General features: G+C 63.3%; 8 protein-coding genes across 17 annotated transcripts in view; 6 read left to right on the forward strand and 2 right to left on the reverse strand.

The window, feature by feature from the left end:
• Positions 1–51, forward strand: part of ZNF710 (zinc finger protein 710) — a 101030-nt gene extending 100979 nt beyond the window's left edge. For 3 of the 5 annotated variants that reach the window (XM_054694703.1, XM_054694702.1, XM_037509893.2), the window contains one exon: positions 1–50. This exon is cut by the window's left edge and continues 2109 nt beyond it. The gene's annotated coding sequence lies outside the window, so the exon portion shown is untranslated. The other 2 variants (XM_054694701.1, XM_037509892.2) reach the window with 2 other exon arrangements.
• A 670-nt stretch (positions 52–721) lies between these two features.
• On the reverse strand, positions 722–11592 carry IDH2 (isocitrate dehydrogenase (NADP(+)) 2). Of its 2 annotated transcripts, none has more exons than XM_037509894.2 (11): positions 11469–11592; positions 6299–6390; positions 5538–5703; positions 4385–4545; positions 4159–4302; positions 3508–3644; positions 3217–3368; positions 1902–2014; positions 1664–1761; positions 1497–1589; positions 722–1112 (listed from the first exon to the last, which is right to left on the reverse strand). In XM_037509894.2, exons 1-11 carry the CDS (start codon positions 11581–11583, stop codon positions 1025–1027), a joined length of 1359 nt encoding a protein of 452 aa, XP_037365791.1. In that variant the 5' UTR covers positions 11584–11592; the 3' UTR covers positions 722–1024. The 2 variants fall into 2 exon arrangements, with proteins under 2 accessions (XP_037365791.1, XP_054550679.1); XM_054694704.1 differs by lacking the exon at positions 11469–11592 and adding an exon at positions 9651–9795 and having other exon boundaries at positions 725–1112.
• Positions 11593–53901: 42309 nt separating this feature from the next.
• Positions 53902–74242, forward strand: SEMA4B (semaphorin 4B; the record flags this gene model as incomplete). The annotated part of the gene is made up of 14 exons (XM_037509895.2): positions 53902–53941; positions 65140–65303; positions 65448–65510; positions 66576–66674; positions 67131–67242; positions 67462–67575; positions 67680–67831; positions 69026–69207; positions 69301–69451; positions 70385–70595; positions 70677–70792; positions 70944–71110; positions 72026–72105; positions 72345–74242. Coding segments are annotated over 14 exons (2391 nt in total), but the record flags the coding sequence as incomplete, so codon positions are not given.
• Positions 74243–74330: 88 nt separating this feature from the next.
• On the reverse strand, positions 74331–76299 carry CIB1 (calcium and integrin binding 1). The gene is made up of 7 exons (XM_037509896.2): positions 76232–76299; positions 76117–76151; positions 75693–75801; positions 75147–75297; positions 74900–75018; positions 74747–74835; positions 74331–74593 (listed from the first exon to the last, which is right to left on the reverse strand). Exons 1-7 carry the CDS (start codon positions 76280–76282, stop codon positions 74572–74574), a joined length of 576 nt encoding a protein of 191 aa, XP_037365793.1. The 5' UTR covers positions 76283–76299; the 3' UTR covers positions 74331–74571.
• A 335-nt stretch (positions 76300–76634) lies between these two features.
• GDPGP1 (GDP-D-glucose phosphorylase 1) lies at positions 76635–82676 on the forward strand. 3 transcript variants are annotated; one of them, XM_037511423.2, is made up of 5 exons: positions 76635–76660; positions 78008–78120; positions 78358–78458; positions 79292–79347; positions 80494–82676. In XM_037511423.2, exon 5 carries the CDS (start codon positions 80685–80687, stop codon positions 81822–81824), a length of 1140 nt encoding a protein of 379 aa, XP_037367320.1. In that variant the 5' UTR covers positions 76635–76660; positions 78008–78120; positions 78358–78458; positions 79292–79347; positions 80494–80684; the 3' UTR covers positions 81825–82676. The 3 variants fall into 3 exon arrangements, with proteins under 3 accessions (XP_037367320.1, XP_054550680.1, XP_037367321.1); XM_054694705.1 differs by having other exon boundaries at positions 80668–82676; XM_037511424.2 differs by lacking the exon at positions 76635–76660 and adding an exon at positions 79467–79570 and having other exon boundaries at positions 77952–78120; positions 80668–82676.
• A 4654-nt stretch (positions 82677–87330) lies between these two features.
• Positions 87331–96774, forward strand: TTLL13 (tubulin tyrosine ligase like 13). Its single transcript, XM_037511380.2, has 15 exons — positions 87331–87422; positions 87885–88155; positions 88488–88528; positions 89170–89288; positions 90444–90574; positions 90714–90870; positions 91203–91346; positions 91615–91700; positions 91965–92196; positions 92597–92781; positions 94388–94573; positions 94773–94953; positions 95165–95344; positions 95869–96184; positions 96518–96774. The coding sequence occupies exons 1-15, from the start codon at positions 87392–87394 to the stop codon at positions 96772–96774; spliced, it is 2517 nt and encodes an 838-aa protein (XP_037367277.1). The 5' UTR covers positions 87331–87391.
• A 498-nt stretch (positions 96775–97272) lies between these two features.
• Positions 97273–102940, forward strand: NGRN (neugrin, neurite outgrowth associated). Of its 2 annotated transcripts, none has more exons than XM_037509897.2 (3): positions 97273–97436; positions 98424–98534; positions 101850–102940. In XM_037509897.2, exons 1-3 carry the CDS (start codon positions 97273–97275, stop codon positions 102466–102468), a joined length of 894 nt encoding a protein of 297 aa, XP_037365794.1. In that variant the 3' UTR covers positions 102469–102940. The 2 variants fall into 2 exon arrangements, 1 of the variants encoding a protein (XP_037365794.1); XR_005124919.2 differs by lacking the exon at positions 97273–97436 and adding an exon at positions 101010–101303 and having other exon boundaries at positions 98495–98534; positions 101850–101887.
• Positions 102941–106123: 3183 nt separating this feature from the next.
• Positions 106124–119852, forward strand: VPS33B (VPS33B late endosome and lysosome associated). Of its 2 annotated transcripts, XM_037509898.2 has the most exons (23): positions 106124–106251; positions 108975–109055; positions 109371–109432; positions 110233–110282; positions 110451–110518; positions 110858–110903; positions 111545–111639; positions 111923–112027; positions 112348–112444; positions 112606–112683; positions 112879–112952; positions 113188–113274; positions 113446–113536; positions 113721–113795; positions 113959–114023; positions 115173–115227; positions 116082–116128; positions 116441–116573; positions 117378–117451; positions 117849–117950; positions 118061–118136; positions 118219–118338; positions 118567–119852. In XM_037509898.2, exons 1-23 carry the CDS (start codon positions 106156–106158, stop codon positions 118644–118646), a joined length of 1857 nt encoding a protein of 618 aa, XP_037365795.1. In that variant the 5' UTR covers positions 106124–106155; the 3' UTR covers positions 118647–119852. The 2 variants fall into 2 exon arrangements, with proteins under 2 accessions (XP_037365795.1, XP_037365797.1); XM_037509900.2 differs by lacking the exon at positions 106124–106251 and having other exon boundaries at positions 109016–109055; positions 109322–109432; positions 118567–119156.
• The last annotated feature ends 13745 nt before the right edge of the window (positions 119853–133597 follow it).

The following is a 133597-nucleotide window of genomic DNA, read 5'->3' on the forward strand; positions in this document are numbered from 1 at the left end:
GGGGGCCGGGGGGCCCAGAGCAGCCTGTGGTATGAGAACACACAGAGCACCACTGCTCTGAGCTCAAGAGGGTGCAGGCCAAGGCCTGGAGACCCCCAAAACCACTCGACACCCCGGACACCAGGACAGAAACCAGCAGCAGCTCTCTCGAGGCTGCGGGCTCGGGGCGCCGTCCCACAGCTGCTCCAGCTGCGGGGGGTGGGGGTCGGTGCCGTGCGAGTGCCCCCAGAACCTGGGGTGCCAAGCTCGAGCCGAGCAGAGGCACCGCCCTGCCCGGACACCCGCAGCCGAGCAGAACCTGAGCCGTGGGCAGCAGCGTCGGTGCGGATGCTTTGCTTCAGGCAACGTCACGCCCCTGCTTTTCCAGCATCAGTCAGGAATGGCCTGGCACCCCCGCCTGGACTTCACAGGGTCCCGCACACCCCCAAACCCTGAGTGATGGGGAGGAGGCCGCTGCTGGGTGGGGCGGTGGCAAGCAAGACGGCGCGTGCGCCGCGGCGGGGCTTAGAGAGTTGAAGACGCGCAGAAGAGCAGCGACTGAAGGCAGCAACCGGGATTCTACGCACGTGACGGCAGGGTCTCCGTCGAGGAGCAGGAGGTCGGGACCGTGTTACGCCAGGAAGTTCCCGGGTGCCCGGGCCTGCGCCCCACGCGTCCCGCAGCCCCCAGGGAGCAGTCACTGCCGCCGTCCCCCGGCCGAAGCCAGCCGTCCCGGGAGCAGCCTGTCAGCCCTTCGGGCATCGCCCCCCGACCCCCAGGGACAAAGGCACCAACCGTCTCGTGAAGAGCCTTTTAGTAGCTGAGTAAGGCACCGTGATCCAGCATGAGGCGCAGCGCGCAGAGCACGCGGACCGCTGAGGTAAGACACGCGACCCGCCTCCCGGCGCCAAGCGGGAGGCACACACTTTAAAAAACACCCTATTTGTAGAAAACGTCCCCTAGGAAGGCCTCCAGAGGCTGTGAGGCTCACCCTCCCCGGGCACGGGGGCCGGCCCGCCCGTCCAGCCGCCACCGCCGGGGCCCTCTACTGCCGGCCCAGCGCCTTGTCCAGGTTGCTCTTGATGGTGTCCAGGAAGTCCGAGGTGTTCAGGTAGTGCTCGTTGAGCTTCACGCTGCGGGAGAACGCCACCCTGAGGCACCCGCCAGCCCCGCCGGGCCCAGGCAGCCCACGGTCCCTACCAGAGGCCACAGCCGCGTCTGCAGCAGCCCGGAGGGCCCGACTTCCTCCCGCAGGCGACCGGGCGGCCGGTACAGGCTCCCGGGAAGGAGCCGAGGGTGGGCGTGGACGGGGATGGGAAGGCTGGAGTCGGGGTGAGGCCGAGCAACACCGCCCCCACCCCGCACCCCAGGGGGGTGACCTGTCCCGTCCCAGGCGTCTGGCCGCTCACCTGACTCGGGAGGGGAGGGGTGGGGTGTCTAAGAGGGACCCTCTGGTTTCCTCCCACCTGGTCCCGAGACCCCAGAAGGCCAGCCCTGCCCCGCCCCCGGCCACGCACTTGCTGAGGCCGTGGATGCAGCCCGCCAGGTCCTTGGTCATGGCTCCGCTCTCAACCGTGTTCACACACACCTTCTCCAGGGTCTGGGCAAACCTGCAGGGAGGCAGAGTGAGGGCCCGCCCGTGAGCCCAGAGCCCGACCCAGCCAGACCGCGCCCTCCGGCTCACCTGACGAGCTCCTGGTTCCCGTCCAGCTTCCCCCGGTGCTCCAGGCCTCGCGTCCAAGCGAAGATGCTGGCGATGGGGTTGGTGCTGGTGGGCCGGCCCTGGGAGGGGCCACGGGGGAGCAAGAGCCACAGTGGCCAGTGAGGACCCGCCAGGCCAGGCCAGGCCTGTCCTCCCCACCCAGGGGGCCGGGCGCTGGGCCCAGAGTGGTTGGGCAGGTGCTGCCACGTCCCCAACTCACCTTCTGGTGCTCCCGGTAGTGACGGGTGACCGTCCCGTGGGCTGCCTCCGCCTCGATGGTCTTCCCATCCGGGCAGACCAGCACGGACGTCATCAGGCCCAGGGAGCCGAAGCCTGCGGGCAGAAGCCCCCCACTCAGGCCTCCTGCTCGGGCCTCCTGGGGCTGACCCCACCCCCTCCAGCTGCATCGCCGCCTCTGGCCGCCTGCTCTGCCTCAACCCCGCTGTCGTGGGGAGACAGCCGCAGTTCCAGGCTGGTCCACCTTCATCGTGGGTACCCCCAGCGTCTAGTACAGGCCGGGGGCGCTCAGGGTGGCCATCACTAGTCAACTAACCCCAGGCCCCCGGAGTCCAGCCCCTGCCTGGCTGCAGGCTGTGAGGCGTGGTGAAGCCAGGAGGATGAAGCCGCATGGTGGCCGCCACGGCAGTGGAGCTTTGGGGTACTTCAAAGTCTCCCCAGTGCAAATGTTGACCTTTTCCCCCAAGGAGGCCTCCTGGGCTTCACAGCACCCCGGGGCACTAACAGAGGAGCCAGAAGGCCTGAGGAGGAGAAAGCGGCAGCCCCCACGGGAAAAGCGTTTGTCTGAGAATCGCTGCCACGGGGAGGGCAGGCGTCCGGCTCCATGTTGACCTGACCACACCCCCACGTGCCCCTCTCTCGCCTGCTGGGGCTTCCCTCCCTTCGCCCCGGAGGAGAGCTCTGCAGGACCATCATCCCGAACTTTGCAAAGCAGAGGCCCTGCTTGTAGGCAGCACCGGCCTCGGCCTTTCTCAGCAGCCGCTTCTGCTGCCAGGGGCTTGGCCCCAGGTTGCCTCCTCGCCCAACCTGTCTCTTCCTCCATGTCCTCTAGCCGCCCGTGCCAGCAGCTTTCCCGCTCGGTGCCCAACACAGCCAGGCTGCTTCTGCCCATCCTTCCGAAGTTGGCTGTGCAACTCGAATCCTCCATAATTTAAGGAGCACCCAATTGGGTTCAATCCCGCAAGAATCAGACCTGGTCCAAACATCGCCACCAGGCCCCTAGGTGGACAAGAACCATCTCCAGGCTGACACGTCTGGCCCTTGAGAACCTGACTGCCCACATGCCCCCGGCTCTGAAACAGCAGCCTGGGGAATACACCAGCCCAAACCTCAGGCGGAGCCGTCCTCACGCAGATGCCGGGGAGCTGCCGCCCCCTGCTGGCCACAGGGGCCCTGCACCAAGCAGCGCGCCCGGTCCTGCAGCTGTGCTTGCGTTTTCCTACCAAAGCGTCTAAGATCCGCTAGAGAGAAGCCCCGGCGAAGCACCCCACGAGAGCAAGCGGGGCGCCCGGGCCTACCCTGGGCCAGGATGTCAGACTGCACGTCCCCGTCGTAGTTCTTGCAGGCCCACACGAAGCCGCCCGAAGACTTGAGCACCTGCGCCACCATGTCGTCGATGAGCCGGTGCTCGTACCAGATCTTGCTCTTGTCGAACTCCGCCTTGTAGTGCCTGGGGGCAGAGGGCCTGCGGTGGGCCGGGCGCAGGGGCTCCCAGGGCCGGGTGATGCGTGCTGGGTCAGTGCGCCCCTGGGTGGAATGAGGGTTTAGGGGCGCGGGGGCAGAGGGAAAACAGTCAGGGAGGCACCCACTTCTCAAAGATGGCCTGGAAGATGTCCTTGAAGCGCCCGTCGTAGGCCTTCAGGATGGTGTTCTTGGTGCTCAGGTAGAGCGGCCACTTCTTCTGGACGGCGTACTGGAAGCAGCTGTGCGCAAAGCCGGAGATGGACTGTGGGGAGAGAGAGGCCCTGGATGGTTCCCGGCCGGAGCCCCAGGCAGGGGTGGTGTCCCTTCCCTCCACGCGACCCTCTGGCAGCACGGCTGCCCCGGGCCCCCGGCAAGCTGTGACGTCCCGTCTGGAAGTGCCCCAGCTCTGCTGCGGGAAGCTGCCTCGCGCACCCCACGCCACGGCTCTGGCTCATCCACCTGCAGCCCGGCCTGCCCCGGGCCTCCGTCATGGCTCCAGACGGTCACGTGACCCGGCCTGGCCCCTTTGCCGGGACCGCAAGCCGGGAGAGAGCCTGGCGCTAGAGGGGCCGTGGGCCCCCAGCCTGTGGTCCAGGCCAGCGGCAGAGGAAGGTCAGGACGGGGGAAGGGAAGACGTGCTGGACCAGTTTTCTCGAGCCAGAGGCTGGACAAACACCGTGGCCCGGGGGAGCACTGAGGCCCCTCAGCACCCCAGATGCACCTGCTCGCAGGCCGCAGGTCAGAGCCGGCGCCTGCGCCCCGCCGTGGCCCCTCACCTCGTCCGTGTTGTACATGCCCAGGCCCACGCCGCCCGCGGGGAAGTCGTACACCTCCCACTCCTGGGCGCGGCCGCCGCCCTTCGGGGTGAAGATTATCTTGAAGGAGCCAGCCCCGTCGACCAGAAAATCCGTGCACTTGTACTGCAGGGGGAAAGAGGTGGGCAGCTCAGGCCGGGGGCTCCGCAGGACTCCCAGGACCCGGAGGAGACGCCCCAGGGCCGACCTGGTCGCCATGGGCATGCCTGCCGATGACGATGGGCTCGGTCCAGCCGGGGACCAGACGGGGGATGTTTTTGCAAATGATGGGCTCCCGGAAGACCGTCCCCCCAAGGATGTTCCGGATGGTTCCATTGGGGCTCTTCCACATCTTCTTCAGCTTGAACTCTGCAAGGACAGACACAAATGGGTCCGCGGCTGGCTCAGCTTCCACACAGAGCGTGCACCCCGAGCGAGAATGTACGGGGGGGTTCCTGGCCGTCCCCCTGGGGGAATGGAGCTCGGCGGGTGAAGGCCCGGCCCCAGGGTCCCTGCCCCTGGCTCGGGACCCACGGGGCCTGCCCCAAGGAGACTGCTGCACCGCTTTCAGGGCTGAGCCACACAGCAGCGGCCAGCAGGTGGGCAATGCCCCTCGCTGTCCTCACCCCCGCGCCACCCTCGGGCGCAGCTCAGCCTGTGAGCCCCGGCGCGCGTGGCCTCCTGCTCCCGCCACCCGGGCCCCAGCTCCAGGCTGCGACTGAGAGCAGGCGGTCGGCTCCTGAGACTCGCCCCCCGCCGGCAGGGGCCGTGCACGTCCCGGGCTTTGAGAGCAATAAAAGAAAACCCCCCGAGAGACGCCCACGTCAGGGCGAGCGGACAGGAGGCCCCGAGCTCAAGGAGGGGCGCCTGGGGGCCCCCTCTCGCTCCCGGAACCGCGGGAGGTGGGCAAGGAACTCTGGGCACCCCTAAGCCTCTCCCTCTGCGCTTCTCCCGAACCCGCTCCCGCTGCACGCGCCGTGCTTGTCGCGGGACCCCCCGAGAGCAGCCGCGGACCGGAGCCGCGGTCCCGCCCGGCCTGGGGGCGCCTCTGTGACTCCGCAGTGGCAGAGCCAGACAGGCTGTGCTCCCTTGAGCCCCCGGGGGCCTGAGCAGCTGGACCTGACACCCAGTTCTCCTGGGGACGGGGCCTCGGGCTCCCCCTGCTAACTTGCCAGGGGGCCGAGGGTTTAGCTCCCTGCTTCCCGCACCAGGGCCACCAACCCCGCCCGGGCCCTCAGCTCCGCAGAGACGCCGCCGTCCCGGGGGCCCGCCCCTCCCCCCCGCCCGTCCCCCCCCCTTCGGGGCCGCCGGGATGGCCGCGCCACAGCTCCTGCCCAGACCCCACCTCCGCGCCCTCACACCTTCCACGCGGGCCTCGTCAGGGGTGATGGTGGCGCATTTGACAGCCACGCTGTACTTCTGGGTGGCCAGCGCGGAGTCGACGGTGACCTGGTCGTTGGTCTGGTCACGGTGCGGGAGCCCCAGGTCAAAATACTTGAGCTGGACGTCCACGTGGGGCAGGATGAGCTGGGGAGGGACGCCCAGGCCGGGTCAGCGCCGGCGACCGTGAGTCAGAGCTGGGGCCGTCGCGGCCGTGGCAGGGATGCCTGGCTGGGAGGGCCCCGGAGAGCCAGCAGAGGGCGGGGGCAGGGCAGCAGCTGGCAGGAGGCCAGGGCACTGGGGTGCCCCGAGGTGGCCTATCAACTCCCTTCCTCCCCAGACAGAAGCGGGGCTCTCAAGCCGCTCCGCGTGTGCGGACCCAACAGGAGAGGGGACAGACGCAGACCGCGGAGACCCTGGGGAAGCCAAGCAGCCCCCGGGCCTCCGCCGCTGCGGCTCAGACCCTCTGCTGCCCCGCGGCCCCGCCGCTAAGGCCCTGCCCACCGCCCCCTCGCGGAGCCTGGCGGAGAGTCGGGGACAAGACCCGAGCAGGAGCCGCCTCGAAGCCGCGCCCCTGTTTGAAAGGCGCAGGCTCTGACCCCGGCACGCGCTGTGGCACGCAGGACAGGCCTGCAGGCGTGCCCTGGCCCCGCGAGCCCAGTGGTGACAGAAGGGGGCCGGGAAGCGCGCCCAGGCCCGGCGCAGGGCCCCGAGGCCGGTGGCTCTGGTGGGGCGGGGTCACCTTGTCCTTGATGAACTGCCAGATGATGCGGGTCATCTCGTCGCCGTCCATCTCCACCACGGGGTTCGCCACCTTGATCCTCTTGTCGGCATCTGGGACGGGGCACACACAGGGCATCACGCCCTGGGCAGGGGAGTGGGGAGCCCGTCTCCCCAGCCGGCCCAACCCCGGGGAGACGCCCCGACCCTGGGTTCACTCCTCCCTGGGGGGAACCTGGAGGCCCGACTGAGGGAGGCCAGCCGGCCCGTGGAAGAAGGCGCAGCCGCCCTGGAAGGGATGGCAGAGGTGACCGTCCTCAGGACAGCAGCCGGGGCTCCAGTCAGCGGCCCCAGTGCCTCCGGGACCCCCTCTCACCCCAGACCCCCCCAGTCTTCCCTGCACTTCTACTAGGAAGCGAAGCTTAGGCTGGGCCAGCGCGAGGAGGGAGGCAGGTGTGTGCTGGGGAGCGCCGCCTTCCACGCGTCATCCCTCTTCACCTTCAAAACAGCCCCCACGGGAGAGGCTGCACCTTAACGTGGGGACGCAGAGCCCCACGGTCACAGTTCCTCAGACCCAGGGCGTCCCAGCCGGCGGCAACACGCCCCGACCCCTGCTCGGGCCGGGCAGACCTGCCAGAGCAGCACCCGGGCCCAGCGGGGAGCAGCCAGCAAAGCCAGGTAAGAGGCGCTCGGTCACGCCCCTCGGTCAGCAGCCAAGTGGGGAGAGGCCGGAGGGGGCCTGTCCCTAGAAGGGGCGAGGCAGCCCTCACTCAGGCCCGCTCACAGCGCGGCGCCCGTCTCCTGCCCCACGGCCGCCGGCCAGAGCGGTGGCTGGACAGCCAAGGCCAGAGCCTGCGAGCGGCCTGGAGACTGCGCGGGCAGCCCACGAGGCGCCAGCGCCCGGAGGCGGGAAGAGCGGGGCTCGGCCGCACGGGGCTGCCGACCCGCAGGCGTGCAGACACAGCACCCTGGAGCTCCTTTAGGGAGGAAAGGAGCCAGGAACGCAGGGCGCAGGCTCCAGGGCGGCCTCCCACGCCTGGCGGGTCCGGCGGGGGGAAGCAGCGAAGGCGAAACATGTCACCCTGCGCTGAGCGCGTGGTGGGCGCCGGTCGCCCGGCCCGACACGCACCAGGTGTTCTGGACCTAAGCTCCGAAACTGCAGCTTTTGAGGCGGGGAGCTGGGGGGCAGAGGGCTTTGGGGGCCTGCAGGAGTCTGCATGCTGGGCGGCGAGCCCCGCTTTTTGGCCGTCCCCCGCGAGGTGCTTCGATGAGAGCTAATCCAGACTCTAAAAATCGAAGGGACCCTGCCAGTCAGGCCCCTCAGCTTCGCCTGGGCTGTGGCCAAGGTCAGGCCCCCCCACCCATGGCAGGGCCGCTCTCAGAGTCAACAGCCGGCCACGGAGCAACCTGTGGGTCAAGGAAACCCAGACACTAAAGCACAACAGAGGTGGGCAGCGCCCCAGAGCAGACGCCCCAGAGCAGAGGGGGCAGCGGTGGAAGCACAGCAGGGGGCTCTGTTCCGCCCAGGGTTTTGTTCCGTTCCTGGTCAGGGTAACCGAGGCTTAAAAAACCGAAGTGCAACAACAAACCCAATAACCTGATCACTTAACGCGCAAAGACGCGGAGTAGACGTGTCTCCAAAAACGGATGGAAACCGGCCGGCACGCGCCTGAGAAGTCGCTGGACATCGCCAGTCGGGAGGGGTCGAGCCACAGGAAGCCGCCACCCCCCCTCCCCCAGGGCTGCCATGGAAGACAGAGTGACAGGCCGGCCGCGCCCCAAAGCGGGCTGGCGGGTGCAGCCTCCTGCTGACGCTCCTCAAGAAGTCAAAAACAACAGGGCCGCCCCGTGACCAGCAACCCAGCTCCGGCAGCCCGGGGGAGGCTCTGCGCACCTGTGTCCACGGCGCCCCCGCTCCCAGCAGCCGGAATGCGGAAGCCGCCGCGGGCCGGGAGACGAGGGTGTGGACCAGGTGTGGCCAGAACCCTCCAGAGGCCAGCAGGACTCCAGAAGCATCCGGAGGCGACGGAACCGTTCCCCCTGGAGGGCTCGGCCGGCTCTCGCCTCTGGTCTAGTCTCCAATTCCACAGATTCCCTCGGGGCTCCCGCAGGCGGGTGCGCGGCTCACGGACACCAGGGTGCCCAGACACCTTCCATCCAGGGTCTGCAGTGACACCTGCTAGACGCCTCGGTCACAAGGGCCGGGCGCCCGCGAGGCCACCAGAGCCTCCCGGGCCGGCCCACGTGAAGGAAGCATCTTTTCCGCCGCCCCCAGGAGCCTGAGCGACACAAAGACAAACGCCCCAGGCTTCCTACGTGAGGTTTCCAAGCGAGTCACAGCCAGACAGAAGCAGAGGGCGGTAGCCGGGGAGGGAGCTGTTTCCGAGTGAGGACGGGGTCAGCCGCACCAGACGAAGCCCCGACATGAACGTGACACCAGAGCTGCGCCCTTGAAAATGGCCGAGCGCCCTTGAAAATGGCCGAGGCGGAAACTTTTGGTGCCCTCTTTGACCACCATAAAAAGCAAGAAAGAAAAGTAACAAAAACTTAAACACCCAAATAAGTCAAGATTTTACATAAAAACTGTAGCTGTCACTCCCGGGGAGGGTGGGCCAGGCTGAGGACCCACCCTGCCTTCCAGGCCTGCCAGGCACAGCACCCCAGGGCGCAGCTTGAGACCGTGGTTCAGCCAACAAGGTGGGGCACCCCATTGTTCCCCCCGGCACGGGGTGACAGTGGGCCTCAACAGCCCCCCGGCAGCCTCCCAGGGGTAGCCACCCACCAGGAGCTTACACAGGCCGGCTGCAGGCACGCTCGACCCTGGCCAATGTGTACCCGACTCACCCAGTAGCCAGAGGCTGGCTCCCCAGGCGAGGACTGCAAACCCCTCCCTGGTATCAGGACCTGCTTGCTGCTCAGAACTCAAGGCCGGAGCCCCCACCCAGCTAGCCACCCCCAAAGGCCACCCCGCCTTCCGACCTGGAGACTCTCAGCACAGAAAGTGGGGAGAAGCCGCCAGTCCAGAGAACTCGAGAAGGCAGGACCGCAATTCTGGAAGACACGATAGCACCTTCCAGGTCATCCCTCACTCCTTCCTCTTCTGTTTCTCCTCTTTGTCTCACACCCACATCCAAACCATCGAAAAATCCTATTCGCTCTCCCTTCAAAACTCATGCAGAACCTAGCAGCCTCTCAGCACCCCTGGACCACCAGCCAGGCCAAAGCCAGCCCCCTCGGGCCAGGCTGTGACAGCCTCTTCCCAGGCCCCCCAGGCCCAGGAAGCCAGAGCTCCAGTAAAAACGGAAATGGTCACGGCACAGCCTCCCCTTCCCCTCGTGGTAAAGGTCAAAGTCCTCAAAGCCTGAGTGTCTCACCTCGCCCTGCTCTCAGGCTCCGCTCGCTCCCCGGTGGGGGTGCACTCAGCTTGGCCTTGGCAAGCTCTCCCCTGTCTCCCTCACTCCCTGGCACCTTCCCCAGCTTCCTGGCGCTGTCCGGGTTCCTCCAGCCGCTGTAGCTTTGCCCGCATCACCCTAGACAACAGGACACCGCGTTTCTCATCTGTCCCTGCATTGGGCCCACGCGGGCAGAGAGCCCGGCTCTGATCCCCAGCTCCATGCCCAGCACCCTGCCCGGCACCTGGCACGCACAAGGGGCACAGTGTTTGTGGAAGGATGCATGACGCCAAGCTACGGCAATGCCGCGTGCGGCCGGCCTGTCCCACCCTCACCTCCACTCTGGCGGACACGCTCAACCCGCCCCCCACCCCCAGGTGAGCCGCACCTGCCATCACACGTGCCCCCGGGCGCACCTCTGCCAGGCAGCAGGCTTCCGCCCTAGCGAAGCTCACGGTTTGCAACTTGCTGGCCTTTTAAACTGGGTTTGCAGAAACGCGAATCCCGGAGCAGGACAGAGCCTGGCCTCCAGGGGTGGAGGGGCAGTTCCCAGCACATCATGCCTGAAGCAGAGTCAGTGGGCTCAACCCCACAGGGGATCTGGTGCAGGCCCCAGATTTTACGGAGACTGGACGTCAAAACCCACTGGGCTTACACAGAACCGCCCAGAGCAGCTCTGGAGGGGCAGCATCCGGTGTGGGGGCAACAGGCTTAAAGAACACGTAAGAACGCGCTCTGCAAATCTCAACAGTGCTTTGAGAATGCACCCCGGAATCTGGGCGTGCAGGCGCCCCACCAAGGTGTGAAGGGCTGGGGCCATGAGGAGAGCCCGGCGGCGTCGGGCTGGGGTGGGCGCCGGCGGGGCCGCCCGCCCAGGCCCTCGGGCAGGGCGAGGCTCGAGGCCTGCGCGGCGGGGAGACCGAGGCCGCGAGAAGCCGGCGACCGGGCGGCGGATCCCGGATGGTTTCCAAGGGAAGAGTCTGGCGGCCGCGCGGGGAGCCGGCGTCCTGCGCCCAGAGCCGCGCCCGCTGGCAGGCCGGGCAACAGGTGCCGGGCACGCGGCCCTGGGGGTGGGGCTGGGCGCTGCCCCGAGGCGCCCTTCCCTTGCGGTGCAGACCCAGCCCCGGGGTTTTTTTCCTATTCATCTGGGGTTTCGGTCTTTTTTGGGGGGGGTCTTTCTTTTTTTACTGTCACGGCGCGGGGAAAGGAGACCGGGTGGCGCATCTGAGTCACCACATTTTGCACCAGATGTCCTGGGGGGCTCACGGGGAACCCCGAGCTGTACAGCTGACCCCAGAAGACACCCCGAAAGCACCGAAGCAGAAACGCCCGCTTCTCCCTGGCAGGCGCGGCGGTCAGCTGCTCCGCGCGGGTTAACGATTACCCCGTGGCCGCCCCCCCCCGCCCTCGCGCCCGGCCCACCCCGGGGCTCCCGGCCCACCCCAGGGGCTCCCGGCGCGGGCAGCGCGGGGTCTGGGAAAGTGACCTTCGCGGGCGCGGGGCCTGCGGGCGGGGCGCGGGCGGGCGCAGCACCGGGACCCCGCGCGCCGCTGTCCGGGGCGCCTTTGTCTGTGCCGGGGCCGCCTCCCCCCGGCGCGGGCGGGCGGGGCACCCCGGGGCGCGGCTCCCCGCTCGGCCCCGCGGCCTCGGCCCCTCCGGCCCGCGCGCCCCCCCCCCGCGCGCCCCCCGCGCCCCGCGCCCCGCGCCCCCCGCGCCCCGCGCCCCCGCGCCCCGCGCCCCGCGCCCCCCGCGCCCCGCGCCCCCCGCGCCCCGCGCCCCCGCGCGCGCCCCGGGACTCACAGTGGCGCCGCGGCTGCGCGGGCGAGCTGGGGCCCAGCGGCGCGGCGGAGGCCCAGGCCGGCCCCGAGCCCGCCGCCCTGCGCAGCGCGCGCGCCACCCGCCAGCAGCCCGCCATGCCGAGCCGAGCCGAGCCGGGCCGGGCCGGGCCGAGCCGAGCCGAGCCGAGCCGAGCCGAACCGAGCCGGGCCGGGCCAAGCCGAGCCGAGCCGAACCGAGCCGAGGCGGGCGCCGTCTGGCCGGGCGCGGGCGCGGGCGCAGGGCCCCGGGCCGGGCGGCGGGGCGGGCCGGGCCCCGCCTCCCCATTGGCCCGCGGCGGGGCGGCGGGGGCGGGCCCCGCCTCCCCATTGGCCCGTGCGGGCGGGGGCGGGGCCGGGCGCGGCCGGACTCCTCCCCGCCCCGCCCTCGCGCTCGCCGGGCGTCGCGGCCGTCGGGGGGCGGGCGGGGGACGCGCGGGTGGCGGGCGGCGCCGCCCCGGGTGCCGCCCGCCGGGGCCCTGAGGCAGCCGCTCAGCTTACCCAGCCCCCTCCAGGGCGCGCGGTAAGCGGCGTCAGCCCGGAGGCCCGTCTGGGCCCACTCGTCGTGTTCGCGGGGCCGGACCCCCGCGCGCTGGCCGCGCCCGCCCCGGCCCCGGGCTCCCCCGCCGGCCCCCGGGCTCCCCCGCCCCGGCCCGGGCTCCCCGCCCTCCCCGGGCTCCCCCGCCGGCCCCCGGGCTCCCCCGCCGGCCCCCGGGCTCCCCGCCCCGGCCCCGGGCTCCCCGCCTCCCCCGGCCTCCCCGCCGGCCCCCGGCTCCCCCGCCGGCCCCCGGGCTCCCCCGCCCCGGCCCCGGGCTCCCCGCCCTCCCCCGGGCTCCCCCGCCGGCCCCCGGGCTCCCCGCCCTCCCCCGGGCTCCCCCGCCGGCCCCGGGCTCCCCCGCCGGCCCCCGGGCTCCCCGCCCCGGCCCCGGGCTCCCCGCCCTCCCCGGGCTCCCCCGCCCCGGCCCCGGGCTCCCCGCCCTCCCCGGGCTCCCCCGCCGGCCCCGGGCTCCCCGCCCGCCCCCGGGCTCCCCCGCCCGCCCCGGGCTCCCCCGCCCGGCCCGGGCTCCCCGCCCTCCCCGGGCTCCCCGCCGGCCCCCGGCTCCCCGCCCTCCCCGGGCTCCCCCGCCGGCCCCCGGGCTCCCCGCCCTCCCCCGGGCTCCCCCGCCGGCCCCCGGGCTCCCCCGCCCTCCCCGGGCTCCCCGCCCCCCCCGGCTCCCCCGCCCGCCCCCGGCTCCCCCCGCCCGCGGCTTCTCCCCGAGGGCGCCGTCCCCGCCTGGGCGCTCGTCCCCCGGGCGCTGCGCCCGCCCACAGCCCGCCTCTGCCCCGCGGGACGCGGCCTCTGGGGCCCCCAGTCTCCAAGGAGACCCGGCTCGGGACTGGGGCTCGCTGAGAAGAGTCGGACCAGAGCCCCCGCCTTCCGGGCGCACCAGCCCCTGCACACAGCCGCGCTGCCCGCGCCCTCGCCCGCGGCGCCCTGCGCGTGGAGGGGCCGCAGTGCCCTCGCGTGACCCTCTTCATCGCCCCCACCAGCCCGGCCGAGGCCTGTCGCCCTGGGCCCCTAGACCGGTTCCAGCCCGGCGGCTCTGGGGCCCGGGAAGGCCTCCCCGGTCCGGAGGCCAGACTTGCGGCTGTTCCAGAACCACCCTCATCCTTCTCCCGCTCACCCCAAATTCCCTTGCTCCAGAAGCAAGGCAAGACCTCGCGCCGGGCCGTGGCTCGCTTGCCCACCTGCGGCACCGGCCTCTGGCCTCGGCGTCCACACCAGCGGCTGGGAGGGCAGACCTGGGGAGCCGTCCCCCCAAAGGGTCAGACTCAGCTTTCCGAGAGTGACCGCCCTGGGGATGGCCTCAAGGACACTCTGCCTGCCCCCCCGCCGTCTGTCCCCCGTGCTGGGCCTGCAGTCACTGTGTGCGCCGGGTCGGCCTTTGCTGCGGGTCAGGGTGGGCACGTGCGCCTTTGTGAGAAGGGCAGCAGCCCAGAGCGGTCAAGGCAAAGACTTCGGGTCACACTGGCCCTCCCCGCCCACCTCCCAGGGCCTCAGCTCCTGCTCCCCACGCCGGCCCATGGGCTGAGGCAGCTGGTGTCAGCTCCGCGGGCTCAGAGAGGTCAGGACACCTGCTGAGCAGCACACAGTCGGGAGGCAGCAGCACCCAGGGCGCAGCCGGAGGCCTGCCTCATGGCCCACTGCCCGTCAGGAGACAGAGGGGCCCCCTATTTATTGCACTTGCAATTCCTGGCGCCGAGGGCCAGTGCAGGGAAGGGAGGCAGTTAAGGGAAAGGTGCTTAGGTTCCCCAGCTTGGGATTCCTCATTCGTAACCAAGCCCCAGCGAGTTGTCGAGTCTCGGCCATACACAAATTCCTGCGGCGGCACAAAAAAAGCGCAGCACCCCGGGGTGGGTTCTGTGTCTGCAGGCAGGGGCACCCTCAGGCAACTGACTGCCAGGGGATGTTATGGCGCGGGGCATCAGGCCTGGGGACGGGAGGCCCAGGCCCTACCAGAGCAGGTCTGGGCGAGGGGCGGAACCCCAGGAATGGTGTAGAGAGATGGGAGCAGCGGGGGCGGGGGAGGGGACCAGGCAGAGTGAGCCAGACCCCAGAACTGAAGGAACCTGCTGCCATTTTTAGAAATCAGAACAGAGGACAGCACTGCGGGGAGGCGTTGGCAGCAGAACTATTTATGGTCACCTCTAAGCTGCTGTCCGGGCACAGTCTGTGCCCCCCACCCCCGGCTGTCCTGGCAGAGGCTTCCAGCCTCGTCTTCCTGAAGCACGGCCCAGCGGTCACCTCCCCGCGCACACGCCCTCGCGGCTGCCCTCCCTCTGCCGCCCGGGAGCCTGGGCTGTGCGCGACCTTCCAGGCCTTCGCTGCCGCCCTCGCCGCCTTTGTCCTCTGCTTGCCCTTCCCAAGAGCACGCAGGGTGGCCATGGCCCGCGGCCCCGGAGCCTTCGCGCTTCCCTTCCTCCACCCAGTGGACACTCCACGCCCCACGGCCAGACCCAAGGCCGAGCCCCCGCCAAGTGCGCGCATGGAGTCACGGCCGCCGCCGAGGCGAGCCCCTCCCGCCCCCCTGGGTAACGGCACGACCCCTGGTCTGAGCTGAACTTCGTGACACACATTCAGGGACAGTCACGGGTGAGGCCCGCACGTAAATTTGGAGCATCCTGAGGTTCTGTTTAATTGCATGACTTTTCCTTGCAGGTTGCTTAAGTTCATCCTAAAAATTCCCGGTAACACCCACCATCCAAGTCGGGGTGCGGGAGTGACCGAGGTGGTTCCCGGCGGTCCCTTCGCAAGAACCGGAGGCCACCCCGCCTCGTTGCCACCGGCAGCTGGAGCCTCGAGGTGTCTCCCGCTGGCGGAGCCGTTGGGTGCGGAGCCCGGGATCTCGTCGTGTGGTGAGTCAGGCCGGCTCCCCGAGCCGCCTTCCCGCGTCTGCAGAGGGCACGGGGCGCCTGCTCCGGGGCGTTGTAGGGCGGGGAGCCCCGCAGGTGAATGCTCAGGACGGTGTCTGGCACACAGGAGAGCCCGGGGACGTGGGGTCGTCCACTCTGCCGTGACACGGCCTGTGGCCAGGCGGGGCCCGGGGTAGACGGGGGCAGGTTCCATTTTGAGAGCACCCCAAGTGCCGGAGGCATTGGGGAGCCGGCTGTGTCACGCGGTGGACACATTCGAGGGCAGGGGGTGCCTCTGAGCACAGACCTGCCACAGCACGTGGCCTTGGAGCCAGGGTCGCCTCCCCAGGCGGCGCAGACAGTGAGGTGCTCCCAGCCCGTGCGTCCGGGACGGCGAGGCCCGGACACCTCTGCCAGCGGGTGACGAGGCGGGCCTGTCCTCGGTGACACGGGAAAGTGCCCTGCGGTGCGTTTCCGTGAAAACAACGCTGCGGAGCAATGACCTGTCTTGATGCGGACACCGCATGCGAGCGCACACGAACACATGTGCGTGCAAGGACGCGCATGAACACCACACATGCAAGCACACGCATGGAAACGTGCACGTACCCAGCATGTGGAGGACCGCGTGCGCGCGTACGAGGGCACGTGTACACAGGGACGCACACGAGCACGCGCCCGCGTAAACACATACCTGCCTGCACGTGCAAAGGGAAGGCTGGGGGGTGAGGGTGTCGGAGAATCTTTATTTCCATTTTATGCAACTTTGTAGGCTTCGCTTTACTACACGGTTAGGATCACTGGCCTGCCGCGAGAACAATCAAGGATACATTTTTCAACATTTCAATCCCGTCTGGCTCTTTGTGTCCCCGCCCTGAGGGCTTCCTGTCCTGGAGGCTTGTCTGTGCCTGGGCGGTGGGGGCTCGCGGGGCTGCGCCTGGACCTCCGTGTGGTCCCCGGACCCAGGGCCCCCTCCCGCGGGAGGCCGCCCCGACCTTGGGCGCCGCGGGGAGCGAGCCATGAGGTCGAAGCTGTTTCCCGCGGGGCACTTGGCACGGAGGAGCCTGCCAGGGGAGCCGCTGGCCTGGCCGAGGGCCTGGGGCGGCGCCCGTGCCCGCCTCGGGGTTAGACCCGCCGACAGCGGGAGAAACGAGTAATCCGGGTGAGGGTTGACCCGGGCGCACGCCTTTCTCGTCTTTTGTGTCATAAAAACGTGAACCTTGGTGCGGTGGGTCCAGGTCAGATGCTTGTCTCCCCTCACCCAGGGTCAGGGACCTGGAGGCTGCCAGCGGGACACCTTGGCTGGGCTGGGGGGGTGCAGACGCAGAGGCTGGGGCCTGGGGGGACCCGGCAGCTGGGGGGGCCAGGGGACGCGGGGGGGGGGCAGGGAAGACGCCGGGGCCAGGGGAGACGTCACCCCTGGCCGGCCTCCCGCTCCCCTCTGTGCTCAGGTGGGGGAGGCTGGTTTCTCCCCGGGCTTCGGCGGACGCACAGCGAGGCCGGGGCAGCCCCGGGGGGTCCGAGCTCTCGAACGGGGCAACGCTTCGGAGCTTCCACTGTGGGAAACGTGCTTGTTTCCAGCGAACAAGTCCGCGTCGCTGCGGGACCGTGCGCGGCTGGTGAGAGGAGGCAGCACGGGCGGCGCAGCCGCGTCCCTGGTGGGGGCCCTTTCCAGATGCGTCTCAGCCGCCCTCACGCTGGTGGAACAGCTGTCCCCGCGTGCGCCTCGCAGAGCCCAGCGCCCCCGCCCTGCCTGCCGGTCGCGGCACCCGCCCGCCCTGCCCTGAACCCCGGTTCTCCTCGTGGGAACCCGCCGCCCGTTCACATGGCCACTGCCTCCCCTCCGGAGCTGGGGTCCCCCAGGTGGACTCCTAGAGGGGAGCTGCTGGATCCCCCCGCCCCTCCCAGGAACCCCCCCCGCACCTGCTCCCCTCCCGCCCCCCCACAACCGCTGTGCTGGCTGCTGGGGCCCCACCCCCACCTCCCCGGCTGGGTGTCGCCGCTTCTCATGGACCCGTTTGGCCGTTTTTCTCTGTCTTCTTCAGAAGAATGTCTTTGGGGTCCCAGGTCGGTTGAGCTGCGCGAGTGCCCTACATATTTTGGAGGTTGGCTCCTGCAGACGTGTGGCCTGGAGACGTGTTCTCGCGCCCCGGAGCTGCCCTCCCTTGGCTGTCGCCTCCGCAGAGCTTTGGCTTCAGGCCCAGTGTCCACTTGTTTGTTTTTGCTGCTGTTGCTTCCGCGTCCTTCTACAGGACCAGCGCCCCTTGTCCCTGGAGTGCTGTTCTCCCCCCCGGGACGCAGCCCCCAGGGAGTCCCCTTCCCAACTCAGGCAGCCCCCCCCACCCCCGGGGTGCGCGGGTCATCCAGCCCCAGGAGCACCACCTGCGCCTCTGCCCCGTGGCATCTGATTTTGCCTTTTTCTTAAAAAAAGGATGATTTTGGACCTCCCCCGGTGGCGCAGCGGTTGAGCGCTGAGCTGCGAAGCTGCCCGCAGCCTCTGCAACGCCGGTTCGATCCCCGGCCACCGGCGAGGGTCCCGCATGATGCGCAGACCCCTCCTGCCGCCCGCTGCTCCCCTCAGCAGTGTACTTCGGTCCTTCTGCCTGCTCTGCTCCCCGCTCTGGCTCTGGTGGATCCTCTCACCCTCCCGCGCTTCTCACTGTACCCAGTGCTTGTATAAATACATGAATAAATCTTTGGGGGAAAAAAATTTTAAAAATAAATAAATAAAAAGGATTATTTTTATTTGTACAGGCCAGAGGTGTGGGGGGTGAGAGGACTCACCAGAGACAGAGCAGTTAACAGAACAGGCGGACTGACTGAAACACACTGCTGAGGGGAGACAGGACAGGTAGCTCCCTGGCTGGGGATCGCACTCAGGCCACAGCAGTGATAGCACTGAGACTTAACCCCTAGGCCACCAGGGAGGCCCTGATTTTATTTTTGACTGAAGTCTGTGGCAGATCGACCCCCCCAGTCACCCCCCTGCTGTCCTCACGGGCTCCCTAACCCGTGTGTCAGCTGGTCCTCACTTCATTCCGTTGCCTCTCAACCCCTGCAAATAGTAACAGGCGGTCATATGCCAAGGACACACGGGCGCTCGCTCTGGAAATGACCCCGTGTTGCCACATAGCAGTCCCGTGAGGTGGCCCTATTCTTATCCCAGCTCTGCAGGTGACAGCTCGGGGCAGTGGGCAAGTGTCACTTTTCCTGCGATTCAATCTGCCACTGCAGTCACTTAAATCTGAGTCTCACTGGGAGGCAAATAGGTGTCCTCTGTCCACAGTGATCACTGGTCAGAGTTCTGTGGCCGGGTAGCCAGGTCTGCCGAGAGCCAGGAAGTGGAGAGTTTGCTAGATGTTGGCCCAGGCTAATTAGAGCTGGGCTAGGTGGTGGACCCCATCGGTTTTCCAGAAGGTTTGGAAGGGAAGAGATTGAGATTCTAAGGACGGTCTGGTGGGCCTGCCGGCCTCCTTGCTGGTTGGGTTAGCGCGGCGAGATTGTTAGGGGCAAAGGATGTCCTGAGCTCATTCCATGCAGGCTTTGTGGGGGGAGCAATGGTCTGGAGTGAGGGTGGAGTCCACAAAGCCTGTATGGAACGAGCTCAGGACATCCTTTGCCCCTAACAAGACTGGCATGTTTGTGTCTATTTGGGGGAGTCAAGTCAGCGGGTGAGCAGGAGGGAGAAGCACAAACAGCAGCTCCTGGAATCTGGACACCCCCGCCCCTCCCTCCACCCCACCCCACTGCTGAATTGGGCCCAGGGAGCGTGACCCGCGGGTAGAGTTTCCTGGAGAAGCTCCCTCTTGGCACACTGATCTGGAGGTGGGGAGGCCGGGAGCCTGTGGAACAGTCTGGAGGAGAGAAAGCTGAGCCCCCCGTCCGGCCAGAGCAGCCGCCAGACGTGCCCGGTGCCACCTGGCCCTTTGCTCGAGGGGCAGAGGCCTGAGCCTCGGGGGCCGGGAGTTGGGGGGAGCTGGGGGTCGGGTGGGCGGGCCATTTTAAGAAAATGATGTAAAGTTAGGTGCCGAGCCTTGGAAGGGACCTGGGTAAGCCTGGGCCTGCGTCCCAGCTGTGGAGAGGGATGTGTGTGCAGGAGAACAGAAAGCCCAGCGGGGGGACGGCGCTTAAAGAGGCCCCTCCAGGTCAGGGGGGCAGGGATGCCCCCCCCACCGCCCCGGGCAGCCTCTGGCTGGAGGAACCGGTGCAGAGGCCCCGAGGCTGACAGGGCCTGGGAATGCCCCGGGGAGATGGGCCTGGCTGGGAGCCGGGGCCCGGAGCTGAGCTGGTGGGTGGGTTCCCGCTGGATCCCGAAGGCGCGAGCAGGACCAGGGTGTCCTGGGGCTCCTGAGAAGCCGGTGGAGGCTTCAAGCGAGGCTCCAGGGGGACAGGCATCGTTGGTGATGTGTGGAGAAGGGCTTACGGGAAAATCCAAGAAGGGGGCTGGTCGCGGGACCTGGTCCTTCCAGGACGGGCCGTCAGAAGGACAGCGGACGAAGGACAGCCCCAGCTTCCCCCCGTTCCTACAGGGGCTGCTCCCCGCTCATCACCCCACTCCACCTGGGCACAAAGGGGCTGACTCGTGCTGGTGCGGCTGCATCACGGGCCTGGGTGGCCTCAGGAGTCCCGGATCAGCCCTGTGGGGTGAGACCCTCAGGGAGCCCTCAGCCGCCCCAGGGCTCGGCCGTGAGCTGTGGGCCTTCTGGAATGTCTGCCGGCCGCGGTGGGGCGAGAGGAGGGCAGCCTGCACGGGCCTGCGCCGGCCACACTCGCTCCTGGGCTGGGAGGCCCCGGCCCCCCATCTCCCCTGAGAGCCGGCGCCCCGGGAGGGAGTGAGGGAGGGAGGCGGTGCTGGAGCCTGCCCCAGGGAGAGGACTCGGTCTTCACGGTGAACTCGGGAAGCTGAGCCCCTCGCAGCCCCCCGCCCACCCTCCGAGTCCGAAGGGCCTGTAGGTGTCCCTGGGCAAGGCTGGGGCCAGTCAGCGGGGCACCAGGGGCTCCCCGTGGGCCTGGGCGACAGGGCTGGGGGGCGAGCGGGGCCACCTGGTGCCCCCCGCTTGCGGGTGGACAGGCGGGGGCTTCTGCTCTGAGCCTGAGGCGACCGGGGAAAGGGCTCCCGCGGGTCTGGGTGGCACCCCGAGGGCCAGGCGGGAGAGCGAACTAGGCCCTGGAGGCGGAGGGAGAAGAACAGCCGAGAAACTGAAGAGAGCGGTTACGGGGTTACAGCAAGGGTGCTGAGGGGGACAGCAGCTGGGGAAGGGCTGGGGGACCCCACCGATGTCAAACAGAAGCTGCGGGGAGGACTGTGCCCGAGGGTGCCCTGACGCCTCACAGCAGCCTCAGGGCCCCGGGGTGCGCCCCCTGGGAATGAGGCCACGCGGGCTCCCGGGGAGGTCTGCCCGGTGGGCTGAGCTGTGGGGAGGGGAGCCCACCCCGACTCTGACCAGGACGCTGAGGGGTCCCCAGGAGAAGAGGAGCCTGTCAGCCTTGTGTCTGCGGCGGAAGCTCTCCTCGGAGGCCGGCGGCGGCCCTTCACGGACAGCCAGAAGGTGGCGGTGTCTCCCCAGGGAGGGCGGCCGCGGGGCCCGGCTGGGGGCATCTCTCACCCCCACAGCCAGGGTCCTGGGGGTGGGGGGCAGCCCCACAGCACCCCTTGCCGCGACCCACACGTGCGGGGCTGCACTGCCCCCCTCCACCCGGCCCGGGGGTGGTCTGCCCCGAGTGACGCCCAGGCAGGGCCGCTGTGTCCGGGCCGCGACCCGCCTGCCAGCCAGCGGCCTGGCCTTTGAGGTCCGAGTTGAATCCCCTCCCGCTCCGCCCACGGGCCTGCACATCCCCTGCGGGGGGACCAGAAGGCTGGTGTGGCAGCCCCCCCGGCGGGGCCTGCACTGCCCGCTCCCCGGCCCCCTCCCCCACCGCTGCTGGCCTCTCCTGGGGGTTTCTCCGCTGGTGGGGGGCGTGGGGGGGAGAAGGGAGCGTTGGGGTGTGAATGCGGCGGCAAAGCTGTCATTTCAAAGGGCAGGTCACAAATTCCGTCTTAAATGCCCGAGGATGGCAAAGTCCCAAGGATTTTTTTTTTTTTTTTAAGATTTATTTATTTATGCAAGCACTGGGCACAGTCAGAAGCGCGGGAGGGCGCGAGGATCCCCCAGAGCCAGAGTGGGGAGCAGAGCAGGCAGAAGGACCGAAGGACACTGCTGAGGGGAGCAGCGGGCGGCAGGAGAGGTCTGCGCACCATGTGGGACCCTCCTCCGGTGGCCGGGGAGCAGCCGGGGATCGAACCGGCGCCGGAGAGGCCGCGGGCAGCTTCGCCACCCAGCGCTCAACCGCTGCGCCACCGGGGAGGCCCTCCAAGGATGTTTTTTGCTGAAATAGGAAAATCTGGCCTAAAATTCGAGCGGAATCTCAAGGGACCCTGAATAGCCTAAACAATCTCAAAAAAAATAAGAAGAAGAAATGTAGAGGTCCTGATTTTAAAACATCCTCCAAAGCTATGGCAATTACAAGTTTGTTGGGCCTCCCTGGTGGCGCAAGGGGTTGAGCACGGCACTATGGAGCCATCCGCAGCCTCTGCAGCACGAGTTCGATCCCCGGCTGGCCAGGGAGCTACCCACATGGCGCGGCAGACCTCCCCTGTCTCCCCGCTGCTCCCTCAGCAGTGGATTTCAGTCCGTCGGCCTGTTCTGCTCCCCGCTCTGTCTCTGCTGAGTCCTCTCACCCCCCGCATCTCATACCCCAGCTCTTGTGTGCATACATCAATCAACCTTGAAAAAAAGAAATTACAAGTTTGTTGCTAGAACAGACACAGACGGGTCGGCCAATGGGAGGGACCCAGACGTTCGCCTTCCCGTCTTTGGCCAAATGATCCCGACAGGCGAGCCAGGCCCTGGGGGACGGATGCCCAGGGGACAGAGGGGGGCCCTGCCCCGCAGCCTCGCACAGACACCAACCCCAAAGATGTCAAGACCCAAACATAAGAGCCAAGACAGTAAAACTCTTAGAACAAAGTGCGGGACACGGGACGGAGCTTTCAGACAGCAGATGGAGCGTCACCCTCGGGTATCACGGGCCGTGAAGAAACAGCAGGAAGACGGAGGCGCGTGGAGACGGGGAGGCGGCCACGAGGGCGAAGGGAAGCTGGGGCACGGGGAGTCACAGGCCGCACGCGGCGTGAGTCGCCCGGGCCGGGAACCCCCACGGCACAAGAGAAAGGACCCCCCGCGAGAAGGCGGAGCGCGCGGCTGGGCCTCCAGGACACGCAGAGGCCCGAGGAGGCGCAGACGGATGCCCCGGGCTGGCGCCCGTCCCAGAGCAACGCGGGGAGCAGCCGGTGCCGCCGGGAGCTGAGCCCGAGCGCCCCTGCGCGCCTGGCGAGGTGTGGACGCGTCTCACCACCTTGGGGAGCAGTGCGGAGGCTCCTGGGACAGTCACAGCTGGGGCGTCCGTCTGACCCTAAGTCTACATCTGGGCGTGTGCCTGGCGCAGCAGGGCGGCCTCAGCCACGGCACCCCGTGTCCACAGCAGCATCTTTCCCCACAGACGAAAGGCGGGGCGCCCCAGGGTCCCCCAGAGTGTCCGCCCACAGCCTCGGAAAGGAAGAACGCAGACCCCTGACGGCCCCACGGGCCCCGGGGCTGTGCCGCGTGCCGCGAGCCGTCCCGGAGGACCGGCACGGGGCCTCTTTCCCGTAGGAGGCGGCTGGAGTGTGGGCCCAGGAGGGGGACAGCGGCGGGGGTGCCCGGCTGCGGGGCCCGTGGGTGTTTAGCGGGGACACCGGGGTCCTGGAGGCGCGTGCAGGGATGGGGCGAGGTCGCTGCTCACTGACGCAGAGACGGGCTCGGCGGTGAATGTTACGTCTGGCCTCAGAGTCCCCACGCTGGGAACTTCTTCCTGACACCTCCGGGCCTGAGGTCCCCCCATTTTGTTGGGCCCCCTTCTATCCCCGACCCTCCCATCTTCTCTCCCTGGGTCCCTTTCCTGTGAATGACCCTGCGAAGCTGGTCGGTTCTTCGTGTGCTCAGCCGCCTCCGTCCCCCCAGCCCCTGGCACCTCATCCTCAGCCGAAGTGGCCGACGGAGATGTTTCCTAAACGCAGCTGCTCCCCGCGAGCTGCGCGGAGACCGGCCATCTGGTGCCGGCACGGGTCTCCTGAGTGAGCGAGTGGTCCGAGGCCCCGAAACTGGCGTCTCCTCTCCACCAGCTGCCAGGCCAAGGCAGACCCGGGCCCCCAGGGTGATTTGGCAGGGGCAGGGCCCCTCTGGGCAGCCTCCGGGCAGCCGGCCAACAGCCCCTCCTGGCGGGTCCGTCTGCCCCAGTCACGGATCGGGCCTCCCACAAGCAGGGCCCAAGGGGTCAACAGTCGTGATTGCAGAGAGCGCGGCAAGGAGGGGAGGACTCAGCCTGACACCCTTGGGCCAGGGTCTGTGCCTGGAGAGTTGATGCCTGTGTGGAATCCGGAGCCGTGTGCAAGCGTGTGTGTGTGTGTGTGTGTGTGTGTGTGCACGTACGTGTGGGTGTGGGTGTGCACCCCTGGAGAGGTCTTTTTTTTAAGATTTATTTATTTATGTATGCACACAAGAGCTGGGGTGCAGGCCAGAGGTGTGGGGGGCTGAGAGGATTCCCCAGAGACAGAGTGGGGAGCAGAACAGGCCGATGGACTGAAATCCACTGCTGAGGGGAGCAGCGGGGAGACAGGAAAGCTCTGCCGCGCCATGTGGGTAGCTCCTTGGCCAGGGATCGAACTTGTGCTGCAGAGGCCACAAATTGCTTCATAGGTTGTGTCCTAACCCCTTGCGCCACCAGGGAGGCCCCCGGAGAAGTCTTGGGTGTGAGGAAGACGAACAGGAAGATTAGGGGCGCTCGGTGGAGGTGACAGGGAAGCAGATCTTGCCGCCAAAGCAGAGGGGGAGCAGCACAAAGGCTGCCCCAGCACTGAGAGGGGTGCAGTCGCTGCGACCTGCCAGACGTCTTCTGAGCCAGCCTTGGCCAACACACACGGGTGCCGGCCACAAAGGAGCTGCCCGCAGCTTTTCTTTTTTTTCTTCTCTGTTGTTTCTTGTTTGTTATTCATTCTTTTTGTTGTTGTTGTTATTTTATTTTATTTAGATTTTATTTATTTACTTATACAAGCACTAGGTACAGTGCGGGAGGGTGAGAGAATTCACCAGAGCCAGAGCGGGGAGCAGAGCAGGCAGAAGGACCGAAGGACACTGCTGAGGGGAGCAGCGGGCGGCAGGAGAGGTCTGCGCGCCATGGGGGACCCTCACGGGCGCCCGGGGATCGAACCCGCGCTGCAGAGGCTGCAGGCAGCTTCACAGCCCAGGCTCAACCGCTGCGCCACCAGGGGAGGCCCTATTTTTTTGTTTTTTAATTTAGTTTTCAACTTTTCTATAAATACAAAAATAAGTTTATTAGCAGGACCAGTAGATTCAAAGTACCGTCATCTCAGCACGGGATCGCGGGGGCCAGGGGCGGCTCCGAGTGTCCTGCCATAGACACAGGGCAGAGGCCCCGAGGCCGAGACGTGGGGGCCCGACACCTGCTGAGGCCATCGCCCGCGGGCTCACCTGAGTGGGTCTGGAACCTGGCCTGCTCCTGCTCACTGCCCCTTTCCCTGAGCCGCGGGGCAGAGGCTGCTGCGCCCCTGTTTGACAGGAGGGGCCAGAGCCAAGGGAGGGCACAGGGGCCTGCCTTGGTGCCGGCTGGACCTGACCCCCACCAAGTAGATACCCGGTCAGCTTCTGTGAGAGCCGGGGGAGGGGCGCGGGGCTCGGCCACCCGCTTCCCACACCGAGGTCCCAAGCTCCAAGGGGAGAGGGCTGAGCGGCGAGGGGCCGCTCCCCACAGGTCACGTCAGCGGCCGCTGCTCGCCCTGTCGTCCGTTTTGTCCCTACGTGGGGAAGGTTGGTCACCAACACAGACAACCCCACGGTGGACGTTCTGGAAGCCTTTTCCCGCAGAGACCCGAGGTGCAGGGAGGGCCGGCCCCGTGCCCCGCTGTGCTCGGAGGACGGCCAGGGCCCAGCCGGCCTTGTTACCCCGACCCAGCCCCGACGACGCCAACGACACCAGCGCCTCCTTGGGGCGCGTCATTCCTCTTGCCCGTCGCCGGGGCCCGCGTCACCTCCCCCAGACGGTGACGCCCCCGCCCGTCTGCTCTGCGTGGGTCCTCGGGCTCAGGCCCCGCGGGTTCCTGGGCCCCTCGCAGCCCAGCCACGCTGCCCTTCGACCTTTCCAGCCTCTTCTCTCTCACTCCGTGGGCGCAGGCAGGGGCCCCGCTGACCTGACGCTTCCAAAATTGCCTCTTTGAGTTTGTAACCGGAGCAGGGGCTTTATTCGTGTGTGTGTGTGTGTGTGTGTGTGTGTGTGTGTAGAACGGGGGTGTAGTCCCGGCTGTGGGAGTGAGAGGGTTCCCCAGAGACAGCGTGGGGAACAGATCAGGCGGATCTCACACTGCTGAGGGGAGCAGCGGGAAGACGGGGGTCTGCTGCGCCGTGGGGGTCAGAGGGTGATAGCCTGACACTGAACCCCTAGGCCACCAGGGGGCCCCCCAGCAGGTTTTTTTGATTAAAGTGCCTGCACGTGGGCAGGGGCTCAGCTGCTCATGGCTCTGAGTCCAGCAGGAGGGCAGGTGCATGTGGGGCCCGGAGCAGAAGCTGGGGCCCCAGGGGCCACTGGCCCCAGCCTGGGAGAGGGGTGTTCCCAGGGATGGGGGCGCCGCGGACCTTCGTCCTCCCTGCGCTCGGCTCTCCCCAGCGAGTGTGGCAGCCTCACAGCCGCGTTGCGTGTGGACCCCTGGGGCCCGAGGTCCGGCTCTGCCACCGTCACTGAAAACGCTCCTGTCGGTCTCACTGCACCACAGGGGGGTAAAGCAGCTCTGCACAGCTCGCTGCTCCCTCGAAGCTGCGCCTGGACGGGGCTGAGAAACACGGGACCGGCGCCGTGACGTGACCGCCGCTGGTGGTCGGGCTCTGGCGAGGCGCGGCCGGAGCCGCCGCCCCCAGGGGCTCACCCATGCGCACCTCTCGGGGGGCCGGGTCGCCCTGACTCCCGAAGGGGCTCATCCGGAGACTCAGAGCTGGTGTGCCGGGCTTGGCGGGCCAGACACGCCAGGCCGAACACGCCTCTCGCTCCGAGAGCTTTCTGACCAAGAACCAGCCCTCCCGTCCCCGCCCCCGGGGCAGGCGTCGCAGTGGCCGGGAGACCTGGCCTGGGTCTCCCAGCCTCAGCAGGTGCTGGTGGCGGCCGTGGGCACACGTCCGGCTTCTGCCCCGCGGGGCCCTCTGGCCCTGCCCACAGGCAGAGGCACAAACTTCAGCTGGAAAGAAAGTCCCGAGTGGCTGCCTGAACCCCGGTGCGACAGCCTGTCCTGCGGAGCCTGCCGTCCGCTCACCCTCACCTTCTCTCTGCCCTGATCCCCTGGGTGAAGAGGGTTGGAGCGCCCCGCACAGCCACCAGCCACACTCCCGAAGGCCGCGCGATCACGGGCACCCCCCGCTCCCGAGTCCCCCATGGTCTCCTGCGAGCGCCCGTGCCCCAACCTCTTCTCATAAGGACCCCACTTCTCATAAGGCCCATTAGATGCGGGCCATGCCAGAGACCCCGCGATCTCGTAGTCACTTTCCAGACGCTCTCCAAATACGGCACCTTCTGGGCTCTGGGGTCGGGACCTCGACGTGCGGCTTCTGAGGGCCACAGTGCAGCCCATGGCCACGAGGTATGTCTTCGTGGTCACAGAAGCGTCTGTCTGTCCTCACTAGGAAACTGCGAATGTCAGGATTAAAGACCCTGAGGTGAGAATCTCTGCAAGGGTTGGGGTTCTTTTTAAGTGCATGAAGTGAAAGCGAGAGAGCACCCCCCCAAGGCACACCCCAGGGCTGAAACCTGGGGCACATCCGCAGCTGCTGCAGCGGCCTCGGTCAGCCCACGAGATGCAGCACCCAGAGCTCTGACGGGAAAGGAAACGCAGGAGAAGGCGTGAGGCCCGTGAGAAGAGCGCCCCGAGGCGCCGCTGCCTGAGCTCAGGAAGGAGACGGGTGAGTTTCCTTCACTTCATCTTCCTGCTTCGCTGGATTGTCTCCATGTCCTTTCATGAGCTTGCATGACTTTTCCTAGTGGGGGGATAAGCGGCTGTCGTTGAATACCCCAGGGAGGACACTTCGAAGGAGTTTAGTTTTGCTCCGGGTGAGAAGATGGAATAAGAGAGCTGCTGGCTGCAGGGGGGGTGGGGGGTGCCAGGGGCGGCCCCCGGAGGGGCCTCCGGGCAAGCGGGAGCCTCCAGGGGGCAGGCGGCTCTTGGAGAGGCCGGTGGGTGACGGGTGTGCGGGTGAGCGCCTGGCGGCTTGAAATGAGGCCCCTTGGCCGGGGCTAGTTATCTCCCAGCCTCCGGGAGTGGGTGCTGGGTCACGGCCGTGGGCTCTGAACAGTTACAAGGGAAGATGCCTTGGCCGGGGTCAGAAGGCCATTAAGGAAGAAAGTGGAAACTTCCAACATCAAGCCAGAGGGCAGTGCAAGATGAAAGGGGTGGTTTGGGGAGCCCTATCAAGGGAGGAGATGAGTCCCGGCAGCCAGAGTGGCTGGTCCGTGCCAGGCCGACCTTGGCTCGTGACACAGGCACAGACGTCCCGGGCCGGCCAGGCCTCCACGGCCCGCACCCGTCTTGCAGCGGCCGCCGCGCTCTGCCGCCAGCCGGGGGCAGGTGTTGATGGAGACCAGGCGAGCGCGGGTCTCCCGGGCCCGGCGGGCCGGCGCTGACCCAGGCGGCTCACAGTCGCTTGCCAGGTATTCAGGGAACGGGCGCCCGAGGCAGGCGTGTCCGGCGCTGCCCAGGCCCCCCGCGGAGTTCAGAAACTAGCGCCACGTGGTCACCCAGCCGGGTCGTCTGTCCTGTTTGAGGGAAGGAAGTCCCCGAGCGAGACATCGGTCTTTACGTTGATGAGGGGAAATCCCAGCGGCACCGGAGACAACATGGTCACTCCCGGTTTTCCTGGTTCTGTTGGGGCGTCTCCCCGTTCCCGGGAGCCCACGACGGGCTCCGTCTCACTATCCCGCTGGGAGCTGAAACAGGCGCCCCGCCTCCCGGGGGGTGTAGCGCAAACCCCCGCAGGGCAGAGGCGGGTCCCTCATCCCCGCAGGGGAGGCGCACACCCCCCACCATTTCCCCTCCGCCTTGCATCCATGTGCCTCGGGGAAGTCGACGCCACACCCCGGAAGCCACCCCTCGGCCTGCAGAGGAATAGGAGCCTCCGTGATCGGCCGGGAAGGAACGCGTGACCCCATCTGCCCCAAATCCTTAACGGTCGGAGAAGGGCGAAGCGACGTCCCGGACGGGTCTCCCTCCTGAGACAAAGTCGCGGGTGGAAGGTTTGGGTCCAAGCGGCAGGAGCTGCGGGCACAGGAGCCAGGCCGGCTGATCTCTGCACAAAAGCCGGAGGGGCCCTGGCAGCGGCTTGGGGGCTCGGGCAACACGAGGCTCCGCATCTGGCCAGCACCCCTGCCTGCCCCTTCTCTAGCCAAAGTGCTCCCAGAAAGCCCCTGCCCTCTGCGGGCACCGCGGCGGGCAGGACTGCGTGCACACTGCAGCCGCTGCAGGGCAGGCTGCGAAGGCCGGGCCGGCGTCTCTGCAGGAGGCGGGAGAGGGAAGGGGCTGGGAAGGGCAGCGGGTGACTTATAAAGAAGGAGAGACGCTCCCGCCTGGAGCTGCCCGGTTGCCTTCTGGGCCGGAAGCAAGGCCTGAAAGGGGGGTCAGAGAGGAGGAAAGAAGCTGCACCCCAAACCAACCGCAGCCTGGCAGGTGAGCAGAGCGCGCAGGCAAGGCTCTCGGGAGAGGCAAACCAGCAGCCCCTCAGCCACAGGAGCACCCAGCTTTCCTCCTGAAAGACCCATCGAGAATTGAGGAGCCCTTGTCTGACAACACGCTTTGGTGAGGGCCCCCCCCCCGGCACAGTCCCCAGGTGGGGGGCGCACCTGTGCCCCGCCCCCGCTGTCCTCGTGGGGTGCCCCATCAACCGACCTCCCAAGGACCCCAGCTACGCGTGCAGCGAAGGTCCTGCTTGATGAGGGCTTTGAGTAGGTCTTTCCTCGAAGAGCGAGACCCCAGGCGATGCCCCCCCCTGCCCTGCGCCCAGGAGCTGAGCGGTGGCCGGCAGGAGCGGGTCAGGGAGTCCATCTGGGTCCTGATGGTTCAATCCAAGCACGGTGAGCCCCGGCCGCTCCCAGCGTGAGGTCAGTGCCGGGGCCCCCGGGGCCATGAGAGGGGCTGCAGACCCTGCGCTTAAAAGTGTGCTGGGCTCCCAGACAGAGCGTCCCAAGGAGGCCAGGCTCGGGTGGCTAGCGCGGGGGTTCTCCCCCCCCCCCGTCCCAGCGCTTTGGTTCACTGAGCAACTTTCTGGTTCCCGCCTCGTTCCAGCCCGTGGCCCCCGGCTGCTGCGCCGTCTGTGCGTGAGTCGGCCCGTCTGGCTTTTGAAAGATCACGAGTGGACAGTGGCTGGGCGCGTGGAGACCCCGGCCCTGCACCCAGCTGCTTCTCCGATGGCCTCGGTCTTGGCAGCTACGGCATCATAACGGCATCCCCTCCCGTGCAGCGTCTCCTCGGTGCAACCTGCGTGGAGGGCAGCCTCAAGCATGCTGTGCCCCGGCGCGGAGGCCCCGTCCCGCCCACGGGGCTGCGCCAGCAGAGGGAGGGTGCCTGGCACCTGCCAGTAGAAGCCCCTGGCTCAGGGACCAGGACCTAGTTTGCTGCCTTCTAGATCGAGGCAGGGCTGGCAAAGGCCTAACCCACCGAAACTGGTAGGGGGTACAGCGCCCCAGGCACAGCTTCCAGTGGGGCAGCGAGCAGTCCACCCACGTCCCCATGGCGGAAGCGGGAAGGTGGGAGCAGAGCCTGGTGTTTGGCAGGTTTGGAGCAGCGAGGAGGGGCTCCGGAGGTCAGGGTCTGTCCTGAAGTTTCGAGGCCCCCCCAGCACCAGCAGCAGCAGCAGCCGCCTGGACGAGCGCGGGGCGTCTCGTAGCAGACAGAAGTGCCTGCGTGAGTCACGGCTGGGCACCGAGGCTCAGCCGCGGTAAACAGGTGCCGTCCAGGTGAAGCGCCCAGACTGTGAGCACAGGCGCCCGGCGGACCGCTGTCCGCTGACCACCGCGGGAGGAGACCCCCGCAGCCGCCTGCGACCCGCCCCGCCGGGTCAGACCTGCCTCTGCAGGAAAACGTGAGCTGGGGCAGAAGAAGCTGCTCTTGGCAGCAAAGCACCGAAAGCAGCTTCTTCCGGAGGTGTTGCCTGCAGGTTCCCGGCACCCCCACCTCGCCTAAATGACCTGTTCTCGACTTCCCAGAAATGTATTTATTTAAAAAACAAAACCACAAAATGAAAGTGAAGGTGGATGTTCTGGGCAGCCGGGAAGGCCCAGGTGCCGCGCGGCTCCCCGCCTCGAGAGGGCGTGGCTTCCCGCGGGGCTGGGTGCCAGCGGTGGGCCCCCCCCGGCCAGCGGTGTCCAGTGTCCAGCTGGAGCCTCCACAGCAGGACTCGGGGCTCAGGCCCGCTGTCCCGGGGGACGCCGTGGCCGGCTGCGTGGGGGGCGTGGGCGGGAGGTGGCATAACCACGGGGCGGGCCTGCTGAGCTGGCAGCTGCCGGAGCGGGCGCGGTGTCTGGGGCATGACCTTGGTGGCTGCCCTGCTGGTTAGGGCTCGGGGCGGGGCCTGCCTGGAGAGGCCTGGAGAGCCTGGGTGTGGCAGCCACAACAGAGCGGGGGCCGCCCAGCCTGGGGGGCTGCTCCGCATGGGCGGCTACCCGGCCCCACCAGACCTGGCTGGTGCCGTGGGGCCCCCAGCGGGGCCCACTTTCCAGAGGACCCTCTGCGGTGGGCTCCCATCCCCCGTCCCCGCAGGACCCTCCCTGAAAGCAGCTCTTCTCGCGCTGCTCAGTGACCTGCCGGCCCCATTCACCCCACCCCCGCGGGGTGAGCCCTTGCTGAGTGCCCGTGGGCGGGCGGGGGCCCTCAGGGCACAGCCCCGGGCCCTCGCCTCTGTCTGTAGTCTCGCTTTCTCCCGCGCCTCTGCTGAGCCGGCTCCCCTCCCGCAGCCAGCCTGGGACGTCCCTGTTTCCTCCAGGCGAGGAAGGGCGCGGCCCTCTCGCCCACGGCTCCGTCCGCAGCGCCCACTGCCGAGCCGGGCACGGCGCTCAGCGAGTCCTGTTGACGTGAGGGACGGAGGTGAGGCCCGTCTCCAGCGTCACTGCCCGGATTGCCTCCCGCTGTCACTTGCCGCACGGTCGGGGCCGGCCGGTGCCATCCTCCCGTGGACGGCTGCGTGTCACCCCGGGCGCCGGGCCGGGCAGGCCGATGGGGCAGGAGGCGGGGGGCGGGGGGTGGCTCACAGGCTGCACCCCCAGGCCAGGCGGGAAGCCCCAGCCGCGAGCGGACGGCGCTGATAACCCGCATTCTGCCCTGCACCCCACTGCTCTCTGACCGCCTCATCCCCTGCCCCCACAAACAGGCTTTTGCCACCCCAAAAGTGGCTATCGGCCGGCCCAAGGCACAGCACTGCCCACTGCAGCCCCGGTGTGACACCCTGGTGGAAGCCCCGACCGGCTCGGTTTCTGGGGGGTCTTCCTCCCCTGGGCCCAGGGCCGGGGCCGGGCCGTGGGGTGGGCTGGCTGGCGTCCCCTTCCGCAAGGGTAGATTTGGAGGCGCGACCGAGTGGTCGATCCCAAAAGATGGGTGGGAGGAGCAGCCACAGGCGTGGGGACAAGCTGGGCTGCCTGGACCCCCTCAGCGGGCAGGCCGCCCCCGCTCGCGCCCCGAGGCCGGAACAGGGACCGACATGCCGCACTTCCCGATAACAAGACCTGGATCGATCCTGGCTGCTTTACAGGGAAAGCAGGGGGGTGGGGGGTGGGGGGTGTGTGGGGTGTAGGTGGCGTGTGTGGTGCGGGTGGGGAATGTGTGTGGTGTGAGGGGTGTGGGGGATGGGGGTGTGTGTGGGGTGTGTGTGGGGTGTGTGTGGTGCACGCTGTGTGCTGTGCGTATGGTGGGGCGTGTCTTGGCTGAAGTCCCAGAGGCTCTTCCCCACCTGGCGGGAGCCCACGGCTGCCATCTCGTCCCTGCCACTGTGGTGGCCTCACCGCCCCGGCCCCGCGTGGGGTGAGGGCCCCTAAGTCAGGCCCCGGCCCGAGCTGCGCTCTGAGCTCCCGTCTGAGAAACTCGCCAGCCCCTGTCTCGAGCGCCACGGCCCTCAGGCTGCTTCTCCTGTTTGTGTTTCTCTGCTGTTTTGTGGAAGGTGACAGGACAGCCTCTTGTGATGTGGCCTCTTCCTGGGGGCGTGGGGCGTGTCCGTGTCCCTGGGGAGACGCTCCTCCCAGGAGAGCGCTGGGCTTCGGCTCGGAGGTCGGATTCTCGGTCCATCTCGGAGGAGCAACGGAGGCTCGGCGATGGCCGCCGCCCAAGGCCACGGAGCTGTGGGGGGAGGCGCTGGGGCCGGGTACCAGAGGCTGTGCCTTCCCGTGCCGGACGCAGGTTCCTCCGAGGTCGGGGCCAGCTGACAGGCTTGGGAGACTGTCCAGCCTCGCCCCAGGTCGTGGAGTCCGGCGGGCCGGGATTCCAGAGCCCACGCTGCTTGCACTTCCTTTCGCCGTGACCTGCGTGGGCCACTCTGCCTCTGGGCCTCACGTCCTGGTCTATAAAATGGGCATGATAACCTCGTGCCCTGCCTGGAGGCTCGCGGTGAGGCCTGGGCCGGAGCCTGGCACGCAGCAGGACTCCTGAGTGGCTGCTGCTGCTGTCACGGGCCAGCGAGGCCGCCCCCAGGTCACGAGCCGGCCGCTCCCTGTGGCAGGAGAACCGGATCCCGTGGGAGCCCCTTCCTGGGAGCCTCTTCCTGGCCCAGGTGCTCCTGAGGCTGCTGCAGGTGCCTGGGAAAGTTTGCCGCGGGGATAAAGGGAACAAAGGCTCCAGGTGCTCAGGGCCCAGGCTTGGTCTGGCTGGAGGCCCGTTTCCTGCTGGATCAGGTTGCTCTGGGCCTGGGGGGGTTTCGGAGCTGACCCTCCTCCCCGTCCCTGCCAGCGAGGGCCGCCCGCTGGGTCCCCTCCAGCTCTGCGGCCCCTCCCCCCTCCCCTGGTGGGGTCGCTGTGGGGGGCAGAGGCTGGCACTCCGGGGGCCGGGGTCAGAGGCCGGGGCTTGAATGCCAGGCTGGGCTGAAGCCGCAGCGGGAGCCCGGGGTGGCCCTGGCCCCTGCCTGCCTTGCCTGGCTCCCAGAGAGAGCCCCCCCAGCCCTGCGGGTTCCCTGGGGCCCCCAACACAGCCTGCAGGGGCGGGAGCGTCCCCCCACCCCGCAGAGGCTCCTCTCTAGTAGACCAACAGATCGTTTGCCTGCCCTGCACCGCAGGAGCCAGCCCCGCCCTGCCCGCTGCCCCCTGCGGCTGGAGCCACCGCTCGGGTCAGTTCCTGGAACAGACGCTGCCGCCCCTCGCCGAGGTGTGTGTGGAGCTCGCTGTGCTGCAGGGCCCCTGGCTGCCGCCCCGGCTGCTCCCCCACCCCGTCCCTCTCCCCAGCCTCGTCCTGAAAGGATCTGTGACAAGGCGGCTTCGCAGGTGTGAAAACACTCAAACACTCGGGACTCCCAAACGCTTTCACGCGCGGGGCTCCCGGACCCATCGGACAGGTAGGGCAAGCTCCGGCCCTGCGGCCAAGAGGAGGCGCCCAGGGCCGAGGAGCCCGGCCGGGTCACGTGCACGCGGCGGGACAGCAGCCTGACCTGCTGCTGTCCCTGAGCCGCCCCTCCCGGGGAAGGCCTGCAAAGGGAAACTCCCCCTGGCAGCCCCCTCCCCGGGGGGCGGGCGCCGCTCCTCGTGGCCGCTCGCTCGGGCTGGCGCCCTCTCCTCTGACTCCGGCCTCTTCTCCCTTTTCCTTTTGGAACAAGAGTCATTCCTGGCATCGGAGCCCTCCTCGGTGGTGTCCGGTGCCGGCCCCGGCGCCACGCAGCTGCAAGCCCCGGCGCGCCGGCTTCTCTGCCTGCCCCACCCCCGTTTCTCCTCGTCCACCTTGAGTGGCTAGTTCGATGCTCCGGGCAAAGGGCTCCCGCTTGACAAGCACCGCGGCTGGACGCAGCGCAAAGGCAGGCCCGGCCTTGTCTGGGGCTGGAGCCCGGGCCAGGCCCTTGCGAGGCCGTGGGGGGAGGGGTCTCCTCACCCCTTGTAAGGCAGCCTCTGCCCGCGGGGCAGCCCAGCGGCAAAGCCCTCCTGGGCCCGGCCAGTGGGTCAGTCCCTGGGGAGTCAAATCTGTGTCCCCTGAGCCTCTGCCCCCGAGCGGGGAAGGGCTCCTTGGCCTCTTGGTGCTCGTGCTGCCTGTAAGTCCCTCCGGGAGACGAAGTCTTTGCCCCTGCCCAGGGCTGAGAAATGGCAGCGTCTCCCCCGCTCGCCTGCCACAGGCCACGGCGGTGCCCACACAACAGGCAGCGCACCCAGGCCCACTGCTCAGAGCTCGGCCGAGGCGAAGGTTACCCCCACTTTCACCCGCAGGTCTTCAGCTGCAGGTGCGGAGAAGGGCGGGGAGGTGGCCAGGGCAGGGCTTGAGTCAGCTGCGGGCCAGCCGGCCCGGCCCGGCGGGCGCACCCCCTCCACGCTCGTCTGCATGTGGACGCGCTCCAGCCGCGTGGAAGGTGAGCTGCTTCGTGGCGCAAATTGCCAAGAGCACAAGGCCGTCGCCAGAGGCCTCTAATAAGCTCATTCAGGGCTTATTAAGTCTCGCCCGGCCTTCTGCGGGATCTCACCGCGAGGGGGGAGGTTCCCAGCTGCGCCCGGGTGGTGGGAAGGTGGTGGGGCAGCCGCTCCCTAAAGGCGGGCGGGTCTGTGCTCACCGGGACCCTCCGAACACGTCGTGGGCAGGGGGTGTGGACGTGCACAGAGAAAGTGGGGGAGCTCCCGTGCCATGGGCAGCGTCTCGCGGGGCGGCCTTGTGGGTGATTTTCACGCTCACGCTTCTTGGTGGCGGTTGAATTCTTTTTCACAAAGAGCCGCAGCACGGAGCCCACCACGCGCAGCGCGAGAGCCCGTCGTCCGGCACGGCCCGCAGTCCGGGGCCCCGCGGCCGTGGGGGCCCTGCGCCTGCTGCTCACATTTGCGCCGCACTCCCCCCGCTCAGCGTGCGGCGCCACGGCATGTAGCGGGCCACGCGCACCTTCCCCGGCGGGACGCAGACCGGGCGTAGGCGCTGCTGGGACACGGCCTCGCTTGCCCCAGCCCGGTGTCCGCGTCGGGTGCCTGTGAGGGGAGAGGGGCCCCTGCTGTGTGGCCCATGCGCCCGGGGAGACGGCGCCAGGAACGCCAGGCGGCGAGAAGCCAGCCCGGCCACTCGCGGACACTCGGCTTGAGGCGTTCAGAGGTCAGTGTCGTCGGGGCTGGGGCATCTGTCATCGGGCATCTGTCTGTGACCCAGGCGGCGTGTACGGTCCTCCTGGCACCGTTTCAGCAGCTCTCAGCGTCACCGGAGCCCAGTGATTAATGTCGCGGCCCTCCCCGCGAGGCCGGGCCCTGAGAGGCGACCCACAGCAAGCTGACACGTCCCAGTGATGATCTGTGAGTCAGAGCTCACTCAGAGCCCCGGGCTTTCCAGGCCGTTAGCTCCCAGCCCCGCCGTGAGTCAGGGCCAGCGCGGCCTGCGTCCATGTCCGCGCGTCTGCGCCCCCTCCTCCAGGCAGCTCCCGCTGCACGCCGGCACAGGCACGCTCTGGGGCCTCCTCATCCCTACATCCTGGGAAAGGCCTGGGCGTGCTCGGCTGGTTCACCCAGCCGCAGGGGGGGCGCATGGCCCGCCAGAGCGCCAGGCCCAGGCTGTGAACTCCCAGGTAAGAACCCAAAAAGGAAAATAAGCATTATGTTCCTATCCTGTAAATGTTGCAACAGCACAGCCATGTGTGGCTGAGAACATGTCTTTTGTGAATAGCTGGAAATAACCTTCATGTCTGCCAAGGAGGCCCATTAGAACACAATCATGCATGACTTACAGACACGGGGTGGGGGCAGAGTCTAAGAAATCCGGCGTTAGGCAATTTCCTCTGACATGAGAACGTCAGGGTGGCACTGGACACACCTGGAAGGCACCTATGCTGCACAGCTGTGCTGGTGGTATAACCTTTAGGGGCCACCGTCACGTATATGGCCCATCATTCAGAGAAAACTGGTTTTGTGGGGCATGACAGACATGATGGTTTAGCCAGGGGATGGAATATTATGCAGCTGTGAACAAGAATGAGGTCGATCCATGAAAGGTGACTTCAAAAATGGTCAGTCTTAAGGGTAAGAGAGGGGCCTCCCCGGTGGCACAGGGGGTTGAGCGCAGCACTGTGGGGCTGTCCGCAACCTCTGCAGCACCAGTTCGATTCCTGGCTGGCTAGGGAGAGTCCCACATGGCGCGCAGACCTCTCCTGCCTCATCCGCTGCTCTGCTCAGCAGTGTCTTCAGTCCTTCTGCCGTCTCTGCTCCCCGCTCTGTCTCTGGTGAATCCTCTCACCCTCCTGCACCTCTGGCCTGCACCCCAGTGCTTGTATAAATAAATAAAATCTTAAAAAAAAAAAAGTAAGAGGGAAGTTGCATGCTGTATGGATAGTATGCTCCACTTTGTGTGAGTGTTAGGGCTCTTATTTTTAATGTTTTCTCTATTGTGGCCCCTCTCCTCACATTTCTCTGCCGAAGCAAGTCACAGGGCTGCTCCTCGCTTCAGGAGGGTGTGGAGGCAGAGTCCTCCCAGGTCTCCAGGGAGAGACAGGAGCAGGAAGGATGGCTGAGCCCTGCAGGGTGACGTCTGCCGCCCATCCCAAGCCAGCTGTGCCTTTCCAGGCCTTCTTGCGTCCATTAATATGCATGGCAGCTCGACAGCAACTACAAAGCGGAGTGCAGGAGGTGGGCAAACGAGGACAAAGGAGACAAGGGCTTGGGGAGGACAGAACTGACCCTTGGTGTTGGGCTTACTGCAGTGCACACACGTGGGGATTCTCAATGACACACACCTGACACTTACATAACGCTGTAATGCGATGTCGCCCCGATTTTTACAAAAAGCTATCTTGGCCTAATCCAGCTCACAGCACCTTTGGCAGCGTGATCGAATTAGGTGAAATAGAAGAAGAATAAAAAAAAGTAAAACTGAAAAATTCACATATAAACATAACAGGCTCTGTGACAGGAAGACCTAGTTTGAATCCCAGATGGCTGTGCCCCGTCGACGAGACCTTACCCTGTCCGAGACTCAGTGCCCAGCTCTGCCCGCTTCCCGAGGACCGTGGCCATCAAAGGCACTCACGGCAGGGAAACCCGTAGAAGGGGTAGCGCTCAAAGCTAGTGATGTCTGGCTAGGAAGAGGGTTTGGTTTTTTTTTTTGGTTTTTTTTTTTTACCAGGAGGAAAAAAATCTAATTTTTTAATATGGTTATACTTGGGACTTTGCAAATGTTCCTTTACAACAATCTTAAAATATTTTAAATTAACTATCTTATTTTAGGGTTTTATAGATTGTCGGTGGAAAGCCCTTGTGGAGAAAATGTGGAGGACAACGTCCTCTGATTTTAAGTTGTAAGATTAATTCACATTAGGGCCTCCCTGGTGGCGCAGCGGTTGAGCGCTGGGTTGCAAGGCCGCCCGTAGCCTCTGCGGCGCCGGTTCAATCCCCAGCTGCTCCCCGGCCACCAGAGGAGGGTCCCACGTGGCGCACGGACCTCTCCTGCCGCCCGCTGCTCCCCTCAGCAGTGCACTTCGGTTCTTCTGCCTGCTCTGCTCCCCGCTCTGGCTCTGGGGAATCCTCTCACCCTCCCGCGCTTCTGACTGTACCCAGTGCTTGTATAAATGAATAAATAAATAAATAAATCTTTAAAAAAAAAAAAAGATTAATTCACATTAATTCATACTGATGCTTCATCCCATTAACTTTTTTTTTTTTTTTTTAGGAAGAGGGTTTGAGGCTGGTTGTTCAGAGAGCTGGAGGGGGTGTGTACAAAAAAATATGGAGCAAGCCCTTGGCATCTACCAGAGTTTTCTAGAGCGATACCTGGGCCGTTCCTCCTGTGTCCCCTGGGCCCAGCTGTGCGGTGGCTTCAGCCTGGCAGTGGCTCCTGCTGAGCAGCAGTGGCCACCCAGCTGCCTGCTCAGCTGTGCCCCCCCCAAAGCCCAGTGCCCTGCTTTCTAGTCAAAGAAGGACTGGTCCTCTGGCAAAACCACACTCGTTAGAAATAACAACGGCGCCAGTCTTTGCCGAGGGAAGTCTGGCCGCAGGTATCGGAAGCCTTAATAATATACGGTCCCTTTGATGGAGCAGGCCACGGAGGGGAGCTTGTCCTACGAAAATAATAGAGCTAGCGAATAAAGATGGATCTGGACTGATCAGGAGAAGGAAACGTTGAAAGCAGCCTTCATGTCTGGCCGTGGGGATTAGCCAAGCTGTCGGCGCTTTCATGTCTAACTTTATCTGGACATGAAAGCGCATCGCTGCCTGTCGAAATGTTACACAGAAGAGCGCGGCATGTGTATAAAATAGAGAGAGAATGTGTATACACACCCCCTGTGGCCTCATTGTGGAAAAAAGTGTATAAATACAGCCTTATAGGGACTTGAAAATATGAAGGGATAAGTGTGAGAATTTTGGCAGGTCCTTCCTCCAGGACAGGAAAATAGGAATTTTTTCCCTCTGTGTTTATGAGAATTTTCTCATTTTTCTCCAGAGACCATGATTAAGTGCTAAGGCACGGTTCATTTAGGTGTGTCTTGGGCACCTGTTGTCACACTCAAGGTGACCTGCTCTGAGCCAGCCAGGGCTCCAGCTGGAAGTCAGGAAACTGGCCAGGCTGCGCGGGGACCTGGACCGGCCCTGGGTGAGGTGTTCGGACCCACTCTTCGCAGGTGGACACAGGCAGTCAGGACCCAGCTGTGCCCAGGATCCCTCAGCTCAGGGCACCAGGGGTGGATTTTTGAAGCCAGGTTGCCTGAATCTGGGTCCAGGATCTCTACACCACCTCACAGACACCCCTCTCACAGCCTCCCCTCCAGGGTGGGCATCAGTCCCTGCCAGCTGAAAACGCCCCGTAGCCACAGGGCGCCTCCTCTCCCCACTGCATCGCAGCTGGTGCTCAGAGGCTTCAGGGGCTGGTGCCTGCACCGGTTGTAGATGCCAGCCTTCTCCGGCCGGTGGGGCTGCAGGCTGGGCCTGAGACCCGGGCCTGCCCTTCGGGGTGCTCTTGGGCGAGGCACTGGCTATGCGCCTGCAGAACCGGGCAAGGACTGCCCCCAGGGCTGGCAGGGGGCCGGGAACGGGCTGGCTCTCCCTTTAGACAGACACAGGCTGTGTGTTGAGATGCTGGAAACATCTGACCTTTTGCAGAACATGTCAAGTGCTTGTCAAGGAGGCCGGGGAGGCTCCTCGCTCTATAAATGCTTCTCAGACCTAGTCTGCGGGAACTGGATTTGCTGGGCCTGTTTTCCTGAGGGTTGTCGGGGAAGCGGGTCACGCCTGGGGGAAAAGGACTTTTAGCCCAGAGGCCTCCCCATGGAGGGCGGGAGGAGGGGCGGCCCGGGTGGGCACCCCCACAGCCCCGAGCACAGGCGCTCGCGGCAGGCCAGAGCAGGAGTGGCTTCTCAGTCCGACCGGCCACCTGCTCCCCGCCCCTCCACCACGTTCACAGAGCGCCTACTGTGTGCAGGCACTGCCAACTCCATGGCAGGCCACCAGGGGGGTGCGCGTCCTCGGGGAAGGCCCACTTGGGGAAGTGGACCGCGGGCCTCACTGCAGGAGCACGTCCGGGAGCACCGGCGACAGCAGGGACGGGGCCGCCGCGGGGCTGAGCGCGTGATGCGGTGAGGCTCAGCTCGGAGGCCCCCGACAGACACCTGGAGACGGAGCCGGACTTCGGGGTCAGGAGCGGCCGCCCCAGCGGGCTCTCCCCGACCTGACCCCCGTGGCCGAAGCTTGGGGAGCTGGGCTAAGGGTCCAGCCGGGGGTGCCAGCCTGGGTGCAGCTGCCCCTGAGGGGTCCCTCCACGCAGAGCCGGGGGGTGGGGAAGGAGCGCCCAGGTGTGAGTGTGGAGGCGCTGCGCGGTGCGTAGCATTTTAAGTGGGGAGATGCGCGTGTTTAAAAGCTTTCAGTGGCGAGGGCGGGAGTGGGGGGCGGGCCCGGGGGCGGGGGAGACGGAAGGGTCAGGCCGGCTGATCGGGCAGGCTGCCCAGCTGCTGTGGGCTGGGAGCTCCTGAGAGCAAAAAGAAAAATGGATGCTGGGGACCCCCTTGAGTCTGTGGGTGCTGCTTGCTCCCCTGAGTGGTTTCAGTGTGCAGCCAGGGCGGAGACCCACTGCCCATGGGAAGAGCTGGGCTGGGGTGGGGAGGTAGTGGGTTGGGGTGTCACTGGCTGCGGGGTCTCACCTCCAGGGGCCTCAGGTTTAACCTCCGGGAGCTGTTGCCTGCGTCTGTGCCTATGGCCACTGCATGTCCCGTGGAAGGGCGCAGCGAGGAGGCCGGACAGGGCGGCCGGTGAGGGGCCGGCTGAGGCTGGACGTGCCGTGGAGCCGTGGCTCCCTCCCGGCTCAGGACGAGACCCGGAGGCCGACAGAGCTCGAGTTCGGCTCTCCTGACCCTGAACACGCCTCAGCAGGCGTGGAGGGAAGGCGCAGGAGGGCAAAGCGGGCCTGGGGTCGGGTGAGGAAGGCGTGGAGACCCTGACCGGCGAGGAGGCCGGGGAAGGTGGCAGTGCTGGGAGGGCCACGTGGATGGGGGAGGCGGGGTGGGGGGTGCGCCGCATCGGACTGGAGGGAACAGCGGCGAGCCAGGACTTGGGGTCGTGCTGACGCGGCGTGACTGCTGGTGAGGGGCGGTGGCGGCCCGGCCGGAGAGCACTGAAGGCCTCAGACGCCGGGGCAGGGCGGTCTCCGCGGCCAGCTGCAGGGGGAGCGAGGGCCCCACCTGAGTCTCCGGTGCCCATGGGGCGTGGCCGGCAGGTGGACGCACAACCTCAAGGCTTTAGCGAGAGGGTGGGAGCACACACTGCAGCAGGGGCTTGGGGACGGGGCCAAGGTGGGCACAGGGCCCGGGTCCAGGGAGACGTGGGAGCAGCAGGCCGGGAGGTAGAGCCTGTCTAGCACACGCCAGTTGGTAGAGGGCAAAGGCTCTGGCATGATCTGATCAAGTGTACTTTGCCCCGCGGGGCGCCCCGCCCCGTGTTCCAGGAGCGGCCTGCCTGTGCACCCCTGCTGGCCTGTGGGCGGGGCCGGCAGCGGCCAGAACAAGCCAGCGCTGTCCGCACGCGCGCTTGCCCCCCGCAGGAATGCGGTTCTGGGGAAAGTGGCTCAGTTTGTGGGAAAAACAAAGCTGAATTCCTACCTCGTCATCACACGGACGCGTGGATGGGAGGCCCCGCTGAGCCGAGGATGTGGTGAAGTCAATAAAGTAAACCGTCGAAGAAAATCTCTCTGAGCTTGGGGCAGGGACGGACTTTCTGGAGAGTTCAGCAGCACAAACCGTACGGCAAAATCCAATCGGTTTGATCAGAATTAAAACTCTGCCCGAGGAGGGAGACAGCAACGTGGTTAACAGAGGACGAGGCTGGGAGGATGTGCGGGGAACATCTGGAGCTGCCAAGAGACCGATTTCTGGATTCTGAGTGTACTGGGAGCCTCCCTGCAAGTGACTGAGAAAAAGTGGGGCTCAAGTAGGGGGAGTGGAGAAGGAGGCTTCCAGGGCCTCCCCGGTGGCGCCGCGGTTGAGCGCTGGGCTGCAAAGCTGCCCCAGGCTCTGCGGCGCCAGTTCGATCCCCGGCTGCTCCCCGGCTACCAGAGGAGGGTCCCACATGGCGCGCAGACCTCTCCTGCTGCCCGCTGCTCCCCTCAGCAGTGTCCTTCGGTCCTTCTGCCTGCTCTGCTCCCCGCTCTGGCTCTGGTGAATTCTCTCACCCTCCCGCGCTTCTGGCTGTACCCAGTGCTCGTATAAATAAATAAATAAACAAACAAATAAATAAATAAATATCTTAAAAAAAAAAAAAAAGAAAGGAGGCTTCCAGAAAGAAAAAACGAAGGGCCACCCCGATGGCGCAGGGGTTGAGCGCTGGGTTGCGAAGCTGCCCGCGGCCTCTGTGGCGCCGGTTCGATCCCCGGCTGCTCCCGGCCACGGGAGGAGGGTCCCACATGGCGCGCAGACCTCTCCTGCCGCCCGCTGCTCCCCTCAGCAGTCCCGCTGACTGTACCCAGTGCATGTATAAACAAACAAACAAATAAATAAATAAATAATGCCTCTATAAAAAAAAAAAGAAAAAACGAAAAGCGAATGGACGGGGGGAGATGTTAAGGGGATCAGAGATCAGTGAAACAACCGCTGTGGGCTGTTCTCAGCACTGCGGCCCCAAACCTCGCGCTGGAGGCAACCCAGATGCCCGTCAAGGGGACAAGTAGCGCTGCCCTCCTCCACGCGGAGGGAACTGTGGCCGCAGCTCCATGGAGCAAGCAGACTCGCGGGGCACAGGCGCGCCAGCCGCTGCCCCACAGCCCGGCTCCACCTCCCTGGGGTTCCAGAAGAGGCAGGAGCCGTGATGGCCTAGAAATCAGATCAGAGACCCCGGGGGCAGGGAGGGGAGACTGACCGCAGCGGACACGGGGAACACGCTGGGGCGATGGAAACGTTTGCTCTCTGGACTGGGACTGTGTTTACAGGTGTGGACACGGCCGAGCTCACTGAATGCGCGCGTGGAATGCGTTAGTATTATTTTATGTTAATTCCACCTTCGTAAGGGCGACTATAGATAGCGTTATAGTGTCTGTCCTTTAGACTGGAAAAATTAGACAGCTGGATAAAGCGGGAGCTGGCAGAGCGCAGGGCGTGCAGGGGAGGGTGTGTGGACAGGGTGCCCTGCCAGTCCCCTCAAAGAAATTGTCAGGGGCCTACAGGGGCAAGAAGACATTCGCTGCAGTTATTTATAGGGGTGGGGGGCTGGCACCCATTCCTGGGGGGCGGCGGGTGAAATGTCGTAGGTACGGGCCCTGGGGGGCTCTGCACGGCACGAGCAGTGGACAGCTGGCCCAGGACAGCAGGGCTGGGTCCGTGGAAGGTAAGAATAGGCAGGATGCGGTGTGTGATGGAAGCCACGTGGGTGCACTAAAAACAAAACAATCTGACCAGAAAATGGGCCAAAGACACGAACAGACATTTCAGCAAGGAGGGGCTAGGGGTGGGCAAATAAGCACGTGGAAGGGGCCCAACTTGGGGCATCACGGGGGAGCCGGAGCCGGAATCACCAGGTGCCGGGCTGGACACCCGTTAGAGCAGCTGGGATAGAAACGGGAGACACAAGGGCCCGCGAGGACGGAGAGACCCGCGCGTGGCTCTGCCGGGACCTGGGTGCGGGCGGCTGCCCGGGACGCTGTGGCTGTTCCGGACAAAGCTAAGCGCGCGCTCCCCGCAGTGCACGCTGGGCCTGGAGCCCGGGGAAGTGGAAACACGTTCACACAAAACCTGCCGTGAATGTTCGGATCAGCTTTGCTGCAAAGTCCCGACCTGGGCGCAACCCAGGTACCTTTCGGCGGGGACTGCCCAAGCCGGGTCCCTCCAGACCAAGGACAGCCGCCCGGAGATAGGAAGAAGGGGCTGGGGCGCAGGCGGGGCTGGGCAGGACGCGGGGCGCACCGGGCCTGGGAGACGCCCTCAGGAGAGGCTGCGCTCGGCTGACCTTGCTGGGACGATGCGGGAGGCAGAGACACGGAGACGACAGGGCCCCGCTCCGGCCCCGGGAGGTGCACGGGGTGGGGCAGCTGCTCTGTGTCTCAGTGTGCGGGTGGCCGTCCCCCAAGTCTGTCGTGGGCGTGGGGGGGCAGTGACCTCTGCGCACAACCAGGTAAGTGTCAGCCGGCGAGACCGGGCCGGGGCCGGGGCAGGCCGGTGCCCGAGTCTGCTCGCGTCAGCGTCTCCCACGTATTGTCAGCGGCGGTGCCCGCGCGTCACCGGGGGCGGGTGGGGTCCTGAGGGCGCCCGCGCTGTTTCTGTGGCTCTTTATGACTCTATAATTACTTCAAAATAAAGAAAAGTAGAAGCCAGTACTTTGGAGACCCGCAGTGCGGTTTGCAAAGCACACGGGAAAAGCTGGCCCAGGAAACACCCCCTGACCTGGCAGCCCCTGGGGGGCGGGGGGCGGGGGTGGGGGTATGGGGGGTGTGGATGCGGCCGCTCCCCAGAGGCGCCCTGCGGACCATGGCGGGGACCTGCGGAGCTGCGGTGATTAGCTCAGGCCTGTGCGCCTGCGGCCGGCCAGGGAAGCGGGGGGAGGCGGGCGGCGCCCACACAGGGCCCACCGCCCGCTTTCCCGTCCGGGGGTGCGGGAGGGGAGGCCGGGCCGCGGGGAAGGAGGGGGCGCAGGCCCGCGGGGCGGCGGCCGTGGGATGCTCTTGCGGGGCACTCAGGGCTGCGCGAACCCCAGCTCCGAGGCCGGGGGCGGGGACCGCAGGTGCCCCTCCGCGCTGGACAAGGTGCCCTGCGCCCCGAATTCGGAGACGCTGATTTTTAGCAAGTCCTGCCCCCGGGGCGCCAAGGCGGCCGCTCGGCGCGCGGGCGCGGGGGCACGACCCGGGGTGTCCACGCGTGTGCCCAGGCCAGGCCGGGGCTGGAGCCCGCAGGGCCGGGGGCCGAGGGGTCCCGGGAGGGGAGCCCGGGCTTCGGCGAGGCGCGCGACGTCGCGGGGGGACCCGGACGGGGAGGCGGAGGCTCGGGGTCCAGGGACGGGACGCGCTCCCGGGGCTGCAGGCGCCGCCGCCCTCCGCTCGGGGATGTTCTGGGAAGGCGGCCCCGGGCCCCGGGCCGCGGGAGGTCTCGGGGTGCTCCGCGCTCCTTCTGCTCCACGTGGACGGCCGGAGAGGCCCGAGGGGCCCGGAGCCCGCGCCCGGCCCAGCGCGCCCCGCGCGGCCTGTCGGGGAGCCCGGCCCTGACCAGCCGGCCCCGGGCGGCGGGCGCGGGGTCTCGGGGCGCGGAGGACCGGCCGGGGGCGCTGGGCAGCGGCGGGCGTGTCGGGCTCCCCGGCCCGCGGACCCCGCGGACCCCGCGGCCAGGCCGGCCCGGCCCGCGGCAGGTGAAGGGCCGGGCGGGGGGCGGGGCGGGGGGGCGGGGCGCGGGGGCGGGGCGCGGGGGGCGGGGCGCGGGGGCGGGGCGCGGGGGCGGGGCGCGGGGGGCCGGGCCGGGCCGCATTTCCGGGGACAGGCGGGGACCCCGGAGGCGCCCGCGGACCCGCCGGCGGACACGGGACAGGCGCTCGCCGAGGGGCGCCCGGGGCCGCCGCAGCCTCAGGTAGGCGCGCCCGGCGGGGGGGCGCCCCCAGACCCCGCACCCCGCGCCGGTCTCCCCGGGGCGCGGCCTCGCGGGCGTGGCTGCGGCGGCGCGGGAGGCGGGTCCCGGCCCCCCGCCCCCCAACCCCCGCCCCCCACCCCCCCGCCCGCTGGACCTGGGGCGCGCGGCCCCCGGGCCGGCCTGGCCCCCGCGCGGCGCCGCTGACCGCGAGCTCGGCCGGGCCGGGCCTCGCAGGGGGACGGCGGCGGCCCCGCGGGCGCGCGCGGCTTCTCCGCCGCCCGGCCCGCACGGTCGCCCCGCCCGCCCCCGCGAGGACCCCGGCCGGAGCCGGCGCGGGGCGGGGGCGCTTCCCGCCGCGGGGCCCGGCCCGGCCTCCCCGGGAGGTCCCCCCCCCGGCGGCCCGCGGGCGGGCGGGAGGCCGGAGCCGACCCGCTCCCCGCAGCCAGGCCCGCGGCGTGGTTCCGACCCGGCCCGGGCGGGCGCGCGTCTCCCGCCACCGCAGCGGCAGGTGGGTCACGGGAGGGGCCGAGGCCGCGGCTCGGGGGCGCCGAGACCCTGTCGGGGCGCCCCGGCTCCCGCTCTGGCGCCGCATCCGGCAGGGGCGCCCCAGGCAGCCCCCAGAGCCAGGCCCGGGGCGCGCCAGGCCGCCCCCTCCCCGGTGCCGAATCTGTGGAGACTGAGAAGCGCTTGGCTGCGCGAACGCAGGGGGAGGCTCTGGAAAGGCTCCGAGGCCGGGACGGAGACCAGAGGGCGCTCTGGGAGGAGCCGCTTGGAGGTGATGGGGGCCGGGGTGATGGGGGCCGCGGGTGATGGGGGCTGGGGTGATGGGGGCCGCGGGTGATGGGGGCCGGGGGCGATGGGGGCCGGGGGCGATGGGGGCCGCGGGTGATGGGGGCCGCGGGTGATGGGGGCCGGGGTGATGGGGGCCGGGGGTGATGGAGGCCAGGGGTGATGGAGGCCAGGGGTGATGGAGGCCAGGGGTGATGGAGGCCAGGGGTGATGGAGGCCAGGGGTGATGGAGGCCAGGGGTGATGGGGGCCGGGGTGATGGGGGCCGGGGGTGATGGAGGCCAGGGGTGATGGGGGCCAGGGGTGATGGAGGCCAGGGGTGATGGGGGCCGGGGTGATGGGGGCCGGGGGTGATGGAGGCCAGGGGTGATGGAGGCCAGGGGTGATGGGGGCCGCGGGTGATGGGGGCCGGGGGCGATGGGGGCCGGGGGCGATGGGGGCCGGGGGCGATGGGGGCCGCGGGTGATGGAGGCCAGGGGTGATGGAGGCGGGGGTGATGGAGGCGGGGGTGATGGAGGCGGGGGTGATGGGGGTCGAGGTGATGGAGGCTGGGGGTGATGGAGGCGGGGGTGATGGAGCCATCAGCCAGAGCAGAGGCTCATGTATTCGCTCAGCGACCCCAGCCGGGCGCCCACTGTCCCAGCCCTGCCTGGGCGACGGTGGATCCCAAGTGGGGCAGCCTGGCCCCCCGCACCCAGCAAGCCTGAGAAGGGGGGGAGAGGGCTTCCCGCGGTTTCCCTCCAGCACCGCAGTGGGGACCCCAGCAGTTCAAAGCGGGAGCCCCGGGGGGCCGCTCTGGGAATCAGCTGGAAACAGCTGGGGTAGCCTGTGCCGCCCTCAAGCCCCGCCGGCTGCCCCTCGCTGCCCGCGCCGGGGGCAAAGGAGAGCGTGCGTGCAGGGTCCAGAGGGCCCGGGCCAGCGCGGGTGGCCGCGCGGAAAGGGGCCCTGGAGCTGTGCGCTCTGGAAGCGGCGACCTTGCCAGTGTCCTTCAGCCTGGGCAGCGCTTCGCAGGCAGCCGTGCACGGGAAGAGTTTGCTGAGCTCGTGAGAGGAAGGGAAGGAGAGGGGAGCCGGGGGCGGCAAAGGAAGGGCCAAGCGGGGCGGGGCAGGAAGACAGAGGCGTGTGGCCGACACCCCCGTGCGGCCTCCGCTGCGGGCCCCTTGCGGCGTCCAGCGGTTCCTGGAACCTGGGCGCGACGCAGCCAGATGTGAGCGGAAGGCAGGGCCCTGGAGCCGGCTCTGCTCCGTGTTCTCACACACCACGTCCCGGGAGGCCGCGGCTCCTGGAGCCTGTCCTCGCCCGACTTGCCCTTGCGCGCACTCAGCCAGCCCTGCACCCCGTGCACCCCACTTTCCCACTCTGAAGTGGGACTCTAAGAACGCCTGTCTCATCTGCGAGAGACCACGAACCAGGGCACTCGCCCATCCCGGGTGCTCCCTGAGCACCAGCCGGTGCCGCCTGTGAGCCCTTGCGGCGTGGGACCAGGCTCCGTAGCTCACGGGGGAGCTGCAGACCCACTTCAGAGTGAGGGGGGATGTCGCTCTGTCTGGGGGAGGCTCATTTTGAAGGCCTCCCCAGTGAGCACACGGCCAAGAAATGGCTCTTGCTTTTTTGGAAGGAGAGGGGGGCAGGGATCTTTCCGAAATCAGGTGCAAACTTGGTCTCTCACTCCAGAAACTGCATGTCATTCTTGGGGTTCACAGCTCCCTGCAGCCCAACATTGGGATGAAGGGGCTCCTCACTCCACTCCGCTGCTTTCAGGCTATAATGCGAATAGAAGAGCCTGGGGGAACAGGGTGGGACTCCCCATTTCAGGGGGTCAGTGGGGTCCCTGTGGAGAAGCTGGAGATAAGGTGGGTCAGTTTTGGGTGGGGGCGCCTCCCTCCCCCATCCTGTGAAGCAGGCACTTCACAGGCTGCAGGACATCAGTGGAACCCCCTTCCACTCCCCAGTTCCCCGCTGGGCTCCCCAGTGCCCTCCGCTCTCTGGGCAGCGCTGGAATCGGGCTGGCTCTGTTGGGGCCCAGCACTGGGTTTAAGGAGGCAGAAAACGAGGAGTGAGCCCTGCATTCTCGGGAGCTTGGGGGGGAGGCCCTTAGACCGTTATGCGTCTTGCTGCCACCCTCACCCGGCCGGGAACGCCCACCTCCCACTGCTGAGCAGCTTCAGAGTCCCGAGGGTCACTGCGCCCCTCCCTTGCAACAGGTGGCGGCATCCACCGGGCCAGCGCGGCCGGCCGAACCCTCGCTGCGCGGCCTCAGGGCCGGGCTGACGGCCCGGCCCGCTGCTGACGCGGGCAGGGGAGTGACAGAGGCAGCTTGGGGTTTGAGCCGGGACAGGCCAAACCCTGCTGGTTGCACCACCGCCCGTGGGGCCGGGGCACCCCCTCCCAGGGAGCGGCCAGTTCAGGCCCCAACAGGCCCCAGCGGGGGTGGCGGCACACCCGAGCAGGGGCCAGGCGGGCCGGTTCCTTCTCCCGGGGAGACTTGCAGCCTCAGCGCTGGGTTGGCAGAGGGCGGCTGGAGCTGAGCAGAGGGTCCAGAAGGGGGTCCTGGGGTGGGCACGGAAGAGGGTCCCTTAGAGAGGCCCAGGCCACCGCCGGGGGAGGAGCACTGAGGCCGCTGGCTGCAGAGGCGCCTTCTCACTCCCGACGGCTGCGCGAGCGTCTGTTCCTGCTCCCGTCCCGCAGGTGAGGAAGCTGAGGTTCTGGCAGGCTGTGGTTTGCTCACAGCCCACAAAGATGGTGCTGAGACTCCCCTTCCGGCCGGCGTGTCTCACCGCTGCCGGGCGCCGGGCGCACCGGATGCCGGGAGCGGAGCGGGAGGTTCGGTCTGGGGACCACGGCCGGCCCTGCTGGGAGCTGCCCGTGCGCGCGGTGGGCAGGATGGGGGCGGCCCGCGTGCCCTCGCCGCCAAGGCCGCTGCCCCGGGGAAGCTCCCGGCCCCGGGTCTGGAAGTCATTGGCTGGTTTGAAAGCACCACGGGGCATGCCAGCGGGTGTCGCTTCCTCATCAAAATGTATCGATGCTGCAGCTGAGCTGCTGCCTGGCCCCTGGGGAGGAGATGACAGCAGCGTGCCCGGCCGGCGGGCGGGGAGCTGCAGCTGCAGGTTGGCAGGAGAGGAGGGCTCGGGGCTACGAGGGGATGGTGGCGGGGCGCCAAGGCCCCGGGAGCTGGGCTGCAGCCAGTGCGTGTCTGTGGGGCGCTGGGCAGCCTGCCCGGCAGACCGGGGGTGGCGGGGAGCTGCTGCTCCAGGAGGGCGCGGGACCCGGGGTTAGGCTCCCCAGGGCTTGGCAGGAGGCCCCTCCCCCAGGGCCAGAAACAAAGGGATGGCTCCCAGCGTGGGATTGTGGGAGCCAGACAACGGTCCCCCGGCCGGGCTGGGGGCGTCCACGCTTGGGCCAGGGGCCCCGACACCTGGGGGAGGCTGCACCCAGGTGACGCGCGTCGCGGGCTGGGAGGCTGGCTGGCCCGTGCCCGCCTCTCCTCCGCGGAGCCGGCCACAGAGGCCGCGGGGTCCGCCGTGCGTCCTCGTCCCTGGATCTTCTGGGTGGCCTCTGCTTTCTCCTCGCTCTCCCCCGCCATGGTTGCCGCTTTCCCTCCTTCCGCCGGAGCCTTCGCGGGATTATTTCTCCTTTGACCTCGTCCCCAGCGCCCTGACAGCAGGCCCGTGCCCCCCCGCCGCAGGGCAGCTCCCCCCACCCAGAAGCCCGGGCCTCTGCACTCCCGGGCCGGCGTCCCCGCGCGTTCTTGCGGGCTTTGCCCCGATGCTGCGTCCGTCCGTCCGTCCGCCCGCCCGTCGCCTGCAGGAGAGCAAGCAGCTCGAGGCGGGAGGCGGGTGAGGAGGCGGCAGGCCCGGGCTCGAGCGGGTGAGGGGAGACTTCGCCAGGCGCCTCGCGCCCCCAGCTCTGTTGATGCTCTTTCCCGGCGCCCGCTGCGCTCTTCATAAACACGCGAGCGGCTGAGAAGCCCGCGGCCCCCGCGGGTGGCAGAGGGGATGGGAGCCCGGCGTCGGCTTGGGCACCGCTCCCCACAGGAAGTCAGCGCAGGAGCTTCTCCCTGCGGGCTGGTTCCGAGGGGACGTGAGCAGGCCGGCCGGTGCCCTGGAGCCCACGGGCGAGGCCGCCCACGGGTCTCCCGGGGCCCCTCACTTTGCCAGCCCTGAGGCGGCTGCCGCAGCAGAGACAACCTGTCTGCGTCTGTCCTCAGGGCCCTGCATCTGACAGGGAGCATGTAATTAAGCTGGCGGGCGGCAGCACCCTCCTCCTGGCCCGGGGGGCGCGGTGAGACACGGGGCGAAGGCAGGGCCGCCCCATCCCGATGGCCCCCCACACACGCCCGCCGAGCCCGGCCCGCGGCACCTGGCTAGAACCAGGAGACACTGTCTGAGGACCTCGGCTGCGAGGCGCTTTCTTGCCACTTAGTCCAGAATCTTCTCATGGACCATGTGGGGAAACATACGGTTCAGGCCGTTCCCTCGGCCCTCAGGAGACAGGGGTGCTTTCACCCCTGATGGAAGTTTCTGGAGGCCTTGGGCTCTGTTTTGCGCTGTTTCACCCTATTCCTCCCTCCCACTTCCAAAACACCGGTGTGGAAATACCCCTAATTTTTGTGTATTGAACAACTATGAGCACTTTGCCATGGTCACCCTCACCTTTCCTTACACACACACACACACACACTCAGGTTTGCTGAACCATTTGAAAGTCGCAGATACGCGACACTTCACTTTTGAAAGCCGCAGCAGGCATCCCCAAATGCCAAGCACGTCCCCTGCCCCTTCACTGTCACACCCACGACGTGACCCGCGGGGCGCCCGCCCTCAGCCCCCAGGCAGATTGAGGCCTCCCCCTTGCTCCGCAGCTTCTGATTTTGATTTTCCAGGATTCAAGGGTCCACGTGTTGCTTCGGGCACCGCGTCTTTGGGTCTCTTAGCCTACAACAGGCCCGTGTCCTCTGTGCCTTTCATCAGGCCAGTTCTTGGGTCGCGCCTCCCGCGGAGGACGTGACAGTGTCCCGTCCAGCCTGGGTGGAGGCTCTTGGCCGGGACGCTTGAGGACGGATGCACTCGCGCTGGGCCTGCCGCATCGCCTCAGGCCGTGAGTGACGCCAGGCGCCGCCCCTGCTGTCCACCACCCGGGGAAGGCCGTCTGCAGGTGGCCCCGTAGGGAGTCGCTTTCCCTTTGCTGGTTACTGCGTCGCCTGGGGGCAGGATGTGCGTCCCCCAAGGCCTCCCGCCCCATGTCCATCGATGACCCTTGCTTGGATCCAGGTTTCCTAAGTCTCGTTGCTCCTGCCTTGCTGGCCGGCATTTTTCTCTAAGCAAGTGTTTCCTTTCCACTCTTCTCTCTGTGTGTTTCTCCGAGTTTCACGACGTCCGCCTTGGCCTCATGGATTGCTCGTTCGCTGGGCGCACTGGCCTCCATGACTTCGTATGTTCTTGGATGCTCAGATTGTCCCAGGGTTGGCCTCAAGCTGTCCCTGCGTCCTTTGACATGACCCCATTAGTCTTTAATCACTAGCTTGCTGTCTTGCCCAGCGGAGAGTTCCTCGCTCGGCTTCTGCTTTCCCTTTCGTTTCCCTGGAAGTCTCGGTCCCTCTGCTGGGGACGGGGTATTTAGAAACCAAGAACTGGGTGCCGGGCCGCTCACCCAATGATTTTATCAATGACTTGATTAAAGGCCTAGGAGTGCTTATCAGGCTCCGCATTACACAAATCCGGGAGGGGAAGTCAGATATACGAGACTCATTATTCAGAATGCCCTGAACAGGGTGAAATCTGGAACAGAACCAACAGATTTAAGGAGATCAATACAAAGTTCTGCGCTTAGGTTGCAAAGTTAATTGTGTAGTTTCAGATTTGGGGGCTTCTTTAGTGGACAGAGTTGATATTAAAAAGTAGCTCTGGTTGTTAGTTGACAGGAGCCAGCAGTGCCCCAGGACTCGGGCTGTATTCACTCATTCACTCATTCATTCATTCATTCATTCATCTGCTCGGGCGCACAGCCAGCACTTCCCGAGGGCCTGCCTGTGCCAAGCCCTGCTGCAGAGACTTAGGGTATAAACAAACCAAACAAGTGAAAATCCCAGCCCTTCTTCGTGGACACTTGGGGGTGGGAGCTCAGACAACAAATAAAGAAAAATGCAGCAAGGAAGCAAATCATTAGAAGGCGAAGAGCGGTTTGAAAAGGGTATCTCGGGGGACGTTCAGATTCCTCGGGAAGGGGATGTTTGAGCAAAGGTCGGCAAGCAGCAGGGGCCTCCAGCCTGTGGTCCTCTGGGGCGCGAGGGAGGGGGTGCGCAAGCAGGACACAGGCCTTGCAGGTTGGCCGGGGCCGGGGGGGGGGGCAGTGGAGAGGTGACGGGATGGGGTGACCAGCGGAGGGTTCAGCGTTCACTCTGAGCAACAGCGGGCCCATTGCGGGGTTCGGGCCAGAGAAGCACCACGACCTGACTCAGGGTCTGAAAGACGTGCCCTGTTTGCTGCGTCAGGAACAGGGGGCAGGAAGCAAGGACGGACGCAAAGGTCCGGTTCGGAGGCCCTGGCGGTATCCAGGACAGGGGGGAGGGCTGACCGGCACCCCAGGAGGGCCAGGTGGTCAGATTACGGATTTGCCAGTGGACTGGATGTGGGGGTGAAAGGGGCCGCGGTCTCTCTCCCGAGCCACTTAGCCGGGCTTGCCGCTGGCGGGGCTGGGCAGCCGCACAGGTGGGGCTCGCCTCGGAGGACGGGGGTCAGGAGCTCAGTTTGGGCCGTGCTGGAGTTGAGATGCCCGTCACGCGGACAACCTGGCAGAAATGCCGAGGCCGTGGGGATCAGGACAGAGGTGCTCTGCGGACGGCAGCCGGGGCACCGCTGGCCAGAGGCGGATGGGCCCCGAGCCGGAGGGAGTGTCCGAGGCCTGGCAGTGCGGCACCTTGGCGCTGCCCACTTCCCCTGTGGGATTCTGTGTCTTCAGAGGGGCCGCGCGCCTGGCCCCCGCTAGGGAGCTGGTGGAGAGGCGGGACGGCACTGTCCGAGCCCCGGGGGCCAGCCCGTGGGGGAGGACGCGGCGGGCCGGGCGGGAGGAGGCCCAGGCGTGTCTCTGAGGAAAGGCGTTTGGCTGCGGCTGGAGGAGCGTCCCGGCTGCAGCCAGTGCCCGGAGAGGCTTCCCTCGGCCGCGCAGACACCAGCAGGGATTTTCAGCGCCCGGGACCGCGACCGGCTGGGAGCTGACCCGGCCGAGCGCCGCAGCCTGGGCCGCTGCCCCGGGGTCTCCCCCGGCGCCGGCCGCGTCCTTGCGCTGCCCGGGCTGCTGGGCCGGCTCCCCGCGCGCCCGCGGTGTCGGGGCCAGGGTGGGCGGGCGCGCCGGGGCTCGCCTCCTCTGAGGTCCCTTCGAGCCGATGACCCCCTCCCCCGCCCGAGGGGCTTCGTGGGCCGGGAGCCTCAGGCCGGACCCCCCAGGGGCCCCCGGTGCGCGCCGCCCAGCCCGGCCGGCCCGGCCCCGGCCCCGCACCCCTCCTGCACCCCTCGGCCGGGTCCCGGGCGGCGGGTTCGGGGCCGGCGCGGGCGGGGCGGGGCGGGGCGGGCCGGGGTCCCCCTCCTCCGCGGCCTCTGCGGCGCGCCCGCTCCCCGAGCTCGGCTTCTCGGGCCCGCGGCGCCGGGGCGCGGGGCGGGGGGGCCGGGGCGGGGGGGCGGGGGGACCGGGCGCGGGGGCGGGGCGCAGGGGCGGGGGGGCGGGGCGCAGGGGGGGCGGGGCGCAGGGGCGGGCGCACCCCGACCTCCTCGCGGCCCGCGCGCGTCTCCGTCCGGGCCGGGGTGCCGGGCGCCCCTGACCCCCGCTCTCCGCCAGGTCCCGCCCGCGCCGCCCGCCGAGGAGCCGCCGGAGCCGCCGAGCCGCCGCCATGGGCCGGGGGGGCCGCGCGCGCGCGGGGCCGCTGCTGGCGCCGCTGCTGGCGCTGCTGCTGCTGCTGCCGCCGCGCCCCGCCCGCGCGCCCGCGCCCCGGATCAGCCTGCCGCTGGGTGAGTGCGGGCCGGGGGGCGGGGGCCCGGGGGGCGGGGGGGGCGGGGGCCCGGGGGGCGGGGGAGGGGCCGGGGGGCCGGGGCCGGGCCGCGGCGACAAAGGGGGGGCGCGGGGCGCGAGGACCCCTCCTCCTTCCGAGCGCGCCGGCGCGGGGAGCGGGAGAAGGGCGGGGACCCCGACTTCCACTCTCCTCGGGGTGCGGAGAGGGGGTGCTCTCTCTTGCCCCTTTCTTCGGTCCTGGCCACGGCGGGCGCCTCGCGGCGTGCGCGCCCCCACCCGGCTGCCCCGGCGCCCCCGGCCATCGCGGCCTCAGTGCCCGGCAGGGCCCCCCGCGGGCTGCGCGGTATTCGGGGAGTCGCGACAGGACTCGCCGGCCCCCCGCCTCCCTCCCCCCCTGCACCCTGCTTCCGCGCAGACCCCGGCCCGGACATAATGGGGCACCCCCAGGCCTGGGGGACCCTCGTAGGGGTGGGGGCAGCCCTGGGAGCCGCTCCCGGCGGATGGACTCGGGGGAGGCGCCCCAGGTCTCCGCCTGCGCCCCGCGGCCCCCCAGGCCTCCTCCCTCCCGATGCCCCCCACCCCAGACGCTCCCGGGGAGCCCAGCTTCTGCCCGGCGCCTGCCCTTGGGAGACGCGGCCGGTGTCGGCGGCCCGGGAGGCTCCTGGCGGGACGCGCAGGTGCCGGGGCCGCCCCCCTGGCCGGGACTCGTCAGCGCCCGGCGTGGGCTGCGGTCCAGGTGCCTGAATCCGAGGTCACGGCAGACCCCTGCGCCGGGCTGCCCCGCCCCCATCCCGCCCGCGCACCTGTTCAGGAAGGCAGGGTGGGGGGGGGTCCGCGCTGACTTCAGGCTCCAGCCCCGCCGGTCCAGCTCGAGGCCTGGCTCAGGGCACCTCTGCCCTCGGGCCCTGTGACCTGGCCCAGCCGCTGGCCTCGGGCGCGCTTCTTCAGCAGCGAAGCGGGGGCAGGGCCGCACCCACCTCGGGCTGGGGAGTCCTCAAGCGTCCCTCAGACTTGGGCCTGGCTTGTAGGAACCGCTGCAGCCGTCATTACGGTCCCGAGCAAGCACCTGGGAGCTGTGCCTGGGCGGGGCGGTGCCGGGCCCGGGCACTGCTGGGGCGGGGGCAACGCTGGGGCGGGGGCAACGCTGGGGTGGCAGTTTGGCCACAGCCCCCAGGTGCTCCAGACAGTTCAGGGAGGACAAGCAGGTGCCTCCGGGCCGGGCCCTCCGCCTTGCTGCTGCTTCTGTGTGGCCACAGCTCCCTCTGCCCTTAGACCCTTGCCCTTTGCCCTCAGACCCTCCTGGATCTGGAGGAGGTGGCCGAGTGGCGATGAAGGAGGGGGACTCTGCGTAGGGCCCTGGGGAGGCCAGGCTAGGCCCCAGCCGGGTCAGAGCAGCACGTCTTGCGTCCAGCCCTAAAACTGAAGGGGGCCGCTCAGGGTGGCTGACGGCGGGGTCGGGAGCCCAGAGGGGGAGCCTGAGGCCTGGCATCCTGCGGGTCGTCGCCCGCCCAGCTCCGAGGCCGCGTCCACGCCTCCGTCACCCTTCCATGGAGACCGTGCAGTAGGCCCGTCTCTCACCAGCACCCCCGCCCCCATCACTGAAGCCACTGCCCTGGATACTTGTGGTCCCCCCCAATTTATATGTTAAACTCGCCCCCAAAAGACTAAGCCACTGGGTCACCCTTGGGGACCGCCAGTGTACCTGCGCCGCCCAGGGCTCGAGGGCCGCGGAGCTGCTGCGGGAAAGGCCCTTCCGCCATGTTCTTGGGGCTCAGCCCAGCGGGGACCACTTTTCCGAGGCCCCCCACTTTAGCGCACCCCAACACCCAAACCAGTGAGCACCCATCCACGCTTCACTGAGCAGGGGCCTCCGCCGCCTGCCCTGGGCTCTCTGCCGGGCCCTGTCCCGGCGCCCCAGAGGCAAACGCCCTGGTGACCGCTCGGGCTCCCCCGCCAAGCAGCCCCAGACGCTTCCTGCCTCCTCCCCGGGGGCTTGTTAGAAGTTCCTGGCAGCGCGCCTGTCCTGGGCAGGCCCCGGGGACGTGGGGCGCCAGGCACGAGAGCGCGGCGTGAGTGGGCGGCCACGTTCCCCTGCCCTGACCCTCCCAGCCCCACGGGCCGGCACCTGGGCAGGGGCCACGTCTGTGGGTTCAAGCCGTGTCCCTGGGCGGGGGGCATGCGTGTGCGTCGGGGTCCTGCCCCCGCACCCTCGTGGTTGCCGGTCAGCAGCAGATTCCTGGGGCCCCCAGAAGGACCCCACTGCGGCCTCAGCCAGCGGACAGGCGGGAGGGGAGGACTGGACAAGCAGAGGCCCGCCCCTGCAGGCCAGAGGGCAGGTGGACCCTTGCGCTGGGGACGTGCGGTCTGGGCCCGGCCCAGGGCCTGCGCCAGTCAGGGGCAGGGATGCCCAGGGGGATAGTGGTCCTCACGGTGCCCGGGCCTGGGGCCTGCTGCTCCCAGCCCGGCCATGTGGGAGAGCGGGAACAGACCTGCTCCTGTGGCGCCCGAAACTCTTACTGGGCCCCCTTATTTGGGCAATGAGAAGGAGCCATTCATCGCCCCCTGCCCCCGGGTGCCTGCTGGAGGGCTCTGGACACAGTGTTTCCCAACCAGATCGGAAGAAAGTGGCCTGCAAAGCGCGGCCAACAACACCCCATTGAGCAGGGAGAACAATCGAGTGTCCTCTGACCCCGCAGTGGGCACCCGGGTCCCGGCCGGCCTGAGAAGCCCCAACCCTCCTGGCATGGCCCTGGCGCTGGGCCTCCCCAGCCCGGAGGAGCGCGCAGTCCTGTGGGGGATGAAGGCTGCCTGGCTGACCGCCCCTCGGCAAGGTCCTGCCCCTGCGCCGGGCTCACGCCGGCTGATAGGCCAGGCTGGCGGGCCCAGCTCCTGGCCTGGGGGGGTACGCGAGCTCCCCTGCGTGGAGCGTTGGCGCTGCGCCTGGCCCGCACCCCGGCCTCAGTAGCAGTCGCGCCTCCTGTTGGCTGGTGGGAATGGCCTGCCCCCCTGACGGGGGAGGTTGTTGCATCTCTTCGGTGGACTCGGCCTGAGCGGGCATGGCAGGTACCCCGAGCAGGGGGTGGGGCGCTGCGTCCCCCTCGAGCCCTGCCCTGGGCAGAAGGCAAAGCAAGGGCGGAGGGCTCGTCCCCGAGTCGGGCCGCCTCTCGCGGGCTCCCGGGGCAGTCCTTTCAGAGTCCACCTTTGGCCTCGGACCTGTCTGCCTGGAGCTGGACCCCACCTCTCGCTCCCCCTGCCTCTCGCTGCTCCCACCCTGCCCTCTGCATAACCCGCATTCGGGGTGCTGAAAGGCAAGTGCCAGCCCGAAGCTTCAGGTGTGCACAGTGGGGCACACACTGGCTGCAGCTGCACATCCACCCTCAAGACAAGGGCGCTGGAGCAGCCGGCCGGGCCAGTGGTCACTCCTTCCTGTGTCCCCTTACTAGGACGATGACACCCTATGTCCCCGGGGCGCCCTGGGGGTGAGGGCAAGAGGAGTGACAAAACTTGAGACCACCCTTAGCAGCCGGCCCTCCCTGCTGCCCCCTGCGCTGGCCCCCTGGGCAGGCGGTGCTCCATGCCGGGAGCAGTGACAGGTACCCAGGGTCCCTCAAGGCCCCGCTGCAGCTCCCGCCGCCCCAAGGCCACGGTCTCCCCTCTGCTCCTAGTCCTGGGATCCCTGCGTCACCCCAGAGCTGCCAGCCCTGTGTGGGCAGGAGCTTTTGGGTGGCACGGCCGTGTCCCCGTGCACCCCAACGGGTGAGGGATAGCTCTGGGGCCACTTGGGCCAGGCTTTTAGTTTCTTGTCTCCACTAATCCCAGAGGACGAATCACCCCATTTTACAGATAAGGCAGCTGAGGTCCAGAGGGGCTGCCCAAGTCCGCTCGGGGCTGGCCTGGCTCCCTGCCCACCCTCTGCTCCTGGGTCCAGCTGAGAAGCTGGTCCTGACAGCTGGTGGGGGGGGGGTGGCTGGGGGGAGGGGCTGCGACCAGGGGTTCCAGCAGGGACAGTAGATGGAAACCTTCCGCTTAGTCCCGACCCCTGAGTGCGCTGCCTCGTGGCCTCTGTTTTGCCCTCCCCTTGCCATCTTCAGAGGTGGCACAGGAAGAGGGAAGGCGGCCGCCAGGAGGCTCCCCCGCCAGACAGGTGTGTGCTGGACGTGGAGGGTCCCGGTGCCCCGAGAGGGTCCTGGAGAGGGTTTGCATCCTGCTTCGCCTGTGAAATTTGCAGAGGCAACTAAACACCCAGCTCTGCGCTCGAATGATCAGGCTGCGCACCTCCGCTAGCAGAGGAATCCCCGGGGTCATCCCCGGTCGGACTCAGAGCCAGCTGGGCCCCCGAGGGGTGGCCTCGGTGCAGGTCGGGTGGCCCCTACGGGCTCGGCCCGGGTCCCCGGGAGACGGGGGTAGCGTCGCAGCCGGAGCTTTGCCGAGGGGGCGCAGCAGGCAGAGGCCGCCCGCAGACAGATCCCGCTTGACCTCTGAGCGCTGTGGAGAATAGGTCACTCGTCGCTGATGTTTAGAACTCGGGAATTTCGTATGAAACCCGGAGCTCCGGCTGTTCTGCAGACAGGGCAAGGCTGGCTGCGTCCGGGGCATCGGGGCAGAGCAGAGGCTCCCCCTGCAAGGGGTGCGGGCGGCACTTGCTGGCAGGGGGAGTGGGCCCTGGGCAGGGCTCATCCTGACCGCCGGCCACCCGTGCGCTGCCCGCGTTTGGCCTCCCCCCGGGCAGCAGGCTGAGCAGCGTGGGGAGGCAGGACTCTTGAGTGGCCCGTCCAGCTCTTTGACACCTCTCATCCCTGCTGCCCTTTCAACCTTCACGCAGGGTCTGGACCCTGGAAGTCCAGGGCCAGGCTCAGGCTTGAGCGGATGGAGTGGGGGAGATGCGTCGCCGAATCTGATGCCATGAGCTGTCAAGGTCTCCAGGCTGCCCTCTTGAGGTGGGGCCCCCTCCCTGAAGCAGAGCGCCCAAAATAAGGATTTCATTCTGTTACTCTTTCAATGAACAGATGTCTTTTTGAACAACTTGGGGTACTAGTGTGATTAGCAGTTTTGATCCCGAGCAAGGCACTCCCAGCTAGGTGGGCGAGAAAGACCCAGAAACCCATGGTCTCCAGTGTGCTAGTCCCTGTGAGGGGGGACCAGGAAGCAATGGGACAGAGAAGGGCCCTCCCCAGCTGGAGATCCTGGAAGGCTTCCTGGAGGAGGTGGACCAAGCTGAGTCTCAGAGGATGAGAGGAGTTAGTCAAAAGAAAGGGCATTCTAGGGCCTCCCCTGGGGGCGCAGGCAGTTGAGCGCCGCTCTGTGAGGCTGTCTACAGCCTCTGCAGCGCTGGTTTGATCCTGGTCGGCTGGCGGGCGAGGGTCCCACTTGGCGCGCAGACCTCTCCTGTCGTGTCCGCTGCTCCCCTCAGCAGTGTACTTCGGTCAGTCCGCCTGTTCTGTTCCCTGTTCTGTCTCTGGTGAATCCTCTCACCCTCCCGCGCCTCTGGCCTGTACCCCGGTTCTTGTGTAAATGAATAAATAAACCTTTAAAAAAAAAAAAGAAAGGGCATTCTAGACAGGGGCCCTCTGAGCGAGGCCTGGAGATGAGGAGGGCCTGGGCAGCAGGTGCGGTCACTCTGTTGAAGCTGGGGAGGAGGCTGTGGTGAGGGCCGGTGAGTTAGGGGCTCAGTGAGACACAGTCAAGGGTTTGGCACAGGTGTCAGGTCCCAGAGAGCCCTGTGACTGCAGGCAGGGCCTGGAGGTCGGGGTGCTGAGGACCTGGGCAGGATGGGGAGCTGTCAGGACAGCAGACGCAGGTGAGGGGACTGGATTTGGAAAATACCGAGAAGCAGAGTGGGCGGGCTTGGATTGGACGTCTGGGAAAGGAAGGGGGGTGAGGCCTGCGGGGTGAGAGGCATGTGCAGAGACACATGGTCCCCAGCTGAGGGGGTGCTGAGGGGTGCCGGGGAGGTCGCCCACCCTGCACTGGGGTCTGCATGTTACGGGACCAGCCACCCTGGATGAAGAGGGTCAAGGGTCTCCAGCACCCAGGTCTTGGAAGTGGTTGGCCTGAAGCAGACCCCAGGGAACGAGAACATTCTGGAGGAAGCGCCGTAGGCCGAGGGTGGTCAGCGACATGGAGTCTGGCGCCTGCAGCCCAGGTCAGCCCCTCCGTCCGCTTGGCTCAGCTGGGGCCTGCAGGTCACTTCCCTGGCACCCACCTGAGAGAAGCAGGGGACTGTCCCTCTCCCGTGTTCATGGTGAAGGTGCTCAGCAAGAGATCGCTGTGACTTAGCTCCTTGAGGGGCGGGGCCTGGAGAGCAGGTGGCCCTCGAGTCTGTGGCAGCCTCAGAGGACAGGTGTGGGGGGGGTCACGGAGGACCCCCTGGGGCACAGCCAGAGGTGCTGACTGCGGTCAGGGCGGGCAGCTGGGGGTCAGACTCCCCAGTGTGAGCTGTTGTGACAGCGCCCCAGCCGGGCCCTGCTGGCTGACGGGCACGAGGTGGGCAGAGGCCACCTAGCCCTGTGGCTGGGCTCTGGCTGCTGAGACGGCCTTGGCATGGCAGCAAAAGCGGGCGGTCTGGGGTGCCTGCCCCAGCACTCAGGGCACTTCCAGCCTCGTCCTTCACCCTCTCCTCTCTTCCCTGTTGCCTCAGCCCAGTTTGGCACCCAGGGCCTCTCCGCCCGCCTGGAGTGACCCTTCCCGGGAGGGGGGACTCTGCCCTGCCTGGCGCAGGGCGGAGGAGGGGAGGGCGTGTGCCAGGTCACTGCTGAGTCAGCGTCCCGCCCTGAAGGTGGGGTCTGAGAGTCCAGGGACCCGGGGGAGGGGCTCTCAGGGGTTCGTCCTGGCCTGGACCTCCTCGGGGCACTTTGTGAGGGGCCACCTCTTTGTCCCTTCACCGGGCGCCTTCCCAGCCCCATCTCCAGGGTAGCCGGTGTGTCTGCTCCTGCCGAGGGGGCTGTGGAGGCCGCTGGGGGGCGGTCGGCGTCGCTGAGGTGCTGGCCCACGTCGATTGCGGGGTGGGGCTCTGACTCACGACCAGGCCCTGCCTCAGCCCGCTGACTGGCTGGCGGCCTGGGTGGGGGGTGCTGAGCCCGTAACCGGCTCTCCTGAGAGCTGAGGCTTCCGGCTGAGTCACCCGGAAGGGAGGGGCTCCAGGTGAGGCTGGGGCTGAGCTGTTCCCGCCTCACTTCCTGCTCAGAGCCCCACCAGGTGGGGGGTGGGGCTCCAAGGTGACTCCGACAGGTCCGACCAACCCGGCAGGCCAAACCCAGGCCGGCCCCTGGCCCAGAGCTGCCAGCCAGGCCGCCCAGGGCGCACGGAGGGGCTCTTTCCACCAGGAAAACCCACCTCCGGTGGCCCAGCTCTCTCTGCACCGGCGGGCAGAGGATATGGAGGGCACGTGGGCCCCACAAGAAGGCGCAGGGCTCCCCTGAGGTGTGCGCACCCAGGGGCCAGGGCCAGACACCCGCCCGGCTCCTCTGCACAGACAGCACCTGAGCAAACACACAAGCAGGGACAAGCCTTGTGGCAGGGCCCAGACACACACATGCACACGCACACGCACACACGCAGGCCCAGGCTGGCCCAGCTGTCTGCGGTGACCGGCGGGACCCAGTGCTGGGTCCGCAGTGGGCGGCTGCCCCCACAGCACGGCCCGCACCCCACACAGCGCCTGGGATGGGAGCAGGCCCGGGTCGGAGTCGCCGGGCCGCGCCTCGCCAGGCTGGATTTTCCTGCAGGCCTCTGGGTTTTGTTTTGATCCGCTGGAGCGCTGGCCGTGCGCCAGACACCCTGCCAACACGGGCCGCGTGTGCGGGGTTGTTTTGAGCAAGCGCTGGGTAAGTGTGGGTTATTATGTACATTATTATTTACATACATAATCTCACTTCTTCTCATAACAACCCGATGAGACAAAGCACTATTATCCCCTTTCACAGATAAGGAAAGTGAGGCCGAGGTGCTGTCCCGGTGGCACACGCGCAGGAGGTGCCCGCAGTATCTGACCCGAGGCTGCCCTCTCCTCTGTCTTGCCCAGACTCCGCCCCACTGGCCCTGCTGCTGGGTCAAGGCCACAGGGCCGGAGGGACTGCAGTGGCCTCAGACATGGGGCCTTGGGTCTGAGGGCTGAGAGGCTCAGGGCAGGGGACAAGAAGAGCACCCCCAGACAGGAGGGCCGGTGTCAGGCCCCTGCACCCACTGCGCCAGGGCATTTCCCCTATTCTGGCCGGACTGGGGCGCCCTTGAGCTCTTGTGGAGGGCTGGGCCCAACCGAGCCTGGGCTTCTGGGGCCCGCTGCCCCTCCATGCCGAGCGCCGACTGTTGGCTTCCAATCCTGCTCGCCTTCAGCTTATCTCGGGCCCGGGCAGTTCTGTGTCTGGATGGACTCTGAGAGCTAGCCGCTGTTGTCCTCAGGACTCACAGCAACAGTGTACGGCAGATAAGCATTGGTGAGTGGGAGCCAGTCTTGCTTCTAGAAAATTCTCTGGATGGGTGCAAAAGATGAGAGACACAGTAGCTGTGTGCCCTGCTCTCGACTCCTGAGGCTGCCCTGGGGTGGTGTTCCTCCGAGACTGCGGCTTGCCGAGGCCCGTCTGGACTGTCTGACAAAGGGCCCCGTGTGGCCCAGACCTGCGCTGCAGAATCACCCAGGAACTTGTAAAACTTCAGGTTCTCCGCCCAGCCCGGCCAGCAGCCCCAGCCCCATGCAGGGCCTGGCGCTGGTGTTGGGCCTTCCTGCTGGTTCTCCTGCCCTTGCAGTTTGCAGGCATCGTTTGAGGAGACTTCTTGAGTCCGCCTCCCACTCTAGTGCCTTTTTTGCTGGGGGGCTCGTGTAGGTGGTTTCATCTCAGAGTTTTGCAAGTTGGGGGGGCATCCGCCCCTGCCTCATCCTGTCCCGCCTGGTGGACCAAGCAGTGGCCCTGAGCTGCCTGCTGGGAGTCTCCTAGGGGCGTGGCTTCTCCCCAGGAGCAGGGCACACAGGTCGGGCTGCCCTGCCCGTTCCAGTGGCCCGTTGGCTCAGAGCACGAAGTACAAGCCACATAACTGGGTCCCAGCGTGGGGGGAAATTTTCAGTTGGGGTAGGTGGGGGGTGGGTGCGGGAACATTCCTTGGGCCTCCCAGCGTGTGCAGCGCAAATGGGAAGTGGTGACCAGTCCCGTGTGATTCTGGACTTGGCGGTCCAGAAGGGCCGTCCCCTCTGCAGACCGCAGCCGCCCGGGCGGCCGGCGTGGGGGCTCTGGACGGCAGGTGGGGCTCTCCCGGGAGTCCCGGTGCTTCTCCAGCGACAAGCCTGCCAGCTGCGCGTCCCCGGGGCTCCAGCGCTGCTCACTTGGCAACTGCGCTGTCCCCGCTCGCTGGCGGCTGTCCATCCCGGGTCCCCGGGTCCCTGCAGGGAGGCCTCCCCGAGTCCCACGGGGCGCTGGTGACTGAGCTTTTGTGTGTTCCCCGTCCTGGGCAGGGACGACAGTGACTTCACGTCCCCTTTCTCTCTGGCCACTGGGCCGGACAGGGCCTCTGGCCTGCGTGCGCACGTCTGTCCCCCTTCCTGGCTTAGGTCTTCCCTCTGCTCGTGACTTTGCGTCTCACCGCCGTCTTTCCTTTGTGCCTCTCGCCTTTTGTGGAGCCAGCCTGGGGGTAGGTAGCGCCGGGCTCCGCGGGCGCGGTCTGCACAGCTGCTGGGTGGCACCTTGCACTTCTGCTTCGTCAGCTCTGCCTGCGCCGTCGTGACCCTGGTCGGGACGTGCCTGGGGCTGGGCAGGGTGGCCGCTGCCTGTTTTCCTTTTCTTATCAGCTTTTTATCAGCTGTTTCAAATTTTTAAGATAATTTCTCTCCAAGCCCATTAGTAACTCAAAGCACAAACCCTCGTGGACAGATGTGTGTTGATCCCTCCCTCCCTCCCTCCCTTGTGTCTCAGTTCCTCTCACGTTACGCAAGGCTCACCTGCGTCTCGCAGAAGCCGGAGTGACAGGTGACCGGAGGGGAGATGGCCGGACACCCGTCAGGGGTTCCACTTTTCAGCATTTTGTGATTTAGCCTTTTGCATTTTTTCCTAAGTTTGTATTTTTCCAGGAAAAAAAAAAAAAACAGAACCTGCTAACTCCCCAAGCAGAACATGCTGACCCCGGAAGCCACACCCGCCGTTTTATAGCCTCCTTTTGCATTTAGTGGCAGGTGACAAGTAGCTCTTTTTATCAGCACTGACGCCACAGCATTAAAGATACTTAAAGTTTATATCCAGGGTCAGGCCATGGTTTGCATTTTTAAATCTAGAGAAGACTCAGGGGAAGCAGCCCCCGCCTCAGGGGTCCAGCCCCTTCCTGGCCCCAGGGACAGCCAGAGCTGCCGAGCCGCCCTTGCTGTTGGCTGCGCTGAGGGCAGCTTTGTTCCCGGGCGCCCTGGCTTGCCAACCTGCTGCCGAGAAAAGGCTTTGCACCCCGCCTCCACCCCAACTTCACCCCACCTCCACCCCGTCCTCATGCCCGCCTCCACCACACACTTGCTGCCGCGCATTAGCGCGATCCCTTTGTGACTGAAAGTAACATACGTGAGCGTCACCCCGGTGTCACTCACCTCTGCGTGCTGCTGAGTCACTCGCCCGAGTGCCCTCTGCTCTGAGGGGAACACCGCCCGCCCTCAGCCCCCCAGCATTGCAGTGGCCCCGGCCATGTATGCACACGTCCCGGGTCCAGGCTGATAACCGACCCGGGAGACAAGCGTAAATCTCCCTAGTGACTGAGTGGTGCCGGGTGAGACCAGCACCCACTGTTGGCTCTTGCTGCCATGCACACGGGCCCGGCCGGGTGGGGCGCGCTCCCCAGTGCCTGCTGCGGCGCTCACGTCCCCCAGGGCGCTCAGGGGACCCCGCCCCACGGCCCAGCATGTGCTCCAGGCCCGTCACCTCTCTGGGCGCCTGCTTTGTGCTTGGACCCTGCCTTCCGACCTCACTCTGCTTGTTTCATTCTGGAGCTTTTAATACAATGTCGCTTTCTCCGCCCGCAGCATCCCAGCACGTGGGGCATGTGGCTTCCCGCGCTCGTCCCGGGGTGGGACACGCGGGCGCCTGCAGCCCCGCAGGAGGAGTGGCCCTCACTGCTGGCCGCCCGCCCCGCCCCCGCCTTGCCCGCCCGCCTTCCACCGGAGCCGGCTCTTCTCGAAATCATGTCGGGGCTTCCCGGGGGAGGGGGCCCCGCTGAAGTCGTCTTCTTGTCCCAGGCTCTGAAAAGCGGCCGTTCCTCAGATTTGAAGCCGAAAACTTCTCCAACTACACGGCCCTCCTGCTGAGCGGGGACGGCGCCACCCTGTACGTGGGCCTGCGAGAGGCCCTCTTCGCGCTCAGCAGCAGCCTCAGCTTCCAGCCGGGGGGAGGCTACCAGCAGGTGAGGGAGGGGCCGGGCTGGGGCGGCCGGGCGGCCTCGGGGTCTGAGGAAGATGCTGACAGGAGAGGAGGGGCTTGGGGGCGTCGGGGTGGGGGGGCTCCATGCCCTCCCCGCCCCCGTGCACACCACCCCGCCCGTCCCCAGCTGCTGTGGAGCGCCGACGCGGACCGGAAACAGCAGTGCAGCTTCAAGGGCAAGGACCCACAGGTGAGCTGGCCGGGGAGGCCGCCTGGGCCGGGGGACGGGCCCAGGACAGGCGGCAGGCGGGGGCAGCGGCGTCAGCAGCCGTGCTGGAGCAGCGAGCCGAGCCTCAGCGCCAGCCCCGTGCGCATCCTCCGCGACCGTGCCCAGAAGCCTTGCTGCTGCCCGAGCCCTCGTCCCCCCCTGTAGGAGGGGGACACCGGCGCCTGGCAGGGCCTCGCTGTGCGCCACCGCGCGCCACCAGGGACGCTGAATGAGGCTCCCCGCGTGACCAGGGCCGGGCGGGCCTGGTGGATTCCGCCTTGGCGGTGGCTGGTCCAGCCTGGGGGGCGCCCCAACATTCCCAGAGGCCTCCTCAGCCCGAATGTAGCTGGTGGCAGCGAAGGTGAAGGCAAAGGGCCCTGGAATGAGGGCCAAGACTCTGCTCCAGGCCCCTGCTGTGGCCTCCTTCGGGAACGTCACTGAGCCGGGCGCTGGCAGCGCTGGAGACAGCCGTGCTGAAAGCCCGACGGTGGAGCGCAGGCCCCCAGGCGTGGACAGGGCGGGCCGGAGGCCGTGGCACTCGGGCCGGGTGCATCAGGGAGCGGCAGGGGCAGGAACGCGATGTGTCCTGTGCATGGAGGCACCAGGACTTCCCAATGGAAAAATTTCCTGATGGAAAATTTTTCTCCTGACTGTGAGGTTGGAAGCCTCAGCCGTCGGCAGCCGGAGGCCCCATCACGGAAGGGAGAGCGCTCTGAGGACACGCCCATCAGACACCCTCCAGGGAGCCCAAGTCTGGGCCCCTGCTCTGGGCACTGGCTTCCTCCCAGTGGGCTGGGGGGGCCCGGCAGTCTTCACTGAGGTTCTGGACAGACAGCCCAGGAGGGCGGGATTCTGGGTTCTCGCCCAGCTCGCAACTAGCTGAGCCCCCATCCCCCAGCCCACACCCCTTGGGCTCTGGAAGGCTCCTGGGTGTTCCTGGGTGGGTGAGGGAGTCCCCAGGGCCAGGCCAGGGCCCTCCGTCTGGGGAGGGCTCGGCGCCGCCCCCTGCTGGCTGGCTTGGGCCTGACCGGCTCCCTCCTCCGGCAGCGGGACTGTCAGAACTACATCAAGATCCTCCTGCCACTCAACAGCAGCCACCTGCTCACCTGTGGCACCGCAGCCTTCAGCCCCCTGTGCACCTACATCGTGAGTGCCCTCTCGACCCCACCCTGGCGGGGCGAGCGGCCCGGGGGTCAGGCTTCATGGTCACAGGAGGCCCAGACCCAGACCTGGGGGGGTGGGAGGGGCATCACCCAGCGTTCACCTCACCTGTACTCAACACCCCTCCCTTGCCTTTCTGCCCTGCACCCGCCCAAGCAGCAGGTGGTGGCTGGGGCTGTGGGCTGGCGCCCCGCTGCCGAGCCCCCGCTGGGATTGGCTCATGTGCCGCCCTCCCTGCCCAGCAGTCCTTCCTGAGCCTCGTCTCCTGGAGGCCCTGGGCCAGCAGTGGTGACCACTCTGGGAACTGCCAGATGCAGTGCCCAGGTGCTGGGGCGGCCTGGCATGTCACACCCAGACACATCCCCCCAGAGCTGCCCCTCAGCCCCTTCACCCCTCCCCGGGCCCCCTTCTCTGTGCTCACCCCGCCCTGCTCCCCCGCAGAACCTGGCGAACTTCACTCTGGCTCGGGACAAGGCAGGGAACATCCTCCTGGAGGACGGCAAGGGCCGTTGTCCCTTTGACCCCAACTTCAAGTCCACGGCCCTGGTGGTTGGTGAGTGCCGGGCAGGGCGGCGGGGGCTCCCTGAGGCTGCGCTGATTCCCAGGGGCCAGGCCGTGACCTGGGCTGCCCTGAGCTGGGCCTTTTCCCAGTTCCCACTCCCTCCTCTGCCCACCTCGAGGGAGATGGGCGGCCCTAGGGTCACCCTGGGCCCTGAGCTGGAAGAAGGGGCCGGGCCAAGCAGCCGTTCCCATGGGAATGTCCTCCTGGCAGAGGGCGAGCTGTACACTGGAACAGTCAGCAGCTTCCAGGGGAACGACCCGGCCATCTCCCGGAGCCAGAGCGTCCGGCCCACCAAGACCGAGAGCTCCCTCAACTGGCTGCAAGGTGAGGCCCCACCCCAGGGGCCATCCAGGAGCCGGGGAGGCGGCCGGGGACGTCCCTCCTGCCTGGGGTCCCTGGGCTGACTGAGCACCCGCACCGGCCCCCAGACCCAGCCTTCGTGGCCTCAGCCTACATTCCCGAGAGCCTGGGCAGCCCGCAGGGGGACGACGACAAGATCTACTTCTTCTTCAGCGAGACGGGCCAGGAGTTTGAGTTCTTCGAGAACACCATCGTGTCCCGCATTGCCCGCATCTGCAAGGTGAGCAGCTGGCCGCCGGCCCACGGCTCCCGGCCCGGGCGCGGCTGCTGCTGGCTGTGCCCTCTCCTTTCAGTGTCTCAGTGTTTGTCTTTTTTTTCTTTTTAAAGATTTATTTATTTATGCATACAAGAGCTGGGGTGCAGGCCAGAGGTGCGGGGTGGTGAGAGGATTCCCCAGAGATGGAGCGGGGAACACATCAGGCAGACTGACTGAAACCCACTGCTGAGGGGAGCTGCGGGGAGTCAGGAGGGTCTGCTGCGCCATGTGGGCAACTTCCTAGCCAGCCTGGGATGGAACTTGTGCTGCAGAGGCTGTGGACTTCTCCATAAGGGATGTGCCAAGTGATGTGCTTAACCCCTTGCGCCACCAGGGAGGCCCTCATTGTTAGTCTTACGTGAAAATTCAGAAAAATAGCCTCAAAAATCACAAGCGGGCCTCCCTGGTGGCACAAGGGGTCAATAAGCACAGCACTGTGGGGCAATCCACAGCCTCTGCAGCATGAGTTCAATCCCCGGCCAGGGAGCTACCCACATGACGGGGCAGACCTCTCCTGCTCACCCGCTGCTCCCCTCAGCAGTGGATTTCGGTGAGTCTGCCTGTTCCATTCCCCGCTCTTTCTCTGGTGACTCCTCTCTCCCCCTACCCTGCGTCTCTGGCCTGTACCCCAGCTCTTGTGTGCATAAATAAATAAATCTTCCAAAAAAAAAATATCACAAGTAAAGAGGTGCGGAGCACGGTGATGAAGGGCCGAGCCGGGACCGGGCTGTGGGCTCTGGCCCTGCGTGCTGTGCCCTGGGATTGGCACCAGTCCCAGCCCTGCTGGTCGTGTAGGTCAGATTCGCCCTTTGTTTTACGTGCCCAAGCCCACTGACACCTTGAGAAAGGCGTCACCTCGCACAGTGGCTCACCGCGCTGTCCGCTTGGAGCGTGCCTTGCCAGCCCGTGTTTTGCGGAAGCGTGACATACCTCTGTTATTTGAAAACTATTCTGAGATACAAATGACGCGGGAGGCGGCTGTTCGTGCTGCGTCCACCTGCAGATGAGGTGGACGCCAAGAGACACATGCTGTGCTTCTCCCTGTATTTCCACCAGGAGTGCCTGCGCCTCCCCTCCAGGGAGGCCAGCCAGGGCCCACCTCCCGGGTCTTGACCTCCCCTCCTGGCTGGCCCTGAGCCCAGCGCTCTCTCTCTCCAGGGCGACGAGGGCGGCGAGCGGGTCCTGCAGCAGCGCTGGACGTCCTTCCTGAAGGCGCAGCTGCTGTGCTCGCGGCCGGAGGACGGCTTCCCGTTCAATGTGCTGCAGGACGTGTTCACGCTGAGCCCCAGCCCCCAGGACTGGCGCAACACCCTCTTCTACGGGGTCTTCACCTCCCAGTGGTAGGGCCCCGGGCCCCGGCGGGCAGGAGAGGGCAGGGTGGCCAGGCCCAGGTGCGCCAGCCATGTCCTGAGCGCAGTGTCCCCTCTTTGCAGGCACAGGGGCACCACCGAGGGCTCTGCCGTGTGCGTCTTCACCATGGAGGACGTACAGAGGGCCTTCAACGGCCTGTACAAGGAGGTGAACCGCGAGACGCAGCAGTGGTACACCGTGACGAACCCTGTGCCCTCACCCCGGCCCGGCGCGGTGGGTACAGCTCCCTGCACCCTGGGCACCAGGAAGATGGGGTCCCCTGGGCTGGCACCCCTTAGCTTCTTTGAGTCTGTGCTCTCATCCTCCTGGCCAGACATGCCCTGGAGGTCAGAGGCCTTCAAGCCTGCCCCCAAAGGGCAGTGTCCCACCGGGCACTTGCCTCAGGTGGTGTCTCTGCCTCCCCCACTAGCTGCAAGCGCCTTAGTTACTGGGGGACTGAACGGCCTGGCCGCGGTGCATGGTCTGTCGTCTCTCCTGCCAGCTGAGTGGTTGCCCCCCAGAGTCAGCCTTGAGACGAGGCTGAGAGCCAGCAGGTTTTGTGGGGGCGGCCCAGGAAGCAGTGGGCAGGCACAGGAAGGAGCAGAGTGGGGACAGAAGCAGGAGAGGGTCTGAGCAATCAGCCGTGCCCTGGTGCCCCCACGCACCTTGGCTTGAGGAGCACAGAATCACCCCACAGGATGTTCTCACTGAGCCCTGTGCCTGCTGGGCCCCGTCAGCTGTCAGGGCTCATATACAGCTCCCTGCTCCAGCAGAGAATCTGGAAGCCCCAGGAGCTGACGACTATCCGAGGCCCCTCCCGCCCCCTGCACTAGCCCAGCCTTCCTGTGCACCCAGGGGCAGGAGGCTACTGGAGCAGGGAGTGTGGTCCTGGTTTTTGAGGCTCATGGAGGTTGGGGGTGAGGGGTGGCAGGCAGGGAGGAGGCACACAAAGAAATCCTGCCTGCCAGGGTGCCCCCCACCCCGGGCTTGGCATCTGGGACCCCAGATCGGCCCCTCGTCTCTCCGCCGACCTGCAAGTGAGGCTCAGACAGAGGCCCCTGCCCTGACCGTCCACAGGGGAAGCAGGGCCAGTGCGGCCGGCCATTCCCCAGAATCCCTGCCCTGGCCTGCGTGCCTCTGGCCTCACGCATGTCTCCCCACCACCAGTGCATCACCAACAGTGCCCGCGAGAGGAAGATCAGCTCGTCCTTGCAGCTCCCCGACCGGGTGCTCAACTTCCTCAAGGACCACTTCCTGATGGACGGGCAGGTGCGCAGCCAGATGCTGCTGCTGCAGCCGCAGGCCCGCTACCAGCGCGTGGCCGTCCACCGCGTCCCCGGCCTGCACCGCACCTATGACGTCCTCTTCCTGGGCACCAGTAAGTGCCCCGGCAGGCAGGCCCCCAGCAGGGCATGGCCGGGCCCCGTGGCCAGCAGGGTCTGAGCGCTGTCCCCCACAGGTGACGGCTGGTTGCACAAGGCGGTGGTGGTGGACTCCCGCGTGCACATCATCGAGGAGCTGCAGGTCTTCCCCGCAGGACAGCCGGTGCACAACCTGCTGCTGGACACACACAGGGTGAGCGGCCACCCCTCTGCTCTGGCGGGGTGGAAAGGTCATGGCAGGAACTCTGGGAAGGTTGGGCACCAGGAGCATGAGCAGGAGTCCCGGGCGGCTCTGGGGTGGCCCCGGCTGCCCGTGCGGGCTCTCACCCATGTCTGGCCGGCAGGGGCTGCTGTACGCCGCTTCCCATTCGGGCGTCGTCCAGGTGCCCGTGGCCAACTGCAGCCTGTACCGGAGCTGCGGGGACTGCCTGCTGGCCCGGGACCCCTACTGTGCGTGGAACGGCTCCAGCTGCAATCCCACTAGCCTCCACAAGCCCGAGACGGCCTCCAGGTAAGAGTCCTGCCCCCCTCCCACCCCCCCGCACCGCCCGGCTCCTCGGGCGCCTTCCCGGGGTCTCGCGGCCTCCCCCGCGGCTTCGCCGCGCCATGGTCAGTGGTCAGCGTGATATTAACGAGCCCCCTCTGGCTCAGACGTGTCTCGGCCCAGACAGTAGGTCGGGGCCCGCTCTCCTCTGCGTGGCCGGGACATGGGAGGCGCTGGGCTGGCGTGTGACCGCGGTCAAGGAACCAGAGGCGAGGGCCCCACAGTTTGGTTTCCCGGTAGCTGGCTTGGATGCTACCGTGCTCATTTAGAAAACAGGTAAACACCAAATCAGAACCCCGAGTCCTACCACCTGGAGCGTCGCCGTGATCTCCGGGGTGTAACGCAGACGTGGAGAATAAGCAGACACTTTGACTGCAGGTGGACCTATCCCATCTGTGCTTCCTCGCTTCACCCAGGGGTCCCCGGTGCTCAGTCCCATACGCCCCCCCCCCCCCGGGAGGGCCTGTGCCCCCTACAACCTGGCAGCTCATGATTCTGGGGTCTCTAGCCCTCGCGCCTGCTCGAGTTGTTCAGGTTTCCTCGGTGCGTCTGGAATGACTTTCCTTTGTTGCTGTATCTTACCTGACAAGAGCCTGAAGATGCACATTGTTTTAAGAGACAATGCAGAGATCGGGCAGGACTTCCGGGCTTTTCCTAAGGCTCACACTGGCTGTGTTATTCGGGAAAGTATTGTTGTGGCTTTTATTTGAAAATCAATACTGCATCGACAGGAGGTGCTGGTTCAGACCCCGCAGGCCTGGGGGTTGGCACTGGCAGGCCACCTGTCTTTCACCCCCGTGTGGGGCTGGGCCTGTCTGCACCGAGGGGGGAGATGTGGGTACACAGGGGCTCCAGGCCCATCACAGACTCTCTGGTCCTCAGGCCATGGGTCCAGGACATCGAGGGGGCTAACACCAGGGGCCTCTGCAACGTGACCAGGCCCTCGTCTCGTAAGGCAAAGGGTGAGCGCCCCACTGGGGACAGAGGCGAGGTGGGGGCCAGGTGGGCGCTGGGGTGGGGAGATGCCTTCCCTCACACACCCATCCCCCCAGCAACACAAGCAGGGCCCTGGAAGTAAACTCGCAGCCCCCGAGGTCCCCTGGCAGCATTGCCCCATCCCAGCCCCAGGACCGGTCCGGGAGGTGGGTGAGCCGGGGCCACCACGATCCCCGCCCCCTTACCCTGTCTCTTCCGCGCGCAGGTGAGAAGCCTTGCGAAAGAGTCCGCTTCCAGCCCCACACGATGAACACCTTGGCCTGCCCCCTCCTTTCCAGCCTGGCCAGCCGGTTCTGGCTGCACAACGGGGCCCGGCTCAATGCCTCGGCCGCCTGCCACGTGCTGCCCACCGGGGACCTGCTGCTGGTGGGCGGCCAGCGGGAGCTGGGGGAGTTCCAGTGCTGGTCGCTGGAGGAGGGCTTCCAGCAGCTGGTGGCCAGCTACTGCCCAGTGGTGGTGGACGAGGCAGCCGACCACGACGACCGGAAAGGCAGCGTGCCCGACTTCATCAACACGTCGCGGGTGAGCGCCCCGGCCGCCGGCCCCGCCAGCTGGGGAGCGGGCAAGTCCTACTGGACCGAGTTCCTGGTGATGTGCACACTCTTCGCCTTCGCCGTGGCGCTGCTCGTCTTGTTCCTGCTCTACCGGCACCGGGGCAACATGAAAGTCTTCCTCAAGCAGGGTGAGTGCGCCAGTGTGCACCCCAAGCCCCGCCCCATGGCGCTGCCACCTGAGACCCGGCCGCTCAACGGCGTGGGCCCCCCGAGCATCCCGCTTGACCACCGAGGTTACCAGGCCCTGTCGGATAGCTCCCCGGGGCCCCGGCTGGTCACCGAGTCCGAGAAGAGGCCGCTCAGCCTGCAGGACAGCTTCGTGGAGGTGTCCCCGATGTGCCCCCGGCCGCGGGTGCGGCTCGGCTCCGAGATCCGGGACTCTGTGGTGTGAGAGCAGGCGAGGCGGCCCCCCGGCCTCCGGAGCCTGAGCACGACAGCTCAGCTGAGCCTCTGCCCCGGCGGACGCCCGGTGGCGCCTCGTCCTGGGGTGGCGGAGCCGCTGCCCCACAGCTGGGTAGCGCGGCTCCCGCTGTCCAGACTGGCCGGAGGCCCTGGTGGAGATGGGCGCCTGCCCAGGCTCAGCAGCGCTCCATGAAAACCGAGCCCTTCGTTGAAAATGTGAAGGCAGAGGACGGCGCGAGCAAAGCAGCGGGGCCGGCCGTGGCAGAGCCCTCCCGGTCGCCGCCCGGCCCGGGCCTTGGGGCCCATCCACAGGCGAGCTTGAGATACTTGTGAACCCCCAACAGATGGCCTCTGCCCCGCCTGAGCCTGCGCCAGCTGACCTCACAGGGGCCGGGGCCCACGGAGCCCCAGGGTCCTCCTTGCCACCTGGTGGTGGCCGTCACCCCATCACCTCAGGGACCAGAGGACTAGGTTGGCAGGCAGCCCTCACCAGGCCCCGGGCTCCGACCTACCTCCTGGGCATCTCTGACCCGCGTTGGCTGTGGACACCGCGGGGCCACTCTGGGCCCAGGATGACCGTTGGCCGAGTTCTCGTGGTTCAGGGAAGACACACTCCCGCCCTCCTGCGCTCCAGCCCAGGGCGCCCCGTCTCTCCCCACACCCGCCCTCATCTTGAGCCCAGTCACCACACCTTGTCTGCTCCCCCAAAAGATACACTGCCCAGGACTTAGCACTGACTTTATGTGGGTTTTATATTTTTTTTAATAAAATGCACTTTACTTTTTTTTTTAAATAAAATCTAAATAAATGAATCATGGCCCTTCCTCAGAGGAGTGTTGCTTTCTGAGGCTGGTCTAGTTCTGAGTTTTAGGGGGTCCAAGCCCCGCTTTCCAAAGGCTGATGGGCCACCTCTGCCTCCGAGAGCAGCGCCTCCCCCAGGCGGAGCCGGCACAGACTGGTGGACAGCAGCAGCCTCCTCTACTCCGTGCCCGTCAGCCCGGGGTGGACAGGGCCCCCTCTCCTCTGTGCCCGCTCAGCCCGGGGAGGAGCACCAGGGACAGAGCCTTTTATTTTTTCCAACTTACAAGTTAAATGTTTTCAAAATATAATAAAATTGATTTTTCTCTCCCGGCGTCGGCTGTGTGCGTGCTGACCACCAGGGTCAGGTTGCCCGTGGTGCACACCCGGGGGGCCGGGGGCAGCTGGACTTCCTGTACACAGACGCCTTTAGCTCCTACTTATTCCCAGAGTGAGGCCAGTGTCTGGAGTGCCACACGCAGAGTGCAAGCCCTTTATTACTGATTAGCAGACAGCGATGACCACAGTAGTGAGGAGGGGAGAGGCCCGGGGTGGCAGCCCCTGCCCCGGTGAGGCGCAGCGCCAGCTCCGGGCTGGGCCGGCAGCACAGGCTTAGCCTTGGCCACAGCTCCACAGTGGGAAGGCTCTTCGCAGGCGCTGGGACGGCTGTGGCTCTGGTCACAGGACGATCTTGAAGGAGCTGCCGGAGAGCAGGGTGGGCGGGGACTGAGCCACCACACGCGCCCACCGCTCCCGAGGGAAGGAAGAGCCGCCCGGGGAGCCCTCCCGGCATGAAGTCCTGGGCCCAGACATGGCAGCGGGGACCGGGCAAGGCGCAGGGGCCGCCTCACACCTGGCAAAGTCCGGTGACCGGGAGATGACGTGCTGGAACTCGGAGAGGTTGATGGTCCCGTCCCTGTCGATATCCGACTCCTCCAGGATCTGGAAAGGGAGGGCTTCAGGCGGGAGTCCCCACACCACCTGCACCCGCCGGCCCGCGGCTCACATTGTCCACGAGCTGCTTCATCTCGGGGGCACTGAGCTGTGTGTCCTCGCCCTCTCCCGTGAGGCAGTTCACCAGCTGGCTCAGGTCTTCTCTGTTCAAGGTGCCGTCATCATCAAAGTCTGGAGCAGACACGGGAAGCCAGAGTGACGGAGGCTGGGGATGTGCCAAGCCGCCACCGAAGCGGCACCCCCAGAGCTCGGTGGGCTGGGTGGCCCCCCCCGCACCCCAGGGTCCCCCCGGTCCTCACCAAAAATGCGGAAGGCATAGTGGGACTTGATGTCTGGGGTGGCGTTGTCGCTGAACACACTGAGGAGGTCCAGGAAGTCCTCGAAGCTCAGGCTGTTCCTGGCTGGGGATGTGGAGAAGACCCTGCCGATGCGCTCCTTGAAGGGGTTGGCCTGGGGGAGAGCGGCCTCTGTGAGGCACAGGTCGCGCCCTCATGCCCACCGGCCGGGTCGGGGAGCGGTCAGTACCCACCCCGGGAGCTCGGGCTCCTGGGTCCACAGCTGCGGCGTGGGGCCCGGGGGCAGAAGGGGCAGGGCGGCCGCCGGGGGAGAGGACGGGACAGCGCGTTCTCGGAACACACTTGACTGACCACCGGCTGCGCCCCAGGTCCCGGGCCGGGCCTTCGCTCAGGCTTTCAGAGGCGCCGGGGAGCAGCCTCCGAGGTGAGGCTCCTGAGCTCTGACAGGCTCCGAGCCACCGAGAGGGCGCCCCGGACCCCAGGGGCAGCAGACCCGGCGGTCGGGCAGCTGGAGAAGGCCGGGACGCCCAGGCCGAGGGCGGGGCGCACCTTGAGCTCGGGCAGGCCCAGGACCTGCTCCAGGGGCAGCCGCGCCCGCAGCGACGCCTCCACACCGCGCAGCTCCGGCGGCAGCAGCTCGCAGAACCTCCGGTGCGCCCTGCGGGGGGCGCGGTGGGCGAGGGCGCGCCACGGCCCCCCCCCCACCCCAGGCGCGGGCCTCCTGCCGGCCCCCCCGCCCCCCGCCCCCCGGGACCCGCCGAGCGCGGCCGGCGCCGCCGGGGACACTCGGGAGCGTCAACGGCTCCGGCTCTGCCCGCTCGGCCGCGGGGCCCGCCGGGGCCCGGGGCGCGGAGGCCGGTCCTGCGGCGGGGCGGCCGGGCCCGGGGGCGCCGAGCGGCGGGGCGGGGCGGGGGGCTCGGGGCCGGGGCGGGCGGGGGCTCGGGGGGCTCGGGGGCTCGGGGGCCGCACTCACAGGAGGATCTCCTGCTTGGTCAGGAACGTCAGGTCCTGGGGGGCAGAGGGCCGGGTCAGCGCGGGCCCCCCGCCCCCCGGCGCCCCCCGCGCCCCGCGCCCGCGCCCGCGCGCACCTGGTACTCGGCCAGCAGCTCCTTGGACAGGCGGCTGCCCGCGCCCCCCATCGCGCGCCGCGCGCCCCGCCGACCCAGGCCCGACGCCGCCCCGGCCACTTCCGCCTCGGCGCGGCCCGCCCCGCCGCCCCGCCCCCGGCCCGGAGGCCCCGCCCCTCCCGCCCGCGCCGGGCCTCCGGGGCCGCTTCCGCGCGCGGGCTCCGGGCAGGCGCCGCCGCTGGGGCGGGCGTGGGGGCGGGGCCGGCCGCTCGGGGCGGGGCCGGCGGGGCCGGCGCGCCGGCGTGCGCCGCGCCTGCGCCTGCGTGGGCGGGGGCGGGGCCGGCGCGGAGCTGAGGGCGCAGGCGCGGCGCGCGGGAGCCGGAGCCCGGCCGGGGCCGCCTTCCCCGACGCGAGAGCCCGCGGCCCGCCGGCCCCGGCCCCGGCCCCGCGGTGAGGCCCCTTCGCGGGCGGGCGGGGCGGGCGGGCGGGCGGGGCGGGCGGGCGGGCGGGCGGGCCCACCCCTCCCCCAGGCGCGCCCCCGTGGCGCTGGCGCGGTGGCCGCGCGCGGGGAGGCGGCGGCGGGCCCGGCCGTCTCGCCCGCCGGGGGCGCGGGGCGGGGGCGCGGGGCGCGGGGCGGGGGCGCGGGGCGCGGGGCGCGGGGCGCGGGGCGGGGGCGCGGGGCGGGGGCGCGGGGCGGGGGCGCGGGGCGCGGGGCGGGGGCGGGGGCGCGGGGCGGGGGCGCGGGGCGGGGGCGCGGGGCGGGGGCGCGGGGCGGGGGCGCGGGGCGGGGGCGGGGGCGCGGGGCCGGGGCGGGGGCGCGGGGCGCGGGGCCGGGGCGCGGGGCGGGGGCGCGGGGCGGGGGCGGGGCGGGGGCTGATCTTCCGCCGCTCGGCCCCGCCCCCGCCGGCCTGCGCTGCCCGCCCGTCTCGCTTCGCGGGCGGGGGAGACGCCGCCCGGGGCCTGCGGTCGGCCCGGCTGGGGGCTGCGGGGCTGCGGGGCCGCGCGGCGCCGGGACTCACCGCCCGCGCCACCGGGGATGCCCTCGCCGGCGTAGACCTCGCTCCAGCTTGTGTCTGGCCGGACCTGAGTTGTTTTTTTTTTTAAAGATTGATTGGTTGGGGCCTCCCCGGGGGCGCAGCGGCTGAGCGCTGGGTGGCGAAGCTGCCCGCGGCCTCTGCGGCGCCGGTTCGATCCCCGGCTGCTCCCCGGCCACCGGAGGAGGGTCCCGCATGGCGCGCAGACCTCTCCTGCCGCCCGCTGCTCCCCTCAGCAGTGTCCTTCGGTCCTTCTGCCTGCTCTGCTCCCCGCTCTGGCTCTGGTGAATCCTCTCCCCCTCCCGGGCTTCTGACTGTACCCAGTGCTTGTATAAATAAAACAAACAAACAAATAAATAAATAAAAAGCATGCCTCCTCTATTAAAAAAAAAAAAAAAAAAGATTGATTGATTGGTTGGTTGGTTGGTTGGTTGGTTGGTTGGTTGATCTATACGTCCAGGCACTGGGTCAGTCAGAAGCGCGGGAGGGCGCGAGGACCCGCCAGAGCCAGAGCGGGGAGCAGAGCAGGCAGAAGGACGGAAGTGCACTGCTGAGGGGAGCCGCGGGCGGCAGGAGGGGTCTGCACGCCATGCGGGACCCTCCTCCGGTGGCCGGGGAGCAGCCGGGGATCGAACCGGCGCGGCAGAGGCCGCGGGCAGCTTCGCCACCCAGCGCTCAGCCGCTGCGCCCCTGGGGAGGCCCCAGACCTGACTCTTGACCTCCAGGTTGGACCCTGCAGAGCCCGCACCACTTCTCCCCTCAGGTGCCCAGGCGGCGTCAACCTCAGTCATCACCGGCCAGGGCCTGCCCCTCCCTCCCGCCAGCTGTTCGCAGCCCGACCCCAGCTGCTTCACCTCTGTCACTGCTGGTCCTGAGGTGAGCCTCTCCCGATCGATCTCTCGCTCTCCTGCTGTCGTGGGTGTGGCGCAGTAATAGCAAGTCTGCTTCAGTGGGGGTCCCACCCCACTCGTGTGCGCGGCGGCACACCCTGCAGCCTTCCCGGGGCTGCTGGCTCTGTCTCTGCTCTCTGCTCACTGTGGCAATCCAGCTGCTTCGTCCCTAATCTGGCCCCCAAAGGGGCTCCTAAATGATCTCTCCTTTGCTTCCACACAGCAGGTACAGAGGTTTATAAAATACTACACGAGGACCTCCCCGGTGGCGCAAGGGGTGGAGTCTCAGCGCTGTGAAGCTATCCGCAGCCTCTGCGACCTGAGGTAGATCCTAGCCAGGGATCCGACCCACAGGCTGTACCCACAGGGCGCAGCAGCCCTCTCCTGTCTCCCCGCTGCTCCCCTCAGCAGTGGATTTCATCATTCTGCCTGTTCTGCTCCCCACTCTGTCTCTGGTGAACCCTCTCACCCTCCCCCGTACCTCTGGCCCGTACCCCTGCTCTTGTATGCATAAATAAATAAATCTTTACCAAAAAATAAAAAATATATATTAGATGATTCTTCCACTTAGAACCTGCCAGGGACTTGTTACAAATGAGCAGACACATGACCTGCTCTTTCAATAATCTGACTGCGCCGTGGGGTGGAGGTCCCCTAAGGATGAGGACTTCGTTGCTACTCCCATCTCACCATCTCATACCCAGCGGTTCCTTCATAAACACCTGGGTTCCGTGGCTCGGCTGAACATGCAGCAAGGGCACAGAAAGGTGCCCCCAAACTCGGGGAGTGGGCACAAGGTGGGCGGGGCCCCTGCATGAATTAGAGCAAATGCAAGTATGTCTTAAATGTAGCACAGTACACAGCAAACCATCGCGCTATTTAAAAATCTGTTTTGAGACACTGAAAATGTTTTAAATTGTGGTAAAATGTATGGCAAAACTGACCATCTCAGACTTTTTTTATTGTGAAAAACAGACCACATAAATCTACCCTCTTCACCATTTCTAGCTGCACTTTCGGTGTTAAGCATGGTCATGTGCAGCCTCTCGTGCTCGTTAGTCTTACAAATCTGAAACTGTACTCATTAAACGTAGCCTGATTTTTGATATGTCACTTTCTATGTCTTTTTATGTTTCCTTCTGTTTATTAATGTGAAGCTTCTGGACCAGCAGGGCTGAGGAAAGCCAGACTCAATCAAGGCCACTCTGCTTCGGTAAGCCTCCTCCTTTCGGCTCCTCTGGCCAGCAGCAGCCCCCCATGCACACGACCCCTGGCCCCAAGGGCCTCCGGGAACCCAGTGAAGGTAACAGCAGGTACTGATTTCCTGCCAAGGACTGGCCCTGGGCACTCCACACACTCTGGAAGGAGCTGTCACCCCTGAAACCTGCCATTCTGTGCACCAGAACCCCAGAGTTTCCTGGAGGGCGGGTCTACAGGTGCGCCTAGCCCAGTGGCCGCTGCAGTTTATTTTAATTTTTTTTTTTTTTTTAAGAGGCATGTTTTTATTTATTTGTTTGTTTGTTCGTTCGTTTTGTTTATACATGCACTGGGAACAGTCAGAAGCACGGGAGGGTGAGAGAATTCACCAGAGCCAGAGCGGGGAGCAGAGCAGGCAGAAGGACCGAAGCACACTGCTGAGGGGAGCAGCGGGCGGCAGGAGAGGTCTGCGCGCCATGTGGGACCCTCCTTCGGTGGCCGGGGAGCAGCCGGGGATCAAACCAGCGCCGCAGAGGTCGCCGGCAGCTTTGCAACCCAGCGCTCAACCGCTGCGCCACCGGGGAGGCCCTGCAGTTTATTTTAAAGGAAAATACAGATGTGTCTGCAAAGCCCAATCCCCAGCATGTTCACAGGAGGGCAGTGAGAGGCCAGCGGCACCCAGTCTTGCAGGCTTTAAAGATGGTTTAAAAAAAAAAAAAAAAAGCAAGATCCATTTATTAATGGAAAGGAAGCTAAATATGAATTGTGATTCTCCCCTCCACGCCTTGGAATAATGGTTGTATTTTATTTAATTTTTAAAGATTTATTTATTTATGCATACAAGAGCTGGGGTACAGGCCAGAGATACAAGGGGGTGAGAGGACTCACCAGAGACAGAGCGGGGAACAGAGCAGGCAGACAGACTGAAATACACTGCTGAGGGGAGCAACAGGCAAGAAAGGAGAGGTCACTTTGCCATGTGGGTTTCTCCCTGGCCAGCTGGGGATGGAACTCATGCTACAGAGGCTGTGGATTGCTTCATAGGGCAGTGTTTAACCCCTTGTGCCACCGGGGAGGCCCTAATGGTTGTATTTTAATCTTGATTTTTTACTCCTAAGAAAATTACAAATACAATTTTTAGAAACAAAAATATATTTTTTAGATCAGCAGGAATATACATTACAGTGGAATTATGGGTCATGCCTGTGTTTCCAAACTATTCTACCAAAGGCACAGTTTACTTTTGCCATCAGAACAGCAAGTAAAGGTCATTGGGAAATACGGAACCAAGCTGTGCATGGAAGTGTGGCGGCGTCACCTGTTTTCCACCTTACAGGTGTTTCAGGTCAGCCCATGGCCACTCCACAGGATTCCAGCGAAGCTCCCTACCTGCTACCTCCAGACGCCAAGGATTGGGAGGGGCGGGGCATTCCGGATTTTGTCTATGAGCAGAAGGAACTCGCGCCCACGGGGGTACAGTGGCCCCAGCTGGCCCCCGGCACCCCGCCCTTGTCTCGCTTTGACTCTGCACTGTGCTCGGCCTGGAGGCAGCGGATGGAGCTGGGCTTGTTTCGCTACCACCTGGGGGACCTGCAGACCCGAACCCTCCCCGGTGTGGTGGGGCTCGTGGCTCAGCTGAATGTGGAGCGGGGTGTGCAGAGGAGGTGCCCCCAGAACATCCAGAGTGTGAGGCAGGCCTTTGACCCCGAACAGTTTAACTTCAACAAGATCCGGCCGGGAGAAGTCCTCTTCCGTTTGTGCCGGCAGCCCAATCGCCCCCAGCAGGAGGATGTCCTTGTGGTGATCAACGTCAGCCCCTTGGAGCGGGGCCACGTGCTGCTGGTGCCCGAGCCCGCCCAGGGGCTCCCCCAGCGCCTGCGGCCAGGTGCGCTGCGGGCCGGACTTGAGGCTGTGTTGCTGAGCTCGCACCCTGGCTTCCGAGTCGGGTTCAACAGCCTGGGGGGCCTGGCCTCAGTGAACCACCTCCACCTGCATGGCTACTACCTGGCCCACAGACTGCCCGTGGAGGGGGCGCCGAGCGAACCCCTGGACCCTGGGGGCCGTTTGCATCTGCTCCAGGGCCTCCCAGCCCCCGGCTTCCTCTTCTACATTGATGGGGTGGGCTCGGACTTGGAAGCCTTGGTAAGCAGAGTGTGTCGGGCCACTGACTACCTGACCGACCACGAGATTGCACATAATTTGTTTGTCACGCGGGGCGCCCCACCTGGAAAGACGTTCCCTTCCTCCGAGCTCACGGGGGTCCGGGTGATCCTCTGGGCACGGAAGTCCAGCTTCGGCATAAAGGAGGGTGAGGCTTTCAACGTTGCCCTCTGCGAGCTGGCTGGGCACCTCCCTGTCAAAACCCCCAAGCATTTCAGCAGCCTGACAGAGGCAGCTGCCCTGGCCCTCATCCGGGGCTGTCTGCTGCCGCCAGCCCAGGCAGAAGAGGTGCGCACAGCCCTGGTGGCCTTGGCAGCCCAGGAGGAGCCGTAGCCCTTGGGGAAGGGTGAACCCCTGCCTGGAGCTCTGTCACAATGGCCACGTTGGCCACCTTCCCCCCTGGCCCGGCCTTTGGGACAGGTAAGGATGGGTGAAGAGGAGAAACCGGGCAATAAATCCGATGAACAAGACCTCGTGGACTTGTCTTCCCCCTCTCTGCAGACAAGCTCAGGGATGACAAACCCACCACTGTGGCGGCGTGGCGTGCAAGTTACACGCTGGCTTGTGCGGATGTCCCTTGGCGTCAGGTCTTAGTGAGGTGACATTGACTGACCTCTGGCCTTCAGCTGCCAGGACTGGGCTCCGACTGCGTGCAGGTGGCAGCTCCCTGGACCCTGCTCTCCTGGGGGCTACTCGGTGCCCTGCAGAGCTGACCCAGGCCTGTACAAAGCTTTATGAAGAAGTTCAGTCAAGTTTTATGTCCCGGGGGTGTCAAGTCTCACTGGGATGAGGCACAACTCGTTGCATGAGAAACACAATTTGACATTTGTCTCTAAGTTTAACTTTTAAACGTCTGTCAAAAATGGTTGGTCCCCTCGAGTTTGGGGCATGCTGGGCGGAGTGCAGGTGGCATTGCTGCCGAGTAGACTGTGTCCAAGGTGACAGGCCAGACATCAGGCTTTTCCATGCTAGGACTGGTTTTCAGAGGAAAGCCTTCTCTGGCCCAAATAAGTTTTTTCCTGGAAAAAAAATCACTTTTCTTGATGGTGGCATTTCTCAGCCGGTGATAGGCTCTGAGAGTCTTCCAGAGGGAATTTAGACAGAAGCTTTTCAGGGGACTCTGTCCTAAGAGTCATCGAGCAGAGTCAGACGGACTGGGCCAGCCCAGCGCCTCTGCATCTCAGCTGGCTTTTTTTTTTTTTTTTTTTTTTTATGATTTTTTTTTTAAGAGGCATGTATTATTTATTTATTTTATTTATTTATTTGTTTGTTTATACATGCACTGGGTACAGTCAGAAGCACGGGAGGGTGAGAGAATTCACCAGAGCCAGAGCGGGGAGCAGAGCAGGCAGAAGGACCGAGGTACACTGCTGAGGGGAGCAGCGGGCGGCAGGAGAGGTCTGCGCGCCATGTGGGACCCTCCTCCGGTGGCCGGGGAGCAGCCGGGGATCCAACCGGCGCTGCAGAGGCCGCGGGCAGCTTCACAACCCAGCGCTCAACCGCTGCGCCACCGGGGAGGCCCACAGCTGGCTTTTTGAGGGAGGGCCGCCTGCACTGTGGGTTCAGACTTCCTGTGGTCGGAGACCTTGAAGGGTTTTAAATTGGGGAGTAAGTGACTTGCATTTTTGGAAGAATGCCTTAAGCTGCAATGAGTGCACGGGTGAATGGATTAGAGGGAGAATAACTGTCAAAGACCAGCTTTCAGCAAAATGTCGGGTCAGGTGTCCCTGAAAGGATGAGACGTCCTAGGCCAAACCTTGGGACTGAGGGGCAGGGGAGGTGAGGCAGACGCAGACACTCTTATTTTGGTGCAAGCATCTCCTGCGGAGGGTCTCAGCGGGTCTTCATTTATACCTTATGGCAAGCGATGGGATTACATCATCATATGATTAGAAGCAAAACAAAACAATCAGTACATTCCTTTCCCATGGACATTTTGTCGCCTACGTGTTTATAAGAAAAGAAACGACCTTAAAAGTTAGTAGATAATTAGACGCATTATTTCAGCCTAAACAACTACCTAGGGCAGCTCACAGTCCTTGGTACTGCCCTGTCGCCAAGGCTACACTATCAGGAGATTCCTCTATCTATATGGCCTGCAGCCAGAGACCAGTTGCTTCCCGGTAATCAGTTGTTAGAACTTTTTTTTACCTAGAAACTCCTAGCGTAATCAACTTCATGATTCATTACAAGGCTTCTCTACGGAACTTCCACATGAGGAATATTATTATGACCAGCTCTGGGTTGCTTATCAGACATGCCCTTGCACAATAATTATTTCCCATTGTCAAGTGAGCCAGATTATTCAGTGTTTAATTTTTTTTTATTTGTTTATACATGCACTGGATACAGTCAGAAGCGCGGGAGGGTGAGAGGATTCACCAGAGCCAGAGCAGGGAGCAGAGCAGGCAGAAGGACCGGAGTACACTGCTGAGGGGAGCAGCGGGTGGCAGGAGAGGTCTGCGGGTGGCAGGAGAGGTCTGCGCGCCCTGTGGGACCCTCCTCCGGTGGCCGGGGAGCAGCCGGGGATCAAACCGGCGCTGCAGAGGCTGCGGGCAGCTTCGCAACCCAGCGCTCAACCGCTGCGCCACCGGGGAGGCCCTCAGTGTTTAATTTTTAAGCAAGTAATTTTCCAGGCCATGTATTACGATATTCTTAAACGTATAATTTATTGCCCAATGTATATTCCATAAGGTTTTCTCTTTTTATGACTAAGAACAAAAAACAAAGGGATGTTTAATCTTCAGACCCACGGTGTGAGGCACAAGGAATCTTCAGCCCCACGGTGTGAGGCTCTTGAAAAGTCTTCGGTTGCACTGTGTGAGGCCCTTTTCTTAGCTGCTTGCGAGTGTCTTACCTGGCTGGGGCAGCAAGGCCCCCTGCAGCATAACAGAATCAGGGAGTCTGGTCAGGAAGTTGCTGAATGGTGGTGACTGAAGCAAGAGCCGGTACTCTTCAGGTGCTAAAACAGCGCCTGGATGTCATGAGCAGAGTAAAGTTCTACCGACAGCTGTGTCCTTCCATGACTGCCGCGGACCAGCACAGCAGTAGACGATGAGGCCACCTCAGGGTTGAGAGAAGCGTGCAGGGTGGTCAGGGCGTCGGTGAAAGAAATGACACACAGACACACTTCAAGAGTGAAAATCTGAGTGTAATTTTCTTTGAGTTTGTGACCAGTATATATGTTTTCCAAAAGCACAGGGACAATGAATATCAAGGAAACCAGCTTGCTCCTGGGCTCAGCCTGTCCCCAGCAGGGCGGTGATCTACATCTGGACCCAGCCTCATTCCTAAGTAGATAGACCATTAGTTTTGTTTTTAAACTATATAATCGTATTTTTTATTAACTACTTTTTTACCTAAACTATATTTTAATTATTACAGGGTTTAGTAATGTTTCATTGGAGTCAGCCTTGTTTTAAGGATTTCATATGATTTTTTAATTAACAAGCAATGACCTTCATAGAAGAAAGAAGGAAGTTTAGAAAGACAATAAGGGATTAAAGTTTGTAGTTCTAGAAAGACAGGTAAGATTTTTAGCATTCTTGTAGTGGTTCCTGGTGGTCGTTATCTTTTGATAAGCTTCTGTCTTTTCAGGGAACTTCGCTGTACTTCCCCTGCCTCAGGGTGTTTTGCTGTTCTCCCCCTGCGCGCTGGTCGCCCAGCCGGACCTAGGAACGGTTAGCCCTAAAGGTCACTGCCGGGGGAGGTGCAGCACATGACGTCACATGATTTGTAATTTATCAAACTAACAGACAAATGGGTGATGACCTGTGGCAGTAAACCCCAGCCCACCTGATCAGCAGTGAGCGGGGCAGAGTCCACACAGAGCAGTCTGCCTGGACAACAGCCTTCTCAAACACTGTCCAACACAGTCCGTTGTTAACCATCCAAAGTCCAAATGTTGTAGAGCAACCCCGATACAAAACGGGGTGCCTGGCTGTGGGTCCTCACCCGTGCGCTTAAAAGGACTTATCAATGCTCTGCTGCAGGCACATGCGAAAGGTTAATAAAAGGTTTATTTACAAGGGAAGGGGAAACGAGGAAATGTACAGCTCAGGGAGAAAAGTGGGAGACAAAGTTTTAAATGCGTCCTACCCGATCCGCCGATCAGGAATCCCAAAATGGCGCTCTCAGAGTTGGCTGCCAGCCAGGAGCGGTGAAGCCAGGAGGGGAGCGATCGCGAGCCAGAGAGAGCCCAAGGCCCACGTGTTTGGTTTTTATACCCAACCTGGCTGCCCAACTCCACCCTCAGGTCCCAGCCACCCTCCCTTGGTGGTGACAGGATTTGTCTTTCCCAGAGTCTTGATGGCTTTGGTCTGGAGTGGGGGGGGTGGGGTCCACAAAGCCTGTATGGGATTAGCTCAGGACATCCTCTCCCCCTAACACACACAGATGAGGGTGCCGGCTCCTAAGAGGGTTTCAGGCTCAAGCCTCGTATGCTCAGGGGAGCAGTGTTGGCGCTTCTCAGCCCAAGCCCGGTGGGATGTGTCCAGCACCAGGGCGGTAAGAGGAGCGGGTGCTCCTGCTGACCCCGCACGAGTGGCAGCGTCCCAGCGCCCAGATTCGCGCAGAGACAGGTGTGCAGGCGTTCACTTGCCGCTTTCAAGCTTCTTTGGGATCCTCTGCCCAGGGTCAGTGTGTCCAGTCCAGACTTGACTAGGAGAAGTCCCCCCGGGCATCCCCCTGGGCGTCCCTTGTGTGGGTGCTGCCTGATTTACTGCCCAGGTGGGTTTATGACTTGACATTAGTGACTCCATTTTATATTGGCCATGTCGCTGCACTCGGCCTATTAGTTTACTTTTTTTAAGATTTATTTATTCACACAAGCACTGGGGACAGTCAGAAGCGCGGGAGGGCGCGAGGATCCCCCAGAGCCAGCGCGGGGAGCAGAGCAGGCAGACGGACCGAAGGACACTGCCGAGGGGAGCCGCGGGCGGCAGGGGGGTCTGCGCGCCATGCGGGGCGCTCGCCGGCGGCCGGGGCCCCGTTGAACCGCGTCAGTAAGAGGCTCCCGCCGCGGAACTCTCGGGCCTGGAGGCGCGGGAAGGACGCGCGCCCTGGCGGACAGGCGCCGAGCCTGACGGGCGCGGGCGGGCGAGAGCGTCGCCTGCGGACGAGAGACCCGGAGCCCATCGGGCGCGCCGCGTCCCTGGGGGGGCGCCGGCCCAGCGCCCCCAGCGCCCCCTGCGCCCCCTCCTCGGCCCCGCGGCGAGCCCAGCGGCCAGCGGGGCTGAGTCCCGCGGAGGCCGCGGGCAGCCGGCCGGGGAGGGGGGCGGCGGCAGCCTGGGCGCCGCACGCGACCCTCGGGGTCCCCGCCGCGCCTCGGGCCGGGGCGGGGTTGGGGGGCGAGCCCCGCAGGGTCCGGTCGGCGCTGCCCGCGGCCCGGCCCGAGGCGCGGGGCGGGGCGGGCGGACTGCGAGTCCCATGATGCCCCGCGCCCCGCGCCAAGATGGCGCCGCCGCCGGCGCCGTGGGCGTGGCTCCCGGGGCCCCGCCCCCAGAACGCTCGCCAATGGGCGCCGCCCCCGTGTCCATGGCGACGGCGGCGGCGGCGGCCAGCGCGGCGCTGACTGAGGCGCCGCCGCCGCCGGGACCTCGGCGCCGGGAGCGAGCGCGGGAGCGGGGAGCGGGCTCCCCCCGACGGCGGACGGTCGCAGCCGCGCCTGCGCGGCGAGGAGCGGGCCCGAGGCCGGAAGCCCGGGCGGAGCGGCCATGGGCGGCCCGCCGAGCCCCGCCCCGGCCGCGAGGGCCTGACCCGGCCCCCGCCGCGGGTGGGCGGCGCCGCGGGGCTCCCGGCCGGCCCCCCGGGGGTCAGCGGCGCCGCGGCCCGGCGCGCGCGGGGAGCCGAGGCGCTGCGGCTGCAGATCCGCTCCGTGCTGTCTGAGGACCCGCTTGTCCATGCGCGCGAGGGCCGGGGCGCGGGCCGGAGGTGCGGGAGCGGGACAGGCGCGTCCACCGGGACCCGCGGCCGGGGGGCGCGGGAGACGGGGGGGGGCGCCGCGCCCTGCGGGCAGCTCCCTGGCCGGGGGTCGAACTCGGGCTGCGGCGGCTGCGGGCGGACGGCTTCCTGGGCTGCGTCTTAGCCCCTTGCGCCCCCAGGGAGGCCCCTTCAGTTCCATCTTAAGAGCAAACACCGCCCGCCCCAGCCGACCCCCTTCCCGTGGGGAAACAGCTCCCGTCTGACCCTGCCTGCCTTGCCGGCCCCCGCACGCCCCGCCGTCGGTGTGGCTGATCGGGGGCGCCTGGGCACTCTGCGGCCCCCCTGCTGGACTGTTCTGAGGGGCAGCAACACCCCTACAACACTAGGAGGGGCTTTTGGTGAATTCCCAAGGCCCTTCCCAGACCTGCAGGCAGCTGACAGGCGCTGCACTGCCCATTGCTCTCCCCTCAGAGCCTGAGAGGATGGAGCCAAGCACCTGCAAGACCAGCGAAACAGAGGAAGACTACATGGGCGAGGAGGACTCTGAGGAGGAGTGTGCTACAGGGGAAACGCCCATCCCTGCCAACCCTTCTCGGCAGGAGCTCTCAAGGGCTGACTGCGAGGCCCCTGGGAGTGGAGTTCCCCTATCCACTGTCGCCAAGAAAATCCCAAAGAAAGCCACAGGCCCGCTTAACTCAGAGGACTTAGAAACCAGGAGGAGAAAGAGAAGGCGGAAGCGCAGGTGACCGGTCCCTTGGACCCCTCACCTGCCTGGCTCCGGTCACCCCCGACCTCCCTTCAGAATCGCGGGCCTGGGATCCAAGGGCTTCCTGTAGCCTGGGAGAGAGGACAGGGACTCAGGAGCATCTCTACCCTTGTGTGCAACAAGAGCAAGATTCAGAGCCGCGCGGCTGGCCTCGCTCGGCATTCCCGCACAACTCTGTCACCCTGGGCTTTGAGTGGCTTCCCGAGAAGATGAGCAGCCATGTGCGGTCGCGGGGTGTCCCTTCCTCCGGGAGCCCAGGCGCTGTCTGCCCCTCCGCTCTGCCTCATGCCTGCTGTCCTCTGTTCCAGACCCCTGGCCATCAACCTGACCAACTGCAAGTACGAGAGTGGTAAGCGCCCAGGCCTGCTCGCGCCCCCTCCGTGCCTGGAGCTCCGGAGAGCCCCCGGCTACACGCAGCCTCAGGGTCTCGCTAGCCGCCCCGGGCCAGCTCCCGGGGCGGAGCCACCCCTGCTCCCCTTCCTCTGGCGGTAGGGTGGGCGCCTCCATGGTTAGCGAACAAGAAAAAAGTGGCTGTGAGTCAGCACTGCCCTCCCCCACCCCATTTTACCAGAGAGGAGAGGACAAAGAGGAGAGGTTAAAGCAGTTTTTTTAAAGGAAGGTTTCGAGGGGGCTTCGGCAATTAAAAAACAATCCGCCAGCTGGCCGGCCGTCTCTGCCTCCCCACACGTCCCCCCACTGGCCTCTGGGAAGGAGCCACCCAGAGAGGTGCCAGTGTGACGGCTTCCAAGGCCAGAGCCCGGGCCCTTAGAGCTGGAGGGGCGGACAGCCAGGCTCTAGGTTTCTCTGGTGGATTCTCGAAGGGCCCTGCCGCCCTCTGAACTTGGGGCCGTCACAGAGTGCCTGACCTGCAGAGCAGAGGGAAGAGCTGCCTCTGCAGCCACTCTCCAGTCTCTTCCTTTCCCCACCTGCCCCACTGCCCCCCAGGCCTGTTGCCCATGCCCAGCGCTGCCTTGACCTCCCTCTCCGCAGTGCGTCGCGCAGCCCAGATATGCGGCCTGAAGGAGGTAGGGGAGGACGAGGAGTGGACTGTGTACTGGACAGACTGCTCTGTCTCGCTGGAGCGAGTCATGGACATGAAGAGGTTTCAGGTACAGTCTCCTGACCCGGCTCCCAGGGGGGCTGCAGGCCCGGAACCGCCATTCCCACCCCGCGCCTGGGCACCAAGGCTGCCACGCTGCGGACAGAGCAGGGCGGGCCCCTGCTCCAGTGGGCCTCGAGCTTGCTGTCTGGAGGCAGAGGCTGCTGGGTGTGTTCTGTTTCAGTGTTGCCCTCCGCCTGGAGGCCTGTGCTCAGCTGCCTCCCTCTGGCTCAGCTGAATAGCTGAGCTCACCTCAGGCCCAGACCCGGAGGCAGCCCCCTGCAAACAGCAGGGCCAGCCAAACACCCCAGGCCTGGAAGCAGCTCAGCCCAGCACCCCGCGTCGCACTGAGCTGGGCGGGGCCCACGAGGGCACGGCTGACTGCAGTGCACTTTTCTTCCTCGAGCTGGGTCTTCACCAGTAACAGAAGAACTAAAAAAAGGTCCACAGGCTCCTTCCCAGGGAAGCCCGGAAGTTGAGGGTCTCTAGTCCTTCAAGGGGAGCCAAGGGAGAGAGCAAGTTCTAAAAGGGCTTGGGGAGCCCCAGGGGAGGGGCAGGCAGGGGCAGTTGCAGAATGGGGGTGACAGTTAGCAGTGTTTATTGCGGAAGCACCGTGTGGTAGACACAGAGCGCCTCTGCACTGAAATCCTGTGCGTCCAGACAACGCAAAGTGGCAGGTACCCCTTCGTGGAGGACATGGAGCATCAGAATTCTAACTCCATGCCCTGGCGCGTGGAAGGGCAGTGAGCTGGGAATAGCCGTGCTGTGCACAAGGGGCTGGGGGGGAGAAGCAGGCCACCCTGGCAATGCCATGCCCTCTGGGACTGCTGGCACTGCCTGCCTGGGCTGCCCTAGTTTAGCTTCCCTTTCCCTGCGCGTCACGCTCTCTAGGACCAGCCCCCATGGGCTGAGGGATCTGAAGGTGTGGGGAGGCCCAGAGGCCTGACTTGCCCTTCTCAGTGCCCCCTATTTCCTGACCTCTGTGTGTGTTTGGGGGAGAAGCCAAGGAGGGTTTTCTCCCTCGAGGGGACCGGGTGCAACGTGTAGCTCTACCAGGACGTCCACCTTGCGCTGCTCACCTCTTCCCCATGGCTCCCCCATGAAGCCCAAGTTCCAGAAACGGAGGTTCGCTCTGGGGGAATCTCACCAGCCGGCTCTGTTGCAGAAAATCAACCACTTCCCTGGCATGGCAGAAATCTGCCGCAAAGACCTGCTGGCCCGGAACCTCAACCGCATGCAGAAGCTCTACCCCGCCGAGTACAACATCTTCCCCCGCACCTGGTGCCTCCCTGCAGAGTGAGTGTGGCTGGCGCGGGCCTGGCTGGGGAGCCTTCGCTCCTCCAGACTCTGGCCTCAGACCAGTGTCTGCAAGGGAGGGAAGCGGGGCCAGAGCTTCCCCCCGGCCATGCCTGCAGTGACCAGCCCCTCTGCACAGCTACGGGGACTTCCAGGCCTATGGGCGTCAGCGAAAGACCCGCGCTTACATCTGCAAGCCCGACAGCGGCTGTCAGGGCCGCGGCATCTTCATCACCCGAAACCCCCGGGACATCAAGCCAGGAGAGCACATGATCTGCCAGCAGTACATCTCCAAGGTAAGGGTGGGGGCTCTGCCCGCCCCGCCCCTGTCCCCAGGGGTCTCCCAAAGCCGGGAGGCTGCTGGTTTCAGGCTCCCGCTGTCTCGGTAAACTTTCAGGTAGGAGCAAGCCTGCCTTCTACTTGCTGTCTAAGGAAGTCTGGACCAATTTCTTACCCCTGTGTGCCTCAGTTTCCCCACGTGTTCAATAGGAATAGTCACAGGAAGTACTTGATAGAGTGATGGTAGAAAGGAAATGAGTTTGGGACCTGAGGCGCTGGCGGCCGTGTGTAGTACAGTCAGCACTGCCCAAACGCTTGCTTCTCTTCACTGCGCTCGGCCTGCTCTTAGCCCTTCCTCATTGACGGCTTAAAGTTCGATATGCGGATCTACGTCCTGATCACATCCTGCGATCCGCTTCGGATCTTCATGTACGAGGAGGGCCTGGCCCGCTTCGCCACCATGCCCTACGTGGAGCCGAGCCACAGCAACCTGGTAAGGGGCTTGCCCGCTGCTGGGGCACTGAGGTTCACGTTGGTTACCCCAGACAAGGACGGTGGCCAGGGAGGACCTTGGCACCTGGCTGGCGGGGGCCGCTGGGGCCGGGGCGAGGCTTCTCTGGAGGAGGAGCACATTGCCTTCCCCGGGGGCTCACAGCACACCCTGGGCTGGAGAGGGCAGAGCAGCCCTGGGTGGAGCGTCGGGCATCCAAGGGCTGGCGGCACTTGCCCAGGGCTGGCACTCAGGGCCACTTTCTGCCCAGGATGACGTCTGCATGCACCTGACCAACTACGCCATCAATAAACACAATGAGAATTTCGTCCGGGATGAGGCCATGGGCAGTAAAAGGTACTCCCCGCTCGGACTCTGCTCCTCCTCTGCCACCCACCCGCAGCCTCAGCAGCCTGCACTGGCGCAGGGAAACCAACCTTCCCAGGCCCTGTCCTGCCCTGACCCCCAGAGGCAGCCCCGTGCCCCACCCCGGTAACTGAGCTGGTCTCCGTTTACAGCACAGGGAGGGAGGCAGGGAAGCGGGTTGGTTAGGGAGCCTCCGTGGGCAGCCCAGTCCCGCTGGCCTGGAGCTGGTCTCCCCCTGAGCACCGGGCCTCACAGGAAGCTGTCCACGCTCAACACCTGGCTGCAAGAGCACAGCTACGACGCGCGGGAGCTGTGGAGGGGCGTCGAGGACATCATCGTCAAGACTGTCATCTCCGCCCACTCTGTCCTTCGCCACAACTACCGGACCTGCTTTCCCCAATATCTGAGCGGAGGCATCTGCGCCTGCTTTGAGATCCTTGGTTTCGACGTCTTGCTGGACCACAAGTTGAAGCCCTGGCTGCTGGAGGTGAGGCTCTCCCGGGCGCTGCAAAACCAAGGTCTCCCCAAGCAGAACCGTGGGCTAGGCGTGCACCCGGCAGCGGACAGAGTGGGCACACGGCGGCTCCGGGGGGCGGCGCCCAGCGGAAGGGAGAAGACTCCCATACTTCTGACCCGCGGGGTCAAATCTTGGCACCTCTGGGCTCTACCCGGCGATCCAGGCTTTGGACCCAGGTGTTCTTCCCGTAGGCCTCGCCTGGGAGGCCAGGCAGTCCGATTTGCTGTGGGTAACGGCCTGAGCACTGGCGGGATCTCTGTGGCAGAGCATGGGCCCGGGAGTCAGCCCGTCAGCCTCCAGTCAAGGCCGCTCCCAGGAGACCATGGCCTGCTCAGTCCAGGGGCGGGGCAGATAATGGCTCCTCACGCAGGTGAATCACTCTCCAAGCTTCACCACTGACTCCCGCCTTGATCGAGAAGTGAAGGATGCGCTTCTCTATGACGCCATGACCCTTGTCAACCTCCGGGGCTGTGACAAGAGGAAGGTGATGGAGGAGGACAAGCGGCGGGTCAAGGAGCGGCTTTTCCATGGCCACCAACAGCCGCGAGAAGCCAGGTGCCCTGATGTCTGACGTGTGTGGTGATGTGAAACGTGTTCTTTGTCATGACTTTCCTGAGGGTTGAGTCCTTCCCAAGATGGAGAAGGCAGCCTGGGCCTGACCAGTGTCTAACGCCAGCTTGGTCTGCACATCACACATCATCACGTGTCCAATCCCTCCCGCCAGCGACAGGACAGGTGCGGTCGAGACCAAATTTGGAAGAAAAAGGGGTGTGAAGGCAGATCCTGGAAAACGCCTATTTCTCTGAAACCCCGCCGACACAGACCCTTAGCCTGCCCCTCCGCAGCCGTCCCCAGGCGGGCGCCGGCCGCTCCCCACGCCGAGGGAAGGCCCTCAGAGCACAGGCTCGGCCTCCGCTCCCCGGCCCACGAGTCAGGCCCTCTGCTCCTGACAAAACCATGGGCTGGTCAGTGTCTCCTCTTTTTCTTTTGGGGGGGTGACCCTCGCCGACGGCCAGGGAACGAACCGGCGCTGCAGAGGCAGCAGGCAGCCTCGCAGCCCAGCACTCAACCGCTGCGCCACCAGGGGAGGCCCAGTCTCTCCTCTTTCTTCAGCTGCTCAGTTCTCCTCCCTGGAGCCAAGCACTTCCCAGGCTCACGTGTGCTTGCACACACATGTGGGGCACACACGTACACACATACGCACACACCTCCGCTTCCCCGGGGCTGCAGCATTGACTTCCACCCTGTGCCCGGCTCCAAGCACTCACGTCAGCACTAGGAGTTTCACGGGGTCAACCAGCTGGCTCATCTTTAGCAAAGCTCCTCTCTCTAGACCCCGTCCTGAGGAAGCTGGCGGGGGGAGCCGAGGGTAGGGCCGTCACTCTGCACCAGGCACAGTCTACACCGGGGACAGGCTACACAGCACCGGCCGCCTGCCACTGTCTCCGTCCTGAGACAGGGCAGACATGCCCCTGTGGCTGACATACTGGGGCTTGCCAAGAGGTAGCGATGAGGTGGAGGTTTAGGGTGACTCCTTCAATGTGTGAATGGAGGCAAGGGTACCTGTAAACGCTCTGGGGACACCCCGAGACTGGGTTGTGCATGTGACTGGTATGAATCATGTCTCTTGAAGGGGAAAAAGTGCTGGACTTGATAAACAGAAGTATGGCTGGCCATTTATTGATTCATTTTAAAGATTTATTTATTTATGCATACAAGAGCTGGGGTACAAGCCAGAGGTGCGGGGGTGAGAGGACCGATCAGAGACAGAGCGGGGAGCAGAACAGGCAGACTGACTGAAATCCACGGGGAGCAACAGGCGAGACAGGAGGGGTCTGCTGCGCCGTGTGGGTAGCTCCCTGGCTGGGGATCGAACTGGTGCTACAGTGGCTGCGGACAGCTTCACAATGCAGAGACTTAACCCCTTGTACCACCAGGGAGGCCCTGGCAGGCCATTTGAGCAAACAGCAGATAGCAATATAAAAAGGGTCTCATGTGACCCCACATAACACTTCTGAAGCGAGAAAGGAAGGTAGGAACAAAGGGGCAAGGGAGTGGGCAGTAAAGCCCCAGCATTCACACAGGCTCTGATACCCTCAGCTGGTCTCCCGTCCCTTCCTGAACATTCTCCCACTCCTCCTGACTGACTTGGTTTCCACAGGCGGGAACAAATTGAGTCATCCCGCGCGGCGATGCTGGACCAGGAGCGCTACGAGGACTCCCACCTGGGGGGCTACCGGCGGATCTACCCCAGGTCAGACATGGAGAAGTACGCGCCCTTCTTCAAGCACAACGGCTCCCTCTTCCAGGAGACGGCTGCCTCCAAGGCCAGGGAGGAGTGCGCCAGGTGCCTCGCCGGGGTTCTTGCTGTCCGCATGGGCGGGGGAGATCCTGAAGCTCCCCACTTACCCAGCAGGGTGGAGGGGAAGCCAGCATGTGAGGAACGAGGAGTGGTTACCCCATCAACCTCCTCTTCCCACCCCCTCTCTGCGCCCCGCCTTCCCAGCACAATTTCTCCAGTGCCTGAAGCGGCTGTGTCTTGTCAGGCAGCAACTGGAAGAGATCCGCCTGAAGCAGGAGCAGCAGGGGTTCTCGGGCTGTAAGAGGCGAAGGGAAAACAGGGACCAGAACCAGGGAGAATCGGCGGGGGAGAAGAGCGCCCCCAGGGCCCGGCTGCGCAACCTCTCCATCCACCTGGCCTACCGGAACCGCCGCCGCGAGCAGGAGGTCGGAAGATGGGTTGGGGCTGCTAGAGAGGAGGGAAGGTCCGCTGCCCTTTTGCGGGGGTTGGGGAGAGGGAAAGAGGGGGACTTCTCCATAACTGGGAATTTGACCTTTCGGAACCAGAGGCGAGAGAATGGAGGGGAGGGATGGAGCACTGCAGCCACGACGACCGCTGGCCCTTGGGGACCCCGCATTCCTCTCTGGCGTCTTGCAGCAGCCCCCAGTGCACCTGGACACCACACAGCCTCAGGAGATCGTGGAGGAGGAGGAGATGGAGCGCATGAAGGCCCTGCTCGAGAGGGAGAATCTCATCCGAAGCCTGGGGATCGTGGAGCAGCTCACGCACATGCTGCACCCCAGCCACCGGAGCCAGAAAAAACTTCCTGAGTTTCGGGTGCAGGTCCCCAGTCGCCTCTCACCGGGCAACAAGGGCGGGGCGGGGGGGGGCCCAGCCCACGGTGGCAGACCCAGTAGAGGCGGCAGACAGACGCCATCTGGCAGTAGAGGCTGGGAAAGCAGGGCACGCTGGGCGGATGGAGCGCCTGCTGGTCCCTTTGCATCTGCTCCCCAGCCCCCTTGCTTTGGTAGTGGCAGCCAGCGAAAGGCAGCTCCCAGCCTCCTGGCCGGCAATGACCGATGAGTAAGCAGGTGCCACACTGAGAGGCTTCTATGAGGTCCTCTCCCTAGCCCTGCCAGTGCTGTGGCTTTCGTGGGAAATAAGGAAAGCCTCGGGCCAACAAAACAGCCGCAGCACTACTCCCTGGCCTAACGCAAACCTGCCAGGGCCAGGTTTTGTTGAGCCGCAAAGGAGTCCCGAGTTAATAGTGGCTGCAGCTAGAAGCGCTTCGCCAGTTACCTACTCTGTGCAGCGCGCCACCCACCTCACAGGGATGTGTAAGGGGCTGCTCTTCTCTCTAGCCTAGATTTCACCAGGACGGGCTGGGCAGTCAAGAACTGCAATCCGTGAATCTGGTTCCACTGGTCCTCCTGAGAGGGGCCACCAAAAAGCAGGGTCCTCATTTCCTGCACCCAGTCCGGCCCCACGCCTTGATCCCCAGGATCTTAAGGCCACTGCCAAGCACCAATGCTGCAATGCCACCTCATCCTCGGTGCCACCTACGGCCCAAGAACTTCCACTGGATAGAAGATCCAGCAGCCGGTGGCTCCTATTCACTGTTAGTGAAGAAACCTGGAAGGCGCTATTTTCCCAGCGCCAGAGTCAGGTTCACTGGCCGTAAGTACAGGAAACCAGCTCCTGGCACTCAGCTGCTGGATGCCCGCCAGCAGCTCCAAGGCCGGCTGCTCCTGGGAGAGGGATGGCGCTCCTGGCAATGTGGGAGCCAGGGAGGGAGGGAGGGGATCCGTTCCTTGACCTCCTCCTGCACAGCAGACCACCGTGAAGGAAATGACAGAAATACAGGCCCTGCCCGCCACACACTGAAAGGGGCAGCAGGCTGGCATACCCGTCAGGGCGGCGTGGGGAGGTCGGGCCGGCAGCGGTTGGGAAGGAAGTGAGCAAACCTCGTCCCCGGGCACCAGCTAAGGGGCACCCGTGCTTCCCCCGCAGAAGGCCAAGCCAGCAGGAGGCTAGAAGCCATAAGCCGAGCCCTGGCAGGATCCGTGCCACCCTCCCTGGCCTCAGCGCAGGGCTGTCTTCCGCAGCGGGAGCGGGCGCCGAGCGGCTCGGGGCCCGGGGGCGCCGTGCCCTCCGCGGGCGACGCTGAGCTCGGCGCGGACGAGGCCCGGAACGTCGCCCTCTGCCCGGGCTCGGTGCCCGCGCTGCAGCGGCCCCCCGCGCTCCTGGCCACCCGCCACCCCCGGTAGCGGCAGGCGGGAGCCCGCGCTCAGCGTCTCCCCGAGACCCTCGGGCTGCCAGCGGGGCCGGGGCCCCTCCCTCCTCGCCGCCTCGGAGCCCGGCCGCCGGCGGGAGCCCCGCGCGCAGGAGGCGCCAGCACCCCCTGCTCCCGCACCCCGCCTCGGGCCAGCGCCCGCGAAGGCGACGGGAGCCCGCGGCCGCGGCCTCGTCCCCCGCGGCGCGACGGGCCCGGGCCGGGGCCTCCCTCCCGGCAGCCGCCCGGCCCCGCGGAGCCCGCGGCGGGACAGGCCGCCGGGCGGGCGCGCTCGGCAGTGGACGCGGCCTTTGTATTAAAGTTATGGCTTTGCAGGCGCGTCCGTCGCCTCTCTCCGCCCTCGCGTCTCCCCGGCGCCGCCTTCCGGGCCCCGGCGGAAGTGGAGGGCGCGGGCCCCGCCCCTTCCGGCCACGCCCCTTCCGCACCGGCCTTTCCGGCCACGCCCCTTCCGGCGGCGGCGGCCGTGCTCGCCATGGCGGGGCCCTTGAGCCGCTCGCTGCGCGGGCGCGTCCGTGCGGCCGTCGCTCGCTGTGCGCCGGCCACCCGCGGGGGGGCGGGCCCGGGCGCCGCCGGCCGCGAGCCGGACCCCGATTCCGACTGGGAGCCGGAGGAGCGGGCGCTGCAGGAGGCGGCGAGGTACCGGCTCCCCTCCGGGCGCGCGGCCTGAGCGCCCCCCCCCTCACCGCCCCCTCGGGTGCGCGGCCTGAGCAGGCCCCCCTCCCCCCCGGGCCCCTCACCGCCCCCTCGGGAGCGCGCCCCCCCACCCTCACCGCCCCCTCGGGAGCGCCCCCCCCTCACCGCCCCCTCGGGTGCGCGGCCTGAGCAGGCCCCCCTCCCCCCGGGCCCCTCACCGCCCCCTCGGGAGCGCGCCCCCCCCACCCTCACCGCCCCCTCGGGAGCGCGCCCCCCCTGCCCCTCACCGCCCCCTCGGGAGCGCGCCCCCCCCTCACCGCCCCCTCGGGTGCGCGGCCTGAGCAGGCCCCCCTCCCCCCGGGCCCCTCACCGCCCCCTCGGGAGCGCGCCCCCCCCACCCTCACCGCCCCCTCGGGAGCGCGCCCCCCCTGCCCCTCACCGCCCCCTCGGGAGCGCGCCCCCCCCTCACCGCCCCCTCGGGTGCGCGGCCTGAGCAGGCCCCCCTCCCCCCCGGGCCCCTCACCGCCCCCTCGGGAGCGCGCCCCCCCCACCCTCACCGCCCCCTCGGGAGCGCGCCCCCCCTGCCCCTCACCGCCCCCTCGGGAGCGCGCCCCCCCCTCACCGCCCCCTCGGGTGCGCGGCCTGAGCAGGCCCCCCTCCCCCCGGGCCCCTCACCGCCCCCTCGGGAGCGCGCCCCCCCCACCCTCACCGCCCCCTCGGGAGCGCGCCCCCCCTGCCCCTCACCGCCCCCTCGGGAGCGCGCCCCCCCTCACCGCCCCCTCGGGTGCGCGGCCTGAGCAGGTCCCCCTCCCCCCGGGCCCTCACCGCTCCCTCGGGTGCGCGGCCTGAGCAGGCCCCCCTCCCCCCCGGGCCCCTCACCGCCCCCTCAGGAGCGCGGCGCGGGGTGCGGGGCGCCCGCGCGGGCGGGGAGCCGGGCCCCGCGGGGCGCCGGGCCTGCCCCGGGGCTCCGCCACTGGTTCTCTCCCGCAGCGCCCTGAGGCGGCAGAGGAAAGCCGTCCGGCTCCAGAAAGTCCGCAGGCAAATGGAGGCGCCAGGAGCCCCGCCCAGGACCCTGACGCGGGAAGCCATGGAGCAGATCCGGTGAGCCCGCGGGGGCGGCGGCCGTGGTGGGGGCAGGGCCGCGCCGGGGGTCGCTCTTGCCTTCGTCGCCTCGGGTTCCAAAAGAAACGTGGGGAACGCGAGCTTCGCGAACAGCTGGGGCGTTGTTGCTAAAATTCAGGAGTAGGGCCTCCCCGGTGGCGCAGCGGTTGAGCGCTGGGTTGCAAAGCTGCCGGCGACCTCTGCGGCGCCGGTTCGATCCCCGGCTGCTCCCCGGCCACCGGAGGAGGGTCCCACATGGCGCGCAGACCTCTCCTGCCGCCCGCTGCTCCCCTCAGCAGTGTGCTTCGGTCCTTCTGCCTGCTCTGCTCCCCGCTCTGGCTCTGGTGGATTCTCTCACCCTCCCGCGCTTCTGACTGTACCCAGTGCTTGTATAAACAAAACGAACGAACAAACAAACAAATAAATAAATAAAAACATGCCTCTATAAAAAAAAAAAAATACTCATTAAAATTCAGGAGTAGACTTGTGGACAGAATAGTGGATCGTGAGGTGGTTCTTTTTTTACAAAACATTTATGTATGCACACAAGGGCTGGGGCGCAGGCCAGAGGTGCGGGGTGAGCGGGTTCACCAGGGACAGAGCGGGGAGCAGAACAGGTGGATCTATTGAAACCCACTGCTGAGGGGAGCAGCGGGGAGACGGGAGAGACCTGCTGCGCCATGTGGGCAGCTCCCTGGCCGGGGATCGAACTCGTGTTGCGGTGGCTGGTGATAGCTTGATAGTGCTGAGGCTTAACCCCTGGCACCACCAGGGAGGCCCCACATGTAGATACTTTTTAAAATAATTTTGGGGGGCTTTTTTTTTTCAGGTTTCCTTATGCAAATACAAGTGGTATAAAAATACTCAGACTTTACATCCACCTTTAATCAGACAGGGTACTATAAATACTGCTTTACATTTTTATTTCTTCACTCAGTATATTTTATATCTTTTTTTTTTTTTTTTAAAGATTTATTTATTTATTTATTTATTTATACATGCACTGGGTACAGTCAGAAGCGCGGGAGGGTGAGCGAATTCACCAGAGCCAGAGCGGGGAGCAGAGCAGGCAGAAGGACCGAGGTACACTGCTGAGGGGAGCAGCGGGCGGCAGGAGAGGTCTGCGCGCCATGCGGGACCCTCCTCCGGTGGCCGGAGAGCAGCTGGGGATCGAACCGGCGTCTCAGAGGCCGTGGGCAGCTTTGCAACCCAGCACTCAACCACTGCACCACCGGGGAGGCCTTATATATCTTTCTGCGTCAGAAAAGTCATTCTCTTCTAGAAAGAGTAGCCAGTTGTAGTGCATTTATCAGCCCAGCAGTGGTGAATACGGGCCTTGTTCCCCTCATCTGCTGCCACAGCTAGTGCTCCAGTGAGCAACTGCATCACCCCACGGGTTTATCAGGCCCACTGTTGTCTACAGTGGGAGCTGCTGTAGGGTCGCTGGGTCAAGGACAGAGGGACTTGCATTTTGATGAATAATGCTAAATAGCTTTGCACAGGGTCAGCACTTGGCCAGTTCCATGGTAATGGCTGCTGGAGAGCGTCAGCCTGTAGCACGTCTTATGCCGTTTCTTCCCCTATCCTGAGCCTCAGCTGTTTCAGACCTTCAGGTTTCCTACCTCTCCCCACCCTTGTAGCAAATGTCCTCTAATTTCCAAGAAAAAAACCAGACATTCGGCGAGAACCCTTTAGAGCTGCTCGGTCTTGCCCCTTCCCTTCCATTCTCTGTCTTCAACTGTGTTTGCGCGTCTGGGGGCAGCAGCCTATCACTCCCCTAGGACCCGTCCTGTGCGTGTTGGCGGTCAAGGCCCTCCCTGATTCCCGAGGGACTTTCATCTGTCACATTAAGGTTTCCCACGTGATTTGTTCCTAGCTGTTCCCTGCTTGCCGCCCCTCGCTTGTTAGTTTTGTCCCTACAGTGAAACTTTCTCCACCAATCTGTCCGTGCCTTCTGGGTGTAAGTGATAGTCTGGTTTTCAGCTTCCCTGGCGTGTCTGCAGCATTTCACCTTGTAGTGTGTAGTCTGCTTTTTTAAGATTCTCTTCTCCCTTGACCCAGGGGAGCACTCCCTTCTATTTCTCGAACTGCTTTTCCGAGTTTCCTTCTGGGCTCCCATTCATATTCTGGCATCTTAGGTCTTAGTTGTTTTTTTTTCTTTCCCCGAAAGTTGTGTCGCTGGTCATTTTATTTACCTCTGAATATTTCCCTGTATAATGCCATCCACTTCACATGCCTTTAACCACCCTGCTCTTGGCTCAAATCTGTCACCTGTCAGTGTTTGTCTTACGGCGCGCTGCAGTCAGCTGTGTACTAGACAACTTTTTTTGGACATCCCGGGGTTTCTCGAACTCGACATGGACAGAATAGTATTCATCGTTGTTCCTTGGCAACTTCCAGTTTTTACTATAACCCTGAATGGCCCCATCAAACACCCAAGCTAAACCCCTGGGTATGGTCTGCTTCTTTTCCCAGTTCTCAGGAGCTTCTACCACTTGGCCGGCTTGACAGTTTCTCAGGTTCTCCTCCTCCTCCGCTCTCACTGCTGGTGGCCCCATTCAGGCTGCGTGGATTACCATGATAGCCCCTAGCCTGAGTTTTCACCTCCGGTCTTGCTGCTGAGAAACACCACTGGATTGGATTTCAGAATGAAAACTTGCTTACGACATTCCACTGCTTATACTCACCTTCGGGCCGCAGTGGCAGAAGGCCTGGCGCGCGGTGACTGGCTCCCGCCCTCCCTGCTGGCCAGCGTGGTTCCCAGCAAAGGTGATGTGCCCCTTTCCATCTTGCACGCTGCATGGCTGCCCCTCTCACTGGCTCTCCTCTTCCTTCTCTTTTCTCCGCCAGCTCTTCACTCCTTTTCCACCTTTCCAGACCAGCTTTCCTGTGGACTTTGTGACCCGACCTTGGGCCCCGCCACAGGTGTCAGGACAGCCTGGCCCTGGGCCTCCCTCCTGGATGCGCTCACAGAGTCCCGTGCAGGACGCTAACCATGGTGTTGTGTGTTGACACATGTGTTTCCGTCACCAGTTTGTATGTTCTTGGAAGGGAAGAGCAGTCTTCCTGCATCCCCGGGATCCAGCTCTGGAGCCCGGTGTGCAGTGGGAGGAGCTCAGTGGAGGTGAAGTCAAGACAGCTATGTGTGGTTGGGTGTTGCTGCCACAGAGTGGCACACGACCCCTGCTGGCACGAGAGGGGCTGTATTTGCAGTTGTTTAGGCTTTCTCATTTTCACTCACGACTAGCAACATCAGTTACGCATTTTAACAGGAGACTACTTCACGACTTAAAAACTTGCTCCTTTTTCCCGTAGGTATTTACATAAAGAATTTGCAGAATCCTGGTCAGTTCCCAGATTGGCGGAGGGCTTTGATGTCAGCACTGATGTGATCCGAAGGGTATTGAAAAGCAAGTTTGTACCCACATTGGAACAGAGACTGAAGCAGGATCAAAAAGTCCTTAAGAAAGTCGGGCTTGGCCACTCACTCCGCCTGCTCCAGGGCTCTGGGGATGCCTCAAAGCCGCTTTCCGCAGGCTGCTCCGTGTCGGCCCCTTTGCTGATGGCAGGGGATGGAGTCTTTTCCAAAGGCCACAGTCACAACATGGCTTTGAGAATGACTGAATCAGACACTCAAATTGCACATGCACCGAGGAGACAGAAGGGAAGGGATAAAGGAACCCAGGTCCTGGGGCAGGAGTGCCGCGCGCCTGTGCCTGCGGCCAGGGACCGTCGGAGAGAGCCGCACGAGCGCCCCGCCAGTGCTGGTGAAGGCGCCGGTTCTGGAGGAACCGACGTTCCTGGACTGCCAGGTGACAGGAAGCCGGAAAAGTCGAAGATGGGGGAGCCAGGTGACCAGAATTTCAGCAGCAAAGTAGTGCAGAGGGGGCGAGAGTTCTTTGATGACAACGGAAACTTCCTGTACAGAATCTGAGCCGAGCCGGGCTTGTGGGATGCTGCCCGAAGCACAGCTGGGCAAGTATGTTTAGAGCTGCCTTGATTCTGTGAATGGATCATCTACCGTGGGAGAGGAAGAAATGATGAGCCTGGAATTTGGGGGGAAACAGCTGCTTGGATTTGAATCTGACACAGCAGGGTGACAGGCTCGGCGAAGTGCAGCCTCCTGGGACATTGCTCCTGGTCTGCCCGTGAGGACCCCTGCCCACGTCCTCCTGCCTGGCTCTGTATGTGGCGGCCAGCTCGTTGCGTGTGTTGTTGGGAGTTTCTGATCCCTGCAGTGTGGGGGAGGAAGTGAAATGTGAATCTTCTGACCTTTCCTTCTTGATTCATGAACGCTAAACAGTTCTGTTAGCTGGTTGTTTTCATCGTGCAAAATAAAGTGAAATGTAGCAGCCTGTGGTTGGTGCTTCCAAGGCTGGGAGGGTTTGCCTGTGACTCTGGAGAGGGAAGGACGGGAAGAAGCAGGGTCCATGGTAAACATTGAGGGGTCGTGCAGAGGGATGCCCACAAAGGGCTCTGCAGATCACCCGGCTGGGATGGATTTTGAGAACCAAAGGTGACTGATTTTATTTGCTAGGGGTTGCTGGGTTGTGGCTGGGGGTTGACCACCAAAAATGATAAAAAAGCAAAGCGGGAAAAAGCTTTCAGGCCTTTAGCATCGCTCTCCGGTCACTTTCAAAATTAAATAGTATTTCCTTATTTTCACCAAACGTTTACACGGACGTGCTCTAGGCAGTGAGATGGTCTGGAAGGTTCGGACGTGCCCAAGGCCACGTGGCGGCCGGCACTGGGACTGGAGTCGGGCTGGATCCTTGCCCCAATGGCTCGAACATTTAAGAAACCTTAGAACCTGGTGTTGCCTGGTATGATTTGCCAGTTTAGTGATGGTTTTTGTTAGAGCCAGAGATCCGACGTCAGACCTGTAGGTGACCGGAGTCCAATGACAGTTTTCAGCTGTGTCTTCCTTTTCACAGTTTACCAGCAAAAAATGGGTTCTTCAGACATGAAGAATAAAATGTTTTCCAGCCCTGTCATTGACATTGGCGCATGAGATGTTGCTATATCAACTGTCATAGCCATGTCACTGATGCCTGTTGACATGAACATTTATTCCCCTGTACGGCAAGACCCTGCCATCTGCCCATCACAGGGAACACAGATGCTGGTAAGAACACCCTTGTTTTCACTGCTTTGTCATTCTAGTTTTGTGGTAAAAGTGTACCTTTAAAGGATGTGATTTGCCGGGCCTCCCTGGTGGCATCCGGGTTAAGTCACGGCACTATCAAGCTATTGCCAGCCACTGCAACATGAGTTCGATCCCTGCCGCGGACCAGCCCAGCGGTGGCGGGAGATTGAGACAATCTCAGGGTTGATTGAGAATGAGCTAAAGGTGGTCGAAGGACTTAGGGCGAGGGACAAGAAAGAATGACACACAGACACACTCAAGGGAGAGTGAAAATCTGAGTGCAATTTATTGAAAGCAGTCTTTTCTTTTTATACATTTTCTCTATAATTACTTTCATTGTTTTTGCACAAGATCTGGTTAATCATTATCAAAGTATACGTAATCACCGTAACACATATCATTACATATTGCTTATTATCTTTCACAAGATCATATAAATCAAGAACATTTCATACTGTTATTTTCCCTGCTGGAGGTGTGTTCTAGATCTTCTGATTCATTATTATGATTATGTATTTTCTATTATTAATATCTTTTTAGCTTATATTTATTTCTATATTTGATTATTTTGTTTACTACACGCATTATAATCTGTTTCCATGGTTACATTCCTTTATTATGAGCTTAGTTACTGGCAACATATTTAAGTGGTGCCTCAATCATTCACAGGCCTGTTTGTTCCTGTTGTTTTACACGGATGAACAGGTGGGAACCAAAATCCCCTCGGGGACTGCGTCTGTCTTAGGTTGTCAGGACTCACTTCCTGATCTCACCCGTCATTGACTGTCCAGTCCAGCTCACAGGGGCAGAGAGCATTGCGCCAAGACAGCACAGCCACCCATTAGTGATGCGAGATTGTGGCAATTGTAACATTGCTCTCAGGAGCCGCCACAGATCCCCAGCCAGGGAGGTGACCCACATGGTGCGGCAGACCTCTCCTATCTGCCTGATGCTCCCCTCAGCAGTGTGTTTCAGAAGATCCGCCTGTTCTGCTCCCCATTCTGTCTCTGGTGAATCCTCTGACACACACCACTGCCCCCCACCCCCAATACTCCCAGCATCTGGCCTACACTCATTCTTGTGGGCATAAATTTTTTTTAAAGATGTCATTTGCCATTTGAACCCCCTCATTCAGACTTTTTATTTATTTTTTATTTTATTATTTATTTTTTAATTTTTTTAATAGAGGCATGTTTTATTTATTTTGTTTGTTTTTTGTTTATACATGCACTGGGTACAGTCAGAAGCGCGGGAGGGTGAGAGAATTCACCAGAGCCAGAGTAGGGAGCAGAGCAGGCAGAAGGACCGAAGCACACTGCTGAGGGGAGCAGCGGGCGGCAGGAGAGGTCTGCGCGCCATGCGGGACCCTCCTCCGGTGGCCGGGGATCGAACCGGCGCCACAGAGGCCAAGGGCAGCTTCGCAACCCAGCGCTCAACCGCTGCGCCACCGGGGAGGCCCCCTCATTCAGACTTTTTAAAGATTTATTTATGCACACAAGAACAGGGGTACAGGCCAGAGGTGCGGGAGGATGAGAGGATTCCCCAGAGACCTAGCGGGGAGCAGAACAGGCAGATGACCGAAATCCACTGCTGAGGGGCGCAGCGGGGAGACAGGAGAGGTCTGCCGCGCCATGTGGGTAGCTCCTGGCCAGCCGGGGTTCGAACTCGAGCTGCAGAGGCTGTTGATAGCTTCATAGGCTGCGTCTTAGCGCCTTGCGCCCCCATCCATCATTTTTACCGTGGGAACCCGCCGCAGTTCTGTTTAACTATTTCCCTACGAGGGCGCAGAGGCAGAACTCGGGCATTCCAGGCCTCGGCTGGCCGGGACAGCCCCCGCCGCGCCCCTTCTCCCCCGGCGCCCCTTCTCCCCCGACCCCCCGCCCCCCGCCGCGCCCCTTCTCCCCCGACGCCCCCCCCAGCTGCGAAGCCCCAGCGGCCGCCCAGTGCAGCGCCGCGCGCGCCGGAAGGCCCTGCGGACTGCGAGTCGGTCCCGCCCACTTTCCCAATCCCAGAAAGTCGAGCCAGCGCCCAACCCGCGCTCTCGAGGGGCAGGAGGAGCGGGTGGTCCCTGAAAAACCAGCTCGGCGTCCATCCCGGGGTCGCGGACGCGCGCCCCTCCGGCCGGGAGGCGCAGCCGCAGCCCCGTGTCCCTCCCGGGACGCCGTCCCCTTCCCGGCACGCTCCGCGCGGCCGGGCCCGGGCACTTCCGGGAGGGCACTTCCGGGAGGGCTGCTCCCGCCGCGCCGGCTCGTCTGCGGGGCGTCGGCGCTGCCGCCCGCGGGCGGGCTCCGGAGGGCCGGTCGGGGTCGGCGGGCGCGGGTCCGAGGCGCGGGGCCCGAGGCCCACTCGTTTCCGGGGCGCGGCGGCGGAGCGAGGGCGCCCCGGGGGCGCGGCGGGAGGGGCCGGGCCGGGCCGGGCCGGGGGCAGAGCCGCGCCCGCCCTCCCGCCCGCCCCGCCGCCCGGGCGGCCGCGGCCATGGCGCTCCCCCAGCGGCCCGACGCGCCCGAGCTGCCCGACTTCTCCCTGCTCAAGAGGCTGGCCCGGGACCAGCTCATCTACCTGCTGGAGCAGGTCAGTGCCGCCGCGGCCGCCCCCTCCCCGCCCGGCCCGGCCCGGCCCGGCCCGGCCCGCGGCCAGAACGTTGCCCTTGGCGCTTCCGCGGCGAGTCCGGTGAAGCCCCTCGGGCGGAGGCAGGTGGGCGGCGCCGCCGGGCCCGGCTGCGGGGCTCCCCCGGGGCACTTTGTCGTACCGGCGGGGGCGACGCCGGCGTGGGAAGGGCGCGGCCAGTCCCTGCCCTTTGGGCCGTCCACCAGCAGGACCCGAGTGCACCGCAGGGGCCACCCGGTGTCCCGGGAGCCTCGTTCCTAGCGGAGCGACCTGGGCGTTTCGGGGAGCTAGATTGTGAGGAATACACTTGTTTCCCTTCGTTGTTGGTTTTTCTTTTAAGATGTATTTATTTATTCACACAAGCACCGCGTACAGTCAGAAGCGCGGGAGGGTGAGAGAATCCACCAGAGCCAGAGCGGGGAGCAGAGCAGGCAGAAGGACCGAAGGACACTGCTGAGGGCAGCCGCGGGCGGCAGGAGAGGGCTGTGCACCATGCGGGACCCTCCTCCAGGGCCGGGGAGCAGCCGGGGATCGAACCGGCTCAACCGCTGCGCCCCCGGGGAGGCCCTGAAGGGGTAGATTTTTAAGTCGCGGCGAAAGACTTACTGCTTGGTTGTAAAGGATGAGGAAGAGGCAAAGGCGGTTTGAGATTTCTCACTTGGGCTATTAGGAAATCAGTGCTGCTGCTGTCACTGCAGTGGGTTACACGTTTAGTTGTTTGTTTATTGTTCGTGTTCCCACTGGATTGGGAGGTGCAGAGGACATCTGTTCTCATCAATACCGTATATATCTAGGGAGCATCTGGCCAAGAATCAGGCACATGGCATGTACTTAATAAATACTTGCTGCATGAACATTGGTTGGGCATGAGCGAAAGATGGGAGGAACAGGTCCAGTGGGGGGTGTTGATTAGTTTGGGTTTGGTGAGGGTGAAGTGAAGGTGCTAGTTAGAAATGCCACTGGTAGCCTCCAGCTGGTAAGAACATTGAGCAGATGAAGGTGGGAGCACAGGAGAACCCCAGGGGGTCTGGAACGTGTTTCATTTCTCTTTGATGTCACCCTGAGTTCTAGCACAGTGATTTCCGCATAAAAGCCACTCAACAGATAGCTGAGGAAGTGAAGCGATGCTGGTAAAATGAGACCAAGCATGGACATTTGTAAATGGAACACAGGGGAGGAAGACCCGCCCGCCAGGTGACTGAGCCCGGCCGCGCGGGCTTCTGTGCAGTAACATTCTCTGCAAACCAACTTCCAGCTAAATCCTGTCTATCAGCCCCGATACTCAGACGTCTCGGAGCCATCCTTGACTCTCCCTCCTCACCTTGTACTTGAGTCTTATGGGTATTTTCTTACACCTCACTTTTTCAGTTGTGATTATAAAACATTTGCACACTGGAACATGTAGAAGATAAAAGAAAGTACAATGAAAAAAGTCACCCTCAATCCTACGTCAGACACAAGCACTGTTAATGCTGATTGCTTCTTTCAAGTATCTAGAATTTTCTATGCCACACTTCACGTGTTTCTTAAATAGCCTATATTTGTTCATTTTTCTTCACTCATGGCCACATGTCTGGGCTTCAAGAATCCCATAAGTGGACTCCTGGCTTCCAGATTTTACCCAGTTCCCAGAGTCATCAAACTAAAATTCCCAGCTGATTGGGATGTTCAGCTTCCAAGCTTCCTGATTTCCCCTGTTCCATCAAGGGTCAGGTCCAAACTCCTTAACCTGCTCCTTTTGTGCTCCAATTCTAGCTGGCCGTCGTGGTACTGTTGCCAGCCTTTCCTCTGTATCAAGATCTCCCAACCTTGGCGGTTTAGACCTTCTGGGTTGTGAATTCTTTGTTGTGGGCCTGTCCTATGCAGTGCAGGGCATTTAGCAGCACCTCTGACCTCTCACAGTGGAAGCCAGTGACACCCCTACCCCAAGTCAGACAAGGGAAAATGCACATAGATGCTGCCAAGTATGCCTCGGTTGTCCCTCCTTCCTGGCCGAGAACATGTGACATGCGTTGGCCAAACTGAATCGCCAGCCCCACCCTCCCCACTCAGCCACTTCCTCTCCTGGACGGTGCCGGATCCCCCTCTTGCGGGATTGCTGTTGACACCCTTCACCTTTGTCAAGGCCTCGTTGAGGGGGAATGTCCAGTCACTTCCCCTCCCTGTCAGCAGGCCCTCCTTTCCTTGCCGGGCGCAGACGAGAGCAGGTGAAGCGTGAAGATGCAGGAAGTGGGTGACGGGGCGTAAGCACTGGTCTGGACTGCGTTTTCTGCATTGGAACATTTTTCTTGTGACTAGAAGAAAAACGCTATTTGAAGAGACAGTGCACTTAGTGAGGGGCTCCAGGGCGCAGGTGGGGTTTGGTTTGGTTTGGTCAGGAGAGCGACAGTGCCAGGAGGGAGATTGGGGGGGTGCTAGAGAAAAGGGGCAGCGAAGCTCAGCACGGTCGCCGCTGGTGCTCTGGGGGCGAGTGACAAGGAGTGAACGCAGAGAGCAGGTGAGAGGTCTGTGCCCTGGGACAGGAAATGAGAAGCAGCTGCGTTGGGTGAGGTGGGTGAAGACAGAGCAGCCTGGACGGTGGAGCCTGCTGGTGAGACGCGGGAGCGGAGGCTGCAGGTGCAGGTGGACGTGCTCCCCGCAGGGCGCCCGTGTGACCTGCGAGTGGCCCTGTACCCTGTCTCCTTCAGCTTCCTGGGAAAAAGGACTTGTTCATTGAGGCAGATCTCATGAGCCCTCTGGATCGAATTGCCAACGTTTCCATCCTGAAGGTACCCGCCCCCTCCCCGGGAGGACTCGGCCCTTCTCCCCCACACAGCAGTTATCTTTCACTGAGCAGTGCAGTGCGTGCCCTCCAGGTAAATGCAGGGCGCTGGACCGTGCGGACACGGGCACCGCTTGTACAGGCGTAGTTTGGCTTCCCTGTGGACGGTTTGAGGCTGGCTTGGGGGGGCGGGGGCTGGTCAGGAGCCAGTTCCGTCCCTGGAATCAGCACAAACGGGCCGTGCCAGAGGCCCTGTCTCTGTGTCGTGCCCAGGCGCTTTTCAGCACTCCGAGGACATTGTCTCGTGGGCTTTTCTCTGTAGCAACACGAAGTGGACAAGCTGTACAAGGTGGAGAACAAGCCGGCCCTCAGCTCCAGTGAACAGTGAGTGTCTCGGAGCCTGTCTCAGCTCCCAGCTCGACGCGCCCCTGCACGTCTGCCTTTGAACTGTCCCTGCCTGAGGTCAGGCTCCAGGAGCCTGCGGCCCGCATCACCTGCACTTTCACCGCCTCGTGCCTCAGTGAGGGCTTTCACCGCTTCCTTTTTTTTTTTTAAGATTTATTTTTTATTTACGTACACAAGCACTGGGGACAGTCAGAAGCGCGGGAGGGCGAGAGAATCCACCAGAGCCAGAGCGGGGAGCAGAGCAGGCAGAAGGACCGAGGTGGGACCCTCCTCCGGTGGCCGGGGAGCAGCCGGGGATCGAACCGGCGCTGCAGAGGCTGCGGGCAGCTTCGCAACCCAGCACTCAACCGCTGCGCCACCGGGGAGGCCCTTTGTGTTTCTCAAATTGCACCCTCCCTTTGAAGAATGGATCCCCCAGATCCAGGGGGCCACAGCCAGGAAGGCCACCTTGAAAGACATCATTTTACTATAATACTTGCATTTTTGGCACTTGACTGTTGACCTGCTCCACGTGCGCACCTCTTACTTTGCCTGAGAGATTGTTAACTATTCGAGAACAGGAACTCTGGGTTGCCACCCCCGCAGGGCCAGAGAATACCCCTAACTCGCCCCAGGGTCCCTGCCGTGTGGAGGGGGCCCTGGCGTCAGTGCACGGTAGGCCAGCCTTGGCTCAGATGAGAGCTGTGCCCCGTCAGAGGGCGAGTGGCGAAGGAGCGGGGGGTGTTCCAGCTTCTTCCAAGCTGCCCTGCTGATCCCATGGCTTTCCTCCTCTGCCCCAGACTGTGCTTCTTGGTCCGGCCGCGCATCCGGAACATGCGGTACATTGCCAGTGAGTGTGTCGTGGGGTCGGGCACTGCGGCCGGGCGAGGGCGGCGGCTCTGCGCTTGGGCTGCCGGGACCCGGACAGCAGGTTGTTTGGGTGCCCACCCGTGGGCAGCCACGCTGCTCGCTGTCTCTCGTCTGACAGGTGGCCTTGCGGCGGTCCTTCTGCCCCTAGGTCTCATCAATGCCGACAAGTTGGCGGGCCGAACTCGGAAGTACAAAGTGATCTTCAGCCCGCAGAAGGTGAGTGTGGGTCCCGGGGGGCAGCATGCGCGGGGTGCGTGGGGTGGGGGGCCAGCTGGATCTGCCTCCGAGCCAGGCCCCTGCCCCCGCCTGTCACCAGCACAGCGCTGCTGGCTTCGCGCTCTGGGGAAAAGCAGCCGACTTTAAATAAACAAGCGGGAGGGTGAAAGGTCAACGAGAAGTCCTGCTGCCCAAGCTGGGCCCTTTCTAGATCTCAGAGTTTGGCTCTCGGGTCTCCTCCGGGATCACGAAGCGTGGTCCTCGTCGGCGAGCACCGCTGCAGAGGGCGGAGAGTCAGGGAGGGCGGTGGGCACTCATCGACCCCCTTTTCTCTTCCAGTTTTACGCCTGTGAGATGGTCTTGGAGGAGGAGGGTGTCTACGGAGGTGAGGCGCTGAGGACGGAGGTGCTGGCGCCTGGCCCGCTGCCTTCTGGCCGGAGCAGGGGTGCTGAGAGTGGGGGTGGGAGCAGGGCTGGGATCAGAACAGCAGTGGGGCGTGACCCGGGTGCCGACACTTCTGGTTGTGAGTGACCGGCTGCTGCGTTCTCACTCCGGAACTGCCACGGGAAAGCCCTGCGCTCCCGTGGGCGCCTCCCTCCCGTCTCTTGCCACCCCGGCCCGCACTCCTCCCTGGGGGCCCCAGCCCCTCCCTCCTGCCTCTGCGGCCTGTCTTGCTGTGGCTGCTTTGGAGCCCAGTGGTCAGGAGCATGCTCGGCGTGTCTCCCACTCGCTACAGGCGCGCGCAGCTTGTCACGCGTGTGCCTGCCCCTCCTCTGAGCGGCGTCCAGTTGGTATTTGCCCGGTTGCCGACTGGCGAGCTGCGCGGCCTCTTCCTCTTTGGTCGGCTCCTGAAGACACGCACTGCGCTGTGTCTCCTTTGCTGCCAGGCTGTGAGCCCCTCCGGGGCAGAGCCGGCCCGCGCAGCTCCCGGGCGCCCGTGCCAAGCATGTGCCAGGTGGCGGTGGCCTTCCCTGCCTCCGGGGAGCCTGGTCCTCCGCGGGAGGCTGACGCTCTCGGTACCCGCAGATGTAAGCTGTGATGAGTGGGCCTTCTCCCTGCTGCCTCTTGATGTGGACCTGCTGAGCATGGAACTCCCAGAGTTTTTCAGGGACTACTTCCTGGTAAGCTCAGGGCCCTCCGGTCTTAGCATCTAAGGGTAGGGACGGCCGTAAGGTTTGGTGGGCTGGAGACGCTGATGTCGCCTTCATCCAATTCATAATTGATTATGAGGGATTTGGAGACGGAATGCCTGATGGACAGCCGAGGGCCTTCCTCTGGGCCCATGGAAGTGAGGCCTTGGGAGCCTTCCCCAGTCCCACCTTCCTGCCCCAGGGCTGCTGGAGCGAGCTGCCTTCCAGGGGGCCTGTGGGTTGACCCGGGTCTCTGGCCCGCGTGGTCCTGCAGGAAGGAGACCAGCGCTGGATCAACACGGTGGCCCAGGCCCTGCACCTGCTCAGCACGCTCTATGGGCCCTTCTCCAACTGCTACGGGATAGGCAGGTGTGCCAAGGTGAGGCCGGCCGCACTCTTGTCCCGGGGACGCTGCTTCTCCTGTCCTCTGCCCACCACGGGTTGGCTGTGGGCCTCTTGCTTCTGTCACTCCAGAGTAGAGAAGAATTTGTGTGGCTAACAAAAGGCAAGAGCCAGGGCCTCCTGGGTCGCAGAGGGGCGAGGGGCGGGGACGGTGGGGACAGGTGGCGTAGGGCAGGTGTGGCAGTAACTACCCCCCACTCAGCCCAAGGAGAAGCAGCGCCCGGGGAGGGTTGGCTCCCAGGCGGTACTGCTGGGGGGACCTGTGCGCCAGAGTGAGGGTGTCCTGGGCCTCGGCAGATGTCACGTGATCTGTGGAGGAACCTGGAAGAGGAGGAGGATGGCGAAACCAAGGGCCGAAGGCCGGAAATCGGACACGTGTTTCTCCTGGACAGAGGTGGGTGTGCGCAGTGCCCCGTTCACCCCGAGAAGACGCAGGTGCGGGTGACCGGAGGCCCGGTGGGAGGAGCCTCAGCGTGGGGCAGGGTGTCGGCGCTTGAGCAACCCGGGCAGGAGCCACGTCAGGGGAGCCCTCACGGTCGGGGATCTTGGTTTCAGACATGGACTTTGTGACGGCACTTTGCTCCCAGGTGGTCTACGAGGGCCTGGTGGATGACACCTTCCGCATCAAGTGTGGTGAGTGGCCTCTCGGCAAGACGCGGTGTCCGCAGCCCCCGGGGCGCCCGCTGGGGCCCATGGGAGGGACCCGGGCTCTGAGCCAGCAGCTGGCTTAGTTCCGTACAGCGAGGACGACCTTGAATGGCAGTTCGGGGAAGGGGGAGCAGGAAGGCTTCACGGGGGAGTCGTTAGCTGTGCCCCCTGCTCTCAAAGGGAGTGTGGACTTTGGCCCAGAGGTCACCTCCTCTGACAAGAGCCTGAAGGTGCTGCTCAACGCCGAGGACAAGGTGAGCGTGGCCTCCCCGGATCCCGGTGCTGGGAGGGGAGAGAGGGGCTCCCTACCAGGAACAGTGCACCCCGGGACCCATGGTGGGTACGGGCCCAGGCTCAGGACGCCAGCCCAGCTTTCCCCGCCCTTTGCGGAACAGCGAGCGCACTGCTCTTCCTGTGCGGTGCGCCACGCAGGCGACGGGGGCCCGTCACGGCACTGCTCTGGAAGGTTCTTCCTTTGCCCCCTCGCAGGTGTTCGGTGAGATCCGGAACGAGCACTTCTCCAATGTCTTCGGCTTCTTGAGCCAGAAGGCCCGGAACCTGCAGGCCCAGTATGACGTGAGGCTCCAGGCTCATCCCTTTGTGTCCTCAAGGGCTGCTGCTCTTAGGCTCCCCTTCTGATTGACATGGCCCCCAGCTTTTCTTTGGCTGAGTGGGAACCGAGGGAGGGGTGGGGTGGGCCTCAGAGATGAGAGCCGGATGGGGCAACCTCATGGCTTGTTCCCACAGCGCCGCAGGGGCATGGACATCAAGCAGATGAAGAACTTCGTGTCCCAGGAGCTCAAGGGCCTGAAGCAGGAGCACCGTCTGCTGAGTCTCCGTAGGTGTCGGCTGGAGGCAGGGGAGGGAGCCCTGGCCGCCCGGGCACTGATGGCCGCCCGGTACTCATGTCCCGCGTGGTGTGTGGGAGGTACACCAGCCCTGTGTGGTGTTCCTCTTCTAGAACACACAGCAGCGTGCCCGCAGAGTCAGCCATAGGTCAGCTCTTTGTGCCCTGTCTGCAGATATTGGGGCCTGTGAATCCATCATGAAAAGGAAAACCAAGCAGGACTTCCAGGAGCTCATCAAGACGGAGCACGGTAACTGTGGCAGCCGCGTCTCCTGTCCTGCACCTCCCTGCTCCCTCCCTCCCCCCCTCTCCCGCCCCGGTGCCCAGCCTTGACGAGAGATGTGCTCTGGTGCTAGCACAGATGCACCCACCGAGCTGGTCCCGGTGACAGGCTCTCCTCTGATTCCTCACAGCGCTGCTGGAGGGCTTCAACATCCGGGAGAGCACCAGCTACATAGAAGAGCACATCGACCGGCAGGTGAGGGGTGGGGAGCACCAGTCCAGAGCAGAGCACGTAGACCGTCAGGGGGAGCTGGGGAGCACCAGTCCAGAGCAGAGCACGTAGACCGGCAGGGGGAGCTGGGGAGCACTGTCCAGAGCAGAGCACGTAGACTGTCAGGGGGAGCTGGGGAGCACTGTCCAGAGCAGAGCACGTAGACCGGCAAGGGGAGCTGGGGAGCACTGTCCAGAGCAGAGCACGTAGACCGGCAGGGGGAGCTGGGGAGCACCAGTCCAGAGCAGAGCATGTAGACCGGCAGGGGGAGCTGGGGAGCACTGTCCAGAGCAGAGCACGTAGACCGGCAGGGGGCGCTGGGGAGCACTGTCCAGAGCAGAGCACGTAGACCGCCAGGGGGAGCTGGGGAGCTCTGTTCAGAGCAGAGCACGTAGACCGGCAGGGGGAGCTGGGGAGCTCTGTTCAGAGCAGAGCACGTAGACCGCCAGGGGGAGCTGGGGAGCACCAGTCCAGAGCAGAGCACGTAGACCGGCAGGGGGAGCTGGGGAGCACTGTCCAGAGCAGAGCACGTAGACCGGCAGGGGGCACTGGGGAGCACTGTCCAGAGCAGAGCACGTAGACCGTCAGGGGGAGCTGGGGAGCACTGTCCAGAGCAGAGCACGTAGACCGCCAGGGGGAGCTGGGGAGCTCTGTTCAGAGCAGAGCACGTAGACCACCAGGGGGAGCTGGGGAGCACTGTCCAGAGCAGAGCACGTAGACCGGCAGGGGGAGCTGGGGAGCTCTGTTCAGAGCAAAGCACGTAGACCGCCAGGGGGAGCTGGGGAGCACCAGTCCAGAGCAGAGCACGTAGACCGGCAGGGGGAGCTGGGGAGCACTGTCCAGAGCAAAGCATGTAGACCGGCAGGGGGAGCTGGGGAGCACTGTCCAGAGCAGAGCACGTAGACCGTCAGGGGGAGCTGGGGAGCACTGTCCAGAGCAGAGCACGTAGACCGCCAGGGGGAGCTGGGGAGCTCTGTTCAGAGCAGAGCACGTAGACCGCCAGGGGGCAGGAGGTGGGGAGCGCCAGTCCAGCAGGGGTGGGGGGGGTGGGAGGGCCTGAAGGGGGCTGAGAGGCGGGTGGCCTCAGGCAGAGTGTTATGAAACGGACTTCTCCTTGACTCTGTCTCTGTGCAGGTGTCGCCCATAGAAAGCCTTCGCCTCATGTGCCTCTTGTCCATCACTGAGAACGGTGAGCCCAGGGGCCGGAGACGCCGCCCTGAAGAGTGGTACTTAGGGCGAGAAGACGTCTTTCAGAGACAGACATGAGCAGCTGGCAGGCAGAACGTTCCCTGTAGTGTTGTAGGTTCTTTGCCCTGTAGGGAAAGCAGCTTTTGATTTGGGTGGAACTAGCCCCAGGTCTCGGCTAATGTATTGTTCCAGGCCAGCCCCCCAGGCCCGGCTGCGGAAGGCAAAGGAGAGAGACTGCCTTTCTCCTTCCCGCTGCCTCCTGCCGTTGAGATGGCCTCGTAAAGACAGCGCCCTGCCAATCTCATGAACCTTTCCAGAAGCCCGGTTTCTGCAGCCTTTCATGGCCACCCGTTTCCCTGCGGAAGTCTTGCGCTTACTGAACATCCCCGAGGTGGTTTTCTACCCAGAGAAGTAATTTGCTTGTTCTCCGTCTCCCCCTTTGGAGTCGGAATCCCATTTCTTCTTACTTCTCTGGAGGAAAACGCCTCAGACTGTCCCCTTAAAGTCATCTGCGCCCTTTGCTTGCCCTCAGTGGCTGAACAGCAGTCCCAGTGGAACAGGCACCAAACCTCGAAGCGCCCCCCAGGACATCGTCCCTCCTCCCTCAGCCACATGGTGCCCCACCCCATGACTGGCCTTTGTTTTCAGGGTTCCCGCCTCAGCCCCTGGGGTCAGGGCTCCTCTGTGAACTGGCAGGTCCGGGCTTACCCCTGATGAGCTTACATTTAGACCAGACGCAACATTAGCATGAATTACGGAGTCTCCCTGCTGGAGGGGGATCTGGGGCGGGGTCTGGGTCGCTGTAGTTTAGCACATCTCAGCCGCCACCTGAACCTGGCCCTGCTTTACCCACAGGTTTGATCCCCAAGGACTACCGGTCTCTGAAAACACAGTATCTGCAGGTAAGGCCTGTGCTGAGCATTTGGCAGCTCAGCTGCTGGAGCCAGTGCGCCTGCCCTCCACAAGCCGGGCTGGAGCAGCCCACTGCCACCTGGCTGCACACTGCCGCCTGTGGGGCCGCGGCCATGTGCAGGTCCGTCCTGACTGATGTCATTAAGTGCCGTGTGACTTTGGTTATTCTGATACGAACATCTTTCATGCAGACAAGCGTGTGCTCCCTCAGGGCACAGCAGCCTGCACAACCTCTCCTTGTGTGTCCTCAGCACTAGCCCCTCCGTGGACACTCACAAGTAGCTGATCTGCCTTTTCTCCAGAGCTATGGCCCAGAGCACCTGCTGACCTTCTCCAACCTGCGGCGAGCTGGGCTCCTGACAGAGCAGGCCCCAGGGGACACCCTCACCGCCATGGAGAGTAAAGTGAGCAAGCTGGTGACGGACAAGGCGGCAGGTGAGCAGGGTGCCCCCACTTCCTCCCACCCCTCCCTCTCCCTCCCCCCTCCCCTGCCAGAGGAGAGCGGGAACTGGAAAGGAAGGTGCAGTCTCACTACGGCCGCTAGCAAGAGTCCATCCCCTGAGTGCTGGCGTGCGCTCAGCCCTGCATTTCTCTTCTGATCCCCACAGAGCTCCTGTGGGTCCATTTTCTCATCTCCATTTTACAGATGAGGAGACTGAGGCTTAGAGACTAAGGGGCTTGTTCAGAAAGTGTCAGATTTTTTTTTTTTTGTAAGATGATTTATGCACACAAGAGCTGGGGTACAGGCCAGAGATGCAGGGGGAGAGAGGACTCACCAGAGACACAGCGGGGAGCAGAACAGGCAGACTGATGAAATCCACTGCTGCGGGGAGCAGCGGGCAAGACAAGAGAGGTCTTCCTCACCATGTGGGTTGCTCCCTGGCTGCAGAGGCTGCGGATTGCTTCACAGTGCTGTGCTTAACCCCTTGCGCCACCAGGGAGGCCTGGGAGTGTCCGATGTGAACCCAGGTTGCTTTGCCTCCCAAGCCCATATGCTTGGCCAGTAAATGCTGAGTTTAGTCGCCAGCCAGCGCCTGGAGGAGGAGGAAGGCTGCAGTTAGTGGGAAGGGGGCGCGTGTCTGGGTCCCTTCCAGGGAGCTGTGGGAGGGGCTTGGAGGGGTACAGGTGAGCCAGGCGAGGCTGTTTGGAAGGAGATGGTCCTGTCCCTTCCTGAAGGCGTCGCCTGTGGGTACGGGGAATCTGCACTGTGGGTGACACCAGCCCGGCTTTCTTTCCCAGGAAAGATTACTGATGCCTTCAGTTCTCTGGCCAAAAGGAGCAATTTTCGTGCCATCAGCAAGAAGCTGAACTTGGTATGTGGGCGCGGGCTCTGCAGGCGCCGGTTCTGTGTTGAGTCCCTTTTGTTTTTGTGACGATTCCTGACAGCAGCAGCCGTGGGCCTGCAGTAGCGAGACCAGGCACGGAGGGTCATTCCTTGCACAGACTGCCCCAGGCCTCTGCCCCAGCCAGAGAACAGGCCGAGTGCTACTTCAGGCACAGGCCCAGGGTGTCAGGGCAGCCTCTTTCCCCCGGCCCGCGCCTCTCTGGAGAGAAGCAGCAGGCGCTCCGCGCCTTCAATCCGTGGCTGCCGCATCTGCTGTTGCTAGGGCTGTTGCCGCCTCTCACTCTGGTCGCAGTAGGAGCTGCTCTTCGGGATACGCCGCTTCCCGCTGAGCCGGCACTCGCCTCGCGAGCCCCTCTGCCCCGCAGATCCCGCGTGTGGATGGCGAGTACGACCTCAAAGTGCCGCGGGACATGGCCTACGTCTTCAGCGGCGCTTACGTGCCCCTCAGCTGCCGCGTCATCGAGCAGGTGAGCAGACGCTGCCCTGCCCGTTTCTCGCGCGCTTCCCTTCACCCCGGCTGGTCCACTCGTGAGCCAGCCTGGCGTCTCAGGCCTGAAACTGGCGGTGGCCTCCCCAGGTGCTGGAGCGGCGGGGCTGGCAGGGCCTGGACGAGGTGGTGCGGCTGCTCAACTGCAGTGAGCTGGTCTTCACAGGTGCGCCCGCGGGGGCGAGGGGCCGGGGCCGGGCGGCGGGGGCGGCGGGCAGCAGGGAGCTGAGAGCACTGTGGCCTCACAGATCTCCTGAGCAAGGAAGACAGGGCTTCCAGTGAGTCGCTGCGCCTCATCTTGGTGGTGTTCCTGGGGGGCTGCACATTCTCAGAGGTCTCGGCCCTCCGCTTCCTTGGCCGAGAGAAAGGTCGGTGCGAACGGGAGGGTGACGGGGGCCCCTGGGGTCTGGGGCGCAAAGGCAGCGCAGAGCAGGGCCGCTCTGCTGGCCTCTGGCACCACTTGCTGTAGGCAGGGAGCCCAGGCCTGGCCGTCCCGGCGCCCCACAGCCTGGCTCTGTGTGTGTGTGTCCGGGCGCCGGGGGGCTCTGCGTGACTGGGGTTCTTAGTCATCTCTGCTGCTGCGCTTGTCTTCTCAGGGTACAGGTTCATCTTTCTGACGACAGCGGTCACCAACAGTGCTCGCCTCATGGAGGCAATGAGTGAGGTGAAGGCCTGATGTTCTGCGGGCACTGGAGGCTGCCCTGGAAGTGCTCTCCAGGGACACAGAGCTCGGCTCCCCGCTGCTCACGGGCCGACCCGCTGCGAGTGGGACCACAGAACTCTTCCGGGGTTTTGAGAACTTTCTTTTAACTCAAGAAGCATGGCCCATGCTGACTGGGTGCAAGGGGGGTCCACTAAACCCTGTCTGCATGGCGCTGTCAATAAAGCCGCCCTCTTAGACGTTCAGTATTTCCCTGCGGACACGCATCTGTCTTTGTTGGGGGGCGCGGGGGCGTTCCGTGGGGTTCTGTGCCCCGTACCCGGACTCTGCTCTGCTGCTTCCGTGAAGGTCGGGCCTCAGCGCCTCACACCGGCTCCCTGACCACCCAACCGGGGCGGATCGATGAGCTGATCAGTGAACACCCTTTAATTACAAAGTTCTGCGGTTCATCACACGTCAGAAAAAATACGCCGCTGTTGTAAGGAGACGCTTTACATCTGCGCCTGTTTCTCGCCGCAAGGGAAAGTGTTGCTGTGGCCACGGCGCGCCTGGCCCGCCCAGGGCCCTCCCTTCCGAGCCCCATTGGCCTTTCTCTTTACCACCACCAGGAAGTGTGACCCTTCTGACCCCGTCTCGGAGACCGCCTGGGCCTCCTGACGCTTCGCATCTGCTCCTGCGACACCCCCTTTGTTGTCCTCCTTGGTGGCGGCTCTGACTCCTTGACCCACCCCTCCCTTCCCAGTTGGTTGGCACCTCCCCTCTCTGTCCCTGGTGTCATCCACTTCTGGGTCGCACTGGTTCATTTCCAACCTGTCTGTTCGGCGGGCACTTCTCACTGAGCCTGTGCAGGACGGTGCCCACGCGGCCCTCTGTCTCTCGCTGGAGCCCTGTTCCCTTCCTGTGTCCCCTGATCTGACGTTGTCTTGTCTCCTACCCATGTTGTCTGTGCAGGAAAGTATATCCTCGACCTCAGATGTGTCCTCTTCATCCCCCAGTTCAGCTGGTCCCACTGTGACGGGGCAGCCCCGATACAAAACGGGGGGCCTGACTGTGGGTCCTCACCCACACACGCTTAAAAGGACTTATCCATGCTCCGCTGCAGGCGCACGCGAAAGGTTCATAAAAGGTTTATTCACCAGGGAAGGGGAAATGAGGAAATGCACAACTCGGGGAGAGAAGAGGGAGATGAAGTCTTACATGCGTCCTGCCCGATCCGTCGACCTGGACGCCCCATGGCGCTCTGAGAGCTGGCCGCGAGCCAGGAGCCGTGAAGCCAGGAGGCGAGCGAGGGAGCGAGAGATCCCAAGGCCCACGTGTGTGGTTTTATACCCAACCTGGCTGCTCAACCCCACCCTCAGGTCCCAGCAGCCTTCCCTTTGGTGGTGACAGGATTTGTCCTTCCCAGTGTCTTGATGGCTTTGGTCTGGCGTGGGGGTGGGGGTGGCGTCCACAAAGCCCGTGTGGAAGAAGCTCAGGACATCCTCTCCCCCTGGCACCACTACTTGATATTTCTTTTCTTTCTTTAGCTTTTTTACTGCAGTAACGCTCATCTGCTGGATGCGACTTAGCGGTCCAAGCTCACGCCTCTTCAGATGCATGTTACACACCACACCAGCACCACAGCACCCGTACCCCTCCCCTGTCACCCCTGGGCCCCCTCCCACCTCTAGTAACCTCAGTCCTCTAGTCAGATCTAGGCTGCATTTCGCTTTAATTTATTGGCTCCTTTGTTTTGCTTTTTAGTCCACCAGCGGAATCCCTCCAGAGCTCGCCTTCCTCTTTCTGACTGGCCGCGCCTAGCACCCCCCCCAGTTCTGTTGAAAACGGCAGGGTGTCATCTCCTTAAAGCTGAGGAGCGTTGCGGTGTGTGTGCTGGGGCCTCTGCCTCTGGCCTGGGCACTTGTGTTCTTTCTGTGACTTGGCTGCTATAAATAGCGCTGCGACAAACCCAGTGTATATGTTCTGTCAAATCGCTGCTTTAGTTGCTGGATCATAGGATACATCTCTTTTTAATATTTTGAGAACCTCCATCTGTTAGGGGGAGAGGCTGTCCTAAAGCTAATTCCATGCAGGCTTTGTGGACTCCACCCCCACCCCAGGCCAAAGCCAAGGGCACCCAAGGGAAGGAGGCTGGGACCTGAGGGTGGGGTTAAGCAGCCAGGTTGGTATAGCCAGACACGTGGGCTTTGGGGGGGGGTTCCCCCATTTTGGCTCTCCACCAGCTGTTATAGGGCAGCCCCGATATTGAATGGGTTCCTGGCTGTGGGTCCTCACCCGCGCGCTTAAAAGGGACTTATGAATACTCCACTGCAGGCGCACACACAAAAGGTTCATAAAAGGTTTATTGACAAGGGAAAAGGAAAGAAGGAAAATGGACAACTCAGGGAGAAAATAGGGAAATAAAATCTTAAATGCGTCCTACCCGATCCGCCGACCTGGAAACCCAAAGGCACTCTCCGAGCTGGCCGGACGCTGCGAGCTGGCGGAGAGCCAAAATGGGGGACCCCCCCGAAAGCCCACGTGTCTGGCTTTATCCCAACCTGGCTGCTGAACCCCACCCTCAGGTCCCAGCCACCTTCCCTTGGGTGGGGATGGGATGTGGAGTCCCCAGTGTCTTTGGCTTTGGCCTGGGGTGGGGGTGGCGTCCACGAAGCCTGTATGGGATCAGCTTCAGGACAGCCTTTTCCCCCTAACACATCCTCTGCCATAGAGGCCAGACCAGCCTACATCCCGACCAACCGTTCCTTTTTCTCTATCTCAGCAGCACTTGCTTCTGGGTTTCCCTGATAGGGCGGCCATGCTCCAGGGTATGAGGTGGTGTCTCATTGTGGTTTTGATTTGCATATCCCGGGTAAGTGAACATTTTTCATGTGCCTCTTGGCTATCTCTGCCTTCTGTGGAAAAGTGTCTTTACCTCTTTTGACTATTTTTTTGACTGAGTTATTTTCTTTCTGAGTTCTGTGAGTTTGTTGAGCTCTCAGGTATTAGCCCATTGTTGGAGGTAGGGTATACATCTATTTTCTCCCATTCAGTGGGGTGTCTTTTCTGATGGTACTTCCGTTAGCCACGCAGAAGCTTTTTCGCTCAGTGTAGCTCCGTTTGTTTAATTTTGCCTATTTCCCTTGCCATTGACTTTGCGCCCCCAAAGACATCCCTCTATTATGGAGTGTTTTGACTATGCTTTCTTCTATGTATTTATAGCCTTACATCCAAGTCTTACTACATTTTTAATTAGTTTTTTTGTGTAGTGTGGCATAGTGTGTGGTTTCATTTTTTTTGCATGTAACCAGTTTTTCCCAACACCATTTGTAGAAGACTTTCTCCGCTGAATACTCGAGGCTCCTTTGTTGTAGATTAACAGTCCATACAAACGTGGGTTTATTTCTGGGCTCTCAGCTCTATCCCATTAGCCCATGTGTCTATTTCAATACCATACTGTTTTGGTTAATGTGACCTTGTAGTATGGTTTGAAGTCTGTGTGAGTGCTTACTGACATTTTTTTTTTTTTAAAGATTTATTTATTTATACAAGCACTGGGTACAGTCAGAAGCGCAGGAGGGTGAGAGGATTCCCCAGAGCCAGAGCGGGGAGCAGAGCAGGCAGAAGGACCGAAGGACACTGCTGAGGGGAGCAGCGGGCGGCAGGAGAGGTCTGCGCGCCATGTGGGACCCTCGCCTGGCTGCCGGGGATCGAACCTGCGCTGCTGAGTAATATTCCATTGTGTACATGTACCACACCTTCTTGATCCAGTCATCTGTTTTTGGGCATTTGGGTTATTTCCAAAGCTTAGCTATTGTAGACAGTGCTGCTGTAAACATAGGGGTGCAGGTGCCCTTTTGAATTGATGTTTCTGTGTCATTTGGATAAATACCCAGGAGTGGAATTGCTGGATCCTATGGAAGCTCCATCTTTAGCAGGTCGAGGAATCTCCACACAGCTCTCCATGGTGGTTGGACCAGTTTGCACTCCCACCAGCAGTGCAGGAGAGTTCCTTTTTCTCCACATCCTCGCCAACATTTGTTGCTAGTTTTTTTAATATGTGCCATTCTCACTGGCGTGAGATGGTATCTCATTGTAGTTTTGATTTGCATTTTGCATCAGGGTATATGCTAAGGTAACCGCATACCTCAAGTGTCTAATTTTGACAATGCTCTGTCAAGTTAGTGTTTAAGATCAAAGACTTGGCTGACTGGGCTGTTAGTTTGTAGAATGAATATGTGGCAGAGAAAAAGGTACAATGGCCAAGTGAATAAACAATGGCTTTGCATTAAACTGAACTCCAGAGCAGTGCTGTCCAAAGGAAGTACAATGTGACCCTGGAGGAGGGTCCTAAGTTTCTATACTCACCAGTGTTTCACATCCTGAGTGTATGCTCTGAAGGAACATCACATAGATTTGTTAGCTGCGTGGCTTTGTTAGCTGCAGAACTCCAGTGTGTGGATGTGTAAAAGATGTGCTAACAGGAGGTGGTGTCCAGACACCGACAGCAGCAGCGGCCCTGGAAACATGTCTGAGCTCACAGTTTTTGAAGCTTTCTGAAAATCTCAAGTTCATCAACAGAGTGTGGGCCTCCCTGGTGGTGCTAAGGGCTAAAAACCACACTGTGAAGCAATCTGCAGCCTCTACAGCAGGAGTTCGATACCCGGCCGGCCAGAGAGCAACCCACAGGGCCCAGCAGACCTCTCCTGCCTCACCCGCTGCTCCCCTCAGCAGTGGATTTCAGTCAGTCTGCCTGTTCTGCTCCCCGCTCTGCCTCTGGTGGGTCCTCTCACCCCCTGCATCTCTGGCCTGTACCCCAGCTCTTGTGTGCATAAATAAATCTTAAAAAAAAATGAACATAGTGCAAGTAAAACCAAAAAGCGGTATGATCACATATCATACCCTACATTGCTATGGTGATTCACGATATAATAGTAGTACGTGTAACAGTAAACTGAGAGCACTCATGCAGCTATTAGGTGTGTGGGTGTTCGGTGTGCACACTGCTGCCGCCGACAGTTGTAAAGGACATTGCGAGCGCCAGTGAAGCTCTGAAAGTGAAGGAAAACAAGGTCCTGAAGGTGAAACAACCATCCTTTATATTTTGGAGGCAAATGAAAATTCAGAGAAGTGGCCGTTTGCCAGGAGGCGCGGGCGAAGAGCGCGGCGTCGCTTGTGGACACGCAGCTGCAGGTGGCACCCTGGCCTGTGAGGCTGGCGAGCAGCTTGTGCGGTTAGTGCGGGCCGCCGAGGCGGGAGAGGGGCTTCCAGGGGTGCCCCCGGGGGTGGGGTGGGGGAGGGGGATGAATAACTGCCAGAAAATAATTCAAGGAAAACATCAGAGCAGGTCCAGGGCGAAGGGACTAAAACGACGTTTCCATCCGGCGGAGCCGCTGACCCGCGCTTGTCCTCTGCTTGGAGAGGGGCTGGACAATGGGCCCGGGAGGAGAAGGAAACAGCAGGCAGGTGAGTAGAAGGAGAGAAATGCTGCCGCCCGCCCGGGCGCTCCCAACCCGCTCACTGCGAGCGCCGTCTGCGCCCGGCTGCCCAGCGCCTCTTCGCTCAGGGCGGCTCCGCGCGCGGCGGTGACGGGTCTGGGGAAACTGCAAGCCGCAGAGATTGATGGATAAAGATATTAAATTGTGGGGCCTTCCCGGGGGCGCAGCGGCTGAGCGCTGGGCTGTGAAGCTGCCCGCGGCCTCTGCGGCGCCGGTTCGATCCCCGGCTGCTCCCCGGCCACCGGAGGAGGGTCCCGCATGGCGCGCAGACCTCCCCTGCCGCCCGCTGCTCCCCTCAGCAGTGTGCTTCGGTCCTTCTGCCTGCTCTGCTCCCCGCTCTGGCTCTGGGGAATCCTCTCACCCTCCCGCGCTTCTGACTGTGCCCAGTGCTTGTGTTGCAGGGCAGCCCTCATACAAAACGGGGGGCCTGGCTGTGGGTCCTCACCCGCGCGCTTAAAAGGACTTATCCATGCTCTGCTGCAGGCGCACGCGAAAGGTTAATAAAAGGTTTATTGACAAGGGAAGGGCAAGTGAGGAAATGTACAGCTCTGGGAGAAAAGTGGGAGACAAAGTTTTAAATGCGTCCTACCCGATCCGCCGATCTGGAATCCCAAATGGCACCTGAGAGCTGGCGCGAGCCAGGAGCCCTGAAGCCAGGGGGCTCGGTTTCGCTCGCCCCCCAAGGCCCACGTGTCTAGTTTTTTTGCCAACCCTGGCTGCTTAACTCCACCCTCAGGTCCAGCCACCTTCCCTTTGGTGGTGACGGGATTTGTCTTTCCCAATGTCTTGATGGGGGTGGGGTCCACAAAGCCTGTATGGGATTAGCTCAGGACATCCTTTCTCCCTAACAATTCCCCCCTTTCACTTTTTGCCACCATTTCCATGGTGATGAAGATCAAACATATGGATGCTGCGATATAGTCTCAGATGAAAATTTTCCAGGGTTCCAGTGTGAAGGAAAACCAGTCCCTCCAGGTATTGTCCATTGTGGAAAGCAAAAGTCCTCCAGTCCTGGAAAACAGGAAACTGATGAAACAGTTCATCAGTCCAAGCCGAAAGAAAACATCTGGAGGCATTAGCCAGAACAAGACAGCAAATATATCAAAATCATAGGAAAAAAAATCTTAAAATGGTTCAACTTAGGTAAAAACAAATTCTCTCAACCTTGATCCCAAATTTTTTTGAACAGCATAGCAAAAGTTTGCAAACTAAATCTACTTTTAAACCATATTGCCTATTTTTGCATAAAATCACAGGGCAAAATAACTAAGCAGCAATTTCAGCTGGCTTCGTTGGAATACTCCATATAGGATCAGAGAGAACCGTTGGCATCCGGTCCATGTAGGCTTCAGGAACAAAGCTGGTCTCATCAGACTCCACCTGGGCTTTCCTCTTCTCGAGGGCACCAGGGACTTTTCGTTGGCCGGGCTGTCCAGTCCTGCACATGGAGGCAGCTTCCTCACCTTCTTTGGAGGTCTCTGGAGCCCTATGAACAAAGCAAACAGGTTCTCCTCTTCTTGGTTCAGCTCTGTTTCAACTTTCTGGAAGAGCTCCACGCAAAGCCACCCAATCAAACTCACGTCCAATTTTTTTCAGTTTAAGCAAACAAAATCCCTATGGAAGTTATGCAAAAACCGACTCTGAGATAAGTAGTAAAAGATTACTACCACTATGTTTATGCTGTGTTGGTATCAAGGGGAGAGAAAATGCAAACACAAGTTAGCTTTGCTGGAAAAAAAAAATTGCAACCTTGCTGCAGATCCTGGTCACCAAAACAAGAAAACTTTGTGGATTCAGAACAAAATGCAAAAAAAAATTTATCAGTATTATGTCAAAGAAAACTTAGTAAATATCAGGTGTATTTCCAAGTCTGTTCAGTCCTTAGTAGGAAAGTTTTACTCTCAACAGTTCCATCAATAGGAATCTTTTGAGACCTTTTCTCCCTATATTTCCAGAAACAATTCCTGTAGATATTAAGCAATTGAAGTATACACTATGACAAGGTGACAATCATCATTGACAATTTACATTCACATCAGGTCATGGTGTTACCCGTTTTCCCAAGTGACAATGCTTCCCTTTTAGGTTTACTCTACTAGGTGAGCCAAATAGAACAAATTCATCTAATGCCTTTCCCAGGAGGAAAGGGAGAAACTTTGTGGAGTGTCTCAGGAGCTCTACTGAGGTTCCACAAAATTTCCTTGCATCAGCCAAATGACAGGCCACCAAATTTGTACTTGAATTTAGATTTCTGGGAAGCTTGGCCATAAATACCAGAAAAATAACAGAAACAACAATGTTCAATCTTTATGAAGGCACCGGCTTAGTTCAGGAGCACAATGTTGACAATCAAACCATAACCTTTGTGTTTCCTCATAACTGGAGACTTTTTTTTTTCTTCAATGTCTATGGGCACCATGTGTACCCATTTGTCAACCACTGGAGGTCAAGACAGGGACACAAGGAAAGGACATACAGACATACAACACATAGACACAAAAGCTCTTTAGTTACCATGTATCACGCGTGGGGTATCTCATACAACTGCAGTTTCACTCATAGGCTAAAGTAACAAAAACAAGCAGAGAAAAGAAAAAAAAATCTCAAAGTAAAAAACAAAAGTTAAAGAAATACCAAATTCAAGATTGAACGCCTTTCTGTGTAAAAAAAAAAAAATACCGGCAGCCTATGTGTGATCCTAGATGTTATTTCACGTCTCCTAAACTTTGAAAGGAAGAAGATTGGTTAGAGCATGTTAGTTTTCTCAGGGTTTCTTCAGAAAAAGCGAGTCCTTGGGTATCCTGCAGCAATAACTGGAAAAGAAGTCAGTAACATTCAAGTTTTTGTCTGTTTCTTAAACAAATATCTCAAGTCCTCAATGGGTTCACAAGGCCAGTGGGACTTCGTCTCTGGGTCACTTCCTCCTGGGGCTTTCTTAACTCTGGAATGATGTGCCCAGGGTTTTATGCCTGCAAGTGTCAGAGGAGTATGTGTGCTCAACAAGACATCCTAGGGACCAGTCCATTTTTCTGACAGCTGGTTTTGGGCATCCCCGCTCTGCCAGGTCTTCAGTAAGACCAGATCTCCAGGTCTGAGGGATGCAATGGCTGATCAGGAGGCATAGAGATCCTCGAGGCTGCAGAGTTGTGAATTACTGCCAGAACCTCCTGGATGTGTTTCACATATGGTGTGATCCGGCAATCTTGTGCTATGTCCGGACTGGCTTTTGGAACGGAGGCCTGGAAGGGTCTTCCGAACACAATCTCAAAGGGGCTTCCTTGTAGCCCACTTCTAGGTGCCACTCTTATGCGGAGGAGGGCAAGGGATAGTACCTGGTCCCAACGAAGCTGTGTTTCTTGGCACAGTTTTGCCAAGGTTTTCTTCAAGGTGTGGTTCATCTTTTCTGTTTGCCCGGAAGACTGCGGTCTCCACGCAGCATGCAATTTCTAGCTGATCTGTAACGCCCTGCTCACTGCGTGAGTGACGTCAGAGACACATGCCGGCCCATTATCACTCTGGATGGAGTCCGGCAGCCCAAAGCGAGGGATTATCTCCTTCAGCAGCTGTTTTACAACCTCGGAAGCTTTTTCCGTCTTTGTGGGAAATGCTTCCACCCACCCCGAGAACGTATCCACAGAAACCAAGAGATATTTGAAGTTGCCTGTTGTTCTAGGCATTTGTGTAAAGTCCACCTGCCAGTCCTCAAAAGGGCACTTGCCCCGATATTGAACCCCAATGGCTTTAGGGTGGGAGTCAGTCTTGGGGTTATTCCTGGCACATAATTCACAACCTCGGGTGATCCGTTGCGCTATTTTGTGTAAATACGGGCCCTTCAAATATGGGTGCACTGAATCTAATAAGGCATCTCTCCCATAGTGAGATCCTTCGTGAAGATGTTTTAGCACCGGATACACCAGGGCCTCCAGGAGGAGGATCACCCCATGGGAGTTTACTCTCCAGGTAGAGCTGGGGTCCAACTCAGTAACCCCATGCACGAGCTCTCTCCTCGTCCCGCTCGGTGTACTCAGGGCATACTGAGTCAGGTCCACAAGAGGGATGAGTGCACCCTGGAGGGCAGAACGGGCAGCGGCCTTAGCCACCCCTATCGGCTGCCCTGTTGCCCTTTGCCATGTCAGACCCACCCTTTTGGTGGCCAGGAGAGTGCATCATGGCAACAGCTGATGGTAAAGCTACTGCCTTTAACAGGGCCAGGATTTCTTTCTTTCTTTCTTTCTTTTTTAAAGATTTATTTATTTTTATTTATACAAGCACTGGGGACAGTCAGAAGCGCGGGAGGGTGAGAGGATTCACCAGAGCCAGAGCGGGGAGCAGAGCAGGCAGAAGGACCGAAGGACACTGCTGAGGGGAGCAGCGGGCGGCAGGAGAGGTCTGCGCGCCATGTGGGACCCTCCTCCCGCGGCCGGGGAGCAGCCGGGGATCGAACCGACGCTGCAGAGGCCGCGGGCAGCCCCGCAACCCAGCGCTCAACCGCTGCGCCACCGGGGAGGCCCAACAGGGCCAGGATTTCTAATGGATGTTTGACGTCCTTGTGACTGGCAGTAAGAAGTCCCTGCTCCTTCCAAATGGCCCCATGCGTGTGGAGAATCATAAAAGAGTACTTGGAGTCAGTAAATATATTGACTCTTTTACCTTTCGAGAGTTCCAGTGCACGGGTCAGGGCTATTAATTCGGCTTTTTGCGCTGATGTACCTGCCGGAAGAGCCTTGGCCTCCACGGTGTTCTGAGCGTCACCACTGCATATCCAGCACATCGACGGCCTTGGTCCATGAAGCTGCTGCCATCCGTAAATAGCTCCCACTCTGGATCCGGCAGAGGCTGGTCAGTCAGATCTGGTCGGCTGGCATACACTGTGCCTATGGTTTCTAAACAGTTGTGGATTAAAGTGTCATCCTCAGGTCCGTCTGCATTGCTGGAAGCAGTGTGGCGGGATTCAGGGAGTTAGAAACCTGCAGCTTCACATGAGGATTGTCCAACAGAGCTGCTTGATATTTTCCCATTCGCCCGGCGGTCAACCAAAGTCCACCCTTCTGCTCCAGCAATGTCAAGCCCTGATGTGGCACACACACGGTGATGGGCTGACCCAATGTCAACTTCTCCGCCTCGTGTAGGAGGTCACAAGTGGCAGCCACAGCACGCAAGCATGGAGGCCATCCCTTGGTGGTGTGGTCCAATTGTTTGGACAGATACGCAACGGGCTGCATTTCTGGTCCCAACAATTGGATGAGTACTCCAAGGCCAACACCCTGTCTCTCATGCACATAAAGTTTGAATGGCTTCCTAAGATCCGGAAGCCCCAGTGCTGGTGCTGAGATCAACTTTACTTTTATTTCATCAAAGGCATTTTGACATTCTGGGGTCCAAGACAAAGGTTCAGAGTCCAGGCCTTTGAGAGCTTCATATAAGGGTTTTGCTATTAATTCAAAGTTAGGAATCCAAATGCTGCAAAACCCAGCCATACCCAAAAATCCGCGCAACTGTCGCCGGTTGCTGGGGACTTTAAGGGCTGAAATTACTTGTTTCCTTTCCGTCATCAGGCTCCGTCTGCCTTTCTTGATTTCACACCCCAAATACGTCACCGTTTGTTTACAGATCTGTGCCTTTTGAGGTGACACCTTATAGCCACATTCTGCCAGGTGGTTCAGTACCACTATGGTATTTTCCAGACAAGATTTGTAGCTGGACTTGCAATCAATAAATCATCTACGTATTGCAACAAGACGCCCTGGTTTAATTGAACCTTCCTGAGATCCCTGGCCAGTATTTCCCCAAAAATAGTTGGGGAGTTCTTACAGCCCTGTGGAAGCACAGTCCAGCAATACTGGAGAGTGCTCTGCACTTAGGGTCTTGCCACTCGAAGGCAAAAAGCGGTTGGTCCTGGACATCTATTGGGATACAGAAAAAGGCATCCTTCAGGTCTAATACCGAAAACCACCCAAAGTCACCAGGTATGGCAGTTAATAGGGTGTAGGGATTAGGCACGGTGGGATGTAAATCCCCAACAATGTCATTCATGGCCCTTAAATCTTGGACGAAACGGTACTCGCCTGTCTGGGGTTTCTTCACTGGCAGAATCGGAGTGTTATACGGTGAGCGACAGGGCCGAATGAGTCCACATTGAAGGAACCTTTTCAATACTGGCTCCATTCCCCTCAAGACCTCCTCCTTTGAGGGGTATTGCTTCCTCCTCAGGGTTCTGCTCCCCTCTATCACTTCTATCTTTACAGGCTCTGCATTTTTCGTACGTCCTGGGGTTCCATCAGCCCAAACCCATTTCCTTACTCTTTCAACAATTTCTGGAGGTAAAATTTCACCTTTCGGTGGAGCATCTTGAGTAAGCAACATCTGGAACAGCAGAGCATGCTCTGGAGGCACCTGTAGGTGAAGCCTCTGATGTTTTGGTGAGAATATAATTCGTGCGTTGAGCTTACTTAAAAGGTCGCGACCAGGTAGAGGGATTGGACACTCTTCCATGTACAGGAAGCTGAGCTGGAGCTGTGTGGTGCCCGGCCGGCACTCCAAAGGTTGCAGGAAGGCTTTCTGTTGTGGCCTTCTCGTAATCCCAGTGACTGCTGCAGTCTCTTTGCTCATTTTAGTTAATTTTGAATTCAAAACTGAGTATGTCGCTCCAGTGTCCACCAAGAAATCAATCAGACGATCCCCCACAGCGAGGGTTACCCGGGGCTCTGAGGGGGTTATTCTAATGGGCTTCTCTAGATCTAGTGGAGCCCCCGGGCACCCCTATTCTCCATCTGAACCTTCTCCATGAACTATCATTTGTCTCCTCTCCTCTGCACTTGGCTCTAGATTCCTTCTACTCTGTCTGTATTCCCTCCTATCTTCACCTGAGGCTCTACTCTGTGCTATTACTTGTCTCCTGTCCTCTGTGCTGGGCTCTCGATTCCTTCTCTGTCTGTATTCCCTGTCATCATCTGAGCCTCTACTCTGTGCTAACATCTGTCTTCTTTCCTCTCTCCTTGGTTCCTGGTTCTGTGTGCTCCTTCTATCTTCCCTCCTATAACCCCTACGTGAATCATCATATCTTAGGGTTCTCTGTCTTCTATGCTGCCTTCTGTAATTATTGCATCTGCCACTTCCCTGTAACCTGGGACAACTTACTTCCAATGTCCCTCTTCCCTACAGAAAGCACACTGATTTCTTCCTAGGGGTTCACGTCTCTGTCCATTACTGTTTCCCTGAAACCCTGTCCTGTGCTCTCTTTGTAAGAAAGCAGTCGCAGGTTTCGGTCTCCTGTGCTCTCTATTATTATACACCCTGAATGCCAGGTCCACTACCTGGGACGGACTCATCTCAGTGACGCCGTCCACCTTAGCTAACTTTTTCTTTATGTCTGGGACACTGTGGGTAATGAAAGCCGTAGTGATCAGACGAGCATTTTCTGGGGCATCTGGGTTTATGTCCGTGTGGTTAGTGTAAGTTTGAATAATCCTCTCAAGGAACTCTGACGGATCCTCATTAGCTCCTTGCTCGAGTTGCAGTATTTTGTTAAAGTTTTTTTGTTTGGGGATCCCCTGCTGCAGTCCTACCAATAAACATTTTTTATACAGCTCCCACATCGCCGTTCCTCCATTGTTAGGGTCCCATCCAGGATCTCCCTCTGGGACAACCACCTCCGGCTCTGGGGACTGCCTATCCTGTTGGTGGAGAGGGTCAGCCTCCTCCCTGGCTTTCCTGAATACCATCCTCTGCTCATCCAGCGTTAATAAAGTATGCAGCCTGGACTGTATATCTGCCCAGTTAGGGCGGTGGGAGACGAAGATAGAGGCACACAAGTTCGCCATCCTCTTTGGAGCCTGCCGGTACGGGGAACAGAGCTCCTCCAAGTTAGGAGTTCCGCAGCACTGAAAGGATGGTGCGACCAGAAGTACCCAGTAGATCTCCCATGTTCATTCAAGCCACCCATTGGCATCTGGCGAAGGGGAAACTGTCCTGCCTCAGGGTGATCCTTCCTGCCAAAATGGGTGCCGAGTCTAGTGTGGGGAGGAGACGCCATTTTAGTGTCCTCCCCAGAGGGCAGTGGAGGCTGTGCAGCCTCAGGGGTCTGCACGGGAGGGGCCTTGTCACATGGAAGAGGATTTTGTCCTGATGTATTTAAAGTATTTAAAATATGATGCTCCTCCTCTTCTAACTCTGCTCGCTGGCAGTCCTCATGGGAAGGGGAAGGTTTATCCTTTCTCTGTGCCATCAGCTGAGCCTCTGCCATATCCAATTTATGGAGGGCGACCTCTAGCCGGTCCTGCATACTTTTAAAAGCGTGATCTTGTATGCTTTTATAAACTGACTCAAAGATGCTACGGTTCTCATCCCTCATGCACTTAATAGTTAAATCAAAGGCCTGATGTTGTTGTTGTATGGCCAGGTTAAAAGCCTGGATTTGTTGTTGCATGGCTAAGTTAAGAGCCTGAATGTGTTGTTGTGTTGTAGAGCAACCCCGATACAAACGGGGTGCCTGGCTGTGGGTCCTCACCCGCGCGCTTAAAAGGACTTATCAATGCTCTACTGCAGGCACACGCGAAAGGTTAATAAAAGGTTTATTTACAAGGGAAGGGGAAATGAGGAAATGTACAGCTCGGGGAGAAAAGTGGGAGACAAAGTTTTAAATGAGTCCTACCCAATCCGCCGATCAGGAATCCCAAAATGGCGCTCTCAGAGTTGGCCGCCAGCCAGGAGCCGTGAAGCCAGGAGGCGAGCGATCGCGAGCCAGAGAGCGAGCAAGGCCCACGTGTTTGGTTTTTATATCCAACCTGGCTGCCCAACTCCACCCTCAGGTCCCAGCCACCTTCCCTTTGGCGGTGATGGGATTTGTCTTTCCCAGAGTCTTGATGGCTTTAGTCTGGAGTGGGGGTGGGGTCCACAAAGCCTGTATGGGATTAGCTCAGGACATCCTTTCCCCCTAACAGTTGCACATTCTCAGTATGTGAAGTAGAACATCTGCCTCTCACAGAAACAAGAATGTAGCAAACGGCGCTTACACATATCACCAAAAAACACCCAGAAGCACGGACTGTAAAGGGATGGCTTGTAACCCACCCATGTATGGACACAATAGTGAAATCACGTGCCATGCACCAGGCTTCATCAAATTATTTACATTAATGAAACTGGCGGTGATATTTAATGGAAGCAGGCTACTCAAATTCAAGGCTGGAAGGAAACTGAAAGAACTCAGGCTAGGGATGAAACTGTATAGGCTCATGGTTGCGGCCATAGTTGAGTCAAAAACGCACCCACAAGGGCTGTACGCACAGGGAAAAAACAGACTTTTCAGGACTTGAGACAAATATGACACTGCGAGTCCTGCAGAACTAGTGCGCTTATGGTGACCAGCCAGGAATGTTACTTTGGGCTGCTCCACCGCGGGCGTAACTTGGAAACCACGCTGGGCGCCAAACTGTTGTAGGCAGCCCCGGTACAAACGGGGGGCCTGGCTGTGGGTCCTCACCCGCGCGC

Source organism: Talpa occidentalis, unplaced genomic scaffold, assembly GCF_014898055.3.
Source record: "Talpa occidentalis isolate TD23 unplaced genomic scaffold, MPIMG_talOcc4v2.1 talOcc4.14, whole genome shotgun sequence".
Classification (NCBI taxonomy): Eukaryota; Metazoa; Chordata; class Mammalia; order Eulipotyphla; family Talpidae; genus Talpa; species Talpa occidentalis.

Bases quoted from the DNA above. Each gene is read 5' to 3' on its own strand.
- VPS33B (XM_037509898.2), top strand. From the start codon at position 106,156: ATGGCGCTCCCCCAGCGGCCCGACGCGCCCGAGCTGCCCGACTTCTCC. The intron at 106,252-108,974 runs GTCAGTGCCGCC...TGTCTCCTTCAG, and splicing joins TCATCTACCTGCTGGAGCAG to CTTCCTGGGAAAAAGGACTT. The intron at 118,339-118,566 runs GTCGGTGCGAAC...TTGTCTTCTCAG, and splicing joins CTTCCTTGGCCGAGAGAAAG to GGTACAGGTTCATCTTTCTG.
- CIB1 (XM_037509896.2), bottom strand. From the start codon at position 76,282: ATGGGGGGCGCGGGCAGCCGCCTGTCCAAGGAGCTGCTGGCCGAGTAC. The intron at 75,298-75,692 runs GTGCGCCCCGCC...GCTCTCCCCCAG, and splicing joins TGGGCCTGCCCGAGCTCAAG to GCCAACCCCTTCAAGGAGCG. The intron at 74,594-74,746 runs GTGTGAGGCGGC...GCTCTCCGGCAG, and splicing joins CGGTCACCGGACTTTGCCAG to CTCCTTCAAGATCGTCCTGT.
- TTLL13 (XM_037511380.2), top strand. From the start codon at position 87,392: ATGCGCGCGAGGGCCGGGGCGCGGGCCGGAG. The intron at 92,197-92,596 runs GTGAGGCTCTCC...CTCCTCACGCAG, and splicing joins TGAAGCCCTGGCTGCTGGAG to GTGAATCACTCTCCAAGCTT. The intron at 95,345-95,868 runs GTGCAGGTCCCC...TCTTCTCTCTAG, and splicing joins AAAAACTTCCTGAGTTTCGG to CCTAGATTTCACCAGGACGG.
- GDPGP1 (XM_037511423.2), top strand. From the start codon at position 80,685: ATGGCCACTCCACAGGATTCCAGCGAAGCTCCCTACCTGCTACCTCCA.
- NGRN (XM_037509897.2), top strand. From the start codon at position 97,273: ATGGCGGGGCCCTTGAGCCGCTCGCTGCGCGGGCGCGTCCGTGCGGCC. The intron at 97,437-98,423 runs GTACCGGCTCCC...TCTCTCCCGCAG, and splicing joins GCGCTGCAGGAGGCGGCGAG to CGCCCTGAGGCGGCAGAGGA. The intron at 98,535-101,849 runs GTGAGCCCGCGG...TTTTTCCCGTAG, and splicing joins GAAGCCATGGAGCAGATCCG to GTATTTACATAAAGAATTTG.
- IDH2 (XM_037509894.2), bottom strand. From the start codon at position 11,583: ATGGCGGGCTGCTGGCGGGTGGCGCGCGCGCTGCGCAGGGCGGCGGGC. The intron at 6,391-11,468 runs GTGAGTCCCGGG...GCCCCGTCCCAG, and splicing joins CGCGCAGCCGCGGCGCCACT to ATGCCGACAAGAGGATCAAG. The intron at 4,303-4,384 runs GTCGGCCCTGGG...TTCCCCCTGCAG, and splicing joins GGCATGCCCATGGCGACCAG to TACAAGTGCACGGATTTTCT.